We start from the raw sequence: 105,321 nt of genomic DNA, 5'->3' as shown, positions 1-105,321 counted from the left end.
GCCTCCGTCGTAGCTAGCCGATCTCAGCGTTTGCAAAAACTTAATCTTCTATCAGCATAAAATTTAAGTGGAAGATATATGATGACACGAGGAAGACATCATAGTAACTTTTGTGCAGTAGCGAGGTCGAATTTATTGCGTTTCCTGAAAAGTTCATGCGTCAACGCTGGGCTCAACTTTGATACTCCTGTGAGAATTCGGCTTGCTTTTTGCCCAATGAAGTAACAAGAAGCGGACGTTTGGCAAACAAAATAGGTGAAAGGCTCCATGTGAACAAATTTCAGTTCTAGTTCACTGGTACTAGACGGAATTATTGAAATTGAACTCAAAGATGCACTCGTTGGGTGAGGTGACTAAGCCACGTCTTACTACGTTTGCATACGCACTCATAATATCCGGTGTTTCGGGAACCAAGAAAAGTGCCCCGGTCTTCGTTTTGTATCGCTCGAGAATGAGTGTATTGTACGTTTGTGAAAAGTCAGATAATCGAAAACGCAAGCGGCGCGTTCGGTCGCGGCGTGATAGCATGAGATGAAGCTGCTCAAACGAAACCGAAACTGAGCAGCCAACTAGTTCCCAGAGTGCACTGCGTGGTGTTTCGCCGCGATGGGGCGCGTCGGTTTTGGAAGAAGTCCTTTGGCATGCTCGCGCCAACCTTCAAGAAATGGCGGATGGAGCAGGAGAATGTTATTAGATTAGCTCCGTTACGGAACTGCTCATAGACCAGGGTGTAAGATAGACAGGTGGGGAAACGGCCCATAGAAACCTACCGCAGCGCCGTGACCCGATTGTGTACTCGTCTGCTTGCGGGTGGCTTGCGGGTACCCCCGATTTGCGACAGATGGCGCTGCGGCGAGAATAAAAATATTGGAATCGAATTTGCATGGAACTTTATGGGAGAGTGCGCAAAATAAACTGAGAGCACGACAGTCCTCCATTGAAAATCCACGAGAAACCTTCTCCGTCAGTTTAACCGGTCGTCAGCGCTCGCCCACCCGGAGTGAAAGTTTGCGGTGCTCCACATAGATGGCGCCACAGAAAAAGAAAACCGAGGGGGACACAATCCGGTCGCTCATTTGGCTCTCGTTTCACCACCTGTCTATCTTCCACCCTGTCATAGACGCTTCTTGCGCGAGCAGTGCCCCCTTCACTCATCACGACTTGCCTTCCGTCGTTCGACGCGCCGGACGGCTGCTTTGGCAACTATGGAGTACGCACGTTTCGGAGCACAGCGTCTAGATGGCGTTCTACCGTAATCTTTGAAACGCACAGTTATGAAACAAAAATCTAGATGGCGCTTCAAACATGCCTTTAGCGGGACCGATTGGAGCGCTGCGATCGTTTGACCGGGACGTCTAGGATGGAGGATCACGTGATAAGGCGAGCTATTCCGCCTTGCTTTGGTCGGGGTCTTCAAAAACCGTTCGCTAGTGATTTTTTTTTTTTTTTTTTGTGTCTGAAGCCTGATTAGTATTCATGGGGATCGGCTTCTGCAGCTGTCGATCTCAGGGAGCAATGGCAAAGTACTGTCCAGTGCCGCAATGCCGCAGTTACGCGAACGACCCAAACATCAGCACTCAAAAAACGTGTCCAACTAAACCCCGCAACAAAGAGGACGACACGATGAGGAGGAAGTGCCTCTTAGAAGGAATTAAAGCGCTGTAGGAGCGGTAGGGTTACAGCGAGTCAGTGACCCCTTCCAGCGCCGCCGCAGGGAGCAACTACTCCGCGCGCAAAGGCCGTAAGAGATCGCGCTTGTCCACTCTAGCCCGGCCATTCTTCTTCCAAATGCTGAACGAGGCAAGCCCATGTTCATTAGCACATTTGGCTTCAAACCTGAACATGCCAGGAGAATAACGCAAAGAGAAATCATGAGCTATAGAACCCAGGAATCATCGACTCAAACCTCGCCGCCGCCTGTCTCGACCTTTATGAGCATCGTACCGGCGTGCTAAATTTCTCACCACGTCAACGACAATAGGGAATATTCACTGGCGGCCATATCCGTGTGCACTGCTGCTGAGCGCGTGCTGACGGCGAGCTTCCGCAGTCCTTTTGGAGTGTGCATTTAGCACCATCAAGGTTGCTGGTTTTAGCAGGCTATTAACGTGGGCTCGTTCTGAGCATGCGCTCTAAACGTCGCCCTCAAATGTGGCGTCCAGTGAATACCTCCCATAGGCGCATCTTAGTGTATTTTAACTTTCAACTGGCTAAACACCTAACATCCAATTACTTACGGTGTATTTGCACAAAGGTTTTCTACACAGAAATAATCAGACGTTATCGCGTTTCGAAGTCACGTGCTCTAAGCCACGAATGCTTGCTAATCCCCGTACTATGCCACTTCGCCGACAGCTGCAGGTTGGGCACATTGGTACTTTATACCCATGTTGTTGTAAAAAAAACAATCTCCAAACTCCGGTCTAAAAACATGCTTTTCGTGCAAGGCTCGTTTAATTATGAGGCACTATAGAGCAAACCAGCCTTCTGCCTTAAGTCTTTATTTCGAACTCTTTTTGTTCGCGTTCCGCCCGCTGAAAAGCATGCGGGAGGGGCCTCAGCACGCACCTGGTATCGCTGCGCCGCAGCGTTCTTCCTCAATATAAAGTCCGTCTGCTTCCATCGCCGTCATCATAGCAACAAACGCCGAATTAGTGGAAGCACGCATGGTACCGCCGCGCGAAGCCAGCAACAGCTGACGCCATTTTACGAACGCCGTCTGCTAGCCATAGTTTATAAGTTTTGTAATAAGCAGCCGGCAGGCCCGGGGGAGGGGGGGGGGGGGGGAACTAACACGTCCCCAGTGATAAACGCGCAGTCCGTAAAGGTCATTCGGCGTTCGTTGCCATGGGGACGGCGATGAAAGCAGACGGCCTTTATGCTGTGGAAGAGCAATGCGGCGCAGCAATACGAGGTGCGTGCTGAGGCGTTTCCCACATGCTTTTTAATGGGCGGAACACAAACAAAAAGAGTTTGAAATAAGGTTTTCTTAAGCGCGTCATAATTTGACAAGCCTTGCCGGAAAATTTGTTTTGTTTTTTTTTTGCTCATCCCGCGCCCTGTTTTTCTTTTTTATCAGTAACATAGGTTTAGAAATTGGCGGTTCCAGCGTCGGCCTGTTGTAGACCTAGCCATATGTATAGCCGTGCCAAACGGGAAACTCGAATGTCATTTACAACGAATGACATTTGTGTGATCGGCGAATTAGCTCGCAATCTGTCGCGCGTGGAATGCGCTACGCCCCGAGTGTCGCGCACTGATTGGCCGTCCGCTCAAATGTCATTCGTCGTAAATGGCATTCGAGCTGCCCGTGTGGAACGGCTATTAGTTTCGGTTGGAAGAGTCGCTGCAACGCTGAAAAGCAAGCCCGAAGACCTGTGACGCCGCGAGTAACGGTGATGCGATGACGGCGTACAGGCAAAATAAAAATGCTGGCGATACTTCAAATTGAGCTTGTTGATCAGCGCAAGCGTTCGTGAAGATAGAGCATATTTTTGTATAAAAAAGGCAAGCGTTCATGCATGACATGCTCACATCCACCGCGTCGGCGACGAACCTGCTCAGCAAAAATAAAGTCTACACCAGCGGTGGTATCGAGAGAAGGCTCGACTTCGGAAACCAACGGTAGGCGTTGGTAGTATACCTGCTTCGCTGCTATCAAGCGACGAGCAGGCAACGCTTAAAAGAAAAGTGCTTGCGTCTTTTACGCACTCCTGAAGCACGATGTGAGACGTCGCATACTGCGGGCGTCATATAGTTGCGTCACCAAGTGCTCAGTCCCTCGCGGCACCGAGTTCACAACGTTTCAGCCGCGACTGCGTCGACCGCGTAGGCTTCACGTTTCAGGCCGAGCGTCTCAGCCTCACTGCATCGATCGTGCAGACTTCGCGTTTCAGGCGAAGGTCGCCATGATTGCTTTACCACAGCGGCGCGAGGGACGTCATGTCACGTGACATTTGAAAAGCAATGAAATGGCTTATTTCGATCTGAATCGGAAGTGACCTCATGTCACGTGACAAGGGAGCATGGTCTGGTGTTGTGCGGTATATGGAAACCTTATACGCAGCCGGGGGCAAGGGCCTGTAGTCCGCGCTGGCCAGGATGGTTTTCTGCGCGGCTTGTGTCACGCGGACGAGATCTTCAAAGGTGTCGTAGTTGCGCCCACGAAGATACATGTGGTGCCCGAGCTGACTGTGAAGAACGATGCGAGATTCCCTTCTTATGGGTGTTGTTTTGCGATGCTCGAGCTCCCGCTAGACTAGGCACTCGTATTTTGGTACCAGGAACTCCTCTCGGAAGCTGCGGCGGAAGGCCTCGAGAGATGGAAAGGAAGTTTGCAACACCCGCCATCGTCTCGCATTCGCTTGCAAGGCAAGGGGGAGGATCCGCTTCAGCGCGTAGGTTTCCGAGGCTCTGGACTCTCTTGCGTGGGCATCCAGCTCCGCCAAGAAGTCGGCGATGGACTTGCGGTCGCCAAACTCCGAGTGAAACGGTAATCGTGATCTAAGGGTGCAGCTCGGGCTCAAGCTGCGATTGGCCGTCGGTCTCGCCCGTGCCGGCTGCCAGACGCCCTGTCAACATATCGAGGGTGGTGGCCATTCGGTCCATGAGGGCTAGGACCTCAGCCGACGCCGGACCAGAGTTCAACTCCAAATCCGCGTGGCTGGAGTCCTCCTTATCCTCGGCTCGCAGCTTGAGAGGCACCGACAAGGAAACAAAAACACATGGCAAGCAAGAACAAATGAGACACTTGAAGTGAAAAACAATAAAGAAGCAATTGATTGTTTATATTGTTTTATACTGAAAGGTATCGCGCGCGAACGCATTGCAGCTGCAACAAAAGCGGCCCGAGGCTTAGAACACAGACTTCTAACGCAAGTTTCTCGATCGGTAAAACGAAGATGTACTCGATTGTTCCTGGACGTCCCAATTTCTTACTGCCCATAGTGGTGCATATTATATAATGCGTGTTGTAGCACACTTGGTTTGAGGCAGAGCGCCTCGAAATCCAGGTGGCTCATAACGCAGTTCTCCGGGCCTAGCTGCTTGCGTACCACGGGAAGGTACTTCAGGTGGCACCCACACCCGACGATGGTCTCTATCGGCACGCAGCAACCTCACTGGCACCTTAAAACAGAAATCCAGCATCGATTATACGAGTGAGTTTTATACTTATAAGCGTACAATACTAATGAGTGTTTTCGTCGCAAGTAGGAGTGGCTTCGTACGAGATCGATCGAATATTTGCCGTAGGCCGAAGAATATCCATCTCCAGCTGTGTAAGATTCGGCACGTTCATGTCCGCAATACATGGTTAACGTGTACAGCTGTCTTGAAATGCGTTCAAACGATTTGTAGGGTTTACACGAACCTTAATTTGGTTTAAATTCAATGAACAAAAAAGAGTTACGAACATGAAAGTATAAAACATCGAGGACGGGGACGGAAACAGGACTTCTTGCATTCAAGAAAAAATGATCTATTCAATTCCACTAAGCTGCGGCAGGCAGTACATTGGACAAACTGCGAGATGCGTCAACCATCACTCAGAGAACACAACTTGGAAGCATTAAAGCCTTCAAACAAGACTTTTCGCCCGATCGTCGTTCACAGACGCACGTATGACGACAGGACTCCTTATTTCTCTCATACTAGAATACTGGGCGGGCCTGTCAAAATATTTGGGAGAGAAATCATTGAACCATTCGCCATAGGGACTCTGAACAACATTAATTTACCTTCATTATTGCTGACAGACGGGTCGAATTTCTAACACAAAAGATGACTAGATTACTCATACCTCGTCGTGACGCCAGTGCTTTTTAAACTTTTAAATATATAGCCCATTTCAATTTGGGACTATAGACAACATTTATTTACCTTCATTATCAGTGACAAAGACATGGGTCGAATTCCTAACACCAGAGATGACTAGATTACTGATGCCTCGTCGTGACGCTAGTGCTTTTTAAACTTTTAAATGTATAGCCCCGTCCACTTTGGGACTATAAACAACATTTATTTACCTTCATTATCACTGACAGACAGAAGTCGAATTCCTAACTCCAGATATGACTAGATTACCGATACCTCGTCGTGACACTAGTGCTTTTTAAACTTTTAAATATAAAGCCTATTTCAGTTTGGAACTATAGACATTTATTTACCTTCATTATCAATGACAAAGACAGAAGCCGAATTCTTAACACCAGACATGACTAGATTACTCATACCTCGTCGTGACGCTAGTGCTTTTTAAACTTTTAAATATATAGCTCATTTCAATTTGGAACTATAGACAACATTTATTTACCTTCATTATCAGTGACAGACAGGGGTCGAATTCCTAACACCAGGGATGACTAGATTACTGATGCCTCGTCGTGACACTAGTGCTTTTTAAACTTTTAAATATATAGCCCATTTCAATTTGGAACTATAGACAACATTTATTTACCTTCATTATCAGTGACAAAGACAGGGGTCGAATTCCTAACACCAGGGATGACTAGATTACTGATGCCTCGTCGTGACGCTAGTGCTTTTTAAACTTTTAAATGTAAAGCCCAGTCCACTTTGGGACTATAAACAACATTTATTTACCTTTATTATCACTGACAAAGACACAAGTCGAATTCCTAACACCAGAGATGACTAGATTACTGCTACCTTGTCGTGACGCTAGTGCTTTTTAAACTTTGAAATTTATAGCTCATTTCAGTTTGGGACTATAGACATTTATTTACCTTCGTTATCAATGACAAAGACAGAAGTCGCATTCTTAACACCAGACATAACTAGATACTCATACCTCGTCGTGAAGCTAGTGCTTTTTAAACTTTTAAATATAAAGCCCATTTCAATTTGGAACTATAGACAACATTTATTTAACTTCATTATCAGTGACAGACAGGGGTCGAATTCCTAACACCAGGGATGACTAGATTACTGATGCCTCGTCGTGACGCTAGTGCTTTTTAAACTTTTAAATATATAGCCCATTTCAATTTGGAACTATAGACAGCATTTATTTACCTTCATTATCACTGACAAAGACAGAAGTCGAATTCCTAACACCAGAGATGACTAGATTACTGCTACCTTGTCGTGACGCTAGTGCTTTTTAAACTTTTAAATTTATAGCTCATTTCACTTTGGGAGTACTAATAACATATATTTACCTTTATTATCACTGACAAAGACAGAAGCCGAATTTCTAACACCAGAGATGACTAGATTACAGCTACCTTGTCGTGACGCTAGTGCTTTTTAAACTTTTAAATTTAGAGCTCATTTCACTTTGGAACTATTAACAACATTTATTTACCTTTATTTTCACTGACACAGACAGGTGTCGAATTCCTAACACTACAGATGACTAGATTACTGCTACCTTGTCGTGACGCTAGTGCTTTTTAAACTTTTAAATTTATAGCTCATTTCACTTTGGGACTATTAACAACATTTATTTACCTTTATTACCACTGACAAAGACAGAAGCCGAATTTCTTACACCAGAGATGACTAGATTACTGCTACCTTGTCGTGACGCTAGTGCTTTTTAAACTTTTAAATTTATAGCTCATTTCACTTTGGGACTATTAACAACATTTATTTACCTTTATTATCACTGACAAAGACAGAAGCCGAATTTCTAACACCAGAGATGACTAGATTACTGCTACCTTGTCGTGACGCTAGTGCTTTTTAAACTTTTAAATTTATCGCTCATTTCATTTTGGGACTATTAAAAACATTTATTTACCTTTATTATCACTGACAGAGACAAAAGTCGAATTCCTAACACCAGAGATGACTAGATTACTGCTACCTTGTCGTGACGCTAGTGCTTTTTAAACTTTTAAATTTATAGCTCATTTCACTTTGGGACTATTAACAACATTTATTTACGTTTATTATCACTGACAAAGACAGAAGCCGAATTTCTAACACCAGAGATGACTAGATTACTGCTACCTTGTCGTGACGCTAGTGCTTTTTAAACTTTTAAATGTATAGCTCATTTCACTTTGGGACTATTAACAACATTTATTTACCTTTATTATCACTGACAAAGACAGAAGCCCAATTTATAACACCAGAGAGGACTAGATTACTGCTACCTTGTCGTGACGCTAGTGCTTTTTAAACTTTTAAATTTATAGCTCATTTCACTTTGGGACTATTAACAACATTTATTTACCTTTGTTATCACTGACAAAGACAGAAGCCGAATTTCTAACACCAGAGATGACTAGATTACTGCTACCTTGTCGTGACGCTAGTGGTTTTTAAACTTTTAAATTTATAGCTCATTTCACTTTGGGACTATTAACAACATTTATTTACCTTTATTATCACTGACAAAGACAGAAGCCGAATTTCTAACACCAGAGATGACTAGATTACTGCTACATTGTCGTGACGCTAGTGCTTTTTAAACTTTTAAATTTATAGCTCATTTCATTTTGGGACTATTAACAACATTTATTTACCTTTATTATCACTGACAGAGACAAAAGTCGAATTCCTAACACCAGAGATGACTAGATTACTGCTACCTTGTCGTGACGCTAGTGCTTTTTAAACTTTTAACTTTATAGCTCATTTCACTTTGGGACTATTAACAACATTTATTTACCTTTATTAGCACTGACAAAGACAGAAGCCGAATTTCTAACACCAGAGATGACTAGATTACTGCTACCTTGTCGTGACGCTAGTGCTTTTTAAACTTTTAAATTTATAGCTCATTTCACTTTGGGACTATTAACAACATTTATTTACCTTTATTATCACTGACAAAGACAGAAGCCGAATTTCTAACACCAGAGATGACTAGATTACTGATGCCTCGTCGTGACACTAGTGCTTTTTAAACTTTTAAATATATAGCCCATTTCAATTTGGAACTATAGACAACATTTATTTACCTTCATTATCAGTGACAAAGACAGGGGTCGAATTCCTAACACCAGGGATGACTAGATTACTGATGCCTCGTCGTGACGCTAGTGCTTTTTAAACTTTTAAATGTAAAGCCCAGTCCACTTTGGGACTATAAACAACATTTATTTACCTTTATTATCACTGACAAAGACACAAGTCGAATTCCTAACACCAGAGATGACTAGATTACTGCTACCTTGTCGTGACGCTAGTGCTTTTTAAACTTTGAAATTTATAGCTCATTTCAGTTTGGGACTATAGACATTTATTTACCTTCGTTATCAATGACAAAGACAGAAGTCGCATTCTTAACACCAGACATAACTAGATACTCATACCTCGTCGTGAAGCTAGTGCTTTTTAAACTTTTAAATATAAAGCCCATTTCAATTTGGAACTATAGACAACATTTATTTAACTTCATTATCAGTGACAGACAGGGGTCGAATTCCTAACACCAGGGATGACTAGATTACTGATGCCTCGTCGTGACGCTAGTGCTTTTTAAACTTTTAAATATATAGCCCATTTCAATTTGCAACTATAGACAGCATTTATTTACCTTCATTATCACTGACAAAGACAGAAGTCGAATTCCTAACACCAGAGATGACTAGATTACTGCTACCTTGTCTTGACGCTAGTGCTTTTTAAACTTTTAAATTTATAGCTCATTTCACTTTGGGAGTACTAATAACATATATTTACCTTTATTATCACTGACAAAGACAGAAGCCGAATTTCTAACACCAGAGATGACTAGATTACAGCTACCTTGTCGTGACGCTAGTGCTTTTTAAACTTTTAAATTTAGAGCTCATTTCACTTTGGAACTATTAACAACATTTATTTACCTTTATTTTCACTGACACAGACAGGTGTCGAATTCCTAACACCACAGATGACTAGATTACTGCTACCTTGTCGTGACGCTAGTGCTTTTTAAACTTTTAAATTTATAGCTCATTTCACTTTGGGACTATTAACAACATTTATTTACCTTTATTACCACTGACAAAGACAGAAGCCGAATTTCTTACACCAGAGATGACTAGATTACTGCTACCTTGTCGTGACGCTAGTGCTTTTTAAACTTTTAAATTTATAGCTCATTTCACTTTGGGACTATTAACAACATTTATTTACCTTTATTATCACTGACAAAGACAGAAGCCGAATTTCTAACACCAGAGATGACTAGATTACTGCTACTTTGTCGTGACGCTAGTGCTTTTTAAACTTTTAAATTTATCGCTCATTTCATTTTGGGACTATTAAAAACATTTATTTACCTTTATTATCACTGACAGAGACAAAAGTCGAATTCCTAACACCAGAGATGACTAGATTACTGCTACCTTGTCGTGACGCTAGTGCTTTTTAAACTTTTAAATTTATAGCTCATTTCACTTTGGGACTATTAACAACATTTATTTACGTTTATTATCACTGACAAAGACAGAAGCCGAATTTCTAACACCAGAGATGACTAGATTACTGCTACCTTGTCGTGACGCTAGTGCTTTTTAAACTTTTAAATGTATAGCTCATTTCACTTTGGGACTATTAACAACATTTATTTACCTTTATTATCACTGACAAAGACAGAAGCCCAATTTCTAACACCAGAGATGACTAGATTACTGCTACCTTGTCGTGACGCTAGTGCTTTTTAAACTTTTAAATTTATAGCTCATTTCACTTTGGGACTATTAACAACATTTATTTACCTTTGTTATCACTGACAAAGACAGAAGCCGAATTTCTAACACCAGAGATGACTAGATTACTGCTACATTGTCGTGACGCTAGTGCTTTTTAAACTTTTAAATTTATAGCTCATTTCACTTTGGGACTATTAACAACATTTATTTACCTTTATTATCACTGACAAAGACAGAAGCCGAATTTCTAACACCAGAGATGACTAGATTACTGATACCTTGTCATGACGCTAGTGCTTTTTAAACTTTTAAATTTATAGCTCATTTCACTTTGGGACTATTAACAACATTTATTTACCTTTATTATCACTGACAAAGACAGAAGCCGACTTTCTAACACCACAGATGACTAGATTACTGCTACCTTGTCGTGACGCTAGTGCTTTTTAAACTTTTAAATTTATAGCTCATTTCACTTTGGGACTATTAACAACATTCATTTACCTTTATTATCACTGACAAACACAGAAGTCGAATTCCGAACACCAGAGATGACTAGATTACTGATACCTCGTCGTGACGCTAGTGCTTTTTAAACTTTTAAATTTATAGCTCATTTCACTTTGGGACTATTAACAACATTTATTTACCTTCATTATCACTGACAAAGACAGAAGTCGAATTCCTAACACCAGAGATGATTAGGTTACTGATACCTCATCGTGACGCTAGTGCTTTTTAATTTCTTTTTAATTTATAGCCCATTTCACTTTGGAACTATTAACAACATTATTTACCTTCATTATCACTGCCAAAGACAGAAGTCGAATTCTTAACACCAGACACGACCAAATTACTGATACCTCGTCGTGACGCTAGTGCTTTTTAAACTTTTAAATATATAGCCCATTTCAATTTGGAACTATAGACAACACTTATTTACCTTCATTATCAGTGACAAAGACAGGGGTCGATTTCCTAACACCAGGGATGACTAGATTACTGATGCCTCGTCGTGACGCTAGTGCTTTTTAATCTTTTAAATATATAGCCCATTTCAGTTTGGAACTATAGACAACACTTATTTACCTTCATTATTAGTGACAAAGACAGGGGTCGATTTCCTAACACCAGGGATGACTAGATTACTGATATTTCGTCGTGACACTAGTACTTTTTAAACTTTTAAATATATAGCCCATTTCAGTTTGGAACTATAGACATTTATTTACCTTCATTATCAATGACAAAGACAGAAGTCGAATTCTTAACACCAGACATGACTAGATTACTCATACCTCGTCGTGACGCTAGTGCTTTTTAAATTTTTAAATATATAGTCCATTTCAATTTGGAACTATAGACAACATTTATTTACCTTCATTATCAGTGACAGACAGGGGTCCAATTCCTAACACCAGGGATGACTAGATTACTGATGCCTCGTCGTGACGCTAGTGCTTTTTAAACTTTTAAATATATAGCCCATTTCAATTTGGAACTATAGACAACATTTATTTACCTTCGTTATCATGACAAAGACAGGGGTCGAATTCCTAACACCAGGGATGACTAGATTACTGATGCCTCGTCGTGACGCTAGTGCTTTTTAAACTTTTAAATGTATATCCCAGTCCACTTTGGGACTATAAACAACATTTATTTACCTTCATTATCACTGACAAAGACAGAAGTCGAATTCCTAACTCCAGATATGACTAGATCACTGATACCTCGTCGTGACACTAGTGCTTTTTAAACTTTTAAATATATAGCCCATTTCAGTTTGGAACTATAGACATTTATTTACCTTCATTATCAATGACAAAGACAGAAGTCGAATTCTTAACACCAGACATGACTAGATTACTCATACCTCGTCGTGACGCTAGTGCTTTTTAAACTTTTAAATATATAGCCCATTTCAATTTGGAACTATAGACAACATTTATTTACCTTCATTATCAGTGACAGACAGGGGTCGAATTCCTAACACCAGGGATGACTAGATTACTGATGCCTCGTCGTGACGCTAGTGCTTTTTAAACTTTTAAATATACAGCCCATTTCAATTTGGAACTATAGACAACATTTATTTACCTTTATTATCACTGACCCAATTCAGAAGTCGAATTCCTAACTCCAGATATGACTAGATTACTGATACCTCGTCGTGACACTGGTGCTTTTTAAACTTTTAAATATATAGCCCATTTCAGTTTGGAACTATAGACATTTATTTACCTTCATTATCACTGACAAAGACAGAAGTCGAATTCCTAACACCAGAGATGACTAGATTACTGTTACCTTGTCGTGACGCTAGTGCTTTTTAAACTTTTAAATTTATAGCTCATTTCACTTTGGAACTATTAACAACATTTATTTACCTTTATTATCACTGACAAAGACAGAAGTCGAATTCCTAACGCCAGAGATGACTAGATTACTGATACCTCGTCGTGATGCTAGTGCTTTTTAAACTTTCAAATTTATAGCTCATTTCACTTTGGGACCATTAACAACATTTATTTACCTTTATTATCACTGACAAAGACAGAAGTCGAATTCCTAAAACCAGACATGACTAGATTACTGCTACCTTGTCCTGACGCTAGTGCTTTTTAAACTTTTAAATTTATAGCTCATTTCACTTTGGGACTATTAACAACATTCATTTACCTTTATTATCACTGACAAACACAGAAGTCGAATTCCTAACACCAGAGATGACTAGATTACTGATACCTCGTCGTGACGCTAGTGCTTTTTAACCTTTTAAATTTATAGCTCATTTCACTTTGGGACTATTAACAACATTTATTTACCTTCATTATCACTGACAAAGACAGAAGTCGAATTCCTAACACCAGAGATGATTAGGTTACTGATACCTCATCGTGACGCTAGTGCTTTTTAATTTCTTTTTAATTTATAGCCCATTTCACTGTGGGACTATTAACAACATATTTTACCTTCATTATCACTGCCAAAGACAGAAGTCGAATTCTTAACACCAGACACGACCAAATTACTGATACCTCGTCCTGACGCTAGTGCTTTTTAAACTTTTAAATATATAGCCCATTTCAATTTGGAACTATAGACAACACTTATTTACCTTCATTATCAGTGACAAAGACAGGGGTCGATTTCCTAACACCAGGGATGACTAGATTACTGATCCCTCGTCGTGACGCTAGTGCTTTTTAAACTTTTAAATGTATATCCCAGTCCACTTTGGGACTATAAACAACATTTATTTACCTTCATTATCACTGACAAAGACAGAAGTCGAATTCCTAACACCAGAGATGACTAGATTACTGCTACCTTGTCGTGACGCTAGTGCTTTTTAAACTTTTAAATTTATAGCTCATTTCACTTTGGAACTGTAGACATTTATTTACCTTCATTATCAATGACAAAGACAGAAGTCGAATTCTTAACACCAGACATGACTAGATTACTCATATTTCGTCGTGACGCTAGTGCTTTTTAAATTTTTAAATATATAGCCCATTTCAATTTGGAACTATAGACAACACTTATTTACCTTCATTATCAGTGACAAAGACAGGGGTCGATTCCCTAACACCAGGGATGACTAGATTACTGATGCCTCGTCGTGACGCTAGTGCTTTTTAAACTTTTAAATATATAGCCCATTTCAGTTTGGAACTATGGACAACACTTATTTACCTTCATTATTAGTGACAAAGACAGGGGTTGATTTCCTAACACCAGGGATGACTAGATTACTGATACCTCGTCGTGACACTAGTGCTTTTTAAACTTTTAAATATATAGCCCATTTCAGTTTGGAACTATAGACATTTATTTACCTTCATTATCAATGACAAAGACAGAAGTCGAATTCTTAACACGAGACATGACTAGATTACTCATACCTCGTCGTGACGCTAGTGCTTTTTAAATTTTTAAATATATAGCCCACTTCAATTTGGAACTATAGACAACATTTATTTACCTTCATTATCAGTGACAGACAGGGGTCGAATTCCTAACACCAGGGATGACTAGATTACTGATGCCTCGTCGTGACGCTAGTGCTTTTTAAACTTTTAAATATATAGCCCATTTCAATTTGGAACTATAGACAACATTTATTTACCTTCGTTATCAGTGACAAAGACAGGGGTCGAATTCTTAACACCAGGGATGGCTAGATTACTGATGCCTCGTCGTGACGCTAGTGCTTTTTAAACTTTTAAATGTATATCCCAGTCCACTTTGGGACTATAAACAACATTTATTTACCTTCATTATCACTGACAAAGACAGAAGTCGAATTCCTAACTCCAGATATGACTAGATCACTGATACCTCGTCGTGACACTAGTGCTTTTTAAACTTTTAAATATATAGCCCATTTCAGTTTGGAACTATAGACATTTATTTACCTTCATTATCAATGACAAAGACAGAAGTCGAATTCTTAACACCAGACATGACTAGATTACTCATACCTCGTCGTGACGCTAGTGCTTTTTAAACTTTTAAATATATAGCCCATTTCAATTTGGAACTATAGACAACATTTATTTACCTTCATTATCAGTGACAGACAGGGGTCGAATTCCTAACACCAGGGATGACTAGATTACCGATGCCTCGTCGTGACGCTAGTGCTTTTTAAACTTTTAAATATATAGCCCATTTCAATTTGGAACTATAGACAACATTTATTTACCTTTATTATCACTGACAAAGACAGAAGTCGAATTCCTAACTCCAGATATGACTAGATTACTGATACCTCGTCGTGACACTAGTGTTTTTTAAACTTTTAAATATATAGCCCATTTCAGTTTGGAACTATAGACATTTATTTACCTTCATTATCACTGACAAAGACAGAAGTCGAATTCCTAACACCAGAGATGACTAGATTACTGCTACCTTGTCGTGACGCTAGTGCTTTTTAAACTTTTAAATTTATAGCTCATTTCACTTTGGGACTATTAACAACATTTATTTACCTTTATTATCACTGACAAAGACAGAAGTCGAATTCCTAACACCAGAGATGACTAGATTACTGATACCTCGTCGTGACGCTAGTGCTTTTTAAACTTTTAAATTTATAGCTCATTTCACTTTGGGACTATTAACAACATTTATTTACCTTTATTATCACTGACAAAGACAGAAGTCAAATTCCTAACACCAGAGATGACTAGATTACTGCTACCTTGTCGTGACGCTAGTGCTTTTTAAACTTTTAAATTTATAGCTCATTTCACTTTGGGACTATTAACAACATTTATTTACCTTTATTATCTGTGACAAACACAGAAGTCGAATTCCTAACACCAGAGATGACTAGATTACTGATACCTCGTCGTGACGCTAGTGCTTTTTAAACTTTTAAATTTATAGCTCATTTCACTTTGGGACTATTAACAACATTTATTTACCTTCATTATCACTGACAAAGACAGAAGTCGAATTCCTAACACCAGAGATGATTAGGTTACTGATACCTCATCGTGACGCTAGTGCTTTTTAATTTTTTTTAATGTATAGCCCATTTCACTTTGGGACTATGAACAACATTTATTTACCTTCATTACCACTGCCAAAGACAGAAGTCGAATTCTTAACACCAGACATGACCAGATTACTGATACCTCGTCGTGACGCTAGTGCTTTTTAAACTTTTAAATTTATAGCCCATTTCACTTTGGGATAATCAACAACATTTATTTACCTTTATTATCACTGACAAAGAAAAAAGTCAAATTCCTAACAAAAGAAATGACTAGATTACTGATACCTCGTCGTGGCTCTAGTACAGCTGTGACAAAAAGAAATGTACAGGTTTTTTTTTCCGCAAATATAAACTAGGCATCGCCAAACGCTCATTCTCCGGCCAAAGGTAGCACTACAGGTCACAACCAGATGTCAAAGTTTCAGCCCGCTCCGATGCCTTAATCAAAAGTTATAAGGTATTTTCTGAAAATTGCAATGGGAAAATGGGGCCCATTTTTGCCCGTTTTCGGTTTCTGGTGTCCATAGAGCCCCATGTATTCGAAAACTCCGTCGACCGCCATTTTCCCACTGAAATTTTAAGAAAATCATTTATAACTTTTGATTAAGGTATCGGATCGGGCTGAAAATTTGGCATCTAGTTGTGACCTCTAGTGATACCTTTGGGTGGAGAATGAGCGTTCGGCGATGCCTAGTTTATTTTTTAGGTAAAAGAAAAACCTGTAAATTTCCTTTTGTGACACACTAATAACTTTTTAAAATGTAGAGCCCATTTCACTTTGGGACTATTAACAACATTTATTTACCTTCATTATGACTGACAAAGACAGAAGTCGAATTCCTAACACCAGAGAAGACTAGATTACTGATACCTCGTCGTGACGCTAGTGCTTTTTAAACTTTTAAATTTATAGCTCATTTTATTTTGAAACTATTAAAAACATTTGTTTAACTTCATTATCACTGACAAAGACAGAAGTCGAATTTCTAACACCAGAGATGACTAGATTACTGATACCTCGTCGTGACGCTAGTGCTTTTTAAACTTTTAAATTTATAGCTCATTTCACTTTGGGACTATCAACAACATTTATTTATCTTCATTATCACTGACAAATACAGAAGTCGAATTCCTGACACCAGAGATGACTCGTTACTGATACCCCGTCGTGACGCTAGTGCTCTTTAAACTTTTAAATTTATAGCCCCTTTCACTTTGGGACCACCAACATTATTTCAGCACCTTCATTATTACTGACAATGACAGAATTCGAATTTCTTGCACCAGAGATGTTACAGATAACTCATCGTTACGCCAACACTTTTTAATCTTTTATATTTATAGTACGTTTTCTGTCCTTTTTAACAATTTTCTCCTTCCCTTCGAGAACTTTGAAACCTTTGGGGAGGGGGGGCCGAGAGCGGTTTTTGTAGTTTATATTCTGTGCCATTGTTAGTTGTTCCTCAATGAAGGAAGTCCTTAGCATTAAAAACGAGCGTGTTGCTAAAATATACTTTAACAGCCGGAAAGAATAGACACGAAAACGGGACGAAACCTGACGTCAGTTTTCGTCCCGTTTTGGTGTTTATTTTTCCCGGTTGTCAAAGAAGTCGATGTTTTATACTTTCAAGCCTTCGTAACTATTTACCAACGCGCTCGTTTTCAATTATGAATAAAAAATTAGTTCCAGCGGCAATTCGTATGCACACATTCGAAAGATGAGTCCTCCGGGAAGTCGTCACTCGTGATTTGCCGTCGCGCGCCCTCGCCTGCCGCCTTTCCGTCAAAAGGCGCCCCTCGTTTTCCCGCGCAGCGGTGCAGAAAGGGGGGCATGTCATGATCGTTTATTAAATTTTTAATAGGAAAATCGGCCGCCCTTGAATGTGTTTCGTTTCTTTTCTTTTTTTTTCTCTTTTTATGTGTGTGTGCTTAGAGCTTGAGACTTAATTATGAAAATAAATAGACGATCTCAGAATCCGCTTGAGTGCCCTTTTAAGCCGCAGTTACACTCCCACTAGATCATAAAAAAACTGTCTGCAGACATCTTTGAAGCCTGTATAAAGCCATCATTCTTCGAACATACTTGAAGAATATCCGCAGAAAATTCTTTCACCCTGTCTTGCGCACAATGTATGAGCAGTGTGCCTGTGGGTTTTATGCTTTCTCTAAAGAATGAACAGACATACAATGTCAGGATGTCTAAAGCTAAGATCCGACGTGCTCCAATAAACTTTCATTGAATTTTCGTCGATCTGTTCGGTAGAAGAACGTGACCAGCAAATTATTATTTCTTGCATCCCGTACTCTCTGAGGCATCACCGTTACCAGAAGACCGCAAATACTTCTTGCACTACCAGTCACACTTTGAGAAGTGCAAGATGATATTTATACTTTGGCCAGATGAGAGACGCACACGTAATCTGGTCAGTACTTTAAAAATTTCTTTAAGAAACAAATTTCGAATATTGTGCTCGAACTATTCCGCGAAGCATATGCTATTCAAGCAGTACCCCTATTCATGTATAGTGTTTTACTGAAAGCAGTACACCCTGCGTGCCTTTCGGAGTTTAACCACATATGAAAATCAGTAGAGCTGTCTTGAAATGCGTTCAAACGATTTGTAAGGTTTACACGAACCTTAAGCTCACCAGATGTCTGAGCAGTTTGACTGCCGTACCACCGGCTATTACGTTAGCTGTTTGTCTTGTATTTCGAGCCGTTTTAAAAGCGAGAATGTCAACGCAACAGGGATAAAAGTTCTGGCGCATGCCGATGGCAATGCCATATAGTGTGGGGACAAAAAGTGTTAGAGAGGTTACCTTCAGACCGAAACTAATGTTTTTACAACAGGCTTATCATTTCGAAACCATTTTTAACCGAGAGCTTAATTCCTGCGTGTTCCAGAGTATCGGTGGGAGCTCTCTGCCATCAAACGATTTAAGAGCATGATTGCAACACTGCCAAAACAACCAAACATATTTGTCGTCCAATGGCAACTATTGATCTAAACATAAGATCAATTCGCTGGAAACATTGCAGCAAAATCACTTTTTTTATATTTTCTGAAAAGCAGGGCTGAAGAAAGTACTCCACAAATCATATCAAGTGCGTAACCATCGAAAAAATTGCTCACCTTTTTTTTATACCATTCACTGTTTCAAGATCAACGTGGGATCCTATAAAGATAGATAACCTGTTCCGCCTACTGGAACAATGTTGGTTACAATGGCAACATTGTTTTGAAACGCAGTTTATCAAGAATTTTTTTTTTCATATGATATAAAAAATATTATTTGATTCGACCCCTCAATTAATAAAAAATTAGGGCTGTACCGCTTCGCATTTTTTGTGCATGCTAATGTTCCACATGCATTTTCCCGTATGGCACATCTGGTCTAGTGCTCCATTTAGGGTTAATAAATCAACTAACTGACTTAATTTTTTCGGATAGTGGTTAACCCACAAAGTTTGCATAGGACACTAAAAAGAAGGGAGCGATGCCCTGAATTTTATTATGGCAAACTTTCTTTTCAATACTTTTATATCGCTGAACTTTAAGTAGCTACCTCATTTATAACCCATATAATGTTTGACGCCTTTATATAAAACGCCATTGTATATAAAAAAAAATCAAATACTTCGAGGAGCGTGCAAAAAATAGTGAACATACCTGTCCACACCTATACACTTTTCCACAAGGGCGCAGCCATCTTGAATGTCGTCACTTCTGGTATGCGTTAAAACAACGTTCTGCTCTCTTCACGCCATGGAAGGTGTTCAAAAAATATGCATGATTGTCACACGTTCTTGTTTTGCCTTACCTCTATTTCTCGCAAATTCCAAGTTGAAATGTTTTATAATTTTTTCCTCCCGCATACCTGATACAGAACCCACGTGACTGAGAACGAAAGGAAACAAAAAACGTCTATATCCCTTCCACGATATCTTTTTTTCTTCAATCCTCATCTCACCCCCTTTTGATCCGAATAAGCATGTTACCGGATTCCGGTTGTGTATTTTTGCTGCGCGATGTACGGAATCCAGTCTGCACTCGTACTGCACTGGTGAAAGTTTTGATTGCATCGCAAACCCCTGTCCAGGTATTTCAGACGGACACATTTCAAACTGTCTAAACACAAAAGTCTAACCTATTTTGTTTTTCTGCGAGCTTCGTGGCTCGACTTTTAATTAGAATTTATATTATGAACAAATACAGGGCAGGCTAAAAGACACTAATTTTTCATTTTGACGAAAAAATATATGTTTTGGGGACATTTCTAAAATGAAGGAGGCCGCAAACCGCATGTTGCCCAGATTTTTGTTCTCGATTTACCAAGCGTAGAAGCCGCAGTGGCAGAAACTAGTATTTTTGCCTGCCGTCGTAGGTCGCGTGTTTGGCACCCTCTGCTGCCGCTACTGTTTTTCCTACATCATCTTAACTTTTTAACCTCATTTAATAGGTACTATAAAGATACTTTTACGTATTCCAGTATTTTTAGGAATTTAATTTTTTTCTAAAACAAATGTCAAACTCGTCATTTTGGTCGAGTTCTGGCCACGTTTGACAGGTCCTTACTTTTTTGTACTTAAGGTAAATGTTGACTCTCTCTCTCTCTCTCTCTCTCTCTCTCTCTCTAAGATTTTAGATCCTGCTGTCCACACTTCAACGTAATAAATTTGACATTACCTCAAGATAAACTTTTGCATAGATTAATTTGATTTCTTGAGTGCTAGAATAATAATTAGGGTTGTGGGGAAATTTAGACAGCGTCTAAATATCCCCACAACCCCAATTATTATTCTATCACTCAAGAAATCAAATCAGTGGTAGAATATATATATTGGACACACGTATGCAGAAATACTTGATTAAGGGGGTCTTGGTAGCGAGCGCGTTTACAGCACCGCTGCAAGACTCGCTTAAAAGCCAGTGATTGTCGTTCGTAAATTACTCGAATGGCAGCGTATTTTAGTATCCAACATTTTCGAACAATGATTTCCGTAAATGGTGGATTGTATGATGGTACTGTTCTAACCTTTTCTTTCTTTCTTTTTTTTTTCAGCTGCTCACCGGTTAGTAGGAGGCGCCTACGTTCATTCGTGATGAAAGTGTACCACTATCTTATCACACCTCTTCAATTTCGTAATTTTCCGTATTTAGAAACTAATCATAATGTCTGTTCATGATACGACTTCATTCTTGTAGAAATCGAAATACGATTGTTTACTTCCTTCATAAAAATAAAAAAGAGCGTACAAAAAGACACAACGACAAGTACAAAGTCAAGGACAAGTGAATGTATTCTACTTGTCTTTGTGCCTTTTTCGGAGAGTTTTATTTACTATATGTGTGCATCAAGTCGCCCCACTACCCACCTACCTTCGTAGTAAATTTATAAAACATAAGTTAGGTAAATAAATCATGTCGTAAAATTAAATCACTAAGAAAGTAGAAGAATCATCTGCCACTTCTAGTTTAGATACCGTGCGCATAAACCACAAATCAAAAATGAAGCGACAGCACAAAGTGTGCTGCGAATGACAGCTGGAGTGCTCCGTTGTCGAAAGATGCGCTTTTAAGAAGACATATTTTTAGAAAGTTGTACTTGCAGCTACTCAAATGTCAAAACTGCATTGCATTTCTGACATTCTAGTCCCTGTTCTTGTTATTTATGACTGCTTCTTGCTTCTACTGCAGAGTGAAGACGCACTCACTCCATGCGGCATGCCCTTGTCTTGCGTTCCGTGAAGACGACCTAGAACTTTCGGAACGCCTGTTTGTCCACGCAGTGTCAAGAAAACTTTTTAGAACTATCATCATGGCCGAACGCCTAGCAGCTTTGATGGCAGCCTCCTGGCTGTGTAATATAAACTATAATAAAGGGTCCCTAAATACAGCATCTGTCATCGAAAGATTGCTTTTCAGACTATTTATAAGCTAAAGCCTCCTGTCATCATGTTCATGAGCTAATACAGCGATTGTGCATCACAAACGTTATTGCCAGGTTAGAGATTTTCCCTCCAGTTCTCACTGTGTTAAAAATTGTCTAACAATTTCTTTCTTTTTTTTTTTTTGCGGGTGGCGGTTTTTTGGGGGGGATTCTTTTAAATTTCTTTTGTGGCATATAATGTGTTGTTTTCTTTTCTTAATTCGTTCATCATGAGTAGCTTGATCTCTGTGGAACATGGAGCCATCTGGGCCCGTTTTCTCGAACGCGAACCGTGGGTTAAAGTTAACTATTGTCCCTAGAAGGGGGAATTCTAGGTCACGTGACTGGGGAGAACAGAGGCGCCGAGGGAGGAGCAGTACCTACAAGCAAAATGGCCGCAACGTCGATTAATGAGGGCTAATAGTTCTGCTTGGTTCTGTTGAACATCTATTTCGATCCGGCTGTTATATTAATGACGCACCATCAACCTATTAGCACGTCAAGCAAAGCGGTAGTCCAGAGGGACTACTAAACCAACCGACGGCAGCATTCCGCGAACGCATCACTCTTCAGCAGTCCGGGATCCAAGATATATGACGGTGCTTAAGCCTTGCACGTGTTTTTATGGTGAATAAAAAAAATGTTTTGCGAACGAGTGTTGGTATATATTTATACTAACACGTTTAATTTGTTACACTATGCACGCCAACTCGTGAGCAGCGATTACTTTGCGGAGAAAGGGGGTTATCCTCGATAAAGTCTTCGTTCCGGGTGAACAGCTGGGACATTGTACTGTTTTGTTATTATTTTTTTTTGTTCGCAGTACGCCGAGAGTATGCCCACAGCATCGAGGCTTCCACATATCCCAGGTGGCCAGCAATTCAACGGTGACGAGAAGCTTAGCTTCTCGTCACCGGTAGGTCGGTTGGGCAAACGGAAGAGAGGGCAAACAGTTGAGATCAGCAGGAATCGCAAAAACGTGCGTCGCAAGGAACAAAAACAAGAATACAGCATCGGCGTTGCCAGACTGGAAGGCACACGGGAAAGTTATACGTTGTTTAAGGCGAAACATATTGAAGGAAATGTTTCTTACATTTTCGAATATTCGTCGACAAACTCTAGCATAGTAGCTAAAATTTCTTCGTACCATCTGAAGCAAATAAATTGGTCTTCAAGTACAACATTACTATATTTTGACTTAAAATATCATACTAGATCGATAACAACCAGCGGAAAAAGTTAATAAACAAAATGACTGGCTTGTTTCACCGATAGATGGCGCATCTTACTGCCCAATCAAAAGTAATTATTGTTGGTCTATATCCAGCCGTTTATTCAGTACCTAGGTACTTTTTCCTTCCTAGGCACCGTGGTTTACCAAAATGGGTTTACCATCGCTTCGAGAAAACCGGCCCAGGTGGAGCCTGGTTACTCGTAGCAAAATTGGAAAAAGACCCCTGTTATCACTGATTTCAGGGGCGTTTCCATACCTGCGGATGTAATCCACGTGTTTTGCAGAAGGTTGTGTTTTGGAAGAGCGGCATCTTGGTCGTCCGATGCTACACGTGAGTTTCAGTAACCAAGTCAGAACATGGGTTAGAAAACCCTTTTCTTTTAAGTGGCTATAGGACCCCAAGCCTGGGGACGTGACTACTGGGCGTTACTAGTGATCTCAAACGACCCAGATTCAGCTACTGCAGAACATAGCTATGTGCAAAACATGCGGGTAAAGTCGGCAGGGTATGACAGCACACCTAGAATCAGCAGTAACAGATCACTCGGATGTGTACTGCTCACACCAAATCGGGATGAAGCAGTTGACACCTTTCTGTGAACATATACAGTCTAACAACAAGACAGGGAGTGTGCAAGCGAGCTGGTGACAGTTAATCATTCTCTGTAACAACCAAGACTGTGGTGAGGAAAAAATAAAAGTAGAATAAAATGATAGAGAGAGGAACGTCTCAATCGAAGAAAAAGAACCAGGAGGGGTTAATTGGTGTCATGTGACATTGGTGACAGGAGGGGTTAATTGGTGATCGAGGAATGAGTTCTGGCTGGGTGCCTCGAGTCCGGGGCTCCAACCACTGCTTGCACCACCGTTACCCTCCGTGCTAACCAGTGTTGGCTTCCCGGATCGCTCCAGCGGACGGCCGCGTTCCAGCTGTCTCTCGTCAGATTCGGCATCGGGTTAAAACTTTTAATGTCCTTGCACTCCCACATCAAGTGATACCAGGTCCCCCAATTTCCACCCGCAAAAGGAGCAAGTTGGTGAAGGATGGAGTTGGGGGTACCACTGATGGAGCTTCAGTGGTGTCTTCATGGTTCCTGTCCTTCTGTGCTGTGGCACTGACGGTACTACCTCTATTACTTCTTATTACGTATTATTCATCAAAAAGCCCTGAGGCGGTCAGGTAAACTTACTTCCTACTTATTTGCGAACAAGTAGCGACCAGATCAAATGTTGTCTAAATGCAATGCCGGCATAAGACAACTAAATATACGAGATAACGCAAGAACGCAAAGTCATCCAGACTTCCCGAAGATTTTTAGTTGCTCTGGGCGTTTATTTTTGGCGGGATGACCCGTGGGATGGAGGAAACACTGAACAGAGACATAGCACCCGACACAGGTCAATGTTGAGGAGACTGCAGCCAGACTAAATGAGGGAACCACCCGGCCCCCTAATACGTAGCCGATCAGGTCACTATCGGTGTTATCGGGCTAACCATATTTCCGCTGCCTAAAACTTCTTCGGTGAATGAAGATATGGGCCGCTATAAAACGCAGCCGGTTACTAATGGTAATAAAGTAAGCGCCGAGTCAGCTTTCCTTGTAGCGGATGGGCGTCGCGCTCCACGCGCGTATTTCCTTGACTGGAAGAAATCGGAACACTTACGATAAAAAAAAAACTAAAAAAACTACGGTAGTTGTTTTTGAAGGACGCGCCTAGCAAAGCGCCCCGGTTGAATTTCAAGCCGGCACATCAGAGGTCTTTTGGGGCACACGTTAACTCGGGGCAACTTACGGAATTGTGCGTGGGAGAGGCTCTGTGCGGAAGTTGAAAGAAAAAGGTTTCAGGTCAAGGCCACCCCAAAGTTGCCACCGTCACTGGACGCGGCACCGCGAGCCTCCATGGTACGGGTTGTTGCCTTTCTGCGGTGCCGCGGCTCTCCTGAGCTAATAAATATTATTATGATTATTAAAAAAAAAAAAAAAAAAAAAGAAGTTCATTCAGCGTCTTACACGCGAGTCGTTTGTGGCACGATCAGCTAAGTAAGATTCTAGTGCAATTTCAACTCCCCATATCGACATCTTGTGTTATTTATATTTTTTGCCTTGAACCGCTTGAACCTATGGGGGTGCGCTTGGTTCGGACTTCGTCGAACTTTTATTCAGAAGTTTGAAGTTTGTCGAACATTTAAACCTAACAGGTTGCCAAGTTTGAAAATCGTGGAGTTTCTTGGCTTGATAAGGAATGTCGAATTCTATAGCACGGAAAATCGGAAGTTCGAAAACAACCGAATTTCTCAGCGCTAAAAATCGAAAGTTCGAAAATCGTTGAATTTCTTACGTAATACGTTCGACGTTTCCAATCTTTGCGAACCTTTCGAACCCCTTTGTTCGACCTTCGAACCTCAGGTTCGTAAAATGTTCGCGGAATCTCTAGATGAGACTGGGTGAAAGAAAGCACTGCCAAGGCTGGGGCGCGCGAGCATCTTGAGACGCGCCTTGAGTCCCACTCAGCTCGTGCGCTGGCTTTGGCAGTGCCTTCTTTCTCCTAGCCTCAGCTGAGACGCCGTTTCTAGCAAGTTGGCCCTGATGTTTGTGTATGAAAATTTACCGGGTTTGTTAAATACGAGTTGTTCTTTTCTTACACCTTTTCTGTGCAGTGCAACGCGTGAACAGTGGAACATTTACGGAATCAAATAACCTTAGGTGCTGCCGAACATTGTGGGCACCCTAGATTAACCATAGACTAACAAGCATGTACATCAAAACAACTGTTGTTGTCGTTTTTCAACGAAAGTGAAAGTATATGCGTGACGCTTTGAACGTGGTTACATTTCTTTATATGGCCATACAATGTTGCGTTGTATCAACCTTTTTTTTTTTTTTTTTTTTTAAAGCAAACATAACCTGCTTTGTAGAGCAATTGAGCTGCACATGACTCTTCAAATGTTACCTATATCCTTAGAGCGCTCTGCGACAATAACAAACATTTTAAGTGTCGTGCGTAGCTCAAGAGCTCTCCAAGGCTCTATGTATTTGCTTTCTAAAAATGTTGATACAACAAAGAAATGTATGACCATATAAAGAAGAGGGACCACATTGATTCATTGGCTTTGACGCTTTGGGCATACCAATAGACTCTCTTCAAAAGTTCATCAAGCAACATTGGCGGTCGCCATTGTTTGGACTCGAGGCGTGTGATTGGTTCCGAGTCCTCGCCGAAAGCTTACGAAGCCCTCGTGTCCAATACGTGATCAGAGAACATGAACAAGCAACGACAGAGGCGATGGCGCGGACTTTTGAAAACAGTGCATTACAAAGGTGTAATTCGGCAACAATACCTATCAAAAAATGTCAATCATAGACATTGGACAAAGGGTCAGTTACAGGTATATGCGTGCTCTGAAGTTTGCTGTGTAATTTTTCCTAGTCACGTGACGCTTTGCAGTGTGAAACGGAGTGGAACAAACCCGTTAAAATCGATTTTCAACGAAGTGTTATAGGGCTGGTTTACATCAAACGAGCGTAACGCCACACCAAAAAAAAAGTCACGAAAAACAGTGACGCGGCCGCGAAATTTGACGTACTTACATCCCGCTATATATGGTAAGTACCGTTAAATAATTATTAGAAATGATCATATTAATTCATTAGTCTTAAAAAGATAAATATATTCGCCCTTGAGCGACACAATCTGTCTCCCCATCCGCAGGATCAAGATACCTTTTTTTGCCTTTTTACTTACTTTGTCATTTTTACTGCTACAACACACGACGTTTCATCTAGATCAAAGTATACTCCGAGCAGCCAACGCACCTATTTATAGGCGCACACATCCGTCGCGGCCTTCACGCCGACGCGTCCCCGCCCACCACTAACAACGCGATGCCAGACCGTAGAGCCACACGTGCAGAATGATATGCAACTATATCCAACATCGACCTTCCCTACCTCCTCCATCCCTCAACGGGAAATAACGACCTCCCGAAGGGAGAGGGGGGTTCCCATCCGCAGTCGATACGGAAGGCGAGGCTGAGGGCGAAATCACATCCGCGCGTTTCCCCGGCAACCGCCTGCGCACGCGCACGGAAACGTCTGCGCAAGGCCGGCCGCGACCGATGCAAGGAGGCCGAAAGACGTGAGGAGCGGGTATCACGTGACCCAGAAAGCGCGACGGAAGTGCCCCGGCGGCCATCTTGCTACGCCCAACGCCCATTTCGGGCTCTCTGCGCTTCTCTTCTCTCCCGAACCGCTTTACTGTACTTCAGTGTACGCGGGAGCGCAACGCCCACGAGGACGCCTGCAAGTGTGCTGACTGCTCAATTATGTCCGCTGACGAGACAAAATGGCGCACCCGTGACGTACTTCCGCACGCGTTTTCCTCGCTCGTGAAGCAAATCACCTGCTCCTGTAATTCTCATCTCCGCGAAGCGACTGCCTTCCCCTCTCCACAAATTCCTCCTCTCTAGAGCCCACGGAATCTAGCGGCCCACGGATCTTTTAGAGAACTCGAGAACTGGGTATAGGACTCCGTCGGTTCCGTTGACGGCCGCGTTCGAAGTGAAACAACGCGCAGCAGAGTCGGAAAACCTCCGGGTCGCTGTCCCAGAAGCAAGAGCCAGGCTCAGAAGCGCAAGCACCAGCCGCACAAGGTGAGTGTTTCAATCTTTAGACGCTCGCTCGTACGAAACAGCGCCTACGCGAATCCGGCTCCTGTCGACAGCTTTTTGCTCTTCGACAGCAGCCATGTTCGACGAGCCAGGCGAACAGATGTTAGGCCGAACAATGCCCATGTACGACGAAGATGTTCGTCTGATCCGGCCAAATCATTCGAGATACTGTTCTTAGCGTGCTGCCAAGAGCACGATTATGTCTTGTATTCGGCGAGAAAAGATGAGTAGGTTCACAGTATGGAAGTGTAATTCCTTCTTTAGGAGCATCATACTTTATTTCAGTCATGCGTATTTCATGTAATTTTTTTTTGTGACGCAGTTACTGCGCAGTAGCGCTTGTTGCTGTCAACTTTATACATATTGTACAGTATGGCAGGATAACATTAATTATCACAAAAATTTAAAGTAAAGCACCTTCGATGCGCCATTAAGAGATGTCTGATTGACCTTGATTTCGAGCAACCTGTGGAGCTGGTCGATCGCCTTGAGCACAGAGTGCGTCGTTTTCCTTTCAATAAACGTCAACAGCGACTCTCGGATAGTGCACTCCTCTGCAAATATGACGTTGTGTACGTGCTATGTCAAGGCTGAATAACTTAAGGGGCGAATTTGCGGCGGTATTTGTCTTCGAGGTTTCGTTTACTTAAACACCGGGCTCGATAACGGTCGTGATGATGGACCGTGGTCATAAATGTCACAGCGCGTCGCGTTCCCTGGCGCTAAATCAATAAATGGCGCAAATCGTGAATTATGCCAGGACTGCTCAATGTTGCCGAAAGATTGTTTATTTGGAGAAGCGCCTAGGGCCCACAAACGTTGTGAAAAAGGTTCCGCGGTTTCGGCGATTTATTTTTTATTTAGTTTGTGGTTTTTGGCATTTACGTTCGCTCGGTACAGTTTTACGAGTATATTTTATTTTCTTTGTCACTTAATTGGCCGCCCTTTCGTTCTTTTTTATGTTATCGGGAAGATGCCTATCACTTTGTTTGAGCTTATAACTTTGAGCTGAATTAACTTTTCTTCTGTCTTCTGCCTAAACTGTAAGAAACAAGTGCCTCGTCAGGCTTCTTAGCCTTTTGTACTGAACCCTCTTTTTCCAAACCTGTCAGAAAAAAAAGAAGAAAAAAGAAGGAAAAATATTTGAGATAGAAATAACAGTCGTGTTCGGTAACGCGTCTCACAAACATGACCAGTCGAACAAACAAAGCAACTTGAAAGCTAGTGCTTTCAAGTAACGAAGCAACTTGAAAGCGATGGCGTAGTGCTAGAATGTGTGACGTCACCTATCGGAGGCCAGCGGGGGACGCAGGTTGGACAGGAGAACGGCGTCAGCGTGCTGTTGTAACTCGCGTTCTCAGTGATCGAGCACCAGTCCCCGCAGAGAGCTGTCGCAGTACCCGTGTTCGATGTTGCCCCCCCCCCCCCCCCCCCCCCCCCGCTCCCCGGCCTAGTCTCTAGTTTGTGACGTAAAACACTTCCGCGCTGGGTTGATTGTTATTTATATACTCAGAAAACTCAATCTCCGAGGACTTGAGTGTGTCATCGTTGCGTAAAAGAACAAGAAGACCTGTTTGTACGAGTCGAGATCCTGCCGAAGATCGTCTTTCATGGATCGGGTTTAAGGAATGCGTGTACTTAGCCCGAACGGAACCCTTGACTCGCGTTATACGCGGCAAGCTCTAAGCCCCCAATGTCATTTATTCCGACCTCTTTATGTGTCTCAACAAAGAACTGCTCGAGAATGAGGCGGTGTGATTCGCCTGCCAAATCACGCATGGCGTTTGCCACGACGCAAAAATCGCTCATTTCTACATCGTTCCATCTAGAGCCACTAAATAAGCTACGCTAAAACCGGGGTCACACTCCTTGTACGTCACACAAAAGACAGTCTGCACACAAATTCCAACGCGAGTCATCGCGAGATCCGTGCTTCGAATGCTGCAGGGCAGCGAGTTCAGGGAGTAACATGGCACGCGGCATTCACCAACCTCTTTGCGAACCGCGGACATTGCGGTGACTCGTGTTTGTAGGACTGTCTTTTGTATGATGTACAAGCAGTGTTCTACCCCGGCTTTAGAGGATTGGCACTCGGTTCCCCGTTCTGCTAGTGGACACCCCAATGTTGGCGCTTAGTCCGGAGCAGACGAAACTGTCGATTGCCACAATTCAAAAATGCGACTTTCTGAGCGTTAGACGCGGCGTTTAGGAAGCTCATGTCGTTTTTCTCTGTCGCGTACTGTTTTAACACTTATGGGGCACGGAAACGCGTTTCCTGCGATTTCAGATAAAGCGTCGGACAACTGCACCACCCTGATTTTTAAGCAACAATGTGGCTGAAGGGTCGTTACTCTTAGGAGTAGCTTATTTGGAGGCTCAATACTTCCATTTTTAAAACCGCAGCCACACTGCTGCTCCTGCATCGCAAAAACAAAAGATGAGGCGTCCGCTGCAAGCACGATGATAGCATTATCTGCCGACATGCCTCATGCATCTTTTGAAGCATGTCTGTTTCATACGCATGTACACATCGCGACACTGTTAGCGCGAACACGACATCGGCGCATTTTCGCATTTTACTTCTTAAAAGTATTAGTGAGCACGAAATGTTTTCGCTTACATTTTAGAACTAAATCAGCTCTTTCTGTGGTAATAATAACTTCGAAGGCATCCCTCGGTTTCAAAGAGGAAAACTGGAAAAAACGGTGACCGCTTGTTCGCGCTAACAGTGTCGCGCTCTGTACGCTTCCAACATGTCTGCGAACAGATTTTACAATGTCTGCAGACTGTATTTTGTACGATATGTTACGCCCGAGTCCCACTAGAGCGACAAACAGAAACAAACGACAGCGACAAGCCTCCAACACACCCGACATGCTCGCGGTGGTATATCTTTGGCAGGCGTTTGGTCGTTCGATGCTCGTGAAGTAAGCACGAGTGATTTCGAGCCTGCCAAAGATACCCTAGCGTGCATGATACCTCGTGTTTGAGCATATCCTCCTTTATCCTACAAAGCCTGTCAAACCGCGAAAGACTATGGTTCGAGGCTTGTCGCTGTCGTTTGTTTTATGTTTGTCGTTCTAATGGGACTCGGGCGTTAAGCAGTGTGGCCGTGGCTTAAAAGAAGTGCTCAGAGGCGAATCACGAAAGCAGCGTATGAGAAACGCGAGTTCTCTCGGACTTTGATCGCTCACAGTTTAAGGATCGGTGGGCGTAGCCAGTTTTAAGCATCTCATTATCGCTTTCGCAGCCAATCAGAGTGCGGCATTGGCCAATGAGAACGCCGTGGAACCAATTAAAAGGCAGATAATTGTGGGCATAATAAGCCTCGCACTGAGTATAAGCTCTTATAGAGTTACCAAAAATAAACGAACGAATTTTGCTGCCGGTAAGAACGAATGCTTTCCAGACTCGAGCGAGACTCACTATCTCTCTGATACCTTATTTATTTTTATTTTAACGAACCTTTGTTCAACGAAATCCCTCCCCCCGGCCCCACCTACCCACTTCGTCGTTATTTGATTGTGAAAACTTCCTGCAGTCTATGCTAAGCGACAGAGCTAAAATCTAACAACTAGAATCTTGTTTTGGTAAATTTTTATCAGACATTTTTGAGAAAGCTGAATTCTAGATGATAAGCAATCTAAACACGACAGATATGCTCTATTGTTTCCTAAACAATCCAGATTGCTGTGGAATTGGAAACCGCTCAAGGTTCGGAAGAGTGTCGAGAGATGTCTCCAGCAAAATGCAACCAATATTTATACTCATGTATTGTGATTTTTTTTTTTTTTTCGTTTTCTTGCGAAAATGTGAATTAAGGGCAGTGAGCAGTGCGTGTCAAAAAGTCCCTCCAATCCACCAGATGTCACCTATTTCATTTCAGTTCGCACTTTGAGTCTTTAGCAATATTCTGGCAGGCAGCTGAATTTCGTTTTAAGCCTTATTCGAGGAACCTCCCAACTAAAATTTGGCATTGCACATTGAATAAAAAACAAGCTACAGGTGCGAACTTGTAGCTCGCTTTCGCTCAGCAAACAATACATTTCAAACCTAAGGCATTCGTTGAAAACTCTGCTTTATCAAGTATGGGGAAGGAAACCTTCGTGAATATTCTAAGCTCAGTCGCAATCGATAAACGGATATGGCACCATTCCAACAATTCCCTTGTTCGAGCTGCCATTTTTGTTTACTGACCTAAGGAACCAACGCTTTCTGAGCTGCCTATTAGCCCCCTTTTACAAAATGTCTAGACACTTTATATGCGTCCAAATCTCACTGTCTCGACATTTTTCGCCCAGTGATTATGGCTAAATAGCTATATTGACCCCACTACTTATATTTTGTAGTCGTGGTAGATATGGGAGGTACAAGCGAGAGATAACCTGTCCGGGGGCTGGAACTTTCTTTTGTGGGTCAGCAAGCTATAGAACGATCCTAAATCGGGCAATTTGTTAGGCCCTTTTCCTAAGCCCGCTGTGCGCCTCTCTCGCTGAATGCGTCAGTTTCGAAATAAAAGATCTACTGGTACACACTCATAAAGCCTTATAGACGCTTTACAGCAGTTGTGCATGGTCGCCGCCATAACTGACCTTCAGTTTTTGTTTCCGCTTATTCCGTTTTCTTCACTTCGTTATTACCATAGCAGTCCAGGTTTTTGCCATCTCAGATTCCATTGTATCCTTCTTCCCAGCATTGGCCTTTCTGGAGGCTCGTCAACACCCGTTCCAGTGGCTCAGTATCTCCTTAAGACAAGAGAAGGTCAGCAATGGCGGCTGTATTCCGGCGCGTGTGTAAAGCCTCTATATCTAAAAATGTCTGTCGCCTTTCATTCTTATGTTTTCTTCGCAATAGCGTGTACCACCCGGGATTAAAAGCCGAATTTATTGACTGTCTTGTTTTTGTATCTCGAATGTGCTTTTGTGGGGTAGCACTATTTCCCGTGCCCGGTATATATATAAACTTTATTCGGGCCAGTTATGTTTTACTGCCGAGACTCTGGTAATCGTGAACCGTTGTGATTGCGTCCATTGGTCAAATACTAAGAGGTCGCGTCATTTCCCTGGAGACAATCAAATAGAATATTTGTGGCTCACGTTTCCAACATGCGTCATTACGCTTCCCCACTACAGTTTCTTTTTTTTTATACATATAATTCGTTTTATTATAAGTGCCAGCGTAGCAGAGGCTACAAGAGCGAGCTTCGAGCTTTCGAGCTTTTAGTGTCCCTGCGAAGCACGCAAGCTCGTGCAGTGCTAGCATTGTTCAGGGGAATACGATTTTGCAAGTAGATTTGGCTTCGCCGTCACGTAAAGTGAAGCATACGTGCTCACGGAAACTATGCAAGAAATCAATACAAATAATAAAGCTGTAAAGAATGTTTGATGAAACGCTGAGAGCGCAAGCTGCATACTTTCTTGTTCCTTTTCACATTTTGATATTGCGCATCTACAAATGCTCACAGATGCTGATATTCGAACGTGGCACGTGCGTAATCGAATGCTACAGCGCCGCGTTTATATTCGTATCGCGTGGATGGTGCAGCCAGCATGAAATGGTCGCGTTTTGCGGAAGCGCTCGCGCCCCCTGCCTGAGAGCAACGGGTCTATGCTGAAAAACGAGACAGACAAGTAAAAAAAAAAACTGCATATTTATCTTGTTGGTTTTTTCACTTCTTGTGGACGTTTTTGAACGCACATCGACAGACGCTGACAGACGCTTGTAATGGACAGTGGCTCGTGCATGATGGAACTCTAGAATGCCGGTTACATGGTTGCGTCTTGCAAGCGTTGCAGACAGTTTTAGACGGTGGTGAAAGAGCAGACGGACGCAAGCGATGGCGGACGCAGACGCGCAGCTTTCATGACCCCGCTTTACAGGCGTTGCAGATGATTCTGAGCGGTGGTGGAATGGCAGACGACGCCGGAGGCTGCCGCGCGTTTGCTCGCACGACTAGCAGGCGGTGTCAGAGCCAGACTAGAAGCACCGGACGTCGCGAAAAGGAGACACTAGGCCTCCTGCGTTGCCCAGAGGGAGCTCCGAAAAGAGACTTGTTAGGACGTACTTTGGGTAGTACAAACGTGAGCGTCTCGAAGTGTCACACACGTGAAGCGTGCCCACTCTGGTACGAAACGCGATCGCGAGGAAAATACAAAATGACAACAAAAATTTGAAAGTCGTCGCAGCACAGGTCAAAGCGAGCGAACGCCGTGTTTGTTGCACGATGTATAAGTAGTCTGACAGCGGTTAGTGTTGGCCCGTGGGGTGGCACGCAGCGTAGGCGAACAGTATATGCTGTGCGACGGGTCTTCAGCCTCGTTTGTCGGTTCGTGTTGAGAGAGCAAGTTGGAGCAGGTATAAGCGAAGAGACGCCGTTTCACGCGTTCTAAAGTAAAAAGGAGAAAAAAACAAGATCATTGGACGCCAGATATTTTGACGTCACCAGCCAGACATAAGAGGCGCGTACCCTAGCCGTAGTGGCATGCATTTGGCACTTTTGATTTTCTTGCAGAGTTGAATCTAGCCGATTTCGGACGTTGAAAGGTGTTTTTCGTTCTTCAGCACTACAAAAAAAAAAAAAAAAAAAAAAAGAGCTCAGTGAAGGTGCTATGAGTAGTGCGAGGCCCAGTCAGGTTATCTCGTACTACTCAAAATGAAAGCGCCACAGTGCGTACAAAGCTCCATCGCAGGAGGCATCTAGGCTTAAAAGCGTGTTCGGCCCAACAGCCAAGCCAATCATGTAGAAATGGGCGGGACCACTGATCTGTGGGCGGGACTTAGTGCGGGCCGTGACCTCCGGCTAAATCGCGTTTAAAAGCTTAAATATTTGGAAAAATATTTCTGTGGAAAAATTAAAAAACGAAATACCTGACCCATCTATGTCATGTGCTTTACCTCAAAGGCATGTATTACATGAGGGTGAGAGCGAGATATTTGAAGTTGTGATAAGATATATTATCTACAATGACATACGTTCATCCAAGGAAAAACAGAGCTAGTAATAGATGTTGTTTTATATACAATAACTTTAACAGGTGAAATGTCAACAGTAGAAATATACCGACGTTAAATATAAAAAAAATATCAAAGACTGAATATAAATAGATACATGCTTTACAGCCCAGTGCATGACAAGCACATCAAAAACAATTATTCAAAATACAAAAGTAATCAACGAAATATGAAGTTAATAAATAAGCTCTCCGCAACTTAGTTTAAACAATATCGGATCTTAGAGAGCGACGATATTTCTAGGGAAACTATTCCTGTCTTTTATGTATAAGGCCAATGGGGAAAACAAAGACAAGCTAGTTTATGATTCCATTGGTTCAACTTTGCATGTATGATCAACCTTGGCAAATGTGAACCGGGCAGGTACAAAGCAGCTTGTTTTGAATAGAGAATCCTTGTAATACTTATCCTAGAAACAAACATAAGCGAGAAATTTTTCATCGGTTTTCTAAAGTTTTTCTTCAGATCTGTGACGCTTGCTTGGGGAGAGTAATCATGAAAATTAAAACGTGCAGCTTTGTTTCGAAAAGCTTCTAGTTTTGGAAGCCTTACATAGTTTCGGTGTGGATTTCATATTATGCAAGCATATTCTGGTTTTGGAAGAGTTTTTGGTTTCTATGCAAGAAATGTTGTTGTCTTAGAAGCAGAATGAATGTTTCGTTAAAAAGAAACTGTTTTCACTGACTGCGCTGTAAATGCATTTTCCAGGCCAAATTGTGGGCGAAATTGACTCCGAAATATTTATACTAAGTTACACTTTAAATACCTTGGTCTACATCACTGATTGTGCGCTGTATATGCATTTTCCAGGACAAACTGTGGGCGAAATTCACTCTTAAATATTTATACCAAGTTACACTTTCAATACCTTGGATTACAATTTTTTATTGCAAAGAGGATTTTATTTTCTTATTTGTAACTGTTCATAGACGACATTTGGTTCAGTTAATTATCATTTGCCGAGTAGTTCACCATTTGGTGATTCTAGTGAGGTAAATTTGTAAAGAAGCGCGATCACTTCGGGATTCAATTTTTCGATACAGCGCAGTCACCGCCCTTTAAACAAATCAAAGCCTTTTATTTATTTATTTTTATTTTAGTGTTTCTTTAATTATCTTATAATCATTTTCATTTTCATCCTCGCCTCAATTCTTGCCCCTCTTGCAATCGTTTTTTTTTCTTTCTTTTTTTTAAATTTGCAGTTCACATAACCGGGCGATGTTCGTGTACACAGGCTGAGTTCTCCGCCTTTCAAGTATTCCATACGTCTCCCACCATGTGGTGGCAGCACCTAACGTCCAAAGGCACCAGGCGCTGCCCCACTCGAGATGCAACACCTACGAAACACAAGGAAACCTGCGGGGCACGAGAATATAAAAGTTTACACTTAATATACCGGGTTCGTGAGAAAAAAATCTGTTTCTTTTTTTTAGAATACATCAACAAATTAAGCAGTTCAAAAACCTCAAACCCGCCAGACTATGAGGCTATAGCGGTGGGAATAGAATAAAAAATTTGAGAACATAACGTTACCTGGTTAAAAGGGTAAATAAAAAAAGAAGTCTATCTGCTAGCCGACGTCCTCATTATTTGTCGATTCAAGAAATGGCATTGGGAACGTCTGTGGCATAATATCAGTGGAAAAACTTGTCAGCAAGAAAGGACGCAGCAATCTCTTTCTTGCTGACAAGCATTGATTGAATGAAATAAATGGCACTGGCGCCCACGATATCATTTCTTGGTTAACAAATATTAGGCTTAAGCAGACTTCGGCTCGTAGAGAAATTTGGTTTTTCCCTTTTATTTCTTGATCCAGCAAATCCTTATGTTCTCAAACTTTCGCTTAACATCATCACCGCTAGCGCCATGTTCCGACAGGGTTTCAGCTTTCTGAAATGCGTAGTTTATTTATACGGGGGTTAAAAAACCTGGTTTCGTTTTCTTTCACGGACCTGGTAAGAGGACCTGAGATTAAGCCAATAGGCGCCGAAGATGTCGGCCGGGGTGGGCACAAGAACAGCACAAGAAGTTCTGGACCCTGTGGGCGTCGCTCCCGACTTCTCTAACGCCGGTGTATTGCTTCAGTCTGGAGTTCGGCTCTGTATCGATCTTGGTCGGCGCGGATTAAAGTGGTCTGGCATACAACGCCGAACTCGAAGTGGGGCTTTTCTACGCTTCACCGTCCGTCCTTTTTAGCAACTTGCGAGGCGTCAACAGTGGACGGAGGCCCTAATCCAATCTTCCGCTCAAGTGTTCCAGACTGCTATGGCGTCATGGCAGGGAGCAAGAGGATCTGTTCACGCGTATGTATTGTGACAGGTCAACAACCCCTAGGCTAAGACATTTTTGCTTCGGAAACGTGAAACGTTCTTTAGCTAGATGTTCGGCATTTCGTGAAGCCTGGATAAAGGTAAATCCAGGTAAAAATCTGTCGTTTTGAGTAGAGGGAGGGAGGGGGCAAAGACGAGGCTTTTGCAGTAGAAAGCGTTCGCATACGGCGGGAATCGAACGCCGACCATATAGGTTATTAAGCAAGTCTCTTTTCAGCACGACACGACACTTTTTTTAGAGCGCAGCTCTTAGGCGTTCGCTTCCGGGTTCAGCGGTGTCGGTGCCGGCGTAACTGCGCGCTGCATTGTGGGACGTTTCTCATAATGACGTCAAACGTGACGACCCACCTATGTGTGCGGTCACCCACATGATGTAACACATGACGTATCACAACCGTGGTGCGACACAGTTGTCACTCGTGACGTCACACGTGTGACGTCACGTAGGTCACGTCACACATGGGTGGGTCGTCATGTGTGACGTCACGTCTAAGCAACTTGGCAAAAAATTTCCGGCTCAATTTAGCGGAAATATTTTTCCTATAAACTTATCAAAAAAAAGTTATCCGCTAAACTTAGCGGGGATTATTCCAGCAACTTTAGCAGAGAACTTTTCCGCTAAATTTCGCCGCTAAAATTGAGCGGTAACATTAGCCGCTAAATTTCGCGGGTAAAATTCCCCACTAATTCTCGCGGAGCTTTTTTCCGCTAAATATAGCGGAAACATTCCCCGTTAACTTTAGAGGGAAATTTAGCGGAATAATTTCCCCGCTCAATTTAACGGGAAAAGTTTCCCGCTAATTTTAGCGGGGAAATTTTTTCACTATATTTCCCCGTTAAACTTGGCGGAAACATTTCCCGCTAAATTTAGCGGTAACGTTTCCGCGCTAAACTTACCGGAATAATTTACCAGCTAAATTAAGCGAAAAAAATCCCCTGCTAGATTGAACATAAAAAAGTCACGCTAACTTTAACGGAAAAATTCCTCGCTAGTTTTAGCGGAAACATTTCTTCGCTCAATTTAGTGTTAAAATTGTAAGCGACGCCCACAAATAACTTGGAGCGACCCCGACAAATAAATCAACCAAAGTTCGTGCTCTACATTTTGACGCCATCCCAGTGAGATCGAGTGCAAGTACAAATGGGGCACGAGCGCTTCGTCAACGTTCGCCTAAGGCTCGCCACCCAATCAAAACGTTGCAGGATGCTAAGCGTCAAACTCGGGCCCAAGGGCTGACTTTCCGCCATCCAACTGTGACGAAGTTCCTTGGTGGTCAAATGGGCTGTGCGGGCTTTGATTATTCTAGCTGGTGTCATACAAGTCGAGAGTTCTTGAGGAGGTGGATTTGCCAGGAGTATCTTTCGCAAAGTCTGAGCACGCATCTGTCAGAATTAAGTGTCTCAACTTTTTTAACCCTCTAAATCTAGAAAGAATTTCAAAAACTACTCGCGGGGAAGTGTTTTTGCTCTTAGGATTGTTTTTCCCAAAAGCTTTAAATATTTTAATTCTTATTATCCGAAAAGGTATATGGTACTTCTCATTCATAAGAGCCCTCAACTCCTGCTGCGGCTTTTATTTTTTTTTTTTTTTAATTACCCTCATGCTTGTCATGCGTCATAACGGTAAGCCACGGGACTATAGTAGCCAGTTAAGAATCACTTAAGACCAAAACATTTCAAGATTACGGCAGCGTTGCGTTACTATGCATGGCAACAAATCTGCTCAATGCGGTAAACCTGAAAAACAAATTTAATTAAGCATTCAAACGGCAAGTTGGGCAGCCGACAGATCACAGTGGTTATCCTCCCTTCGAGTGCCAGTCTGAAAACATTCTCGAAGAAAAGTAAAAAAAAAAAAAAAGAAACAGTCAGGTTTTTTTTTTGTATTTATTTAAATCAAGTTTTTAGTGTAAGTTAGAGTCCACATTTGGCGAACGGTTCAAAATAAAACTCACAGAAGCATGCTGTATGTAGGGCATCCTTCTATATAGTCTTCTGACACGCGTACAAAAAGCGCACTATCACATCGCATTCACTGCGCTTGATTGGCTTACACTGGGTAGTAACTGTCGTCGGTGACAATTTAAGAGTTGAGGGGAAACTCCTTCACTTCCTACCGTTATAGCCAAGCCCACGCTGGAGTGGATGTCGCCTCCTCTCCAGCGTTCTATCTGCTAGAGTGGAGAGAGGTGAAAAGTGTTTCTCCTAAACGCTTTAAAAAAAAAATACGGAAAAACAATCGCCGGTAAATTTCCCCGTCAATTCGGATTCATCCGAAAAACTCGAAACTTCCTGGTCACAGCGGCAAATCGAAAAGTAAATAAGACAGTGTTTTACACATAAACTTTATAAGAGCACAAGGTCAGTGGTCCTAACGAGATGCAACTTCAGTTTCTTCTAAAATCTAGAACTACTGAAGATAGGTGTGTTTGCCTTTTTAGCAGGGCTGGGCACAGATACTCCAAAAAGTATCCAAGAATACAAATTCTGAGATACACGTGTTTTAAGGCGAAAATACAGATACTGAGATACATTTGCCTTTTATGCAACGGGATATCCCTGAGATTCTTCCGCAATAACGGCGGAAAAAGTATTCCAGTATACAGATACAGATACTTATAGAAATACATTTGTTCCCGAACGGTGCTACGTGGAGAGGGTGCAGTTTGTGGCGAATGCGAAAGGTAATTTATGCTTGTGCTCCTCTTTTTGTGTCATTTTATGCAGTACCCATTACCTCGAATTCGGTATCTATCATTGATTCCGCTAAAAAAACATGTCATCCCCGTTGAACCACATAGTTACAGAACGGTAAAGACTGCGTACCATGCTTGACAAAAGGCGTCTGCACGAAATGAACCCAGTTTTGCCGTGAGGGTGCATCTAAAACTGACACATTATGAGCCTCTGGGTCACCCATAGTGCAGGGATATTGGACAACAGGGCCGTACTTTTTCTCCACTCAACTCCTTTAGAGCATTCGTCCCGCTAAATTGGAAAGAGTGGAGGGCTTTGTGAGAGGAGCTGATTTTGTTTTTCTTGCAAAGAAATTTTTTTTTAAACCGCAATTTTTTTTTTATTGTTGGTGATTAAGATGGATTATGTTATAGGGCAAGTTTATATTATAAATTCCGAAGCAAGTTGCACCAAACAGTTGTTTTTATCCTTTAAATTTATCTTAAAAAGTGCAACAAATGTAACGAGATGCCTAAGCCGGGCAAAGTATTGCGATACAAGCGATACATTGTAAATGTATTTTATTAGTGAGATACAAATACATTCTACAAACGTATCTGGATACAGAGATACAGATAAAAGTATTTCTAAGATACTATCGCGATACATTTGTATCGCGACACTGCCCAGCCCTGCTTTTTAGCACGTCGAGGTTCCTCGGAAAAAACTTGGTCATGATACCCAAACTTTATTTATGTTTTTTTTTTTTTTTTTTTTTTTTTTTTTTTAGTTTTTAAAATATGAGGACACTGTAAACTAAACTCAGAGTTACAAAGAACTGGAAATCTAGCAAGAATAAACTCCAATTAACCCCAAATTTCCAGTGAAAAATAAACTCCGGAAAACACCCTTCGAATTTCACGAGAAATAAACTTCGAAAATACGGAATCCTAATAATAACACACGAACAGAAAGATGACGAACGCCGTGACGTGGTGCTTTTGGCGCTGCCTGATCGACGCCTTCGACTCGTAGCTTCGGTTGCTTTCTAACTTAAGATGATAAAACAAATTATGAATTTTTTTTGTTTGTTTGCTTATTTGTTTTTCGAACTGTCGTAGGCCGTTCTCGGCGCCCGATGAAACATTTACTGTTCTCTGAATGCGAAGGAAGGTGGGCCACCTATCGAACACTCCGTGCAGTGGGTTCATGCCCGCTAATGGTCGGATAAGCGAATCGGCACAGACTACAAGCTTTCGTACATTCAGAAAACTCTCGTATGTAAATGCGCCATTTTACGGGCGCAAACCCAAGAGAGGCGTGAGTCTTGATTTCAAAGCCCCGCTCCTGACACGATACCTCGTTTACAAAGGTCAAGCACTCAGCCTACGACGAATTCCCCTGAATGATTTAAGAGATCCCTGCGAACGGGGAGACAATCTTTTTTTTACACAGGCTAAGTAATGTTTTGCTTCCCTGCAGAATATTTTATGAACGACCTCCGCCTAAGCATGTTCTCAAATTAATGCCGCCAACATTAATACCCACTTAAGGTCACAGACACAAAAATGAAAGGAAAACGCGCTTTCGTCAATGATCTTATTTTAATTGCAGTTTTGATCGCCTACGTGCTTAGAAATAATTCCTTTGTGGGAAATCTTTAAGACGAAGAAGATTTATGCAAGAATAAATTTACTTACACCTGAAGTGGAGCGCTACTACCAAACATTGTGCAACAGTCCTTTTAGAGGTGCCAGTTGTGCTCCACTTGAAGCGGTAGTCAATTTATTACTAGAAAAATCTACACCTTGAAAACTTCACCATAAAATCGTTATATCTAGTCATTAACGCCTGCATGCTCTCACCCTCGCGGTTGCTATGATCAAGACTGGTGGCTACTGTTAATATTCGTTTCCTCTACTGACTACCAGCTCCTGGTTAGCTCAGTTGGTAGAACGCCCTACTAGTCTTGAAGAGGTCCCGGGATCGAATCCCGGACCAGGCGAATTTTTTCAGGGGGCCACCAGTCACCTAGAGGGCGCGAGCTGCACACCATTTAAGGTGGAAGTCGATATGCTTCGCACAAAAGTAAATAATTCTAACTTCGCTTCGACCTTTACTGTGAAATATTACTCGTTTGCTAACTTGCTAGAAACAAATTGCGCACTAAAGCGTGAAATTCATGGTTCTTGTGCTTGTGGATAGAAAAGGTCTGTATTCATATTATAGGTACTATAAATGGGTGATCTACAGGGTGTTTTCGAAAACTTGGGCCAGGTCGCTCCTGTGAAAACTACGAATCGCACAAAAAGAAAAAAAAGGGTTGATGCCGCAGCGGTCTGGGCCAAGGGACCCATTAATGAAAGTTATTAGAGTTCAGAATAATTAAATAACTAAACACTGTTTAGTAATAAAAAGTACATCGTTAGTTTTATAGGTAGGGTTTGAATTACAAACTTAAAACGAATCATCTAAAACTACTAAATCCCCTCGCATTACGATGAACGCGTAGCATTCTGCTGCATTCCGAAATAGGGGCCCAATTGGCACGAGTTTCTAAATTTCGGCTTCTTATCGGAGCGCATACCCGCGCCAGCGATCCGGCTTCTTGTGGGCAGAACGCGTACCGTACGTGCGCCGCCGCACATCGCACGTAGAAGAGGCCAGATAAGAAAGCCTCCGGACTGCCACATGAGGTTTGCCTTTCTGACGTCGGTTTCATTGTGAAGATGCATCTTTACTTGCGATGCGTGGTGGCGCACGCACGTTGCGCGTTTTGGCCACGGGGGGCGGTATTGCCGGCGCGGATATCCCTTCTGATAAAAAACTGAAGCCTAGAAACGCGTCCGATTTGAGCAATTTTTCTTAACGCTGTAGAAGGCTGTGCGTGCCTTATATCATAGTAATATGGATGAGTTTAGTAGTTTTTGGAAGATTTGCATCAAGTTGAAACAGGGCCTTTATACTCAATTAAAAATTGAACTACTAAAAATAAATGAGTTATTTAATTGTACTGAACGCTAATAATATTTTAATGGGTCCTTTGGCACGAACCACTAAAGCATCAACGTTGTTTTTTGTTTTTTTGTTTTTTGTAACGTGTAGTTTTCACACGAGCGATTTTGCCGGTGTTTCCAAAAGCACCCTGTATTATAATATTGTGTGCAAAGGTACGAGTCATTTACCGAGATTCAAGACTACTAAAGCCTTCCTCACGTAAATACAAAATTACAACAAAAAAAAAAATTTTTAAGCCTCAATTTTTGGGGGTTCTTATTCAGATTCCCGCAGGAACTTTAACTGGCCTAATTCCAGCACGCTCGGGCTTATAAATAAGAAACTTGATACGGTGGGTTTTGTTCCTCGCACAAATTTCAAAATCTTGATAGCTGCGATTTTACGAGTCCATTAATTTGGTAGCAAAGAAGGAATATTAAAGGCAGAGAAGGTTTAGTAACCCCGTCTCTGATACCCTTAACGGGCTTTACGCCTCTACCATCCACTTTAGAGCGACCTCACGGCTAAAAATAAGTAATACTACCGCTTTCCTTTGAGGTTTTCATTCTTCTCTAGCACGAGTCGGTACACAGCAGTCTGAAATAGATCCGATTTCTCTAGTGAGATCTACGCACTTAAGACTAAACGCAAACTCGGAAAAACAGATAACACACTCAAAAACAAAACGAGAACGGAAAAAACAATAGCAAAAAATAAAAACGAACCGCGATTTGAGAAACAAGGCAACCGTAGCGATGCTGGGGACATTCTTTGCCTTAAAGGATATTATACTGCGCTCGATTCTGCAGCGCGAAGTCTGGAATTGAAACAGTTTTAACGCACGATAGGTGGACTCTTCTTTCCATTTCGAATCCCACTAACACGCGCTAACCCTGCAAAAAAAAAGATTGTTGACTAAGTGTACAGGTTATTGCTCTTGGAATATGGCCGTGACGAAGTTTTTTCGTCACCATGTGGCGTCCTTCTGCAGTGGAAAACAGGCGCGATCGTTAAGGAGCGGTTTCACTGTGAGCATCTCAAATAGCTTTCTTTTCAGTTTTATTATTTTAAAAAAGGGTAAACGCATTTAGGAATTTCTTTTTCCGTTATAGTGTGATCAGGTTACTGTGAATGTTAGAGCAAAGTGTCGTGACCATTAAAAATATACTAAATGTAATCAAAATAATTTTGAAGAATGAAGTCACATTTAATAATGGGCCAATAATTACCTCTTTTGGTAGTCGAAATTACTCATCGTCATGTTTCAATGTTTTGTGGAGCCACGCGTCTGAACTTTCGAGTTTATGTTTAATAAATAAGAAGGGAATATTTCCCTTTGCAAGACGGAGGTTTTGGGGGTTTACTTCCCAACAGACTTTAGTAACTTATTTAGCAAATAAGGGTTAACTTAAGTTTCAACTACATCACTCCAAAGGTAGTCAATTGCAACTAGGAATAATGTTGCACAAAAAGCTATTCATTACAATTCCACATCACTTTAAGGAAATAATATTAGCGAATACTCGTAGCGTCGGCTGCGTCTTGACTTAAACTGAAACTAAGTATGAAAACTATCGCTCATGCGGCATTTACACCACACCCGAATGTACTGCAATATTAAATATAATTTATTACCTTAATATCATCTGTATAGGGTACTTAATATAGGATTTTAGCATCGTTTTTTTTAATTCGGTAATGCTACATTAATGCAGTAAAAGCACGTAAGTTATACGACCAGGGGTGCATGATATAGGAAGCTAATCGTAACAAACTAATTTTTTTATAATTTTAGTTACTTAAATAAACACATTGTTAAAATTTACATCAACGAAAATCACTGAATCAGTAAATTTTAGAAAGAATCGCAGCACGTGGGAAACGCGGTGGTGTGCGAAAGTCAATACTGTTTCAAAAGGCGCATAGATGGCGATGCTAAAACGTGGATGATAATTTGATCATCCGCAACCATCATGGCAAATCATCAAAAATCAACGCATACCGAGTAGGGTTGTCTCAAGGTAAGGATGCATCGATCGTTTTTACAGATTCGTTTATCTTTGAAACTTTGGCCACACGCGCCTCGCCAGGAAACGTTTTGAGGACAACTTAGTCCCCAACCAAAAACGGAATATCAAATGTATAGCACTCCAGCCCATCCTGGTATTATGGCAAGAACTCCAAAGTTAATGCTTTTTGAGAAACCCGGTCACAAAGTGGGGACGGCTCTGCTGTTTTTAGGCATCCGTTTATCTTTTTGAAATGTGGGCACCCGCGCTTCACCAGGGAACTTTTTCAGGACGACCGACTTCCCAGCTAAATACAAAATATGAAATTTAGAGCCCTCGCGTTCATTCTGGTACTATGGCAAATACTCAAAAACGAATCCTTTTTGAGAAAACCGGTTTCAAAATGGGGGGGGGGGGGGGTGGTTTGGCTGTTTGAAAGATTCGTTCAGCTTTTGAAGTTAGAGTACGCACACCTAGCCAGGGAACTTTTTGGGGACAACCCAGTTCCCAGCTAAATGTGGAGCCCTCGACCATATCCTGGTTCTACGGCGAAAGCTAAAAAATGAATCCTTTTTGAGAAAACCGATCTCAAATTGCGGATGGTTCTGCTGTTTTTAAGTATTCGTTCATTATTTGGAATTTGACCACCCGCGCCTCGCCAGGGAACTTTTTGATGACACCCAGTTCCCAGCAAAAGGCGAAATATAAATTGTAGATCCCTCGAGCCCATTCTGATACCATGGAAAATAGTTGAAAACGAATACTTATTGAAAAAGCTGTTGTCAGGTTGGGGTGGTTCGGCAGTTTTTACGGATTCGTTCATCATTATGAATTGGGGCACCCGCGCCTTGTCAGGGAACTTTTTGAGGACAACCCAGTTCGCAGCTAAACGCAGAATATAAAATGTAGAGCTCTGGAGTCAATCCTGGTTTTATGGTAAATACTCAAAAACGAATCCTTTTTAAGAAAACCAGTCTCAAATTGGGGATGGTTCGGTTGTATTTACGCATCCGTTCATCTTTCGAAATTTGGGCACCCGCGCCTCATTTAGGAACATTTTTTATGTGGGCTGAGAACCTAACTGATGATGCAATATAAAATTTATGGCCCTGGACAATAGGCTGCTACTAAGGCAAATCCAATAAAATGAGCCATATTTCTGTAAACTTGTCTCGAAGTAAACATGGTTGTACTACTTGCAGGCATTTGTTCATCATTTCAAATTCGGGCACCCGCGCCTCATCCGGGAACTTTTTTTTTAGATCGGCCGATTTCTTAAATGTTTACGAAATACACTATTTAAGTCTCTTGAATACAGGCTTCTGCTATGGCAAATCCTCTAAAATGAGCCACCTTTGAGAAAGCTTGTCTCGAAGTGGACATGGTTCTACTGTTTTAGAGCGCAGCTCTTAGGCGCCGGTGTCCGCGCATAACGGCGTCGGCTAGACCGCGCGCGTTGCATTATGGGACGACACAGACTTATACACCAAATCAATTTCCAGCTAAATTTAGCGAAGAAACTAAATTGGTGTGTAGGTCTGTGACGTCCCATAATGCAACACTGCGCATTCAGTTTCACCGCTAAATTTAGCGGTAAAACTGACGTCACATGACCTTAACACCAATTCAGTTATCCCGCTAAATTTAGGGGGGAATGGAATCGGTGCTGAGATCGCGTGACGTGAGTTTTTCCGCTTAATTTAGCAGGAAGACTGAATTGGTGGAGGTCACGTGGCGTCAATTTTCAGGCAAATTTAGCGGGGAAAGTGGAAGGAGGCGAGTGTATGGAGGAAGAGGGGAGGGTACGGAGGAGGAGGAGGAGGGCAGGGGAGGCAGGAGGAGGAGGAGAGGAGGGGGAGGAGGAGAGTTTACGGAGAAGGAGGGGCATACCCTCCCCTCCGTACCCTCCCTCTTCCTCCTCAAGAGCGTCGCTCCAATTTAGCGCTACTGAGATTTGCAAACGCCTTTCATTTTTGGGCATTCATTCATCATTTCGTATTCGGGCTCCCGTGCCTCATCCAGGAACTTTTCAATATGGGCCAAATCTTTAACTGGATACGAAATACATATTTTAAGGCCGACAAATACAAGCTTTTGCTTTTGCAAGACCTTAGGCTTCAGCCCTCTTCGAAGTATGTGATATCAAGTCGGATACTTCAATGTGTTCTTTTCCCGATTTTTTGTGTTGTTCTTTGTGTTAAGGGTTATTGGGATAAACAATTTAATATAAAAAATGCCATTCCATTCCTTGCAATAAAAAAGTCACTGTTATAATCGCATAACAATAACAGTTAGTAAAAATATTTTGAAAACGTTTTTATAATTTTATATTATTGCAATACAAACAGTTGTTTGTGTTTTCTTGTTTTTTTTTGTAAGTAACAGAATACTGGAAATTATCGTAAACGTCTAAACAAGAATGAATCCATCTTATTTGGCTCATCGGTTTCAGGAACCCAAGAAAATAATTTTTAGAAAGAACAAAATGTACTCAGCACTTTATCGATTCTTATGGTTCACTGTAGTCAAATGGCAAACGTTATATTTTTTTTTATTTTTTTAAATTGTGCTCGTTTGAACTTCGTTCTTTCTCAAAAATTGGTGTGAGCTGCCTCCTAAAAATATTTTTCTATAGATGTAATACCGATCTTACACACAGCAGATTATGCCGTAATATTAGGGAGGGATCGTCTTTAGTTTATAGAATCATAATGATTTTTTATACCCGAGAATCAACTGTACATTTTAATTAACCTGGACACTATCTGTAGTGGCAATACATCAAAAAAGTCTATTCGACTGAGGAACCTGCAGTTGACACGTCATCGTCTTGAAATTTCGGCACAAGACTAGTGGCATGGGAAAGAATAGAGTAGTTTTATGGCACATTGTCCAAAGCGTTACGTTTCGGCATTGTGGCCATATCTGTATATGAAATACATGGGCATTATGGGAGGACTGCCATAACCCGCCAAGAGATGGCCAAGCACACGATGGCACAAATTTCTTGGTATACCGAAATTTCCAACAACTTCTGATTCTATAAGAACCTTTTGAAGTTTGTATCAGAGCTAATGGCGAGATTCGCGCATTCCAGCCAGAGCTCTGTTAGTACGTTAACCACGTATTGGCTCTTAAATGGGCTACTGGTTGTATTTGGCACCCGCATCAGTCTGGTTGCCCAACTCTAACTACTGTTGTACCTCAGTTGGGCAGCTTGCCAGTTTGGAAGGTAAACGCACGGCCACCCTTACCGAACAAGAGCTCCCAGGTAGCACAGTTTTTTAGCTAAAATTTTGTTTTTGCCTGGAACTTTAGGACCCCAAAAACACCTATGAAGCCTACGTACAGCCAAAGTTTACCTTTTTTGGTCCGAGTCTGGGTATCTTGGCCCTATTTCACTAAACAAGAACCAAAGTTAGGCTTCACTGTGGTAGTCTGGCTCTCGTCTGACATTTCTGGGCCTAAATTCCAAACAAATGCTAGACTTAGGATTCACTTCTGGTTGTTTGGTTTTCATGTGGCAACTTTGAGCCTGATTTGCCTAAAAGAAAGCGCCCGAGCGATTTAAGTTTTACTGCTTTTTTTTTTTATACGTGGCATCTTTGGTTTAAATCTGGCACTTTCGCAGTTGTTTAATTATCTGTCGAGCCAGAGAAAAGTCATAAAACCGCCAAGTAAAAGGCTTTTTTGAATTACCTAACGTCTTGGAAAAAAACCGTATTCCGACTAAGCCCCTAGACTTATCAAGCTTTTGCCAAATTTTTCGTTTCTCCGACGTGATATCTGGCATCGAATTGCCGTAGTAAATACCGAAAGATATTTCTAAAACTGGCAGAAAAAACAAACAAGAGACAGGATACGCATTACTCTAGCAACCTGAGGATCTTCGTGTTTTGTTACTATCATATAAATAATTACGTCGGTAAAATGCAAGGCTCCTTGTAATGTTAAGGGTCACGTTCACGCTGGGTACAGCCTGTTGATATCTGTCTCGACCGTATTTGTTCATGCCTCTTTAGTTATTATTTTAATGTTGTACACGCCACTCTAGCATAAAAGCTATATTATATAAATTTATCTTAATACATATTAGGCAAAGTAACGTGGTTTCCGGAACGTCACACTCTCATACGGCAGCTGCAAACTCTCCATGATAGCTCCGTGCTAAACACCGTCATATTTTAATATTCTCCCAGTGCCCACAAAAATACAACCAAAATGAACACCATATATTGTCTTGGGCTCAATGGACCCTGATACCGGACATAGATCGTAACGAAGAAACTGCAAACTTTCAAATGTATAAACATTTATGAAACAAATAACAAAAAAATATATTTAAAAAACCCAAGAAAGTGCGCTGAGCATGGCAAAAATACAAACTGAAAACACTTAAACCTTCGCAAAAGGTACATGAAACTGGAGTGATGACACAATAAAATTGTGAACACGAGAAAAAATAATAGCTTGAAGATAAATATTAGATGCGCTGGTATACGAGCTTGGAGCTTCGAGAAGTGCGTGTGTGTGTGTGTGGGGGGGGGGGGGGGGGGGGTGCTGAGCAGATACAACGTAGAAAAGCCGAGAGATGAAATATAAACGAACTAGCTCAAGTCAAACCTGTAGTTTGAGAAGTGCACTAAAAACTCGTGTCTGACACTTGATTGTGTCTTCATAGTCTAGTTATTGATGCAAAATCACTCGAAGAGTGCCGAAGTGAATGACGGAATCTTCTGGTTTTTGTATTTTTATTTTTTCGACAAACAAAATACCTTGTCTTAATCGTTCTGATAATCTCGGGGAGCCGTTAACGTGTTTTGCGCACACTATGCGTGTGTTATGAACTTATGATGCGTTATGCTTGGTGACAAGGAGATTGAGGGGGACTTCGAATGCGTTTTACATTCGACACATTCAACTGCTCCCCGGAATTATGACAATAATCCAAACAATTCCATATTCATTCAAAAACACGCGCTGACGGCTGCCTACTACCGCAGGCTCCCGTTAGCCATTCTTAGTCCAGCTACTCCATCTTCAATTAACCTCCTGCTCTTGGCGACAAGCAAAAGCGTCAGGTTGCGAATCGCGCGGATCGGGCTTCGATTTCCGCTACACAGCTTAGCATATCTAACTAAGTACGATTCATTATACAGAAATAAAATTGAGTATGATTTATTATGACTAAGTATACTCCCAGGGGCGGATGCAGGAATTTCCGGGGGGGGGGGGGGGGGAGGGGGGGGGGGTTTAGTTGTTGGTCAGCCCCCCTCCCCCTCTCCCTCGTTTCACGCCCTAAATTTCACACATGCAGAAATCAAGAGGGTGGTCAGGACATCCGGATCCGCCCCCCCCCCCCCCCCCCCTCTAAATACGCTCCTGCATACTTCATAGCTTTGCGATTAACAAACCGTGGAGGAAGAGCAAGCTTTTGCGAGTGAGAATATTCAAAATAGTATTGTCCATGATGGTTTGGATCTTCTTTGGCGATCACAGGAAAATAAGAGGGAAGAGCTTCTGTTATGTGTGCTTTACGTTTCCCTAGTATGCGGGTAAATGTTTTTCGTTACACTGGAGCGTATCGCTTTTCGCATGATAATCCAGCCCTTATACATATTGTGTTAAAAATTGCCAGCGACCTTTATTCTAAAAGTCATATAATGAATGAAATTCAGTATTAAGGGGCGATTGTTTAATTTCTTTGCAAGACATTAAACAGTCATTCCTGAAAGAAGCATCTCTATTTTTTATCAATTTGGCGAGTAACTGAATTGGTCTGTCACGTAACCAGGGAGGTAGAAGAGAGAGAGAGGAAGGGGGAACGAGAAGTGGGATAAGAAGGAGGAATTGGTGTGTCGCTTGATGAATATTTTCCCTCTAAATTTGGCGGGAAAACTGAATTGTTCTGTAGGTCCAGTGTTGGGAAGTACTTTAAGTACATTGTACTTAAAGTACTACTTCACGCAGGTTTAGGAAACTTGTACTTTACTTGAAGTACGTTCACTGAGTGTGTACTTGTACTTTACTTGAAGTACGTTCACTGAGTGTGTACTTGTACTTTACTTAATGTATTTTTTCTTGTACTTTCTGAAATAGTACAATTCTCGACTTCAAAGTACATTCCCCAAATTTGGTTTGTTAAGTTTGTATCACAAAATGATGCACTGTCAACTCCAAAGAAATACTGGGAGAGATATTCTACTCTAACTGGAAACGTGAGCAGACGACGCATCGCTCCGTTTGTTTTGGGGGTGGCATTCCGGTAGCTTTTTGAACTCTCGCTACTTCTCGGTCGGTCAGCGCAAGTGAGGAGGTTTAAAATATTAGGAGAGCAAAATTCATCATAATGTGGCACCTGAGACTGTGGTGCGGAAAAATAAGTTTTCAAATCGAAGTAAAAGACAACATAGGGGAACGTCACATTGTTTTGCGATATTCTCTTTTGTCTTTTCTATCTATTTGAAACTTCCTTAATTTTTTCGCACACCAATATTCAGGTGCCACATTGTGATTAATTATCACCAGCTTGCTTGCACACTCGCTGATGTTTTCATTAAGGAGGGGACACTCCTCTATCAGAGGATTGCTTGCGGAAGCTACGGGGCTGACGCCATGCTCTCTCCTCGTACATTTAACCCCCTTGGGTGCAACAATCCAGTGCAAGGGGCGCCAAATTCAGAAGAGGGACTTCTGAATTTGGCTCCATTCCTGAAAATAACTACTCCGTGGCCACTTGACTTTATCAAATATTCCCTGCTGTTTTAGAAAATAGGTCATGCACCCCTGGGCAATGCATACCGGTTAAAAAATCACTGTATTAGCGGCGAGATATTTTGGTGGCGCACTCATACGGTTACCTTTCGTGACGTCATTACCTTGCGAACAACAAGTTCGAAGGTGTTTGTAATTAGCATGGCGGAAGCTTGAAATCACAGCACTCTTGAACCAACACTGTCAACACCGTCAAAAATAAAGTGCTCACGTTCCTCTTTTTCCGTCCATGAGAACTCTTTTGCTGACGTCACAGTCAGCATTCGGACAATCGTGAAAGGCCGACCACCGCGACGCTTTCGATCGCTCACGTCGCCAATAGACAACGTTACTAAAACACTCAGTTGGGAAACTCCCATAGAGACAGCTTTGAAAAAGTGGCCCCAATCTGTCTCCAAACACCGAGCTAATGACAAACATAACGCCACCATTTCTCCCGCAGCGGACACTCAAGGAACTGCACGTGACTTCTATTTTGGCTATAAGAACAGATACAGCGGAAGAGGTAACAGGGGTGCCACCCCCGTCTCCCCGGCGGACGCGCCGCGTCGAACTACCGAAGTTAAAATGCACTTAGGTCGGGACGCGCTACCTGAAAGCCCCGCTGAGGCATGGTTGTTTAAAAACAATATTAATTGTGCCGCAAAACCCTGCAAACTAAAGATTTTAAAAACATAACGCGCCCTTCTTTTCGTACTAAACTCCAATAAATTTCACACAAAAAGAGTCTCTTCCGTTTGTTTTTACGCAAAAAACAGGCTTTCAAAAACCTCAAGGTGACCACAGTACAGACAAACGATAAAGAGTGGCGCTGTTGTCGCATTTAGCTCGGTCTCGGTGGACGCCAGCGGCCCAGGTTTCGACGGCAAGTTTCCCAACTGAGTGTTTTAGTAACGTTGCCAATAGGGGAACGAAAGGGCATCATGAAAGATTGTGTTAAAATACTTCTACTTTACTTTGAAAGTACATTGTATTTATAGTACTTTACTTCAAGTACGTTGCACCCCGTGTACTTAATACTCTATTACATCAAGTCTTATTTACTTTGTACATTACTTGAAGTACCTTTTTGATGTACTTTACCCAACACTGTATAGGTCACGTGACTCCAGGTCACGTGGCGTGGATTTCGCCCGTTAAATTAAGCTGGAGTGGTGTTTAGGTCATCTCAATTTCCCCGGTATCTTAGCGGAGAAAGTGAATTGTATAAGTGACGTGAATTTAACGGGGAATCTGAATTGGTCTTTTGGGTCACAAGACGGAAATTTCCCGCTTAATTTAGCGTGCAAAGTGATTTGACGTATAGGTCACTTGACGTCAATGTGCCCGCCTTGTGTAAAAGTAACGTGACGTCAAGTCACGTGATGTTCATTTCACCGCTAAATCACGGGAGGACGAACGGACCAAGTTTTAGGATGGTGGGTAGCGTTAAAAAGCATTTGATACTTTAAAGAGGTAGGAAAACCAAATTCTGGAGTTCATTTCTTAGCTTCAACATGACGTAGGTACCAGTGGAACCTCAGGAACATCAGTATTTTGTCTGAAAACGCCAGAAAACATTATTTAAACTGAATTAAACAATAACCCAAATCCCCTGGTTGTTGATTCTGAAGCTTCAAGGGAATGTCGTGACGGCATCGGCCGCCAACGGCAGCGCCACTATATGGGAAGTACACTCACTAGTACATATTACCTAGGCCAGAAAGTAATACCGAATGCTTGGTGAAGAAAGACAAATCATGGTTGGGCACGTTGGATTCAATTCGCCCGCCAATAGCTTCCACTGATTCTTTGACGTCACTGGCGTCAGGGGCTGATGAACTATATTTTTCAAGATAGCGCGCGCTGCTTTCATCGTCGCTCTCGCCGAAATGCGCGGACCTCTCGAAGTAACTCGGGTTTACGTCGCAGAGCTGGGCCGGCATCCGCGTATGTGCGCGGTAGTTTCTGTGGGACGATGGAAAATTCAGCAAACGTCTCGCCGGCCAACTTTGTCACCGTCGACGTGCTAAGTGCCCCCGCCTGGACGATCACGTCAGCCTCGTTGGACGAGACCGACGAAAGCACTGCCGATCGCTTCTCTTTATTCCTTTAGTGTTCACCACTGAAACAAGTGGCGTTGCTAAATCGTGGCGGTGAAAGCGCTTTTCCGTGGTAGTTTTTGTGTGACGATGTGAGAATTTACAGTCGTGTGCTCTGTGCCTTGTGCTTTCGCTTAGAAGTCGCGTCCCATCGAGACCAGCACAAGCTTCCTACACGCCGATGCCTTTCCTTCGTGTGTTTAGTGCTTGCCCTTGCGACAAGGAATGTCCCGGAATCGACGTGGAGTTCGCGTTTCTTCGCGGTGGCGTGAAAACCACTATCGATGCGGTACGCTGCGTGAAATCCTCGAGTGATGCCTGCACCTCCGTGCTGCCTCACCGGACTCGGCTTGCTTCCCTGCTCGAGTTAGTAAACGAAGGACGCCAGCTGGTATGGAGCCTTCAAAGAGACATTTATTTATCCGTAGAGCTGGCGCCCTTGCCGAGTCGGATCGTTTTGATCAGTCGGTCGTGTATTCGGTAAGCAGCAATTGACTTGTCCTACCAATGTCACGCATGATCCTGCCGTCACCTCAGACAACACGAGGTAGGAAATCTATCAACATAAATAATAGAAGCACCTTAGCCGCCTCGCGACGATATCGTCCCGTTCAAGGAGAAGTATGCTCGCACCCGAAGCTGACGTTGCCGATGTCGCCATCTCGGCCAAGTCGCTGAGCAGACGACGCACTACGTGTTGTCATAGCACTCACGCCTCCGCCGGCTCCGCAATCTCCCGGTGATTTGTTACAGCCGTTGGGCACTCTGACTAAGCCCGGTAGTAACGCGTTGACGTCACCAAGTGGCAACTCTCATAACTACGGTACTCTTGGCCCTAGGAAGGCCGATAACGACGCGGGCGAGCCGCGGGGGCGACGGATATCCCGAGTCGCACCGCGCTCTTCAATGGCTGATCTTGAAACGCTCGCCAGTATCGAACATTTAGGAGGAAAACTACAGCTATCCGTTTGAAGTACAAGCGTACGATTTTCGTTAGCAGATAAAGGTGATCATGTTTAACTTATTTCTGAACGTGAGAGGTATATGTTAAGTTACTATTCAGTACTCCTTTAATAAAACACTCGCCACAAAGTCGTGAAAAAAGCTTTCCTAGTTTTTTTTACCCTTCACAGAATCTTAAAACCCTCCAGGTGTGTTCTTTGTGTTGCTATTCACTTATCGAAATGCTGAAATTGTCATAAACGTTCTTGGACAGGTAAACAGACGCAGGTGGTCCGCGAGTATAAGACGCGCTTGCAGGCCGTATTGTCCTGCTGGCTCGACTCACCAGTCGATCTTCCCGATTTACCCCAGCTATTTACTTCGTCTTCATTGGGCGAACAGAGCTATCGCAACAGAGAGCGAACAGGTGAGTATAAGAGGAGACCAGAAGGATGGCGGCGAAAATTGCAGAGCGCCATGTTTGGGACGATGTCAGCAGTCTGCTGTGCACGTAATGCAGGAGGGTGAGTGTCGTCGACTCCAGCGAAATCGGCGGCCCCTACCGGCTAGAACAGAAAGCTGTGGCAGCCGGTTAGCTCGCCAACCTTCTCGAGCGATTCAGATGTACATACACAGCACCAGACGGTCTAGAAATGAAACCGTGAAAGTAGGGTCAAAAACACGTGATGAAAATCGCCATGTGTTAAGAACGGGGAAAGCTTTGCTCGCACCGTTGGATTCAGATTGGCGAATCATTTTATTTCTTTATCGCGTTCATTTTTCTTGTCGTTTATAATTTATTAAATCCTCCGCTCTAATGGGTTATGCATAAAAGCATCCTGTAGCTCACGCGCAGTGGCAATATTTGCGATATTCAGATGCAGACAAAACAAGAAAGACGTGCACGACTTAGCGATTAATTCTATAAACCAAATTAACTTATATGCATATCTATTTTTTCGGATAAATCTATAAACGTATAAAATAATTTTAGCACGAAGAGGGGCTGCATTGAACGAACATTTCGAGAAGAGATTTCCCTTCTTCAGGTGCAAGCCCACTAGGATCGCTAAGTGTTTTCTAGCAGGCTGTCACAGAGATATGAAAGGGATCGGCCAGGAAATTATCAACACGAGTGTGGTATTAATACAAAAAAAAACATACAAAACATACACCAAAAAATAAGCAGTCCCCAACCTTCGCTTATGGCCAGAACATCCATTGGGTCAGAACATCCATCGAGTCAAAACATCCAACAGGTCACGTGACACTAGAGTCAGAACATCCAACGAGTCAAGACATCCATCCGAGTCGAAACATCCATCGAGTCAAAACATCGATCGAGTCAGAACATCCATCCGAGCCTAAACATCCATCGCGTCAAAATATCCATCGAGTCAGAACATCCATCAGAGTCGAAACATCAATCTAAGTCAAAACATCCATTGAGTAAGAACATCCATCCGAGCCTAAACATCCATCGCGTCAAAATATCCATCGAGTCAGAACATCCATCAGAGTCGAAACATCAATCTAAGTCAAAACATCCATTGAGTAAGAACATCCATCCGAGCCTAAACATCCATCGCGTCAAAATATCCATCGAGTCAGAACATTCATCAGAGTCGAAACATCAATCTAAGTCAAAACATCCATTGAGTAAGAACATCCATCCGAGCCTAAACATCCATCGCGTCAAAATATCCATCGAGTCAGAACATCCATCAGAGTCGAAACATCAATCTAAGTCAAAACATCCATTGAGTAAGAACATCCATCCGAGCCTAAACATCCATCGCGTCAAAATATCCATCGAGTCAGAACATCCATCAGAGTCGAAACATCAATCTAAGTCAAAACATCCATTGAGTAAGAACATCCATCCGAGCCTAAACATCCATCGCGTCAAAATATCCATCGAGTCAGAACATCCATCAGAGTCGAAACATCAATCTAAGTCAAAACATCCATTGAGTAAGAACATCCATCCGAGCCTAAACATCCATCGCGTCAAAATATCCATCGAGTCAGAACATCCATCAGAGTCGAAACATCAATCTAAGTCAAAACATCCATTGAGTAAGAACATCCATCCGAGCCTAAACATCCATCGCGTCAAAATATCCATCGAGTCAGAACATCCATCAGAGTCGAAACATCAATCTAAGTCAAAACATCCATTGAGTAAGAACATCCATCCGAGCCTAAACATCCATCGCGTCAAAATATCCATCGAGTCAGAACATCCATCAGAGTCGAAACATCAATCTAAGTCAAAACATCCATTGAGTAAGAACATCCATCCGAGCCTAAACATCCATCGCGTCAAAATATCCATCGAGTCAGAACATCCATCAGAGTCGAAACATCAATCTAAGTCAAAACATCCATTGAGTAAGAACATCCATCAGAGTCAAAACATCCATCTGATTCAAAACTATTATTTGAATTGAAAAGAAGAAAACAACAATATATATGAATTTTTTTCCGGCCCGAGACTGCGAATTTTACCACGTGCCAGTTTCGGGCATACACCTGATCAATTACCTTGGTCAGTGTCCTGGATGTAGGGTCCCTCGTGTTCGTGTTTTACTTTTGTCACTGAGTATTTTTGGCTATTTGTCATCTGCAGTCCCGGCATTTCAGGATCTCCTTAACTACCTGGACAGAATTACAATCCTTGTAGTTCTTTCGTAGAATGAACTGAACAGCACACATGGGCCACTTTCCTTGAATAAAACACTGTGAATGCCTCACGATGTCTTGGTGTCTTATTCAACTGAATGACTTCATGCAAACGATATGCACTACGTTGTGTCCGGTAGGAGTAATCGTGACAAAAATGAGTGTAGAGACAGTGCGACAAGGTACAAATACCTAAAAAGTTGTAATACATGAAAAAACAAAACCAAAATTCGTTCCAATAGTGCTTCCGTAATTTAAAAACTACTATTTATATACAAGTGAGCACTTTTTTCGAGAGTGAGACTAACTTTAAAAAACAACGAACTAAAGCTACGATTCTCTCGGAATAACGCTACTGATCACGGCGAACGTCTGGGAAAAGAGCGTCTTGAAACAATTCAGAGGCTTAACACAAAAATGGAAGCAATTGACTGGCGAGGTGGAATTAATCTTCGGAGGGGTTTACGCTGCATAATTCTCCGACAACAGTATTTTCGTCCCTCGAGCAAACGCGCAGACTCGAAGCCAGGCCAGCCCATCGCGCGCTCTGCTGCTCCCACCCATATGTAAAAAAAAAAAATGTTTTTTTAATTAATGCGGCGAAGCAAAATATGTCTAAAACAGAACCATTCTGTTTTGAAAAATGTTTCACCATCACCAACTTGAGAGTGCTCTAACTTTTCATGTGAATAATAAAATCGTTCTTTTCATTTGGATGACTTTTATTACGTTGCTTTTGAATGAATTGCTAAAATTTGTTACCCCACATTGCCTGGAAAAAATACACTTTTCTTTCCGAACTTCTTAGGAACGCATTGATATACACCAAGCTAAAATGAAAGAATGGCTGTCACACTGGTTTCTTCAAAGGCGATCTGAATACCTATCATTTTTATATGGATCCAAAAGGCCTTGTCCATTGTCTGTGGGTCACGTAGCTGCCACGAATCGCAGAGTAGCGTGCTCTCGAGCTGCACGGGTCAAACGACAGCAAATAAAACGCCACCAAGACGGCAAAGCAGCGTATTTTACCGGTAGTGCAAGTAAATTACAATCTTAAACCACGTCGCGTGATCACGTAACATTACCGATCGCCGATTTCGAGAGCCATTGCCACTGCGCCGTCGTGTCCCACCTGATTTTATTACGGAGTGGACCACCAAAATACTTCCTTATTTTACGATCCATTATGCTACAAGAAAGATACAGGGTCACTGACAGCGTACACCCCCTAATACGTGATAAAACAAAAGAAAAGAATTTAGATCCATTTACATGCCCCTGACTGTATTAACTTTAATATTTTATTTATTAATTAATAAAAACAACAAACCATGAGTGGTTCAAGCAGGGACCAAGAAAAACAACAGCAATGATCTTGCAAAAAAGAAGGTAACTAACACTGGTATAGAAAAATTTAAGAAATCGGAATCACAAGATACATATAAAAGCACGTTTATTGAATAGCCTAAATAACTGACAAGGTCTCAATAAGATAATAAAATCGTAAAGGCAGTTCACAGCTCAAATATTAGTAAAGAAGTAAGAACATATCCTATCCGCTTCCGTCAGGTACCGAACTCGATTTTGTCCTTCATAAATTATTAAATTTTATCGAGGAGCGTATGCAATCGGTTCTTGCTTACAATAACGTCAAAAGTCACTCTCTCTCCTCTCTCTCTCCTTTCAGGCAAAAAACGATAGAGCATTCAACTCGTCAAAATATTTATGACAGCCATCCGAGTCAAAACATCCATCGACTCAAAACATTAATCGAGTCAGAACATCCATCCCAGTCTAAACATCCATGTGATCAACACATCCATCGAGTCAGAACATCCATCCGAGTCAAAACATCCATCGAGTCAGAACGTCCACCGAGACAAAACATCCACGAGTGCATGTTTTGACTCGATGGATGTTCTGACGCGTTGGATGTTCTGACTCGGAATCCCCAACCTTCCCCTAAAACTGCACCAAACGAACTAAAAAAAAACATAGTTAACGAAGCAAACAATATTTTAAAAAAATGCGTGGGCTTCAATCAGCTGCCTAGTCGTTTTAACAGTGTAACACCGCTATCACGAACGGGCAATAACCAGCTTTTCCTGTTTTTTTTTATTTTTTTTTTGTGTGTTTCTAAGAATAAAATGAGTGACATCAAATACAGTTGTGAGGTAGAGACTACGTTTATTGGGGTATCCAGGGATACAACCTAAGTGGCGAAACTTCGCGCTCATCACTAAGGGGCGGTCTCAGTAAAACTTGCAAAAGCCCCAACGTCGTGCTCGCGCCATCTATGCAACGCAGTGCAGATTCAGGGGCTCTAAATGGACACCTGGCAAAAAAGTCGGCGAGGAATCCGGCGGCCCTTATTGACCGGAGCCGCGCTTGACCTTTGCGCCGTCTAATCACGGCGGTGGCATTCCTGGGGCCCTAAACTCGTGAAACACAAAGTTCGGTCCGAAAGTTTGCGGAGCGCGCCGATTGGATGTTGGCGACAAAAGCGCCAAGTCATCGTCGTGATTGTCCAATCGGTGCGCTCCCTCAACTTCGGCCCCAACTTCGTGTTTCACGAGTTTAGGGCCCCTGGCCGACTTTTGCCCAAGTGTCCAGATTAGACTGCAGAGTGGAGAGGGGAATTAGAGAGAGTGCACTTTCTGCGATATTCACAGTCGCCCCCCCCCCTCTCCACACCACTGTTTTATCACCTCCAGATAACTCAGCATGTATTGAAGGCCACGAGCTCCGGTGTTCGCGTTTTATTCCGTTATGATAGTATATTCATAAAAATAGCTCAAACGTCCACATCGAACGTAACTTGTTCTCGTTTCAGGAAATATATTTAACACCTAACAGCGTCCCAAAAACCCTGAACGTTTCTCCTATATATATATAGTATATATATATATATCGCCGCGCGCAAGGTCACGGACCTGTAGAAGGTTCTCGTTTTTTCTATCGTTTATCCCTGCTCTTGTTTTTCTAGAAAGTGCATGTTCATTCTCGCCCCGAGCGCGCTACGCTCGAACCTTCTCCACCGAATCTTCGAGATAGTGACTCACTCTAGATAAGAGGCCGCCGGCGACTTTGTCGAGTCAGTTTCGCCTCAGCGTTCGATCTTGCTGCTTCGCCGCCTTCGACGCCCGCGACGCTCTGTTATTATCTTTCTTTTTCCTTTTACTTTTTTGGGCACAAGTTCGCCCGATTAAACGTTCAGTTTTCTCCGTTATTCGCCGCCTCATCACTTGTCCTCCGTGACAATATATATATATATATATGCGCCTCGCAAGTGGTCTCATTTTCGTCTTCTGCGCATGAGAAAGGAAGTAGCGGTGACGTCAGAACGCCGAGCCCTGATTGGTTGATCGCAACCCCCTATATGAGCGTCGTCTGCTCCTTTGCAACGTCGTCTGCTCACAACATCGTCTGCGTCTGTCTTACCTTTCCTGCGACTTTTGGAGCGAACTCGACTTCGCCTTTAAGAGAGGGCAGACGAAATAACTTGAGCGGTACGTTGTTTTAGAGCGCAGCTCTTAGGGGCCCGTTTCCGGCTTGAGCGGCGTCGCCGTCGGCGTCGGCGTCGGCGTCGCCGTCGCCGTCGCCGTCGGCGTCGGCGTAACCGCGCGGTGCATCATGGGAAATGTCCCATAATGCACCGCGCGAGCCCCCCACCAAGGTCACGTGACCTCGTGGGGGGTCACGTGACCCCCCGAAGTCACGTGGCCCCCTCCTCGAGGTCACGTGACCCCCGCCGATGTCGCGTGACCCCCCGATGACGTCATCGTCACTGATGACGTCACCGGCATCCACATCGTCATCGTCATCATCACTGATGACGTCACCGGCATCCACATCGTCATCGTCATCATCACTGATGACGTCACCGGCATCCACATCGTCATCGTCATCACTGATGACGTCACCGGCATCCGCATCGTCATCGTCATCATCACTGATGACGTCACCGGCATCCACATCGTCATCGTCATCATCACTGATGACGTCACCGGCATCCACATCGTCATCGTCATCATCACTGATGACGTCACCGGCATCCGCATCGTCATCGTCATCATCACTGATGACGTCACCGGCATCCACATCGTCATCGTCATCATCACTGATGACGTCACCGGCATCCACATCGTCATCGTCATCATCACTGATGACGTCACCGGCATCCACATCGTCATCGTCATCATCACTGATGACGTCACCGACATCCGCATTGTCATCGTCATCATCACTGATGACGTCATCAGTGACGTCACTGATGTCGTCACCGGCATCCGCATCGTCATCGTCATCATCACTGATGACGTCATCAGCGACGTCACTGATGACGTCACCGACATTCGCATCGTCATCGTCATCATCACTGGTGAAGTCATCAGTGACGTCACTAATGACGTCATCGGTACCCGCATCGTCATCGTCACTGATGACGTCATCAGTGACGTCAGTGATGACATCATCGGCATTGGGGGTCACGTGACCCCCAAGGTAACGTGACCCCCCCCTGGTTAGTTTAACCCCCCCCCCCCCCCAGTGCCCTTCCCTCCTCCTCCTCAAGAGCTGCGCTCTAATTCGGCGTTACAGGGAGTTGTAAGCGGCTTTCATTTTTTGTCTAACAACTAGCAGACGCGCATCAAGGAGGGAAGTCAAAGGACTCACTGGCGAGGTGTCCCGAGGCGCCGAGGTTTGTTTGCTAAGAACCGAGTGTTAGTGCCGGCAAGTTCCCTCCCAAATACTTTTTCCCTCCTTTCGTGTGCGGCGAGACCCCTCATTCTTTAACGGCGTCGGCGGGTTGGCGCAGTTAACGTCGTCTGCTTTACGTCTGCTAGAAAAGCGGTGGCTGCTTTACCTTCCCTGCGTCTGTCGGTGCGCTATACCGTTCAAATGTTCAATTACCAACTAGCCCAGTTATCAACCCTTTTATAGAGATACACCGCTTTTTCACCGGCGAGAATCACCGTTGCCTCGGGAAGCAAGGAGATAACAGGAGGAAGTAATTGCCCCCTTAATCTGAAATTGAGGTCAGCGATCAAAGTATAATACGGGAAGGGTTCACAAGGGTCGCGCGGGCATATTCCATTCAGCACGCCAGCCGGTCGTGGGCAGACGGTCGCCGAGTCGGGGAGTGCCTGCTAGGCCTAACTGCCGTACTCGCTTGGTCGTGTTCGGTGCAATCGTGGCCGTTGGAGCTTTTCCCGGGTGTTTGTGAATTCAGCGTTCTTGTTCGTCGTGGTCTGTTTCAAGTACTTTTTACTTTTTTCTTGCTGCTTGAAGTCGGGACGCGTGAGAAGCGCACGTAGAAAAATAAACGTCCGTGGGTAGTCTCGACCGCGACGCTGTCGGCCATGCTGATTTGATCGTAAGAAGTGCGTAAGACAGCTTCGGAGCTGTCGTAGGGTTTCGTCGTAACCTGCGCAAAACTTACGAAAATTTCGTTTCGTGAATACAAATTTGTTGTTAAGTTTTGTCTTCCGCACATTTTTGGCGTAAGATCGTTTCGTAAATCTGGCCTCTGCTCTTCCGAAATTCGCAGGAAAGGTAAGACAGATGCAGACGACGTTGCGAGCAGACGACGCTCAGATAGGGGGTCGCGATCAGCCAATCCGGGCTCGGCGTTTTGACGTCACCGCTACCCCCTGCGCAAGAAGCAGACGAACTTGCCCTCCGCATATATATATAAAACTGAGAAGAAAAGAACCCTTAGTGAAAACAGCAACAACGGACGATTTAATCTTCGACGTTTCGGCCGGAGTCCGGCCTTCGTCAGGAAGGCCGGACTCTTCCTGACTCCGGCCGGACCCCGGCCGAAACGTCGAAGATTAAATCGTCCGTTGTTGCTGTTTTCACTAAGGGTTCTTTTCTTCTCAGTTTTATACCCACGCCTTCGGCCTCCCGCCACCATGCCCGTTATATATATATATATATATATATATATATATATATATATATCCCAATTGCTTGCAGCCGGCCTCGCGGTTCAAAACTCATTTTTTGACAGCAAATCTCGTGCAGGCGGCTGCAGCTTTTATTACGTTTTAAATGAGCGGGAATGTAAGAAAGCTTCTCAGAGTACAGCTCAGCTATCATGCCGCACGTAATGTTTGCTTGGTTTTTCTAAAAGTTACAGAAGGCGGCGATGTTGCTTTTCACAGTCTATTTCACGTTAATCACACAACCGCGACGGAGACTGCAATATGACTTTTTTTTCGGTGCGCAGGAACCTTTATTGTTCGTTTGCACCTGTCAAAAAACATCAATGCGGCAAAGTTTACATTCCCAACACATTACTTAAGATCCCGATCGCTTCGTTGCCAACACGGATTTGTTACACGCGTTATACACAAACCAAAATGAACGTCTAAACTAAACAACGAAACCACAAGTCCCGGTTAAAAAGAGGGTGAGAACCAGAAGCAAGGCGAGACCATGGCGAGACTTTGCAACGCTTCGAAGAGGGGCACGCGTGGTTGTCGAGGCGTGGAGGCACAGAAATTGTTCCAAACTCTCTGTTAACACATGCACGCACCTACACTTGGTACGTTCAAAAATTATAGAGAGGCACCCAGCTCGCCTTTCTTGTGGATTCATAATTTTTATCGAGACGCGCGCCAAAATGATGTGCGAGAACTCGGGACATCGCCGCCGAGCATGTCATTTTAGAAAGAATCAACTAGGGGCCAGTCAAGCACACACACGTTGAATAGGACACTTCCAGTGCAAGTAGGACATAAACGTTTTAGGCATGCGACACAGCGACGCGTGAATCCGTCAACACAACACTGAGGAATCATTTGTTTGTATTTTTAGACATTGGCTAGGTGGCGCAAGCCACCTAGCCTACCACCTGTCACAAAGGGTATAACCATTAACATCCATTCATCCATCCACTAAACAGAAAGAAGCCAATGAAACGGGGCCTCCACTGTGACGTCTGCGCTGTAACGTCTGCACCACTATGACGTCTGCACTCAAAATAATAAAACAACAATTTTGACGCTTTGCAAAAATATTTTTTTTTTACATAATTTGGAGGCGGACGTCGAAAGAGTCACTGCATTTCATAAAAGGACACTACCCCCCCCCCCCTTTTATTAGAAAAAACATATTTAGATGAATACTTACGTCGCCATATTCATTTTGAGTGAGGAGTGCTTCCACCGTGCCTATGTCTTACGACGTCAAAACCGGGATAGAGGCATGTGTTGCAATGACTCAAATGAGTCATTTCGACACATGCAACATAGTTATTCCACTAAACCTAATTCTTGGAAGGTGAAGATCACTTTCTTTTTATATACTTGGCCAATTCAGGAGACTAGCAAAATCTTCTTGCCTTTTCTTTTTTTTTTTCTTCTTTTTTTTTAGTTGGTCGCTTTATTATAAGGGGTCAGAGGACGCCCTGGAATGCAAAAGCAAAGCGCAGTCAAACGAGATTCCGCAACAAACCCAAGGTCGCCCGCCCCAGCTCAAAATAACAAAACGTCCGCATCGCGCTCACCTCTACGGCCTCCCGAGTGCGTCATGATTAATCCCTCGGAGACAACACGAGGTTCGTCCGGGGGTTTCGTTCATTCAGCAGCGTTCGCCAAAGAGCAGCCGGAAAAGAGCGCGCCGTTATTACGCTTCGCTAAAAACGGGCCGTCGTGCGCCTCGCTGCGGTTTTTCTACGCTCCGCCTCGCCTCATGGCGGACCGTGGCGGGCCATTACGAGCCATCCCAGCCAGTCCGGTCGGCACCACTTAAAAAAACGCGAGCCTATGCGCTAGGATGGTGACGTCATCGCAGTGAGATCGAGCGAAGACGCTGATTGGACACGAGAGCAGAGTCAGCGTTCGGCCGGGCCTCGGGTCCAATCAACACGTCGAAAGACGCTCGGCGTCGGGCTCGGGTCCAATCCGGAGCGCAAGTTCGTCTGCTCCTTTGGCAGAAGTTGTAATGACGTTAGAACGCCCAGCTCTGATTCTACCCACTATCTACTATCCTTCAATCAGAGCCAATCAGAACTCTGCGTTCTGACGTCACCACAATCCCAGCAAAAGAAGCAGACGAACTAGCGCTCCGCATCGCTGAGCCGTCGTCCGACCGTGATGTCGCTCGAGGGAGGAAGAGGAATACGTTCGCAGGCCTATATTGTTCTAGGTGGCGTTAGTCAAGCCTTTTGAGCTTATCGCGTGATTACGCGGCTTGCGTAATCACGTACAGAAGGTCACCTGACACCCATATACGACACTGGATTGGCTTTACTGTCCCGTAGGGTCCCCCGTGGTTCATCGTAAGGTGAAATGGAGTGAAGACGCTCATCCCGCGCCACAGTCACGAAAACGTAGAATGAACGCCGAGGGAATGATTGCCCCCGAGAAGACTGCCGCGCACAAACAGGCCGCGATGCGTGGGCTAATGAAGCTCGGGCTTCAAATGCCGCGGGGTCGTGGGCACAAAGCGGCGACGGCCTTCCCACTCCCACGTTCCCTTATGTTTTTTTTTTTTTTTTTTTTTTTGTTTCATTTTCTTTTTGCATTGCGTTGAATTTATATGACTGGACATCTTTGCCGAAGATAAGCCCTGGGAAGCGCCCGGGGAAGATAATTCTGTTGTTTACGCGCCAAGCCGAGTTCAGTGTTCTTATTTCTCGATCTTATTCTCTCGTTAGCTATTTATGTTTAGGCAGCGAAGCGACGACGCCAATTAAGGTGACTCTGGGACTGGTCTGAAGTACGCTACTACGCGGTACGCAGACGGCTCGACAGTGTTAGCGCAAACATAACGTCGGAGCTTTATTTATTTTATTTTTTTCGCATTCAATATGAAAAAAAAAAGTGGTTTGGAGAGCTTTAACGTTTTGCGCTTAGGCTGGTAGACCTACCGGGCCCTTCTGGGCTGCACTATACTCGTAATCATCTCAAGAACCATAGTGAAGAAAGCCCGGCTCGTCGCGAAAAATTATTAATTAAACCTTTGATGATTTCAATAAGATATACGAATCTGCATCGCAACTTATCTTTCTCTTATTTTATCGAGACATACAAGCTTTCAGCCTCAAAGGCATCGTTTCTTCTTGCGACATCCTAATCTTGTAAAAACTACTTCGAGCAGCGTATGAATTATGCGCAAAGCTTACTTTTTCTCGGTGTGACGACGAATATAGACGCTTTAAACACACGCCAGATTACAGCCGTCATGTCTGACCTCATCTTGCCTTACCGAGACGCCGAGTCACTGAAACGGACGTTGACGAGTCTCCTAAAATGTCATTGCTAGAGAAAAGGACACAGTAGAATCTAATATGGCATTGAACTGTGCTGCTGTGGTAATCATGAGGTGAAGTAAACGAAATAAAAGGAAACAAAAACTCAAGGTCGGTTATGGCGGCGCCCATGCACAGCTGCCTGAAAGCGTCTATAGCAGGGTTGGACACACTGGCATGGGGTTAGAGCAACGAGGTAGAGGGACTTAGAGTGATAGACCGGAAGTTCGAAAGTGGCACCTCACCGGTTGCCGCCATTTTGTGTGCAAAAGTGACCACTCGTCACGTGACCTCACAAGAGCCGTGACGTCACCGGTAAGGTGGCAGCGCCCAGAGCTGGCGGATGCGAGCTTGTTCGGTGCGCGGTAGCCGTGAGGTTTCGCTGCTTTCCGACGATTTCGGGCTTCTTTGTGCTGGCTTACGCAGGCATAATGTGAAACTATGAAGTAATGAGACGTTATACCCTTTTTGCGGAATACCGCTCTGGATCATCTGGATAGTAACACCTGTGAAACAGCATTAGCCGTATCACCGTACCGGTGCTCGGATTCCCGGATGTGTTCGAGGATTGACAGAACTTTGAGTGCTTTTAACATAAAATTTTCGTATTCTTTTAGTTTGGTTTGAACGTTGGAATGTCTCAGAATTTACGCGAAATGCATGCGTCGGACGTAGGGCCTGGGGGAATTTGTTTCAGCCGTAGCGAGGAAGCTCCTGTGATCTTTAGATTTTGTGCTAATCAACAGTTTTACTATATAACTTTTAGCATAAAATATTCGAATTTTTCTAGCTTCGTTTGAACATTGGAATGTCCGAGAATCGAAGCGAAAGGTATACGTCGCGTAATAGCCTAGTGGGATTTGTTTCAGCCGTGCTTCACCAAATAACCATAGCAACTTTTAGCAAGGAAGCTCCTGCGATCTTTAACCTTTTGTGCTAATCTACGATTCTAATACAATCGATCGCAATTCTTTTTTGAAGTCAAAGCTGGCGTTTGCCTAATTGATGTGCACGCGAATTCTTACAAAGCGTTGGAGCCAATTATTCGAAAAAAAAGTTCATTACTTATGCTCATAAAACTGTTTATTTGCCCCCTTGGAACACAGCAAGCCCTTGATTGATCAGTGCACAAAATGCTGCATCCGATGTCCCTTAGAAATTAGTATTAGTAGGATTTTTACCTTGCCGATCGGTATCACTAGTCCAAAGTAACCTCCATGTGTATGATCAGACTCCGATTAGATGGTTGACTAATCCATCATTCTAACATCTAGAATCTTTAAAAAAATGCAGCCCCACTCTTTAGAGGTCCAGAAATAGAACCACACGTATCATCAATACATTAAATGTAATGCAACTCGGAAATAGAAAAAAAACTGCACATTTTTCTCTTTCATATGATTTATTGCAGAAATTATATTTTTTTTCATCAAGAGTGCATTGTATTAGTTGGTCAATTATTTACTTGTTCTAATTACCTCGACAAGACGACACGTATTTGTTTTCATCCCTTGCCCGCAGAAGCAGTCTTGTTGCAAAATGTACTGTCATTTTTTTCAGTCTCTTCAATATACTTTTTTCAAAAGTGTCGGCCTCCTATACTTTGTTTCGATGTAACTTGGTAAAGGGCAACCGCCACAGCCCCCTCGAGCCAATCAGAGACGGAGCGAAGGTATGTGACAAATCTGTGCAGATGAGCGCTCTGATCATATGTTGTCATGTTCCTCTCTCCAACGTGCATATTGACTCACCGAGACTCTAGCCTTCGCCGTTTGCCAAATTGTGATATAACGAATTACAGTAGCTACTACTCTAGTTACCCAAGGCCTTCATACTTTGGGCATTTGTACAACAAGAATGTTATATGAGCAATCACTGTGAACTCGACTAAGTGCCTATTTGATTCGAATGCTGCTGTCACGGGGTTCTTTGGGGTTAGTAATTGACAAGATTCAATGTCCTTCGTTTTTCTTAAAACATGTATTTACAAAAGATATCAAAGAGTTCATATGGATATACTAAAAGAAATAGGAAAACTTAGTAAAAAAATGGAAGGCAGGAAAACGCAACAGTCACCATGTCTTTGAGTCACCATGCGCAGCAGCAGGTGTTGTGTCTGGGGCTGTCGTTGTCGGCCGACGGTTGTGGCGGGCAGTCAGGAGCGGGTGCGGTTGGCTTCCGTCGGCGGTCCCAAGAGTCACCGCAACCAGCGCTCGCGCAGTAGGAAGCCGGGCAGCGTAGGTTTCTATGCGCTGCCCTCGCTGGAACAGGCTGCTGGTCAGCAGTAGGAGGCCGCCGATTGCCCTGGCCGATGGTGTCGTTCCGCTCTCTGCCCGTTCTCTTCGGGCAGTCCTCTGCCACCCCCTTTGTGCACGCACCCCAAAATCCTTCTTCTTCGTCATCTTCCTTTCTCCCTTTGGGCCGATCCATGGGTTGACTTGCCCTTCTTCTTCTCCATCTTCTTTTCCACATTGAGTCACATCATCACAGCTGCATTAGCGTTTGACGTTAACTGGGGCCCATTCGTGTGCTTTACGCCAAAAAAAAATGGTGACAGTCATGCTGCTTGATGGGGTTTTGCAAATTGTCTATTGTGTCATGCATATAGGAAATGACCTGCTATATAACAATGCATCAACACATACTATTAAACTAGATGCTTAGAGGTGTGTTTGTTCTTGCAATTAACAAGTTACAGCAATAATTATTTCTTACAAGAGTAATATTTATTTTCGGTAACTGGGCCCGTTTTGTGCTCATTAATGTCAGTGTGCAATGATGTTATTACATGTTATTACAGCGGAGCTGTTAAGGACTAGTTTCCCTAGGATCGTGTCCCCCGCAAAGAAATGAAGACACTGAATTCTGGACACCTACCGCCATCTATGAGCGACGGCGGCAAGCCACGTATCTGGCAGTCGCCGTCGCTCATAGATGGCGGCAGCCTTTCCACTCTAGCTTGCCGACTTGCGGCCGGCCATTACTTTTCATTGTACAGCTCCGCTGGTCTTCCTTCTTCATCTGAGTGGAAAGGCTGAAAGTTTTATCATTATTCTTGTTTTAAATATCCTCTCTGCAATACCTACAAAGGCCAATGGAGGTAAAAAATTAATAAATAGCATTTTCACATCACTGGAGTTGGTTCTTGGACGCACCACACGTTCAGGAGAGGTGGAACGAGTGCAGCCCAATGCAACAAGTCTGCCAGTCTGGTACGTCCCATCGATTAATATTGAGGGGTCAGAGATGCAAGTATCCTCAAAAGGTTTAGAGCGTGCAGTGAACACAATTCTTGTTGTATAGACTCTGAAAGCGTAAAGGCGAGTGAAAATATGTTTATTTCAACTTGATTGCATAATTATTGATTCTTAGCAAATGGTTTCATAACGAGTCCTTTCTGCGACAGTCTCGTGTCAGGATTTCAGTCGTAGTACCTGTGCTTCTTGTTATCGGATGACGCTCCTGGCACGTCTGTGTTCAGTTTGGTCGAGTGGCAACTTTGACTGACTGATGCCGTCTTGTAATCATACGTCATGTGCCGCCACTGACATCTCATGCACTGAACCTGCAGGGCTGGCTTCTAATCCGCAAATTTTCCTGGTAGTCTTCTGCGTCAATGCAGCAACCTTGGGCATGTACTGCTTACGTGGCTGTGCCTTTTGCTCTACAGTTGTCTTGATGGTTGGCAACAATGTTTGTTTGCTACCCAAGCCATTTTACTTCCATTCCGTAATGGCGATTTCTTCGGCATTCTGCGACCACTGCAACTTGTGCAAGTCTCGTGTGGCAAATTGAAGTCGGGGGATGCTTGGTGTTCACTTTTGAGAACAACCAACCATTCTTTCTCTTCAAGTCACTCAGCGGCATTCTCCCTCAAAGTTGGAAATTGCATGCTTCGTGTAGTGGAAACAGATAAATGGTGTCAGCAAATTATTGGCTACTGTCCTTGGACGACAACCGACACCAAATCAACTGTCATTGCATTGCCACTCACCTGCTTTGTCGTGCTAACCTTCCGTTGAGGTGGTGGGGATCAGGAGCTTCGGGCTCATGTCGGCACCAGGAACAAAGGCCGCCGAAGACAATCTTCAATATCCCGCGATCGCTCCTCGAGACGTGGTCGAGGGTCGTTCGGCACCAACCATCGCAGGCCAATTCATTGGTACAGGCGTCTCCGGTAGACATGCTCGGTCTCATGTAGTGGTCGCAGAGTGGTTTTCGGTCGGCCATTCGCAACATCTGCATTTTCCTCGGTGTACTTCGTTTAGTGCAGACCCACACCCTATGTTGGGAATGCTTCGGCATTGTGGTGCAAGTCACCCTTGATTCATCAGATACCGCTTCGCTCGCAGAAGTCTCCGGTTGAAATGCCTGTCAAACTTGTTCCGAAACAATTTCGGCAATCAAAATAGAAGCCGGGCAACTGATGGCAGGAAGCAGCTTCCTGATATCCTCCCGAACAACGTCATGGATGACGTCGCGGATACCTGGGAGGCTGCCGACAAGTCGCAGCTGGACGAATCAAGTGTTGAGACGCCGGGAAGTTTTTGATTGTGACAGGCTCGGGCATGCAGTGCACGTTCAATGTTGGAGGCCTCGGTGATATGAACCCTTCGATTGTTGTCGGGGGGTTGCGGGCAAGGCTGCCCAAGGTGGTGTCTCTCACATAAGAGACATAGGATTCTTAGCTTCTTGTCTTCTGCATCATCAGGGTCGGCGTTGGTGCTCGATTAGGCGCAAGACATTCTCCACGAAGGCGGTGACACTCTCATTGGGGTCATGTCCTGAGCAGAACTAGAAATTCGGCTCTCTCTCTCATCAATGTTAGCTGATGAACGTGCGCTTCAACTCGATCTTGCTAACTTTTTTACGACGTTAAGGAGAATTCGTGGTTCTCAAACCAGTGCCTGGCAGTTTCTTCTACGAGAAGTATAGGTTCTGCAGGAGTTGGTTGTCCGTCCACCCATTCTGGCGGGCGACAGGGTCATATTGTTCAATCCAGTCCTCCACGTCTTCTTACACCTTGCGTGAAAGGGCAGCAGAGTGTGAGGTGCGACGGGCATGCCAACAATGGTGGGAGCGGACGCGGTTTTCTGCTACAGGTTTATCATTGTTGGCTTAGACAGCTTCGTTTATTCTGGCAGAAGACCGAATCCCAGTGGTTCATGCTAGTAGCAGCGAATGGCTCGGATTTCAACTTCTTCGTCGTGTATTTCACAGGTTCGTTCTAGGGGTACTCGCTCGTCTTGCGGTTTTCCTGCCGGGCTCGGGATAGGGCTTGGTTCACGGCTCATTAGGGGCTTAAGACGCAGGATAGTCCGCCACCCGTGTTCCGTTGTCGGGCAACTCGGCTGAGGAGCCGCCAGGGTGCACACAGAGTGAAGGGCTATGGGTAAAGTACCCAGCACCTCCACCAGAATATACGATGACAGCCGAGCATGGCCTGGAACTTTCCAGAGTTGTAAATATTGATAGAAGATAGGACTTGAGCAGGCATTCGTGACAATATAAGAAAACTGACAGAAGAGAGTCTATCCTGACCACTAAAGAAGCTGCATCGTTTTAGTGGCATTATTCTGTCCGAATAAATCCTCTCCTTAGGGGTTTGGCGACTGCCGTGGACGAATTGAACTGAAATTTATGTGAAACCACTTTTCTGGTAATGAGCCTCTGCAGACTGTCGCCGCAAAGTGGCGTGAACGGGTGGGCTGGGTAGGTAACACGCGCGATGAAATGTATATACAGCTTGCAATTCGCGCAAAGAGTCTTGATGAAACGTTTGTGTCGAAAAAACGTGCGACAGACCAGCGGAATCAATACCAATTGCAAAAAGTGTGCTCCGTGAAAATGCACCTCTACGCCAGAACAATTTAGAAAGCAGCACAGCACCCCTTAAAGCTTGCACGGGAACTACCAAGTTAAAAGCTGCTCTTCGCTGCGCCGCACACCTGTGCTCCGTGGAAATGCACGTCTACGCCGGAACAGTCTGGGAAGCAGCATAGCATCATTTAGCATGGCACGGGAATCACCAGCTTCAAGGCAGCTCTCCGGTGCGCGGCACAACCAAAGTAAGCCTTCGATCATTTGAACGAAGCGGCACCACGATTGCACACTGCAAAGCACGACTCACGCAATTTCCGTCGCTAAACTGTGTATCCAAATACATTGCACATGCCTCACTGCAGACCTCAAAGATTCCGATGGTCAACACAAGCACAGAAACGTCGCCTTGAAATTTATCCTAGTGATATCCGAATCAATCTGAGGTCCGATCAACGCAGGGCCGATTGTCTCTTCCGTGGCAATATCCCCGTCGGTCACCAGCAAAATGCACACCGTTCCTCCGTGTTTTCACGTTATACCTACGTCAGACACCACGCAGAACTCTGACGTCGCTTTCGACCGGCCTCATATGACGGCTTCCGCATATGAAATCAACTCGTTGAGACGAACGACAACGAACAACGCATCCGACAAGCTCCGTCCTAGCTTTACGTACAATGGCAAAGGCCTTATGGGGGTCCCTTTTGAGTGCAGACCGGAACCCCGGTTTATCGCTCTAAGCCCCTCTCTCTCGTTGGGTTAGAGCCGCTTACGAAGCTACAAAAATTCGAAGAGCCGCAGGAAAAAACCATGGGAAGGGGAGTTGCTACTTTTAGCCAGAAACAATATGGGGGAAATGCGGAGAGCAAGTCGTTTGCTTCTTGCGCAGGATTTGCAGTGACGTCAGAACGACGCCGAGCTCTGATTGGCTTTGATGGAAAGGATAGTGGGTAGACCTCAAGGCATCTATCATCGAGGTATACCTACTATTTTTTTTTTCAATCAGCCAATAAGAGCTTGGCATTCTGGTATCGTCGCAACCCCTGTGCAAGAAGCAGACGCACTTGCACTCAGTATAGTCCTTTGCAAAGGGTGCAAATATAGCTGTCGACTACAGCAAATAGCACCAGGCTACAGAACGTTTTTTCAAACGCTAAGCAAAAATGGATGCATGGTTCACTAGCCAGTCGCTGCCCCTGACGACCGTTACGAGGTTCAAAATTCTTGATAGAACAATAAAAGAAACAGGGTCACTGGACGCATCTATCTGTTAGAAAGCAGTTGAGCTGTATGTACTACATAGTGGTAAAAAAACTGCCAAAGCTACGAGTTTTTTTTTTTTTTTTTTGCATTTTTAGTTTTGAGAGCACGGGAGGGGGAAGGCAGGGGGGGACGCATGAGCGCGCAAAGAGCCGCGGTTTGACCACCCCTAAAATCTTTATTTTCTGAGAAAAAAAGTAAAGGGAGACACTGTACTACATCTTTTCAAGTCCAGACACAGCGGACGCTATGAGATGATGGGACCAAGCATACAGCGTCAAAAGGTCAACGTCATGGTATTCGTCATGTTTCTGTGCGTGTTCAATCATCGCTCAACCAATCATAAACAGAAAAGGCCTTGTGACATGCTCTTTTCACGCTGCTTGATCAGTCCCATCAGCTCGTAGCGTCGGCTGCGCCTGGACCAGGGTGTGGTCTGGATTTAAAGGGTCGATGCAACGTTTTTTTGTACTTCGCGAGAATACTGCTTAGAATGGATCCCTGACGTTAATGACCTGTGAAACACCCGTTCATTTTTCACCAGACGCAATCGAAGTCGCAGAAAAATTTAAAGAAAAGCAAGCAGCGTTCACCTTCTCAACTCGCAGCCAGAACAAGCGGCGACGTGATCTGGAGCCGATGATATGACGCCAATGTTGATCATAGCGACGCGCTGAAGTTGGCAAGGCGCAGGACACACGCCGAGTTCCAGACATTGTTATGGTTCGGCTATTGTCATCGTTGCCGCGACTGGACACAAGACACTACCCGAATGCTTGTCCAGCTATTGATTTTCACGAGCCCGAAACAAGTGCTCACGCAATTTTCGGGTCCAATCCATCAGCCGCATTTAAATATCGTCACTGGGCGGTACTGCGACCGCCCAGCTACGTCGTTAAGTTTTGCAAAGGAGACATTAAAAGAAAACGCTCGCTTTTGTCTTTAAAATTACACCGCAACGAAGGAGTTTCTTGGTCAGTGGCGTTGTGTGCGAGTATTCTTGGGTCCCACTAGTGTCAGTAACCTGGTATAAAATGAAAATCATTCCAAGCGAGTATCGTTGCACAACCCTTAGGGCATCGCAATGCAGTACATGTCTTTCTTTTCGCGAGTGTTCGTGAATCAGCTGTGGCGCCCTCCGCGGATAAAGCGCAAGACGAGAACATGAGCGTCCGGACTACTTTGATTACACGCCGTTCCTTTCGTAAGGAAAGAAAGGGTTGCTACGGAACAACATTAGCTGCGTCGTTCCACAAGAAAGGTCCTGTTGCGTGTGACTCAAGACGAATATTAAATTACCGAAGGCAAACTTGACTAAGTGAGACGCATAATCAACTTTGGTAAACAAAAAAAAAAAAAAGAACAGATGTACTAACTTTATTTCTCAGTAGCGTTGCAATGCACTGGAGCGCCAAACGAGAGGGAGGGGGGAGGGGGAAGGGAGGGAGGGGGGGGGCAGCTTTTTATGCTTTCACGCGGCGCCGCAGCGCACTAATGCAACCGGAAAGTACATTTAGTCGCGCCGACACTGAATAACACGACGTTCAAAAAAAGAGTTCGATCACTTTCCAATTGGTAAATGAAATCATGCCTTTCGCACGTAAGGGGTGTCCCCGAAATTAATTATAATGGATTCCTTCATCGCAAAACTAAACTAGGCATCGCCTAAAGCTCGTTGCCTGCATAACTGTAGTGCAAGCAGTCCACACCGAATGCCCGTGTTTCAGAACTAACCGTGATACCATTAAAAAAAATGTGATCTTTTTCATTTTTCAATTGGAAAATGTTGGCCGACGGAGCTCTCACATACATAAAATTGAATAGCCCCAGTTACCAAAAACGGGCGAAAAGGGGCCTCATTTTCCCATATAAGTTTTCAGAAAGTCACCTATAATCTGCGTGTAACCTCCACTGCTTTATTTGGGCTGAGAATGAGCGTTCGGCAATGCATTATTTACTTTTGCGCAAAACAAATTAATAAATAAACTGTCTTTTTATATATAGGTTGTAGTTACAGAAAGTTGAACATTCAGATATTTGTATGCAACACCCGCAAATCAATCAGTTCGGAAGGTAATAAATAACTTGGAAAGCGAGGCACATAAAAAAGCGCCCTTTTTTTTTATATATATATATATATAGCAGTATTTTTTTGACAACAGTTCAAGTTAAGAGCTCCGAAGTACGCCACTAATTAGAAATAATGCACTATACAATGCAGACGGAAGACTGAAAGGTGCCCTAAGGAGTTTTCTGAGATCGCCTAAATTTGGCGGTGCCTCACTCTGCTGGCTCCAAGCATCCTGGAAATTCATAAATCATGAAGATACCCGGCCGATTTCCCTTTTTAAAAATCAATCAACGATTGTAAAGCACCGATTTCATCTCTGGCGATGGGAGGAGCATGTTCCGAAACCAGGACCACAGTCAGTCTATAGACCCTTTCACAAATGCAGTGCCACCCATAGTGGCTGTAATATCAGTCCAAATTGGTGTATGCGAATGGCGGATAAAATCGGGTACCTATTTATCAATGGTAGACGTACGAAATTTACGGTGTTTTTTTTTTTTTTTTTATGAACAGTTCTTTCTCTATTTCCCTGAGTTTCGATGGTGTCAAAAAACGACCACCCTGTATTGGGCACATATAACTGAATAAACCTCTTGATAAAATTAGCACTTTCTTGTCATGAGCTGTCCGGGGCGTGCCGAAGCGGAGCATTTCAAGGACTCGGATGAAACCTTCAAATGCGGGGCACATAGAAGCTTCTAAGTCTCGTCACGGTGTCATCGAACAACAATACAGCGATCTAACGTCTGGATGCTCAGGCTCCGTATCGGTTTCTGTCTTCAAATTCTTCCTTCTTCAGTCATCAAAAGTCCGTCATTAGCATGTACAGATGATACACACCTATGTGATGATAGCTATCGAAGTGGCCAGACTGAATTTTGGAACGAGTCAATAGCATTCTGAGGATCCTCACTCCTCCGATCGGTGGAAGCGCGCAGTGATATCTCGAATGCGCGCCGCTCGTTGTCCATACAGCCCGGACCCCAGTTGAACCCAGCGACCGCACGCTGGAGCGCTCGAGAGCTAGCAACCAAACTGTACTCCCGCAGAACAAAACATAAAGCGTAGTTTGTTCGTTCTGAAACGACTATTGCAGTATTAGGTTCCCACTTCACGAAAAAATGGAAATTTTTTGTCTACTCTTATTTGATTCTATCGCCTTCAAAAAGCATACAGATTTTGTTATAACAGCGTTTGCAGTCTCAACGAAATGTCGCGTTTTCACTGGTCACATGCCGTCCTGACTGCACGATGCTCCTCCGATCATAGGAGGTATTTTCGATGTTCGATTGTTTTTTTTTTATGGAAAAATAGGCCTCGTATCATTATAATTTATGGATTTCTAAAATGCTTAGACCCCGCAGAGTGAGTTATCGCCACATGTAGGTGATCTCAAAAACCTCGTCAGGACACCTTAATTTGTATGTTCCGACCGCACTTACCCCAACGCAGGAAGGGTGCTCAGAATTATTTGTCCCAGTATATGCAGCCTTTACCGTATTTCACGCCTAAGTAAAACTAGCATAATTCGATTATCTAATGTAGTGCACGTTTGTGGGACACTGATAACCTATTTCTGCCTGTTTGATACAAAATGAAAGATCCCAATTATATATATATATATATATATATATATATATATATATAAAGCTTTTTTTTCTCTTCTCCGGTGTCTCGTCCGGCGAAGATACACTGGAAGAAAAAGTGTGAAAGGTGTAAGCCATCTGGAAGCGCAATAATAATAATTTAAAAAAAGTGAAAGCCGTTTACAAATCCCTGTAACGCCGAATTGGAGCGCAGCTCTTGAGGAGGAGGAGTGAAGGGTACTGAGGGGAGGGTAGACCCCTCCCCCTTCTCCTCCTCCTCCCCTCATTCTTTAATATGCTCCGGGGGGGGGGGGGGTGTCACGTGACTTCGGGGAGGGGGTCACGTGACCTCGGGGAGGCGTGACCTGGGGGTGACCTCAAGGCCACGTGACCCCAAAGGTGACCCCCACGTGACCTTGGGGGTCACGTGACCTGGAGGGGTCACGTGACCTCGGGGGGTCACGTGACCTCAGAGGGGTCACGTGACCTCAGAGGGGTCACGTGACCTGGGGGTCACGTGCGGTCACGTGACCTTGAGATGACCTTGGAAGGGGTCACGTGACCTTGGGGGTCACGTGACCTCGGGGGTCACGTGACCTTGGGGAGGCGACCACGTGACCTCGGGGGTCACGTGACCTCAGAGGGGTCACGTGACTTGGGGGTCACGTGACCTTCAAAGGGTCACGTGGGGTCATCTTGGGGTCACGTGACCTTGAGATGACCTTGGAAGGGGTCACGTGACCTCGAGGGGTCACGTGACCTTCAGGGGGTCACGTGGGGTCACGTGACCTTGAGATGACCTTGGGAGGGGTCACGTGACCTTGGTGGTCACGTGACCTTGGGATGACCTTGGTTACGCCGACGCCGACGGCGACGCCAACGGCGACGCCGACGGCGACGCCGCTCAAGCCGGGAACGGGCCCCTAAGAGCTGCGCTCTAAAACAAACTTTAAAAAAACATTAAACTTTCATTTTTATGACCACCAAAAACCAAGCTAATCTAGACGAATAACTCGTTGAATCAAATCTAATTCGATCACGTAGTCCCGGGGAGTCACGCCCCACGACTGTCGCACACTTTGACCTCATTGTTTCTGTCAAGAGTCCTCTGTTCTTGGTGTGGCTTTGTTCGTTTCTTTAAACACACACGCAACTCTGCAACGGGGGAAAAAAAGAGCTTGGCAGTGTGTTGACGTCATAATCTAGTGTTTGACGTGTCCGACGGGACTGAAGTTTGTGGTAAGGTTATAACTGAATCTCGCAAGTTAGCCTCAGTGCTGGCAGAGACGCGGGCTCGAGAGCGTGGCTCTGCAGTGTATGTTTTCTTTGAGCGAGCACTCGCGCATAGAAAGCGGTTGCGAAAACCAGGCGCTCGTGACCATGCCTTTGCGGGCGCTGAAGCCTGTCCTAATGGGCGTGCAGTGCCGACGCTCAGACGTCGTTAAAACGCCATGACAGTCACTCGTGTAACGCCAAAAACAGAATTAGCGAAACCGAAGTCTCTACTTATTAACAATCCTAATGTCGTGCATTTATACAGCGTGGTCAATGACTTTTAACAGAGGTGAATTCGAGCCGCCCGAAAGTTATTTTATTTATTTATTTTACCCTCAGGGCCAAAGGCGTTAAAGAGGGGAGTGGGTTTAAAACAAAAAAAAAAAAAAAACACAACAGCAAAACGGCAGGAGGACTATAGTTGTGTGAAGCAATACATGTTAGTCAAGGCATTTCTAAAACTCTTACTGTCTAAAATTTCGGCAACATCCATGGGAAGGTGATTCCAATACAGGGAGGTGCTGAGAATAAAGGAATGATAATATGCGTTAGTCCTGCAGGATGGAATGCCAACTTTGAATCTAGGATCGTTCCGTGCTGAGAGATAATGAGGTTGTGTTAATAGCCTTTGCTTGAGGAAGGAATTATGATGATATATTTTGTGGAACAAACACAAGCGAGACACTTTTCTGCGCATAGAAAGATTAGGCAAGGATAAGCTGGTTTTCATTACGGTTACGCTCGCGGTACGAGGGTAATTACAAAAGAATAAAGCGGGAAGCACGTTTTTGGACGGATTCTAATTCAAAAATGAGAGATTCAAGACCGGGGTCCCAGGCATACGCAGCATATTCAAGCTTACTCCGAACAAGGGTTTTGTAAAGAATGAGTTTCAATGACATAGGCGCGAGAAAACGTTTCTTTTAAGGTAACCAATCATCCGATTAGCATTGTTAAGGATATGTTCAACATGAGCTTTCCAGGATAAATCACAAATTATGTGCACTCCCATATACTTGTAGGATGGCACATACTCAAGAGGAACGTCATCAATGGAGTAAACAAGACGTGTTGTGTTAAGACGAGACACAGGCACGTATTTACATTTAGCAGTATTTAATTTCATGCACCACAAGCTACACCATTCAGAGATAGAGTTAGCATCACACTGAAGGAGAGATATGCAAGAGTCATTATTAATCTAACGATAAATAACACAGTCAACTGCAAACAGACTGGAAGATGAACATACATTGTTAGGTGGGTCGTTAATATAAATAAGAAAGAAGAGGGGCCACAGAACGGAGCCCTGGGGAACACCTGAAGTGACTGGTGAAGGTTGGGAATCTGCATCATTGACAGTTACAAACTGCGATCGATTAGTAAGGAACGAACGTAGCCATGCAACGACGTTAGGGTCTAAATTAAGTTTGATAAACTTTTGAATAAGCAGGGAGTGAGGGACCTTGTCAAAGGCTTTAGAAAAATCTAGGAAAATACAGTCTACCTGAGAGCCCCGGTCAAGAATGGAATGAAGGTCATCGGTAAAACAAAAGAGCTGAGTCTCACAAGAAAATTATTTCCGGAAGCCATGTTGGGCATTACAGAAGTAAGAGTTGGAATCTAAAAAACAAAAAAGGTGAGAGTATATGTAATGTTCAAGAATTTTACAGGATATGCTAGTGATTAAAATGAGACGCGGATGCATGCGGTTCAGAGAAGCTCGTTTTAGCGAACGCCGTTTTACCGACCCCGGTTTATCGAATGCCTTTATAGAGAACCCAGTTTAGAGAAAATGGCGATGAGCCTCCTTTTAGAGAATTCGGCCGCCGCGAAGCGGCGTGTACGGGTAAATCAGGTGAGTTAACATTTTTGTAATGAGCCGCCGCAGACTGCTGCCGCGAAGCGGTGGGAGCGGAGCGGGGGTCGTGGTTTAACGCGCGCACCAGTGATACACGCAAAAAGTAGGAAAGCCTTTTTTTTAAAGCGTCCCCTTTTCGATAGACGGCGTTTCTCTAAGCTGAGGCTCTGCTTTCTCTAAACCGTGCTTCGATGAAATGGCATTCGATCAACCGTAGTAAACCCGATGGGACGATAGACGATAGTCAGTTGGAGAATGTTTGTCACCTGATTTATGCAAAGGAATCGCTCTCCCAATCTTCCAATCGTCGGGGATAAAACCAAGCTCCAAAGACTGCTCAAAAAGTGTGGATAAAATAATTGCACTGTACATTTTTGTATTTTTCAAAAATTTAGAATTGATGTTGTCGATACCAGCAGATGACGACATTTTGAGAGTATCTACCACATTGGTTATACCTATAGTGTCAATACAAATTGGATCCATTGGAAAATATGCATTGATAGAAAATTCAGGAATACAAGAAATCTGAAAGGAAGAGAACACAAACACAAACATTTCGTTGAAGACAAGACCACCATCAGTAGTTCTGAGAGACACGGCACACTTATCATTTTTATTTACAGAGTTCCAGAATTGTTTGGGATTATTAATCAGCATGCTGGGCAAGGTAAGATTAAAGACACATCTTTCGTAATGGCTGTCTTATAAGCACTAGCTGCGGACGCATAGGCGTCCCAACGCTGCTGAGAGTTAGAGTTTTTCGCAGATCGAAAAAGACGTTTTTTCTTGTTAGACAATCGTCTAAGGGATTGATTAAACCATGAAGACTGGCAATTATAAGTAACGGTTCTTAGCGGTATGGAGGTGCTCATAATTTTGCCTACTCTCCCAATTGCGCAGAAAGTGGCATTGCTTTTTAATTTTACTTAGTATCAGATATATTCAGTTGAAACAAAACAACAATATTAATTAGATAATTAATTCGTTAATTGATTGACTGACTGATTGATTGATTGATTGATTGATTGATTGATTGATTGATTGATTGATTGATTGATTGATTGATTGATTGATTGAGCAAAGTCTTTATGAAACGAATACGATACAAGTAAAATAATATAATAATTAACAGGCAAACAAACAACAGAAGTATATCTCATGTCTATATTTTTTAACAAGTGTTCAAAAAAAAACATTCTTAGTTGTTTTTATACATTATGCATGTTTGAAGGTCCTACAGTGACAGGAACAAAAATTGGTAGTTCTATCGTTGTCGCATATTGAGCAGCTTGAAACATCGTTAATTGGCGAAAGAAACGGAAATATTATGTAAATCAGGATAAAATGTTTCTCGTTATTAAAAAACTATTGTTTAGTACCGAGTCTTTGTCTAATAAGGCATGTGATTGATCGAATGGACATTAAATAGATTTTAAAAAATTGTCTTGCCTGTTACAAAATCTTTAAATCCAAAATAGTGCGATGCTGGAAGCTTGCTTGCTTGCTTGCTTGCTTGCTTGGTTGCTTGGTTGCTTGGTTGCTTGGTTGGTTGGTTGGTTGGTTGCTTGCTTGCTTGCTTGCTTGCTTGCTTGCTTGCTTTTTTTCTTTCTTTCTTTCTTTCTTTCTTTCTTTCAATTAAAATTTTGGAGGTCTGTGTATTTTAATAAACTGTTGAGTAAATATCTTAGTCCGTGTCACTCGCAATAGTGTCGTTCTGAAAGCGAGAAATTTGTCACTTGGTAGAAAGGCAATTCCAATCTTTGATAAAAGAAAAAAAAAGCAGATCTATTCACGAGAAATCTTTCATTGTTATAAAATTTCTGCTTCTCATCATTCAAAAGTCAATCTCTTGCTTTGGTTGCTCTAGATCCACTTCGGCGAAAGAAACAACACTCTGGCGAAAGTTCTTAATCCACGTTCATCTCGAAGCAGGATTTCGGTGACATGCCCAGAACTGTCTGGAAATTCGGCTTCGCTGCACGCACCGTCACTGGGAGGCGAAGCCTACCTAAGGATTGCGCTTCTTTCAAGCGTGATGAATGAGAGTTTCGAAAGTGGACCTCAGGAACAGGTGGCTTTACAACATAAACGACGGAGCCAAAAATAATAACTTTTTTTTTTTAGGTATAGAACGTTAAAATTATGCTGGGAGTTTTTAGAACCTTGGTTTAATCCATGATCCATCAACGTCGGTCTACTATTTCCGCGACCTCCCGAACCTCCTCTGAGCGGAGTTGGGGCCTATAAGAGACAAATAGTAAAGAGATAGAACGCAGTAGTGTATGCTTTAAACGGCTCTTTATAGCTTTATTGGAAACACGAGATGCGACGAAGTAAGTGTGCACATTCCGCAGCCTCAGCGGCTAGTGGTAAGGTCAACATCTTGTTAGCCTGCCCAAGTTTGAGTTTGAGGCTTAGAAAGGACGTGCCTTGAGTGACTAGAAATAAAGCGAGCAAAGTGACTAAGATAGAAAAAGAATAAATAGAAATGAGAGAAAAATCGAAAGGGAGAAAATGAAACGTTTCAACATTTCTTGTTTTTCTATTTAGCCATGCAATGCGGGTAGAAGTGATGGATGGATAAGAGGTAGTGAAAGAAGCTGAAACATCAAAGTATTTTTGGCGGAAATGAACAACACAGTGCTACGTTAGTAGTGAACAAACCGTTAACCTGCGCATAAAAGGGATCAATCAATCAATCAATTCGTCTTTTATTGTACCGTAACATCTGGCAGACCTTAGGAGGAGTGCACATACATGAGGAGAAAAAAAATGTGACCTGCAAGTAATCATGACTAAACTTCTTTTTTTTTAACATTTCAAAACGAGTGTCGAATTTAACATCACAGATTGATAAAGATATTAGTAGCGGCTAATAATGACTGAAATAGTTTTCAAAGTTAGCTGAGATATCCACGTCAGGGTTAAGTCCACAGTCAGAATTACGTCTACGTCACAGTTAAATAAAAATGACTATCGAGTAATATGACTAAACAATTTTTCTTAGATTTTTCAAAATTAGTGAAGAATTTTAGGTCAGAGTTATTTAGCGTGTCTTACATAAGTTGGATGCGTGTATAAAGCGGCATTCATGTACATATGTATAAAGCTGAGCCGTGGACCGATTAAGGAAATTTAACTGTTTAAACTGTGACTGCCAAACAACTAATTAATCAGTTACCCAGACAAATCTGTGGCTGTTAAAATCATTAAACGTAAAGCAAAATTATAAACGTAACTTATATTTATAGGCCGCAATCGCTGGTATTTACATAGCCTTAGCGATGCAGGAACAGATGAGGCCATTTCATTTGTTCACTGGTGTGTAACCGTGTGTTTCGCATATGTTCAAATGTCATACGCCGACGGTAGAAGTAGAGATGACAAAATAAAATAGGCATATATGCTCACCTCAAGCAGCCAGCGATTAAGCTCTATTTCACTAATTAAAACGTGTGAAATTCTGAAAGCAAGCATATAAAAAAAAGTATTCTCTAGCAGCATTTCCAACAGCTAAATTAAAAATACGTTGTGACAAATCTTTTTATCCTCTTAAAGTACAGGATATCAACAAGGCACTAATGATTTTTTATAATAAAAAATTAGAATTGCAATGTCAAGATGAATTATACCATAGCCTTCTACATAGGGGGAAAGCCCGCGACATCCGCGCTGATCCGGTCACCAAAATGGGAGGGACGAAACGAGAGAAGATAAAATAAAAAAGCTGTTGGGAGGTGAGCACCGCATTCACGGGGTGTTCCACGTAACTTGAGCTAAGGTTTATATTTTTTTTATGTATTTTGGGGAAAGCAATACCAAAGGAATAAGTGTGCTTATTGTTTCGAGTAAGTCAGGCTATTTTCGTGATTTACTTGATGAAATGATTACCTAAAATTAATTGATTAACTTTAAAATATTATATTAAGAGCAAGATTTAAAATGATAAAGTATTACAGCGCCCTCAAAAACATACAATTCAACGTTGTTTAAAAAAGCAAAAATGTAAAACAAATTTTTTATCTGGGGATCGAAAAAAGCCTGCAAATTATGAAGAAAACAACCGACTTTGCGCTCGCGCGCCTTGTTTTGTAGCGCTTTCAAACGTAGCTCTCTGAAACTTCTACCAAGAGATTGATTGGACCATACCTCAAAATAAACGCTAACGTCCCCATTGACTCGTGCGTGGTGTTGTACTCAGGTCTTGAACACACAGGCCTCAGATATCCTCCGCCTGGAAGTATCAACTACTTTGATCAACCACAAGAAGGCCACCATTAGTTTGGCTCATTTGCCATACACTGAGAATATAATAGTGATCAAATTGTTGCCACACGGGACTCCGAAAAAGGGCTATTACAGAACTAAAAACGAGCGTTTCTTTTTTCTTTTTTTTTTCAGTTTCTGTTTTTTTTTTGTTTTTTTTTTGTTTTTTTTGTTTTTTTCTTGAATGAAGGATTTGCGATTCCTATGATTTCGTCACCGAGCTTTGCGATCACCGCCGTGGTGAGATGTGAATGTGGACCGTACCCGCTCATTCACACTGGAAGCGGATCCGCGTTCGCAAAGCGGTTGCGAAAGCGGCTGTATAAAAATCCAGTAAAATTTCACGCGCATTTGATGTCATCAAGTAGACGTGAAATTGCACTGGATCTTTATACAACCGCGTTCGCTACCGCTTTGCGAACGCGGATCTGCTTTCAGCGTGAATGAGCGGGTACAGTGGACACGAGCGGTGCGTGAGGATTCGATTTAGACCCGTGACAATCAATGCCTCGACATGTATTCGTGTAGTGGCTCGTGCCCAACCGCCTCGGTGATGGGAATAGCCTAACCTTAACAATGTGTGAAATTCAGCGCGTGCCTTTACCAATCCGAGCGCGTCGCCATGATAAACATTGGTGGCATATAATCCACCCCCGATCACGTGGCCGCTTGTTCTGACTGCGAGGTGAGGGAGAGAACGGTGATAATTTTTTGTTCCAATTTTTTTTTTTTCTGCGACTGGCATTTTGTCGAGAGAAAAAACCACAAACCCGCGTTTTTTGTTATAAATGCCAAAGGATAACTCGAAACGGTCATTACTGAATGTATAAAAATTGTTGCATGACCCCTTTAACTCATAAGCATTCGCGCATTTTAGTTAAAATATTTACGTGCAATTTTGCTTTGTGTAATTATAAGTCGAACAGAATTTTTTTTTTTTTTTTTTTTTTTTTTTTTTGCGGGTTGAGTGTTACAGGGCTGCCGTCTTCCCCGTGCATTTATCAGGCTCGGCAGACTTTAGAACATTAGATGAAAAAATGAGAGTCATAATAAGTACACTAATTAACTGAAATATGGCCAATATTTGTTAAATTATTGGTTGTATGGGTCATGTTCCAATTGCAGCATTGACGCTAACTACTATAAAAGGCCAGGCCACAATTTTCCAAAGGTTATTCGTTTTTCAGATATTCATCGATTAACTTGCTCTCAATTTTTTTATCTGTTGTAATTAAAGTTTAACATCCAAGGCCTATCAAATATACGCATACTAAACAGGCATCATAAGAAAAAATTATTACGCGTTGGTACTTGTGCTTTTTTTTTTTTTTCCTTTTTCTTCTAAATTCGAAAGTTCACTTGTGCATTGCCATTCGTTAAACTCCTTGAACGGTTTGCATCGCGTGGTTCGCAAAATCAAACCGCACAGACCAATTTTCCTGCATAAGGCAGGAAAGGCTAGGGTATTTCCCCTTATGCCTGCAAACTACGGTCGTTTTGTTTAATAGAAAAGCCTTCATAATCAGCCTCTGATAAGAACCATTTTCTAATGCTACTAAACATCGAAATGCACAGTTATCTACAAAATGACATAAGATTGAATTGTGTTGTTGCGAATCTAGTTCTGGTCAGATCTTTCGGAAGCACAAAAAAAAAACACGATCCCCCTTTCTCTGGGTGACTGGTTTGTTGAACGCGAGCAAAGTGATGACTCGACTTTCGCGCCGCGGCGGCGCCATCTGAGATGGACGGTCGTCAGGCTTTTCCCCGCGTCCTTCTTCACAAAGAGCTGTTTGGGAGTCTGGAGCCCGAATCAGATTGGAGACAAACACTTTGCTCCCCACTACCCCTTTACTTCCTCGTCTTCGCTTAATGCTGGTTACCCCCGATCCCGGAAAATTAGGGAAAGTGCCGACGTTTGATTGGGGAAAAGGCCGTAAGACATCCACCCCTCCATTGTGTTACGTACTTCCCTAGAAGGGAGAAACGGTTGTTTGGAAGGGCACGGGCAACCGTTAACTGATTACAGACATCTTACGAGAGACGTTTTGTGAACCTATAAACTGAGAGTAAAAGGCTCAGCTTGCCCCCGGCCGTTTCTTGCCGTTTTCGCGGAGAGAAGATTTTCGTGCCGCCTTAAGACTTAGAAATGGAATAAAACGAACGTTGGCTAGAGAAGAGGATCCGCTGATTCCCATGCCAAAATGGGGAAGCTGTGCTACCCCGGCGTCCTTTTTTTTATGAAAGGGGTTTTGTTGTTTTAGTCGGGAGGAATTTCAATATATTTGGGCTTACGACTCAAAGCTACTAGGGCCGGGAATGTCGTTCGAAACTGAGACTTTAACGTGCTCTACTCGCGTGTTCCATCATTTAAAACTGTTCGAGTTTCTGTTGTTGTTGTGGTTGTTGTTGCGGTTTTTTTTTTTTTTTGTTTTTTTTTTTTACTGGTTTTGCCATTAGTTTGTTACGCTCGGCGCTGCTTTTAGGATTGTCCTTCGTAGCATGCTAGGTTCTAAAAGATGATCATAAACTTTTTGTTCAAGCGAGAAGGGTATATTTTAGGTTATGTTGCTTAACAGAGGTGAAGGCGAACATGTTGAAGGCGATAATAAAAAAGCAGAGATGACACTCACAATACTTGTTAGGTTTGTTAATAACCTTCAGCATTTTATTCTCACGTAGACAAAATCAAAATATCAAAACTGAGTGGTTTAAGGTGCCCATGTCTATATAACGCCGCTTGCAATAACAATCACTTAAACGTCAGCTAGCATGTCTTAGATCACTTGACGGACCGCATGACTAGTCAATCACCGGAGACTGTTTACGAATAACACATAACTACTGCCAATTTCCTATGTGTGTGTCTAGGGTGAACTCCGTTTCATTCATACAAGTGCTACCACAAATAATTTATTATGTTTGTTTACTATGGAAAGGAAAATAAACAAATTCAAATAGCGGAAATCAAAGACAAATGCTATAAGCGACGATTCAGAACAGAGTGCGACAGCCTGCAAACAATACGGCATCCAGAGTTTTTTGTTGTTGTTGTTTTCTTGCTTGCATTTTTACTTTATGATCTGGCTATTCAAATGTCACTTTCAGAAGTGTAACTGATTTCTTTTTAATGTTATTATCAATAACTAATTGTCGTATTTTTAACAAATCCCTCGAATATGCGGGAACGAAGTTCGCGCGTATTTGAAAGATTCGAAGGATTTGTATTCGAAGGATCACACTACCTCAAAAATATATTCGCCGCAAGCTTACATGTAAAATAACAACGATTAATGTAAGACAAAGATCTTTTGAATACTGTTCGCTATTCGTAACGGAACGACAAGCAATGGACTCTAATAGGCACTGCTTCGTTAGTTCAAATTTACGAATGATGCCCCTTGTGTGAGTACGTCATGACCGACACTTCGGATTAAATTCTGATTCCCTAGTTTGATTCCCTAGTTTTTCCTTTCGCTCACTTTGCTCATGGGTTCTTTGATCGCTGCATAATGTCCTAATGTTGTACTCGTTATGCACCACCGCCCCCCCCCCCTTATATTACGCACGTGGATGCAGCATGCATCGTGCTTTTATATCACCCCTGCTCGGCAATCTCCACAAGGCCGATTTTTCGCTCGCTGATGATGGAAAAAATTTTCATGTTCATGAGTCACGCTTCATGATTATGTTTCATGTTTATTTCACGTTTCATGTTTTATGTCCATATTTTCTCATCATATTTCCTGTTTCATATGCATGTTTCATGCTCACGTTTTTGTGCATTTTCAGGTTTCATGTATACGACCCATGTTTCATGCTTCTGTTCCATGTTCATATTTTATGTTCATACTTCACGTTTCGTGTTTTGTGTTCATGTTTCATCTTCATATCTCGTGTTCATGTTTCAAGTTTGTGTTTCATGTACCCTTTCTCTTCAGCAGGGAAGCATGGGCGTGACTCAAGTGCTCCTGTTCGGTGCCTGCTGCCTCCTGGCTAGAGAAGTCCTCAGCATGCCGGCGTCCACAGCGCAGCGGGACAAACAGCGGGACACTTCTGAAGCAGGTCGGTTTAACGTAAATAAGAGTGCGACCACTTTGCAAAACAAGGCACAAGCAATGGCACAAGTCTCGCGAGGTGTTTCTGTTCCGAGAAAACTAGTTTCCCCTTACAAAAATGGGTTATTTGTATAGAACAAAAAAAAAACAACGTAGGAGAGAATAAAACTCGGTGCACTTAAAGGGGTGGTGCAACCCTTTTTGCTCTTTGCGTGAATACCACTTAGAATGAATCCCTGACGTTTATATTGAAACATCCGTGAAATGTTTCTCCTCGTACAATGTAGGTCGCAAAAACAAATTAAAAAAACGACACTCTAAAAAAAGTCTTTGCGTCTGCATTCACGCACAACACCCGGAGAACCAATCAGCGCAACTTACAGAGGCAGCTCAGCGAATGACGATGCCCAAACATATGTTTAGACGAAAAAACGCAGTCTCAGTTGTGACATTAAGCAATGCAAGCGTGACGTTTTGCATCGCATAATCTCACAACTCAGACAGACTGCGTTTTTTGGTTTAAGCGTATGTTTCGGTTTCATCATTCGCTGAGCTGCCTCCGTAAGTTGCGGTGATTGGCTCTCCAATTGTTGTGTGGGAAAGTAGACGCACGGGCTTTCTTTCGAGTGAGCAGCGTTTTTCCCCTAAACTTACAGCCTGCGGAACAAAGGTGGACACTGGCCAAGAATAGCGGCGATATTTCTGACCGCCGTGATTGACAGTGCCGCGCTTGACCTTGGCGATGGCCAGTCGCGGCGGTCGGAAGTCTCGCCGACTTTCTGGCCCAGTGTCCAGCTAAGAGCCGCAGAACAAGTGGCCACGTGATATTCAGCCAATTATATGCCACCAATGTTTACCACAGCCACGCGCTGGGGCTGGCAAAGCACAGTACACGCGCCGAGTTCCGGACATTGTTAGCGTTTGACTAACGCAATACTCGGGTCAAATGTATGAGCCGCATTCAAATATCACCACTGGGGGATTATGTCAACACTGTAACTTCCAGACTACGTCATCAAGTTTTGCGAAGAAGATATTGTAAAAAATACTCGCTTTTATTCTGGAAATTACACCGCAACAAAAGTATTTCTTGGTGAGTGGCGTTGCGTGTGAATACAGTTGGGTCCCACCATAGTCCGTTACAACTCAAGAAGGTAGGGCAAGGGAAAGGAAGGCTGAGGAGGGAGAAGCAGACGGAATTCTGGAGAAGAAAGAGGGAAACCTCCTCCTCTCTCCAGCATTCCGTCTGCTTCCTCCTCCCCGACCTTCCTTTCTCTCGCCTCATCTTCTTGAATTGCAACGGACTATAGTGCCAGTAAGCTCGTGTGAGGTGAAAAATATCCCAAATGGATATCTTTGCACCACCCCCATTAATAATAATAATAATAAATTTATGTTCCATTGATTATGATGGCGGACTCGAGGAAAAAAGCTGTCGTGTGCAGCTTGACAAGCCCTCGGGCCCTTACAATGGTCAGCAGCGAGCGGAGGAAAGTTCTACCATCTTACGCGGCCTAGGATATAATCGAAAGTAGGCAGATGTCTCAACCGTACTGACAGAATAGTATAAAGGTTACGAAGCCGCCGAAAAAATAATACTGGTGCCGACAAGGAGTTTTTTTTTTTTATCAATACAGTTCATTCTCTCGCATATTTTTGACTAAAAAAAGCCGGATATTGGCGTGTTAAAGTTCCATCAGATATGGCTACCTTTACTTTTTTATACCCGTCATATTTGCCAAACCTGCATACTTTTTTTAATATGTACATATCTGGTTTCCGCCATATGAGGATATAATTGGTTAATTCATATAAAGTCTCATTTGAGCCTGAGTGCAAACTTACACGAAACTTGGCTTGCTGGTATTTCATGTATGAAAGCATATGCAACGCGCCCGTCAAGGTCCCATTTTGAAAGCTAGCCATCGTACGTGTTTTCCCCACATTAGGAAATCAGTGTTGTACACCTTCCTAAAAAAAAGGAACGAAAGATCGTTCCTCGTTCGTTCTGATTTTTGGAACGCGTTCCCGTTACAAGTTTCATATCTGAAAAAGGAACTCGTCTCGTTACAGTTAAAAAATGGAACGTGACATTTGTATTTTGCTGATTATCATATTTAGGTAGATGAAGCAAAGTTTTCTTTTTTTATCTATCCTATCAAATGACAATATGCGATTGTGAATGCAGTAATAGGGAAGCGCCAGGAGAAGAAGACATGCAGAAGCAGGGTTTCATTTGTTGATATATTCACCTTAAAAAAGCACAGCTTTCAACCATATCTTGTGGTGGGCGATTCAGATGAGCCAGATGTACTGTTACGCCACATTGCACGAGCGTTTTACAACAACCTCACGCGTTTCAATTTAACAAAGTCCCTTATTCAAACTTAGCAACAGTTGCATCTCGATGTTGCTGTCCGCAGGAGGAGCACGTGAAGAAGAAGGGTTGGTTGGGCTTTCAGTCTTGAAAACTACAAGTCCCCCTTTGTGAAGGATGGATTCGTTGTTCAGGGGAGAATAAATCAATATAAAACTGTTTTGTATATTTTAAGTGACTAATAATCGGAATGCAAATGTGCGCTCGGTGACAAGCAACCTGTTTTTTTTTGTTTTTTTTTAGGTTTTTTGTGGAAGTTCAGGGATGGCTGCAGCGGGCCGTAAATTTCTGGGTGCATGAAAATTTGTGGAAGCCAAGAAAGTAGCTGATTTTAAAACGTTTCTTTTTCTGTGTCTTTTCCTTCGATTAAAAGTTTTTTTTTTTATATACCGCAGTCTCGGGCACTGAAAAAAGAAACAATGTCCACTAGCCCTCTTTCACTCGACTGTTACCAAGCGAGGATAGCACCAAAAAAAACCCAAGTAACCAAAATTTTAACGAGATCCTGCTCTTGGTAAAGGTATTGTTTTTATACTGTGGTAACTTCCCTCTTAGAAATAAAAAAAAAAAATTACCCCACTGGACGAAAAAAAGGAACGCCGTTCCTTTTTCCGCTCTAGCAAAAAGATAACGAGTTCCCGTTCCAGTTCCACCAATGAAAAATGGAACGTCGACGTTCCTTTGTTCCTCCTAAAAAAGAATTTGTTCCAGGAACGCCGTTCCGTACAACACTGGAGGAAATGCACAGCAGGGGCTAGAAATCTTACGCCATCTTTGTAAAGTTTCGTTGAAACATACACGGAAGTGCGTGCGGCATTCTTTCGTAAATTCGAATTATTTACATCTTACATTCATAACTCCTTTTGCAAGGGTCGTTTTTACTTCACCGCCTGAAACATTTTGGTTTCACGCGGCGTTCATGTCGGAGGTCTTGACTGGGATCCATCCGAAGAAGTCATATGGAAGACGCCTCTGGCGATTCTTGTAACCGGCAAATATTTTAATTGTCTACTACAGTAAAACGAGGTGTTTAAGACATTCCGAACACCGACCAAGTACTTCTTAGACATGCTACTTACCTTTAAGATAACCAATATCAGCTCTTACACTAAGAACAAGAAACTGGACATTATCTTGTCTTTATAGCGTTTGTCTGCGTACTCTACTTTTAGATACGACCTTGTTTATAGATTATTCTGGTCTAATCAACAACATACGCTGTATTCTAGGTAGACTGTCTGTATAAGGTGCGCTTGGCAAAAGTCTAATAGGTGTATTGGTGAGGAGATTGGAGTGGCGCTTCCTAGCGGCCGCCAACTAACGTTGTGTGGTAAACAAACCCTTCGACCGCATTAATTAGCGCATTTGTTCCAATAGACGGCACAAGGCTCATAAAAGATATCTAGCACTATTCTTTTCTCCTAAACGCATCTAGTTCCCTCTTGCATCCAATGTCGTCGAAGTCCTCATAAAAAGTAAAACAAGCGCATGTGTTATAGTGGCGGATGTAGAGGGGGGAAGGTTCAGGTGTCCCGACCCCGCTCTCGAATCCTGCATGTGTGAACATTTAGGAAGGAAAAACGGGCGGGGGGATTGAACATATGATACACTGATCGCTGACCGCTGCGCCCCCCCCCCCCCCCCCCCCACCTTCTAAAAACGCGCGGGCGTGCCGGGCTTGTCGGTCATGCGCGGGATCATGCGTGGGCGGTGCGGCGCCTTTCGTTTCCTGAATCATTGACAAACCACGCACTTCACTTTTCAGTTATCTGGTCTTTTGCGACAACCATGATCGACATCGGCCAAAGCAAGCGCTGTCCGGTTGAAGGAAAGGATGTGCTCAGCAGCGATCATGCCATCGAATGAAGCGTTGCACCAGAGCCGAAGGCGGACAGTGTCCGCATCGTCGCGTATGTGCCGCAGTCCTCCACGCTGCATATACCCGGTTTAAAAGCATGCTTCGAGCACCGCGGAAACGATGCGGCGTACGCTAGGCCAGTGCTAGCGTCGGAGTTGTTTGCCACACAGCGATTGTTTGTGGTGATGATGACGATAGTGAAACTCCGCCCACAATAGTTCGATCGCCTCGCCAAGTTGCCATAACTCTCCTCGACTGATTCCATTTATCGTTTTTAATGCCGAGTTACTAATCACCACTCAGGATTTACGACAAACGTGTTTTGCGCAGACAAGCGATCCCAAGAGGATATCATGTTCGGCAACCAGCAGAACAAGCCGGCGGGTATGGTGGACGACCTCATCGTTTTCCCGGAAAGAAGGTCGGGCGCCAACTCGCAGGACTCCAAAGACGCCAAGTCTGATCAGAACTCGACGCAGAAAGAAGAAAAATTGGGTAAGACCCTCGATTGTAGCATCCTACTCGTCAAAACCACAGTTGTGGCTGCGGTTGCATCTCAGCAGAAAACCAAGCCCCGAAGTCCAAATACTTAAGGCAGTACATAACACTTAACCGAAGCAGACTGCTACAACAAAACACTGTTGTGGCATAGCCTTCTCTATACTCACAAAACCTGGCAGTTCGACGACGGAGCCATAGAGTGTCATAGAGCACAGAGCCACATAGAGAGCCATAGAGCACAGAGCATCTTTTGGGGAACCTGGACGTCAGAGCAGAGCTTTTGCAGTGGCGAGAACCCGAAACATGATTTTCAAACCCGACGAGAAGGGAAGCGGTAGCGCGAGGAACGCGAGGAGAACGAGCGGACATTCCATCGCTAGGGAAAGGTGTGTTTCGGCGACTCGCCTTAGCGGGGCGCCCATCACGTGGCTCTCCTTTCATCCGTTGTCTGCCGCTTTACCTTTTCAATTTCGGCGGCCGCTTCTCGTGGCGATCTGCCAGGTTTTGTCAGTATAGAGGAGGCTATGGTTGGGATCACCGGGACTATAGGAAACGTTCAAACTCGCGCAAGTTTGCTTATAAAATATACAGTGCGAAGCGGCGGAGAGTACACCAAAAACACACAATTGCGAGCACAAAACGCAGAACTATATAAGCATACGAAACGGCTCGCGTTTCAGCGTGCGATCTGCAGTCAATATTTTTATAGACCAACATTTTTACGAGTTTCAAGAACAAACAGGATAAATTGATAATAACGTTCTCTTTGTTTTAAACTTGTGTTTTTCAGTCACTACGGCTTGTAGCTGCAACTCAAAGGAGTGTTTGACGAAACTAATGAAAAAAACCGCAAGAAAACATAAGGACAAGTGGAACGAGTACTCGTACAGAAACACAGACAAAGTGCTTGCTAACTTTTAACGGTCGTGTTTTTTTTTTTTATGATTAGGGTATGTGTATAAAGTAAGCCGAAAAGAATGTTCGGCAAACGTAATGCACCACTGATAATCAGCGCTGTTTCTGTGAGCTCCTTTAATTTTAATTTTAATGTTCAATTCGTTTTATTGGCAGAAGTATATACAGGGTACATACAGAAAGAGCAGATGAACCTATAGCACGTTGCGTAGTTTGGGTTCATTAAAATAATGCATTTGAGGCGTAGTGTGAGCAACACAAGTTATTCGGGAACAAGACATAAATACTACTTGACAAAAGATATACCACGAGATTTACAAAATAATAAAAGCCACAGTAGTAGTAGTAGTAGTGCTTTATAAAGGAAAGGCAGAGATTTTAACCCGAACGTCAGTTCTAGTTTGCTACTCTGCACCGGGGATAGGGAGAGGGGGAAGGAAAGACATAGCAGTGGGGTAGGAATATGAAGTGAAAATTGTCAATGAAGATGATTATTATCAAGTGAATTATGTAAACAGTCTCATATAAAGTTCTCAGTCATTTAGAGTCTGTCCGAAAGTCCTGTGTTTCTCAGAAATCGTATTAGAGCCTCGGTGGCCTTCATAAACTGTTCGGTTGTGTCCCAGCTGCCAAGCACTTTGAAAGCGCTAAACGGACGCGAATCTATTTTTTGTAATGTTTCTTGAAGCGTTTGGCGTTCTTCCTCGAACTCAACACACTGGCATAAGATATGCTCAATTGACTCCTCCACCTCACCGCTGGTGCAATTCCCGCAGATGTTCTGTCCTATTCAAATTTTACTAAACCAATAGGATATGGCATAGGTTGAAGGTTCTTTAAGAAGCCAAAAGTTATACTGCTTTAATATGGGGCAAAATTTCTGCAGATTTCGAAGGTTGTTAAACAAGGCAGTTTCAGATTTTCGTACCCCAAAAATAGGTTAATCTGATTCGTCTTTCTCAGCATCCATTATGACACTGCGGCAAAATAAAATTCTCAGGTAAATTTCCTCTGGTTAGAACAGCTTAAGAAGTATTGTTATTGGAAAGGGGTTGTGTTCAGTAATTATTCAATGGAACATCGTTGCATTTTTGTGTTTTATTATATCCCGAAATCTGATAATGTAACATTGATAAAATGAAACGCGGGACTCTGATATAAAATATGAGTGGCTTGTTTTACGTATTGGTTTTATTAAATGTACGGATTCTTTTTTTTAGGGGCGAAGCTCCTTGGGGGGCTAGCCATGTCCGTATGTCCGTCCGTCGTCGGGTCACGAGCACATGAGCACGTGCTCCCGTGCTCGTGTAGGGCAAAAAAAAACACAAAAACAACCGCATCTCCACGTGGTGAATGATGTTGATTGGGGCGAAGCTAAAAAAAAATTGGGTTGTGTGTGTGTTTATACAGCCTAGAACTTGGTCTGCCTCACAGGGGCGACGAGTCTCCCAGCTGTAGATGAGAAATTTAGCCAGTGCGGTACAACCGCTAGCCTGGGGTCTTTAACGTGCATCACGCAGTAGTGATACACGACCGCACGCCGGTACGATGCTCATCCAGATCGAAACGGGCAGGGGTGGGGCTCTGGTGGTGTTGTCTGCGTAGACGGCGAGCCGCAGCATGCCGAGCCTTTCGTTCGTTTTCATCCATGTCAGAAAGAGAATGTGTGGTATGGAACTTGGTTATATACGCATTTGAGCATTTGACCGCAGCGTGACAGGGATGAAAACGAACGAAAGGCTCGGCATACTGCGGCTCAGCGTCTACGCAGACAAGCACCACCAGAGCTTCGCCCCAATCAACATCATTCACCACGTGGAGATGCGGTTGTTTTTTTCTTCTCTTTTTTGCTTTTTGTTCTTATTGTGCTGTGATTGCGTCTTTTCGTATTGTTTTTTTTTTTTCCTTTTTTACTCGTAACTTGTACCCACTTGACCATCTACAAACGCTTCTGACAGCAAAAGAAGGAAGAGAAATTTAAAAAAGAAAATAAAACTAAAGCGGAGGTGGCACATCTTTTCAGGTGGCACGGTCGCTCCTGCGGAGGACACGGCAAACTCGGCCGCGGAAGTGATGCCCTCGACGATGGACCAGGAACTCGGGGGTGGCGAGACGGACGAGAAAGTGGCCGCCGCTACCTCGCGCAAGTTCGACTACTACGACTACCTCGACGACGGCGCCACGGCAGACAGCAGAGAGTCGGCACCGCAGCAGGAAAACGCCGGTGAAGTCCGCCGCGCAACAACGACTCAATAACTTGCCATAATCTCGAACACGCTCGAGGAACGTCGGAAACCTGGGTATCATACTGGAATAATCGAAGCAGGGGCTCTGATCCGGACGCTTGGCGAAAAAATCGTCGAGGAATTCCGAAGCCGCGATTGACCGGCGATATAGGGTCAAGCGTACCGCGAGCCAATCACGGCCGCCGAATTGCTCGCCTACTTTTAGCCGAGCGTGCAGATGAGAGCCCCGGCTGAAAGTAAACTTCTGAATAGGCCAACCCGCTGGCGTGGCTATTATAAATCGGCGGTCACCCTGACAACTCGTCGCACAAAAGGGAGCCTGCAGTCACCGTCTGCGGCGTGTCTCTTTGTACGACGGTCACGCAGGTAATACGAGTACCGTCTGTAGACATGTTCGACACACTCTAAAAAAAGCCTGTGCGTCTTCTTTCCCGCACAACACTCGGCGAGCCAATCACCGCAACTTACGGAAACAGCTCAGCGAATGACGATGCTGAAACATCTGTTTAGACCAAAAAACGCAGTCTGAGTTGTGACATTAAGCAATGCAAAACGTCACGCTTGCATTGCCTAATGCCACAACTCAGAGTGCGTTCTTTGGTCTAAACGTATGTTTCGGCATCGTCATTCGCTTAGCTGCCTCCGTAAGTTGCGGTGATTGGCTCTCCGAGTGTTGTGCGGGAGAGTAGCGGTGCGTCCACGCTATTCGATGGTCCGCGACTGAAACCCTGCAAATCCGAAGGGACCTTGACGCCCTCTTGCTTCCCTCTCTGGTACGCAGTTCCATCAGGTGGTCCGGGCGAGCTGGACTATTCGCTGTACGATTACAGCGACAGCGTGTTCCGGAGAAAACGCACCCTGCGCAACAGCCTCGAGGAGCTGCTCCGGAACCGGCGGCTGCCCCGCCGAGCACTGCGCTACAAGCGGGACGCCAACATGGACGATCTGCTCTACTTCCTCACGCAGATGTCCAAGGCGGAACCTTACTCCTACTACGAAGACGAGGAGGTGACCGGTGAATCGTCATTAGACAGTTTCGGTATAACGTTGCCGTGATCTCATACCGCCTAGAGCAGCAGTGCTGCCGAAAGCTCGCGCCTGGACTTTGGAGCGTGCTCTTCAACGCGCGCCAGAAGCCGTAGCGTGGCTGCGATAGCTCTATGTAACGCTCTGGTAAAACTGCCTATTAGCAGTTGTTTCGCGATGTAGTGAAACGAAATAACCATAAGATCAGATAGAAAACAAAAACGCGCATCACAAAGGAGACCTACTTAGGGAGAGAGGCGGAACCTTACAGCTTAACAATTTGGTAGATCCGCCGCCTTCATCCGCCTTTGATAACAAACCGCTCGTCGCACGCGCTGACCAGGCAGAAGGCAACTAGCGCGTGCTGGAAGTGCAGCTTCTACTAAAATGTTAGCCTATCACCGACTCTAGTCACTATTTGTCTGGCGTGCTAGCTGGGCCCAGCACCAAAAGTGCACTCTCACGGCGGCCCTTTGTGCGTTGGCTTTTACCGACTAGACCGATCACCTACAGTGCCTGTGCCACGACCCTGACATTTTGTTTTAAGTGCGTGATCGGTTTAAGCGCCGATGGCGACCCCAGAAAGGCAAGGAGCGCGTGACGATGCACTTCTGGCTGCGTTTGATTGGCTCCCTCGTGTCGTGGCCTTGGCTGCGGTCGGTCTTGGTGTAGAACGAGACGGGCTCCACCGGACGTGTCGTTGTGCAGCTCTGTGTTTTCTCTTCAGATTCCGGCCGCATCGCGGATCTCGCTGACTCCGCAAGTGCAGCAGAGCCCCCTGGAGCAATACCTGTCCGAGCTGGGCGCCATGAGTAACGAGGACAGGGCCCGGACACTGCTCGCTCTGGCGGCCCTCGCGGACCAGGGACAGCCTGACCAGTCTGAGCGGGCACAAGAGCGAGAGTCGTCCGACGCCCTGCCGGGATGGTTCCAGGTAACCCTCGCCCTGGAGACCTTTCCAAGCTTTAAATGAAAGCAAAAAATTCGGACTGCAAACAAATCTGCGGTTGTATTTAAACGTATCGATCCAATTGTCATATGGAAAATGCGTTTTATGAAGAAGGCAGATCAAAAGGCCATAAAATGGTCCCTGGTCCCTTTCAGACGCCTCTTTTTTTTTTTTTTTCAAAGTATAAATTTATTTTACCGAAACCCCCAGTGGCAAAAATATTGTCCATACGTCCGTGCATTTCCCGCTAATTTTAGAGGGGAAACTCAATTGGTGTTTAGGTCATGTGACGTCAACTAATGTCACGTGACCTGACGTCACGAGAACTGTACACCGAATTAGTTTCCACGCTAAATTTAGCGAAAACATTTACGTCACATGACCTATACACTAATTTAGTCTCCCCGTCAAATTTAACGGGGAAATTGATGTCACATGACCTGAACACCTTTAATAATCCCGTTAAATTTTTAGGGCAAATTGATGTCACGTGACCTGGAAACACGTGACATATACATCAAATAAATTTCCCCACTAAATCTAGCAGGAAAATGGAAGTCACCTGACTTATACACCAATTTAGTTTCCCCACTAAATCTAGCAGGAAAATGGAAGTCACCTGACTTATACACCAATTTAGTTTCCCCACTAAATTTAGCTGCGAAATAGATTCCCATTGAAGCGGGAAAATTTATAAAAGCAAAGGTTTAATATTTTTTAACCCAAACGGCGGTTTAAAGGGATGCTGAACCGAAATCTGGACTCCACAAAGCACGGCGGCAAAAGCGTGCAACGGGATGCAACAAACACCAAAACATCACTCATACAGCGACATCTCGAACGGATGACCGTATTTTTTAACAAAAAAAAAAAAAAAAGGAGGCGCATTTGACAGATATGTTTACGTCTTGTTTCTTCGAAAATAAGAGGGAACGGCCTCGCATCTTCTCCGCCTCGCCGCCTTGAGGGGCAAAGCGAAGAGAGGAGGAAGCGAGATATCCGAACGTCACGCGCCTCGTCGGCCTCGTTCAATCTCGACATCTTTTACCAAAAATACGGCCGTTCATTCGAGATATCGCCTCACGAGTAGTGTTGTAGGGATTGTAGCGTCCCGGCCTACAGCTCCTGCATTGTTTTCTGAAATCCAAATATCGGTTCACTATCTCTTTAATAACGTTTAAACAACCTTATACGACCGCTGCCATTTATTTTTATTTTATTTTATTTTTTTTTTTTTTTTTTGCGTGGAAAGTGCATGAGACTGAAAAATGCAGGGTTGCTAAAGAGGTAGATAAATAGTTCATATACTAGCATAGACTTCGAGCTCTTGCCGTCTAAAAATGAGGGCAGATTTTATCTTCCTTGCATCAAGATTGTCTTTTGATTTCGAGTTCATAAAACAAACGTTATTTTAGAGTCGCCAAAGCAGCTCATAAATTTAGGTCCAGAAACGAGCTGTCTCGGCGAGTTTGAACTGGAGTTTAACTCGATTGGGCTTTCAGATGTTCAGGTGGCGAAACAATAGACCCTTTCCGAAATTCAGTCTGGCCACTTTGATCACTATCATCATTTGTGGAACGGCATCTGTGCCATACCAATGGCGGCCTTGTGGTGACTGATAAAGGAAGACGTTGAAGATGCTCCTAAGCCGATGATGCGAGGCCTGTACATTCGGGGGGTCAGTACGACGCGACGTAGGAATGGAACACAAGAGCTACGTAAGCGTTTATTTCTAATAACTTAGATTCAGTCAATCTGTGGGCGGCACAGAATCGGCTTTAAAGCACATTGATGTATAGAATTTTCTCGAGGCATCTGAGTGGTTTGAAGCTTCGTTCTGAATTCAGGTTCTTGGTTACCATCGAGCTGAAAGTGATCGAGAAAGAGCTCGCACTCAACATGTCCTCGCGTGCCGTTGACTTGCGAAAGTGACGGTGCCGATACAAGTTCATTTCCACCATTGATATGGCAAACCATAAACTGCTTTACAAACCACCAGATGGCACTGAATTTCGGAAAAGGTCTATTCCTTCTTAATGTGAACTTTTCGTCCCACGTCGTCCCGTTTTTAACGCATCTGATATGTCAAAAACACTTCAACCGCAGTCACATTGTTCACACATGGTACAAAAGACAGTGTTCGCTGTAGAATTGATGACATCTGCGGACACGCCCCGAGCATGTTTGAAGCATATGCTTTTTTATATGTATGCTTCGAACATGAAGTTTGTACAGCGAAGCTGTTAAGGGCTAGTTCCCCCGCTATCGTGTCCGCGGACAAGCGGCGTCTCGACACAAAACTCGAGCCAGCTCACCGTCACCCTACGTCATCGTCTCACCTACCAATCGTGTGTGTCCTGTGTCCCGTGACGTCAAGATCGCGCTAGTGCTCTTATCAGCTGCCTTTTGGACTCACGATGGGTCGGACGCGTGCCGTTCGTTCGGAGGAAGAAGAGTGGGAGCGCAAAGAGGCGACGACATACGCAGCAGCGCGAATGGCCGCGCAAACGCCGCCGAGCCGCTATCGCGTCGAGTGCTCCCTAATCCCTTGTGAAGAGCAGATGCTCGCCTGGAACGCCGCCGAGAACAGAAGCGGCGATGTGACCGGCGCCGGCGGGCCAACGCCACGGACGACGACCGTGCCATGCGAGCCAAGCGCGAGGCCCGGCGACGACAGGACGCCACGACGACTGAGCAGTTTTTATAAATACTTCAGTCTTACCATAGTAGAGCTTCGCTGGCCTTCCGTCTTCACCAGGGTGGAAAGGCTGAAACTTTTGTATGACCAGACAGGCTCATCATACAAGGAAGAAACACTCCTCAGAGTGTGTTTGCAGGCTGTGTTTTGCATGATATATGAGCAGTGTGAGCGCGGTTTTCGTCAGCAATATTAGGCAATAACGGGCAACGTAACTCTGGAGGGATGGCTGGGTGTTAACGGCTGTGCCTTTTATAACGGGCGGTGGCTCCCGCCACCTAGCCTAAAAACTGACGTTCTTCCTTTGCAGGTGGCCCGACGATCCAGGGGTTCCTTCTACCCACAGGACTACCGGTACCTGGTCCTTCCGTCGGCTGGCCAGAAGCGCGCTGCCGGAGTGGACCGCTGGGGGAGGGTGCTCAGGCAGCACCAGCAGCAGCGTGCCGACGACGACGCCAACGTCAACAGGCTATACGCGCTGGCCGGCCTGATGGCCGAGCCTGACCAAGAAGAGACCTGGCGCGAGGCGTGAAGTGCCTCGAGCTCTGACTTGCAACAAACACCGACGAAGTGAAGCGACGCTGCCACGGCTCACTTTCCGCACCATTCGGGAAACAGACCGTTTGGCACTCTTCATTAAGTTATAAATTGTTATCGTCACTCTATTAACGTCTCGCCTACCCTATAGACTTTACTATTCAGTTTTATTTCTTGTTTTTGTTTTTGGACGTTGATAGGTCATTGAGGTTGTGGACATGGCGGTATGCCCGTAGCTTGTTATGGTTCTTATGATATGTAGCATCAAAGTCAAGAAGTAAAAAAAAATACTGAGTTTCTTTTTTTTTTTTTTTTTGCTTCGAGACATTGATTCTGCGTATGACAAGACCATAAGAAGCCATTGGCATCTTTGAGAAACCTTTTCCAATGTCGTCATCTTTGAGGCATGCAGTGGCAAGTGATCAAAGGTCAAGGTCAAGGTGCCTTGGCTTCAACTAGAAAAGACACACCTTTCATGAGATTCTTGAAGGTATTCTCCTAAATGAACCTTTATTATCAACGTGCATAAAGAAGACCCAAGATATTCGTAGGTTTTGTTTGTCCCTTAGTGTTGTCTTCTCAAATGTGCCCCCAACGTTTCACTGTACGAGTTTGCACTTAAAGCGCCCAATGCGACGCGCTGTACCCGTGAATTCAGAGAACTAGCGAAAGCGAGCAAACGTCAAAGATGTACGTACACTTCCTTGTGTGATTCCTAGAGCGTTGCTGCAATTTTCTATTGCATTCTCCTCTTGCCTCATCGCTTATAAACATAAACACGAAACTGGCGCTAATTGCCAACACATGCTCTTCAAGCAAACGTTCGTATTCCGTCTCAAGGTTGAGTTACGTCTAACGCAACAATGGTTCATGCGTTGGCAGCCTTAAAATAAGTGGCATGCGACTTAACAATATGATAGTTGGCACAACTAGAATGTAATTTAATTTGTTCGTTGAAATACTTATCAAGATACTTACTATCCCCGCTTAATTTGTTGGAATGTTATTCAAGGTGTGTGTGTACTAGTCAGGATGAGAAATGACTGCGCAGCCGCAGGCGTCAGGAAGCACACGCACGACTCGAATTTTTAAGACGCACCCTACCAGCGATGGCTGTGCACGAGAACGAAAGAGCATGTTCTATCAGCTTTGCGTTGCTTTCGGAAAATGTTGAATGTATCAAATGCTCCAAGACACATGGTCATTGTACAGTATGAAACTGGGTACATATAAATGTTGCTTGTTTTTTGTGCCATAGGAGATACGTTTCTTACAAAACATAAGCACAAATTCTTAAAGCAACTATAACCTTCGATCAAATCACGTGAACATGACACGATGTGAGGAGTAATCAAATTTGGCTAGTAGCATAGCAAACGCTGTACTATATGGTGTGCACAGAAGGGTACGCACGTTTGAAACATAGAAACGGTGCGGGATTAGCGACATATTAGCGAGAGTTTATATTTTTTCATGACGCTGAGAGTGATTTTTTTAGAGACTAAGGCGAGAAGGGTGCAAATGTGCACGAGTGTTAAAGGTGAACAGCGGCTCATGTATATGTACAGCTGAGTAAATATAACTCTTCTCTAACGATTCATATTTTCTCCTAAATGTTCGCCCAGAATGTAGCCTGTTTGGAGTGCATGGTGCTTCTAGCGAAGCATTATATGCAGTTTTTGTGTCTTTTAATTGATTTTTGTCATCAATATGTGTATCCACAGATGTTCGTGACATTCACAAAAAGCTTCAAATTTGTCCTTTTTGATCCACTGTGGGACATAACGTTGCGTGCAGTAGACAAGCCATAAGTCAAGAAATTGAGAATGAAACACGATTCTAAAAGTTGTTCCTGTATGAAGCGAAAGAAAAATTTATATATCCAGTGGTTATTGTTGTCCAGAAATTATATATGTTTCGCAATCTTTGATCCCAATTTTCAGACACGTCAAGATTTTCTTGCTGTAAAGCTGGCAGAGTACTTTGTTTCGTGTGAACTTGGGAGTGCTGCTCAGTCGCAGACTGAAGGAAGTGTAAAAAGGGAAACTATCACTTTTGTCTACCTCGTGTACTGTGAGTAATAAAGTGACGTTAAAGAAACACGTAGATATCACTTTGACTGAACGTGCGGAAAGTGCATTCTGAGTGAACCTGATAATATTTCAAAACTGCAGTGTGAGTCACAAAATGATATGGTAACTCAGTAAAAATTCTGATATCTACCAAGTCAACGAAAATGAATGTAAAACAATGAAAAAAATACGAAATTACATTGATGATTCGCAGTTATGTTGTATTTTTGTCATCTTTTGTGCTAGTATTACTGATTTAGCTTTAATTATTGTACTTGTCACGTTAACGCCATATCTTTCCGGAAATATCTGGCAAAACAAAATATATATATATATATATATATATATATATATATATATATATATATATATATATATATATATATATATATATATATGTGAACGAATATGTGCAGATGAATGAACCGTACTTAATCCAATGAATAAAAGAATCCAAGTTTTTCAGGAACCCGCCGAAAGCCAAATTGGCTTTTGGCGGGTTCCTGAAAAACTTGGATTCTTTAATTCATTGGATTAAGTACGGTTCATTCATCTGCACATATTCGTTCATATCCTCCTCGGAGACCACGTACGATGACGTGAAGTGCCCGTGTTGTATATATATATATATATATATACTATTGTGTTAATCTTCGTATTGATAGACGAAGAGCTTGTGAGTGCGGTTCAAGATTAAAGAAAGAAAGATAGGGTCGTGTTGTCCTTGTCTTACGTGTTTACAATTTCTTTTGTTCTGTTGTCCATGTTAATAACGCTCACTATGCTGACGTAATCGTTCTCATCTTGTGAGAATAAACGTAAAGCAAGAAACGAACAAACAATTTGACCTCGACGGCCATATGCCTTGGAAACGTCAACGGGAAGTATCGCCAACAAAGTAAAACCGACAACGTTCAAGCACCTGTCCTTATCCATGCTGGCGTAAGGGTTTCTTTCGTAAGCAGGGTTGCGGCAGACACTTTTTTTTTCCATGATTGTTGTGTTTTTTGTTGTTTTTTTATACATTCGTTTGGCATAATGCCGATACATTTCTCGTTGCATGGAACTATACTGAATTTTACTGTATTCCGCGCAAATGAATTGCATGTCGGTCTGACTGCGGGAAGCTAGTCAGCCCCTTTGAACGTCATGTCTCTCCGCAATAAATCAGCAATTTAGGCATTGCAGTGCCACTGCTGGCCTGGAATCTT

General features: G+C 43.5%; 1 protein-coding gene across 1 annotated transcript; it reads left to right on the top strand.

The window, feature by feature from the left end:
• The first annotated feature begins 27,791 nt into the window (after positions 1 to 27,791).
• On the top strand, positions 27,792 to 104,138 carry LOC8051343. The gene is made up of 7 exons (XM_042291577.1): positions 27,792 to 27,943; positions 88,815 to 88,938; positions 93,497 to 93,661; positions 96,606 to 96,806; positions 97,619 to 97,836; positions 98,582 to 98,788; positions 101,812 to 104,138. Exons 2-7 carry the CDS (start codon positions 88,824 to 88,826, stop codon positions 102,031 to 102,033), a joined length of 1,128 nt encoding a protein of 375 aa, XP_042147511.1. The 5' UTR covers positions 27,792 to 27,943; positions 88,815 to 88,823; the 3' UTR covers positions 102,034 to 104,138.
• Positions 104,139 to 105,321: the final 1,183 nt, after the last annotated feature.

The sequence above is a fragment of the Ixodes scapularis genome, unplaced genomic scaffold (assembly GCF_016920785.2).
Source record: "Ixodes scapularis isolate PalLabHiFi unplaced genomic scaffold, ASM1692078v2 PGA_scaffold2__306_contigs__length_199485367, whole genome shotgun sequence".
Classification (NCBI taxonomy): Eukaryota; Metazoa; Arthropoda; class Arachnida; order Ixodida; family Ixodidae; genus Ixodes; species Ixodes scapularis.
Note: the sequence above shows the minus strand (reverse complement) of the source record. Positions and strands in the feature narration are given on the sequence as shown.

Bases quoted from the DNA above. Each gene is read 5' to 3' on its own strand.
- LOC8051343 (XM_042291577.1), top strand. From the start codon at position 88,824: ATGGGCGTGACTCAAGTGCTCCTGTTCGGTGCCTGCTGCCTCCTGGCT. The intron at 96,807-97,618 runs GTGAAGTCCGCC...CAGTTCCATCAG, and splicing joins ACCGCAGCAGGAAAACGCCG to GTGGTCCGGGCGAGCTGGAC. The intron at 97,837-98,581 runs GTGACCGGTGAA...TTTTCTCTTCAG, and splicing joins CCTACTACGAAGACGAGGAG to ATTCCGGCCGCATCGCGGAT.